Here is a 120,733-nt window from a genome sequence, read left to right on the forward strand (position 1 = left end):
AACACGGTTGCATTTATCTAACCCCTGAAAATTCTGCCTCAGAAATTTTTTAGATAAACGCAGCCTTAGGAGAGCGCTTGAATGCACCCAGAGATACTGTAGAGGCCGGGAGGGAGTGAATGAACTATCATGTCTGACAATTTGTCCATATTGAGAGTACCATTTATTGCAAGTTGACATCATTTCGAGAGGAAGTGATGGTTTTTCACGACTCTGCCAGGGGAGATAAGATCTTATCACGAAACATTGGATGACCTCATCAAAAGGTCAGCAAACAAAAGTCGGCCACCTTGGCTGGGCACTCTTGACCAGAATGCGATATCAAAAGTATATAAGGTGAAAGTCCAGAATCTAGTGAGCACCATATAACCAGGACTGTCCCTGGCCCCAGAATAGTGGTTAGATAAAGTAGGTGATAGTAGGTTGATGACATGTAACCGTGATGACAGGAATTATGTAGTCTGGAGTTCAGATATCCCCTCTGAGGAGTTTCACACTGACGAAAATGATTGTAAAACCTCATTCTATAATTGACTTGATTTGATTTGATTTGATTTCTGCACTTTTCACAAAATAAACATAATACTCCAAAGAAATGTTCCAAAAGTAATCATATGTGAAAATTATTACGTATACTAATCATGCAATGCCATACATTGATCACACAATTGAAAAATCATTAATCATTAAATCAAATTACTACGAAGAAATGCAGACCGCCATCTGAAGTAGAAGCTTGATTTTGATGGCAGCCTCTATTTGCTCTTCATTCATATTCTTCATTTGTTTCATAAAAGTGCATATTCTATACAATAAAACATTTCATAAAATATATGCAGATACACAAATGAAAACATATACAACATATTCATATCCAAAAAAGAGAGAACACTGAAAATTAAGAATGCCATTAAAGAGTATCACTGTTTTGTGCATATGGAATTGAGTCTCCATGTCAACTGCTAAGTAAATATCATTTTACCCAACAGCTGTGTCACAAACACCATGACTTACAAATCAAACATATAATAGATCAATATGAACATATGCGAGAGCATATATTCATATGTTCATACGTTGTACAGTGATAGAAGTGGGTACAGGAACAAGCTTGGCTATACTTTGTCAATTGTGTTTTAGAGGTCAAACCATTGGGCTACGTATGTGCACCCAGGTTTGACTCTTATGAAGCCATATCAGTGAGAAAGATCATAGTACATGTGTGGTAGAAACAAGTAAAACTAACCGAAACAAATGTCTCCAAATAAGGTGATAATATCTTTGTTCGTAAATTGCGGAGACGTCTCTGAGATGTATTCTCAGTCTTGGAAACATCTCTGCGACGTCTCCTGTAGGTCCCCAGTGAGTCTCCGCAAGGTTATGGAGATTTCTCATAGACCTGGTGGAGAAAATCATTTTCTGCAACTTGGTTGCGACTAAGGAGATGTTGCAGAGATGTGGTGCGGAGACGTTGCAGAGATGTGTTGCGGAGACGTTTCCAAGACCAGCAGGAGACTGGAAAGAGTTTCCAAAAAAAATGTAACATGTTGGATTCTCCGACAACTCCTCAAAGAACAGGCTAGACTCCAAGAGAGTCGAGGACACGTCTACATGACCAGTGAGACTTGAGTCGCCATCAGGTTGTTCCCTACCTAATCTTCTATCCAATATGATACCCATTTTAGTTGCCCTGGGCAATCTAGTGAGCTTGTAGCATGCGGCCTTCATGATGAAATATGTATGACTATTTGAACTTGTAAAGCATGGAACTTTCATTTGGGTTGTATCTTCAGGTGGGACATCCAGTTCCTAGTGTTGGTAAGAAAAGCAGTCATGTGAACTGCCGTCCATTCAGTGGGTGGTGGGTTTTGTGGACGAGATTGTTGTTGTGTTTGCCCCGATTCACAAGAACTTGATTTGATTCCAAACAAAATTTCCCATGGACCCATTTTTCCCAGCCAGGAGGTAAAGGCACTTTATTTATGTTTTGTTTTATTTTCCCTCAGAGTTGGGATGCACTTAGCATTTTTTGTATGGGTAATCCATGTTTTATCTTCGACAAGTATCAACAGATATTTCAACATTCATTTCTTAGCTTGAAAGTGTATCAGATTTGATATTGGCAACTACGAGCTATCACACTTTCAGTAGCTGATTTTTCTTAATATCGGTTCAATGGGAAAACCAATTGTACAGTAAGCAAACAATTAGTACACAGCCTTGATTTGTACACTGTAGTTTTTTTTGGAAAGCCTAGGAATCACCCACTATGTGAAGTGTAGTTGTGTGTAATTTGATGGGCAGTACCAACAAATGAATGTACGCTGTCAGGGCACACAATTATTCCCCACTCACTCAACAATGGTTTGTATTGTTGGAAAACAGGCGAAGGTCTCTCGCTCAAAGGTTTTAGTTTGTTTGTGTTCCATTTCGTTTATGTGCTAAATATAGGGAAGATATCCAATGGATATGGAGCATGCGAGAATATGTATTTAAGACTTCCGTATTGTGATTGTCATACCTGTCACAAACTTTGTTAGAGATTGATACAAAGATGATAAACAGATAAAAAGAAGTAATTAGAGAAAAATATCAGAGAGTGTAGCAACTCAGAAATGGGTAGTGAAGGGTAGAAGGGGACGAAAGGTTAAAACTTTTAGTCGGTGGCAAGGGAGTAGAAACCTGATCTGTCCTGAAAGGGGGGCTTTTGAATCGGCACACAATTGGGGCGCCATTGTTCCCATTGTCTGCGTACCTTGTATTCTCACCACCAAGACAAGCACCTCCAAAATCCCCCTCCCTCTCTTCCTTTCTCTCCCGCTTTCAGCCTACATAATATGTGACTGCCATTCCAACGTGTTCAACTGTTGAATCTCTAGTTTATTATCACTCGGTTCCGTGTCTATCCTTGTCTACACTTGCAGGGCAGGACTGCCTAATATTTGCCTATATATGCATAACTCTCCATCGCTCTGGTTTTTTTTTTATTAATCTCTTTTCTCTCTCTCATAGTCTCTTTCTCACTCATGGTTAATGTTTACTAAGCATGCGAGTCTACCCACCAGAATTTCTCATTCACGGATGGGTTTGCCCATTGTGTGCGTGTAAGTGCTCATCATGGGGCGTTATTCACAGTCATTTATGAATGGTGTTTGACACAGACCCTAGGAGTACACAACAGTAGAGTCGCAAGCCTTCTTCCTACGAACTCTTCTTCGTCTCCAGTCTCACGTTCCCCTGAGGATATTGTTTTGAAACATTGCACTGTGTGCCTCATGCACGGGAGGAGAGAATCAAGGGGGCCACTTTTTAACTTTTTTTCTTTTACAAGGGAGTCTGTATTACTCAGCATTTAGTGTGCCTCATTAATGGATTGTGACTGCGAATGCAACTGTTCCTATGGCTGTGGACGAGAATCACTGGAAATCATTGGCAGTTTGTGTGGTTTGATCTCTGTTCGCATCCTGCAAACTGAGAACTTGATGGTGGGATTCCCTTAATTGCACGTCCCACATTTCGAGTGTCTGCCTTTGATGTGTGCACACAACACAGATTGCAGAACATAGTTAAGGACATTTTTCATGGATTTTGTAAAAACTTCAGAGTTGCTTAGCTTCAACCCTTGATGGGATTGATGTGCAAGTGTGTCGTTGTTGCGGAAAGCCGACGTGCCGTCTCGGTTTCACGTGCATCGAGGATGGAACGGAACGTTTTGAGATCTCTGCGATAAGGTGGCTATCGTTTCAGGATTTATACTCCGGTCCGACGTGGCTGAGGGGGGTGTGAAGACGAGGAAGCCGTGTCAGATCTGTTACAGATGCCAGGATTTCAGCCAATTAAAATGGTAAGCTGTGTAGCTATTTTCAGTATCTGGAGATCAAACAAGATTTCTGATCAGACTTGGAACATACACGTGTGTAGTATTACCAGAGATGTATGTATTTATGTCGCTTCCATTTGCTGTCTTTAGAATGGATATATCACATTTTAAAGTATATATATACTTGTCTGGAGAGCCAGTCTGTGTACTACATGTACTTCTACTATAAAGGGGAATATATCAGAGCTATATATCCACATACCATGCTGTTTGAATGCAGTCTGTATGAACAGGTGAAGTCATATGTCAGTAAGTTGTGCTCCTTTTCTCAGTTCTTTCTCTTTTATTCCTTTACAGTTCTTTGCTGCTTGACAGAACCAAATGCAGATTTTATACAGATCTGTTTAAAAGTGCATGAGCATGTGAGCATGTTATGAAATATTACATACAGTTTTAAAAGGGTTTACTGAGCCCTTCACTGATGGAAACATGAAATCTAACTTTGATTACCAAACAATGCGACTATGGAGATCACAGGTAGGATTGAACTGTAACATTTCCTGTTATAATGAATTAAGAATGTAAGTATTGTATACTCTTATTCCAGTTAGTGGACCTTTTTTTCAGTCAGGAATGATTTTGGCACAACATATCTTGCTTCCAGTAGATAGCATAGGGTGGCATGTGTATAACTTTTTTTAAAGCTGTCAAACACTTTTATTACAAAAATGTGTACTTATATTCACCTTAAAAAAAAAAAAAAAAACACACACACACACACACACACACACACACACACACACACACACACAAACTAGTGTTAAAGTTGCATTTGCACCATAATCGTAACCACCAAATACATGTATCCGACATATATGATTGTAATGGTCCCACATACTGGTACTAATGTATGTATGAAATTTAAGAACATTCATATGGTCCTTATAGTGCGCATGTAAGTTCCCTAGCATTCTTTGTCTTCTCTTCTTCCTAAAATGAGGCATACAGTGTAAAAAGATGTACTGAGAATTTCAAACCAGATTTAGCTAGACTTTTTTTTAAAGAATAATTTTCAATGCCAGAAATGTACACAGTCTTTATCCTATGAAATAGTTACACTGACCTCACATATCTCTGTTAACAGATAACAAAGCATTGGATTCTTGTCTTGGTACATCAATGCTTTTATCTCTTGTTCTGTATGAAAACACAAGCATGACACCCACAGTATCCATGCAGTGTTTGGTGGGTGTGTCGCATACAGCGAATTTAATCACTATCCTTGCATGCTCAATAGATTCCATTTCTTTTTAATAACATTATAAAGAAGACAAAGGAAGTCACATGTCTTCAGAGGGTAGGCCTCATTTGCAGTGCATTGTGGGAAATTCTTTTTACAGAAATTATGTGAATCTTCAGTTGACCTGTTCCCTCAAAGAATTACTTTCCCTCAGATTTGATATATGGCTTATGTGATTCACATTAGAAATTGGGTAAAATAAATGATGTTCCCGATAAGGAACACCTCATTTGTGAATTTGTTTCACACTTATATACAGCTGTACGTATTGATAAGTAATAGTTCTTTACGTATTGATAAGTAATAAGTCTTAAAAGTGGAAATACAGAAAGGGACAAGAAAAAATTTGACACTTTATGGATGAATGCAAAGCAGTGGATGTAGTCACATCTTTTGCCTTGTGTTCATGTGGTTTATACATGATCATTATTAGTTGTGTTTGCAATAAAAATAAATGCATTGAAATACAGATTGAGTTGTGTTCAAGGTGGCAATCACAAAACAATGCCTTACAACATGAAGCCATGTAATTTACCCCGATTTATATCCTCAACAATGCTTCTGTTTGTTTAGAACTTTAGAACTCATGATGTGTGTTTGTGTGTGCCAGTGCAGGCTATCACCAACATTTCTTAAGAGTCGTTTGTTAGGGTGTCAAGTGAGCTTTATACCAAGTTGATATACTGTATCAATAGGTCCCTCCTGACTACCCTCAAACTATGGTCATATTTTCCTCATTACTAAGGATGAAGTTCTAAAGATGAAGTTCAAAAGATAAGGGATTATGTTATCATCAGCCACAATCGCCAACTTGTTTTGTTCTCCAGCAATGCATTGCATGATCTTGCTCAATGTAGACTACTGCAAGTATCTTGCTACATTATGAATCCATGGAAAAGAATACTGCCATTTGGTGATAACAAAAAGGTTGCTAACTCCCTAGAATGTTGGCAAGTCTTAACACCGTTCTAGTTCTCAGCTGACACTTTATTTTGCCGAAGGTGTCACCACTTTCAACTGAGAGTCTTGCACCTGCTGTCTTAACATCAGTGGCCATCCAGAGATTAGTGTCAAGAGGAGAAAACTCTTGCGCCGAAGGGCGCTGTAATACTGGCAGCAAGAGCCGACCCCACATGGCACATGAACTTAATGGTTGTTCTTGATGTGTACTTTTAGGTGAACAGTGTTGATGGAGTCTGGTATACTGATTCCTGAGGTTTCCCCGATTGTAGAGTTAGACATCAGCTGTTGCGGTCAGGGATGGTGGAGGATTTAGGCGGAGGCCCAAAATACACTCGTACGATCACCCATGCCCCCTTTCCTTCGTTTATGACTTCCTTTTTTGTTTCTGGAGAAGTCTCACCACACTGACCGAGTTCAAGGAGATGGTGCTGTTGTTTTCAGACGCAATATAATTGAGCCAAGTTTAAGTTCACTTTGAAGTTTGAGAATCTACAATCTTGAAAGACTACAGTATATGAAGGAATCATACTTGCACCATCATCGCTGGCATTCTGCAACATACAATGGCACACTCTGAACTTCTAGGTTATTTGTGATCATGTAGATGATGAGCAAAATCTCGATGTGAGAGATGCGGCTGTTGTGACTGACGTTACCCAAGTCATCCGTGTTACATCATATCTTTTACGCAGAGTTAATGGCTGAATCTTTGCTGTTGTGGGACATTAATTGTGTGAAAGTTGGAACAAGAGGTTGGTTATTTCTTTGTGTCCTTGTCTGTTTGATATGGACTGCATCAGATGATTTTGCAAGACCAAAGCGACATGAAATCAACAGCTTTTGCGTGAGAAAGTTTGGGACTGTGCCGACTTGTAGTGGATGATCATAGATAGTGGAATGTTGAAGATAATCAACCACCCAACACATATGGAAATCATCTCTTATTCTGTGTTGAAATATTTTTGCGTGTTGTAATGTTTGTTTGATAGGGAATATCGAAGTCTACAGGTTGTGTTGACATAGCAGCAAAAATGTGTTTATTTACAGAGTCCTTCCCTTGGATGTAGCTGGAGTTGCACGTATGCCAGGACCAGCTTTTTTTTTTTTTTTTCTTCTTAGTGTCACCTCTGCTTTGTCGGCATTCATGTTGTTCGATTGTTGTAGTATCACAGCGCTTTCCTGCTATGAAGAACATCTTTCAATGTTATGTGACTGTACCCACCTGTGGCTAATGATGTTCTCTTACTTCAGTAGTGGACCATGTACCCATGTCTCACAAACTGGGAGTATCTATGGCATCTCCAAGGAGTCTTGTCACTCTCAAATCTTGCGGTAGCGACCGAAGTTGAAGCTCTTGAAATGTTGGCACATGACATGACTGGAAGGACATTTTGAGACAGGTGTCTGCTTCTTGGACATGTTTGGATTCATATTAACCCTTTCCATACCAGAGATTTTGGGGACAGTGTGTACAACAAGCCTGTGAAGGGTTTCTGTGCTAATTGGCACTCAAAGCCTGCAGAGAGTTTAAAACCAGGAAAAGAAATTGTAGGAACATAGCAGACTGCTCTAGGGAGAACATAACAGTACATGGATTCATATGAGGAATACTTGGATTTCAGTCATACAAGGATTACTTCTGTCCCAAGCTTGAATGAGAGAGTGGATCATTGTCCACACTGATCATTGCGTTCCTTGCATGACTTCTTGTGGCAGCTGAAAAGGAGTTAGCATTTTGACCAGGAAAAAAAAAAAAGAATAACAAGACCACCATGAATATCTTCTTTAAGTACAATCCTTTCAAGCTCAAGCGCATTTCGGAGGAGCCCAAAGGGGTGAGAGTGTAATTTTGTTTCAAACTTAAAGGACAAGTTCACCTTCATAAACATAAGGATTGAGAGAATGTAGAAATATTAGTAGAACACATCATTGAAAGTTTGAGGAAAATCAGACAATCCGTTCAAAAGTTATGAATTTTTGAAGTTTTTGTGCAGTACCCGCTGGATGAGAAGACTACTGCAGCGTATGAATAACTTAGATGTCACATGCGTACAACAATATAAGGAAAATATAAAGAGAATTTTACAAAATTCCATCTTTTGAAAAAAGTACACATTCCCCTGACTCGTTACCGATAAATGTTATGGGTAATATTATTCCCCATACCTTTAGAAAGAGGCAAGTCAATTGCTCAATTCATTATGCGAAAAAAGTGAAAATATGTTGAATTTTCCTTTATATTTTCTTTATACTGTTGTACGCATATGACTCACAAGCTGTAGTAGTCTCCTCATCCAGCGGTTCCAACACAAAAATTTAAAAAAATTCATAACTTTTGCACCGATTGTCCAATTTTCTTCAAACTTTCACTGATATGTTCTACTAATATTGTTGCATTTTCTCAATCCTTATGTTTATGAAGGTGAACTTGTCCTTTAAGAATTCAATATCTGTAAACAGTAGCACCTTTTGATAATGTCACCATATTCCCATGGTCACAAGGTATGTGATGAATTCTAAATTTATGTATTGCTACACTGCTTCACTTAATCCCCCTTCTGTAGATCCTGAAGGAATACATACCATAACATACTGGATTTGAATGCCTGTCATGAAATTTACTCAGTAGCTTTTTTGTTTTGGACTAAGCACAGTCAGATCTTCTAGTGAAACATTCTTTGATTAAGATAATATTGGAATTTCATGAATCCAAGTTAGATCATTTTGTAGGTGCTTATGGGACCTTTGATGGGTCATTTCTATCCAGAGGACGAAGAGAGAGTTACAACAAGCAAGTAGTCTTTACTGATTCAACAAATAAACTCGATCAGTTGAGCATACACTGCAGTATGTTCTTCTCCGTGTCTGTTGAAATGTGTACCTTTTTCATCGTGTAAACTTTCACCCAATATCTGGTCCCATGAGCAAATAGCTTGTTCTTTTTATCTATGGTTGTTTATGTTTTTTCACTATCAAGCAACATAAATACTGTGAGCTAGTTAGTGTTAATGAAGCTTTCAATGCTTGTTAGCAAGAAAACATAGCAGGCCTTCATCCCAGTGGCACACATGCACCATGCACGTGAGGATTTCAAGGGTTTCCTGCTATGTTCAATGTTTCATTGAGAAGTGAACCATTCTTCATTGACATTATTCATCAGCATCAGCTTTGAAGTTGATAATGTGTTCATGAATTAGTGGTGCCAAAAAGAAAGAGAGGAAAAAAAAGCATGAGGAAATTGTAGGGAAGTATTTGTATGGGATGATTTTTTTTTTTTTTTTTTATTCAACAGTGCAAAAGAAGCTTGAAATATGCAGGTTTGCGTCATCACACAAAAATGTTTGAGGGGGATGGACCTCACCCTGCTATGTGAATGTCATCATTCAGAGTGACATTTCATGCATGATGAGCCCTTCATGTCATAGGAAAGTTTGGAAAAGAAGATTTATATAGGAATGTGAATAATTTTCCTGATAAGGATTAATACTTGTATATTATCTACTGGGTAAAACAAAGAGAAGTGTCATAGGAGTCACAGTTGAGATTTGGAAGGAAAACAGAATGACACGTGTCTCTGTGGGGAGAAATTGAATACTCTCTGTTCTTGCTTTTAAAGGACAAGTTCACCTTCATAAACATAAGGATTGAGAGAATGTAGCAATATTAGTAGAACACATCATTGAAAGTTTGAGGAAAATCGGACAATCCGTTCAAAAGTTATGCATTTTTGAAGTTTTTGTGCAGTAACCACTGGATGAGAAGACTACTGCAATGTGTGAATAACTTAGATGTCACATGCGTACAACAATATAAGGAAAATATAAAGAGAATTTCACAAAATTTCATCTTTTGAAAAAAGTACACATTCCCCCGACTCGTTATCGACAAATGTTATGGGTAATATTATTCCCCCTGCCTTTAGAAAGAGGCAAGTCAAGTGCTCTTTTATTATGTGAAAAAAGTGAAAATATGTTGAATTTTCTTTACATTTTCTTTATACTGCTGTACGCATATGACTCACAAGCTGTAGTAGTCTCCTCATCCAGCGGTTCCAACACAAAAATTTTAAAAATTCATAACTTTTGCATCGATTGTCCAATTTTCCTCAAACTTTCACTGATGTGTTCTACTAATATTGCTGCATTCTCTCAATCCCTATGTTTATGAAGGTGAACTTGTCCTTTAAATGGGCAGGTGGTGTGAGCGTAGGCTTAGACACTTATAATTCTTATTCAACAAAGCAACAACGACATACACCTAATATGGGCTAAACTCATGTCCATTAGTTTGGCATTACGTCCCAAACTTTTGCCCCTTGGCTTAGGAGCCAAGAAGCAGTGACAGGTGATTTTAGATTGGATTGCATCAGTTCCTTGCTGTTGATATCTCAACCCAAACGTTTGATGAGCTTGCCAATTTGCAGGTTAAGGAGAAATCAAGTATGGAGCTAAGCAAATGAAAATATAGCAAATTGCTTCTTGGATTATTGAAGAGAATAAATGAGTTTCCCAAACACAAGGGCATTCAATCTCTGTAGATCATCATTATGATGATGATAATGATGATCATGAAATTATTGCGATTATAAATCAATGAATCAGGAAATGAGTGGACGAATAAATCAGGAGTCTGAAAGTGTTCTTGGAGGTGTTTCTCACATTATTAGTTCCGTACTTTCCTTCTGAAGTTGTTTTTGGGAGGGGTTTGGAAACTAAAGAAGATTCCCCCACACCCCTGATCATTCATTGTTTGAATCAGGAAATGCTGGATTCGCCAGGGATCAAGCAACTTTCCCTTTTGTAGACGTTGAGTAGCAGACTTCCGTTGGTAGCTGCCAAAATCACACGTGTTCAAGAACAACACAAGACAAGGACTCTAGCCTCGGTGCAAGGCTAGCATGCATATAATGTTTCTGTATCTTTATTTCACTACCCCTGTGCCTAATCATCTCTGCTTTCATAATATACTCTTCAGTTTTGTCATTTTAGACAATTCCAGGCACTGCTGCACATTTTATTTCTTACTGCCTGTACATTTCTTTAAAGAGCAAGTCCACCTTCATAGACATGTAGATTGAGTAAATGCAGCAATATTAGTAGAACACTGTGAAAGTTTGAGGAAATTCAGACAATCCATTCAAAAGTTATGAATTTTAGAAGTTTCTGCTCAGTCACTGCTGGATGAGAAGACTATTGCAGCTGGTGATGTCACATGTGTACAACGATATAACGAAAATTTAACATATTTTCACTTTTCTAGCATAGTGAAAGAATGCTTGACATGCCTCTTTCAGAAGGCAGGGGAATAATGTTACCCTTAACATACATCAGTGACTAGTCTATGAAATGTTTACTTTTTTTCAAAAGTAAAAAAATTTGAGATATTCTCTTTATATTTTCCTTATATTGTTCTACACATGTGACATCATACACTGTAATAGTCTTCTCATCCAGCAGTAACTGTGCAGATACTTTAAAAATTCATAAGTTTTGAACGAATTGTCCGATTTCCCCAAAACTTTCAGTGATGTGTTCTACTAATATTGCTGCATTCAATGAATCCACATGTCTGTGAAGGTGGACTTGTCCTTTAATGTGATTTGATGTATGAGTATGTAATACCCCCTCCTGGAAGCCAAGACTAAGCTGCATCATGATCTATGGTGGTAGATCATGTTTTATGGAATGAAAACTGTGTCTATTTTCAGCCGAATAATTATGTTTCAACATCATATCCTTTTATTGATGGATACTCATTTGTCCGAGGCACCTCGTAGTCGTAATCAAACATATGCATTTGATATTCTGCGGAGGAAGTCTATGATTATTTCCCTTTGCCGGTCCAATCCAATGCCGGGAGCTGAACGATTATATTTGCTTATATGGGATCCAATTCATCTGGCGATAAGAAGGGTAAACTGCCAGGCATTTGCAGATTACTATTTGATAAAGTGAGTGTGGGTATTCGTACCCAGTTACAAGCAACTATGCTGACAAGATGACCTGATAAACTCTTGTGTAGAGTTTGTGAGCAGGCATACATATATCTCTCTGCTGTATTTAGGAATGTTAGACATTACATAAATTAGAACTCTCTCTTATGAAATTCTTGTAATGAGTATAACTCAGGTGCATCCCCTGCTGATGAGGTGAGAAGTCTTCCCACATCTTTAACTTAAGGGAGGGTTTAGATCACCATCTATCCTGACAGTAGAAATTGTGACATTTTGGATGTAAGTAGCTAGGCAACTGTGCCCAGAGATATCTGACTCACCAACAACAGCAAAAACATCAACAAAATTGTCAGACAAACTAACAAGTTTTGTAACTTGTTTTGAAGTGTGCCGTGACATTTTGCGACGAGAACACTCACCACAGAAAATTTGCGATATCTGTCATGTAACCTCCACTTGATGTTTAGATTGATTCCACCCTCCCCTCCCCCCCCCCCCCCCCCCCCCCCCACTCTCGCTAAACATACAGCCAGCCACCTGAGGCTATTGTTTTGTCATAGCTATAGTTACGTGCAGTATTGCGTGCAATAGACTGCTTGGCCCACATATCATGTGCACAAAATTGTGACAAAAAAACAAACAAAAAACAAATCATATTTCTTACTTGCATTTTTTTTTTGCAGCCTTAAAGAGATATGAAACCCCAAAATACATGTTGATTGAGTGAATGCAGCAATAATGGGTAGAATACATCAGTGAAAGTTCAAGGAAAATCAGACAATCTATTCATTAGTGTAGATATATAGATATATATAGTTATAAATTTTTGAGGTTTTGGTGATGAGACTGCTGGATCAGAAGACTGCTACAGATCATGGTATCACATACAATATGCAGTATGATTTTAAGCAAATATAAAGAAAATTCAATGTATTTTTACTTTTCTAGCATAATGAAAGAGCAATAGACTTACATTGTACCTCTTTCAGAAAGTGGGGAGAATGATATTACCCTTGACATATGTCAGTGACAAGTCCAGAGAATGAGTACATTTCATATGAAATGATATTTTGTGAAATTTCTTCATATTTTCATTATATCGTAGTGCATATGTAATGTCATGATCTGTGGAAGTCTTCTGATCCAGTGTTCTTGTTTACAAAATTTCAAAAATTCATAACTTTTGAAGGCATTGTCTGATCTACCTCAAACTTTCACTAATGTGTAAACTACGTATTGCTGCATTCACTCAATCCACATGTAGGTTGTGGTTTCATTCCCTTTAATGGATAGTCAAAATTCTATAAGTTTTAATTCAATTCTGTATGGTCTCTATTAACACATGAGACATGAAACATGAGTATGGTTCTTATTAGTTGATTTGAACCCATATTATTCATGTCTTGCAAATGTCAGTCATATTTTGCTGTGGCTTTCAATTTAAATTCATGATATGTGTAGGGACACCCTGGATAGATCTTATCCTGGGTGAGATGAAATTTCACCTTTAATTAACTTGATTTGGTTTTGGAGTGAGGCAGTGTTGCATTATCAATGTCCTCGCGTGTAGAACTGAACAACTGGGCAATGTTGTGGTCAGTGACTGACCACTTCCTTTTCTGACATGGACACAAAGGACACGCACATCCAACACAGACAGACATACAGACACACACATACAAGCACACAAAGAAATAGATGAACATGATTTTGCCTGAGGCATTTTAGCACTCTCTCTCTCTCTCTCTCTCTCTCCCTCAAAAGTTTCAAGGAATTAAAGAACCAGTAATGACAAAAGCAAGCTACATGTGTGCATACATATTGGACAAAACAAATGATGACATCAACTAGTTTTGACATTCAAACTTGTTTACACTAATTATGACCTACAGTCCTAACATCGTTTTTAGGGTTAGTATTGAAATTTAGGTTAAATCTCTTGTAGAGTTTGTACTACAGTCAGAACATTTATGTTTTTGCTCAAGTTCAGATGATTGAGATGATAAAAGAAACATTTCTTTTTGAGCTGGGGATTCTGCAGGCTATCGCTGGTTTTGATCAGCACATGCACTATGTACATTCATTGTCTTGAGTTTGGATTCTCATCTTTAATTTCAGTCTTAAAGGGACTGTACAGTAGTGGTTGAGGTGGGGATTCATGTTTTGAACATTCCTAAGTGAGATAATGAGAATCCTCTTATGAAATATGGAAGAGCATGTAATTCTAAGAAGGATTCAACGTTTATTTGATGAAAATTGGTTTTCAAATGGCTGAGATATCCAAAAAAGTGCTAATAATAAAAGGCGACATGCCCCAACTTTATTAGGATATCTTTGTTTCACCTTGTTTTGGGATATCTCAGCCATTTCAAAACCGATATTCATCGAATAAACTTTTGATACCCTTAGAACTGCATGCTCTTTGACATCTCATAGAGTAGTTTCTGAATATATCTCGCAAAACGTTAAAAGGTAAATCTTCACCTCGACCAGAACTGTACACACCCTATTTGATTACTTGCTTTAATTATTTGTGCTCTGGCAACTATACATGGTGGTATTGGAAATGTGATGTTTAACTTGCATTATGTTTCACATGTGAAGTGCTTACTGAAAATAATTATTTGCACAGAAAAATAAAGGTCTGCTCTTTTAAATTCATCTTTAAGATGAGATATAGTCAAAACCATACTAACAATTGTGTTTTTACATTATATGTTCACACCTGTGACAAGATCATATTATGCGTATCCGGGCAATTACCCCGAGAGGGCAATTACCCCCCGGCTAAATACTGGTTAGTGGTATTAAAGCTTAGAGTAACGATTAGGGTTAGGGTTAGGGTTAGGGTGAGGAGTTTGAGTTAGGGATAGGATTAGGTTCAGGATTAGGATTAGGATTAGGGCCAGGGGAAGGGTGCGGGGTAATTGCCCAGGGGGTAATTGCCCTAGACCCCATATTATGCACTGTGGTCCAACGGTGATGTCCAGACTGCAGTACAAACCTCACTAGTTGAGGTCTAATGGAGTTAGCTTTCAGGGAAACATTACAACCTTCATATTGGTATCGTATAAACCCATATAAATCCCTTCAAGGTAATGCTATGACTGTCATTATTTAACATTATAAAAGCTCAATGTATGGGACATTTATATTGAAGAGCAAGAAAATATTACTTTGCTTTATGACTATTAACCTGTTGAGAAGGGTTTGATTTTGCTACAATCTGCATTTCCTAATAGACGTTTGCCTGAATGTACTCTGGACTCATCCTCAACGGGTTAATGGGTATGAAGTATCAATTGAGGCAGCTCAGGAAAAGGCTTTGGGGGAATTACCCTAGAATAGCTTGTCACAAACTTGTGGGTTGTTTGTACTTGTATCAATGATCCCCAACCCCTGCAGTCTAAGGAGATTAGATTAAGAAATGAGGGAGGACAGTCTGCTCAGAATTTAGCAGGAAATATCTTTGAATATTGAAAAAAAGAAGAAAATAATGGAAAAGAAAGGGTTATGAATAAATTCTGATCTCTGCCACTCAACATCAGAAGAACATGTCACAAGTGTAGAGAAGGCATTTTTTTTTTGTCCTTTCAGCCAGATACTAGGCTAATACCCAATTACAAATTACAATCTATGATGAGCCCGCTGTGCAAAATGCCATCTGCCCTGTTTGGTACACAGGGCCTCAAACTTTTAGAATGGTGACATTCTTTTCACTCTTTTATTCCCTTTGTGGCAAATAAACGCAAATTTGTCCGACTCTGTCTGACAATGAGGAATATTACCCTTGACACTTACTGCATGCATTATTTGCAGTAAAGCCAGGATATTATTTAAATCGAGCAATATTGCCCTATTTTATTGCCTCGTTGCACATGGTATGGCACTGCCTGCACATCTGAAACTAGATCAAATACACAATTGTCCACCCCCTGGGGTTGTGTGTGAACAGTTTTGCAAAGAAACTCGGCAGGACGGCGGGAGAGTTATGATGGGGGTGAGAGTCGTTCATCACAAATCAACAATCTGTGATGATTTCTGGATCTTTTCTGGTTTGTGTATCAATACGTGTATTCACATTGACAGTGAAATACTGCAATATTTCGTGTAGTATTTTGTGCGGTATTTCGTAATATGAACGCAAAGACACTGTGAAATACAGTACAAAATACCATGGTGTTTAATGATTGTAATGAAAAATTTGCACAAAATACATGTGCATGATCATCTACCTGTGTCAGGATGTTGTTCAAAATATTTTCCCCGACTTGCCCAAACTGGTTATTTAAAAAAAAACCCTTCCTTACCCCCTGCCCCCCCCCCCCCCCCCCCATTCATTGTACTTGCCACTTGGTAAGTTTTGGTAACCCTGGTGCAAGTGGGTTTGTACCACCCTGACACATGAGTGCATGCTTTTTTTTTTAAACGTCTCACTGGTATTGGTTTAATCCTTTAGCTTTCAGAATGTATTCCACCAAGAGGTAATAGCCCTACTCGCCACTCCCATCCAGTATGCAATGGATTTGCTATGTGTATCACATTCAGGCTGGGGTTTGCTCTGTATTTACATTGTATCATGATGGGCATCTTTTGAATTTCCTTTTTTTTTAAAAGAGAGGTTTAACCATCATGGAACAGTTTCAGATATTTGTGTGAAACAAATTCAACAGACGCTGCATTTTGTGCAACAAAGTCCATTCTGTGTAGAATCAATGCATTATAGTATTATGTCATGTTCCAGAACAGTAAATTACTGAGCACATTCAAGGAAAAACACTGCATGCATTGTGCCTGGTTGAACATACAAACTGTACATCTCCATGTATAGGTAAAGTCTCTTCATTGTGAACCAAGGACTGGATACCAATTTTATTTGACCTTGCAGCATCATCACCAGTCTCTCTTGATGAAATCTAGGCACTCTGTCCCCAGACAAGCATCCTAAAGAATGACATCTCTGTCTCTCAGACCGGTGCTAAGTCCTTTCTACAAACACTTGATATCAAAGCATCGTGTTTGAGTTAAAGCCTTGAAAATTTCTATTGTCTCCTGGTTGAAAAACTAAGAAAAGGAGGTTTGTACTTTCTATGTATTCCTGGCTAAACATAGAATCAAAGACATGTCTACACATAGCAGCCTTTCTACTCACTCGCGCTCTTTGCTGGTACGATTTCAACTCATTTAACCCTCTTGCATCCATAGATGTGACTTTTGTGTGCAACAGCTTGACATTTGAAGACAAACGGACCTCAGAGGGTTCAGTATTCCATTATTCTATGTGAAGAAGACTAATAGCGGCTATACAAGTGATACCAATGTGTATCATGCGCTCATCTGTCTATGTGTGCCTCCTCCATGTCATAACAACAAGGAAAAGTATTGGAGTGTGATGTCATTCTTTAAATGCACACAATTAACTTCAAGTGAATAATTGATAATGATCATCTAGCTTTTTGTGATATCAAATACTTTTAAAACAGTGTCATCACAGTTATGAGTATATTTCATCTGCTGCTGTAGTACTGTAAGAGTTGTTTATGTTTCTGTTACTTCTACTGTAACAGCTGCTTGTGTTATTTCTCTTTATTTTTTTCTTGTTACTGGTTCAACATTCACTGATCTTCCTCTCCCCTCTATATTACTTCTTTTTTCTCATTTCTCTCCCTGCTCTTCACTCTGTTCCTCTTTCTCAGGTTGCTCTGTTTACCTCTTCTTCTTCTTCCCCTTCTTCCTCCTTTTCTTCATTTTTTCATCTTCCTTTTCTTCTGCTTCTTCACGTTCTCCCTCCCTTTTTCATCTTGTTCCTTTTCTGTGTTGTTTTCTTCACCTGTAAAGTATAAACTTAACATAGCCTGGTATGATTGGTATGCTAGCAATGTATGGTCTGTTTTAAGAAACATGTGGGCTAAATCCTGCTTACAGGTCTCAGAATTCACTCCCAATGTTTTCAAAGTCAGCTGATTTATTTTTGGAGCAAATCTTGTTCCCATGAGCAATGCATGAGTGACATATGACCTTCTTACACTAAGATATGAATCAAACTTCCTTCCTGTAAAAATGGACGAAAAAAAAAGAAAAACAGAAGAAGAAAGACCGCAGCAGAAACCAGCCTCTGAGGTCTGTTTCTGAGTGTTCACTTGGCAACGGAGGTTCTTGCCCAAAGTTAGCTCTGCGAGCCGTGTGGGGGCGCAGAGTTCATGCCCCATGTGACGTCAAGAAAAACACATGAAACAAGAATCTAAAACAACAACAGACATCCCTCTTTGCAGCAACGAATATCCCACAGTGCAAGGTGTGGATGGAAGGGAGGGCAGACATTCAGTAGGTCTAGAAACCTTGTTGATGAAGGGACATTGAATCACAGCTGGTGATAATTCAGGATATTCGCATCAAAACTTTAGCAGCGAAGGTGGAATATCACATTTCCTAGGGCCACGCCAAGTCTAGTCAATTGTTTTGACACGCAATCTTTTCGTTTTCAGCCGTGCATGGGAAATCTATAGCTAGGATTTACAACCGGATTCCTGAACAACACTTGAACTGTGCACCAGGTATTTTTTATCAGACTTTCCTATTTCTTTCAGACACACATAGTTGAAGGATATCTTTGCTGCGACATAGTGATCCATGATATCAGGTGTCTGCAGAATGAAAAAAGAAAAAGAAATTAGAAGATAAATCTTGTCCTCCTGGCTTAGAAATCTTTCGTATATATTTTTTGAAGATGTCTCTATTTCCGATTAACAGAAAGCTAAAAAAAAATTGTGAAACTTGGATAAAGATTTGTATGGAGTTAAAATGATTTTTCTCTCTCTCTTTTGAACTGTGTGTTTTTGTGTGGTGAAAAAACAAAATACTGTAAAACATGATATATTCACGGCATGACATTTTCGCGAATTGCCAGTGGCATTCAATGCGTATAGTGTAGACGAGAACTTTCGCGTGCATGTTAATGTCGCGAATCTTGGCGCTCGCGAAATTAAAATGCACGCAAACATTCCTCATTTTACAGTAAGCAAAAATACCTTGTTTTTATCTATGATGAAATTGTTTATGGACAATCATCAGTAATTCTGTGTTTGTTTTTTGTCTCCTTTATCACAAAATGTGAATAAAATGCATCAATATGTCAGTAGAATATTCCACATGAGAAAGCCAACCTCAAGTGACTGTAAGTGGTTTAAAACCTCTTAGAACTAAACTACCACGGACTGTTAATACAAGTAAGCAACACTTACAGAGACTGCTGTTTTGAGTTGAAAAAAAAGAGAGGATATTATGTGATTTCAACCATCAGAGATATATAAAAACAAATAAGCAAAGAAATAAATGAGTCCTTTATTGTGAAAGCATTGAATGTGAATCATGTGATGCATAATTCATTGTGGTATGACAAATGCAAAGATTCAGAAGACACTGTGCTGATCACCTGTGTTGATGTGGTTTCAGTCTTGCGCAAGTACCTATGAATAGTAAATGCATACTTTTTTTCTTTCCAAAAACGAAATATATTTATTTTACTGATACCACAATATTCATGATGGTAATGTTTTGAGTGCACGCTGTGAGGCACATAATGAAAACACTCTGAAATTACAGAACATGCAAAGCAGTAATATAGATATCGCATTTCACTGATTACTCTCATATCCAAAACAAACGGTAGATGTGGCTTTTTTAAAATCTGGTACATTTCTAAAATGTGAAACTACTCCTTCTATGGAAGTTTCTGCATAGGTGATTAAGGCAATGTCAGAAACTCTTGTTATAGTGAGGGTGCAGTGGGTGAGGAGATGAGTGATAAATATCTGTTTAGACCAGAAACTGACTGAGCTTCCAATTTAGTTGTGGGAGTGATTTATTACGTGATTGTGGTTATGTGGTTAGGCGTGTATGAACTTGTGAGAGACCTTCAGTTTGGCATATTTTAGAGAAGAAAAAAACAACAACAACACAAAACAAACAGTGGTCAACAAGGTGACCAAAAAAATGCACGATGTATTCTTTGCTTTGAAGCAGTTTTTTTGTAGGTCACTGGTGCGCACTCATTTCTAAAGCCTGTGGTAAAGATCTGGGACATAATTCCAAAACTATCATAGAGGTATTCATTTCAGGAGTGATGTAGAGAAGACAACATAAATCATATTTGTGCATGGGTAGTATTCAAAGATTGTACCAATCTATCATGCATGGAGTAATGAAAACATATCTGGTGTTATTTCAGTTTAGGGGGAGGGAAACTGCTCTTTATAAAACATTTTCCCAATTACCATTCTCAGTTGTGCTATGAGCTCTTTAGGTGTTTCTGGAACTCATTTTTTTATTTATTTATTTATTTTTGTCCTAGCAGTTGTATATGTCTACTTTCCATTTATAAGCTTGGTTCTAGAGTTCTCATTTGCATCTTTTTCTTATTAAGGCAGTTTTTCATTTCAATTTCATTTCATTTCATTTGAATTGGCCTGCTTGTCATTTTTAACCTTTCCCCCATTTAATTTACATGTATCAGTGTTCCATGTTTGGTTACCTGCATGAGTATGAGGTGCAACCTTCACAGTTGTATCATGGAGTTTGTAGCTCCATGGTTGTATCGATAAAGAAAAGTCACTTAGCCACACCACAGCAAAATTAGTACCTGGACTCAATCAACGGATGGAATAGCTGCAATTATAGATGCCTAATATGGCATCAACATTTTTGTCAAGGCCAAAGTGGTACTATTAAAGCCTGAAATTGTTGATCATTTATCACAATCAAGCCACAGAAAGTATAAACCTGTATATTATCATAAACTGGTAGAGTTTGTGTAGGTCTTTCTCACATCATTAATCACACCAAACCAACCACCACAATCCTCGAGCTTAGAGAACCGTAAAGCTAGATAATGCGGATATTACATGTTCCACTCTATGTCTTTCCACTGTTGAAGGAGACTATTAGCCATTTATTTGTTTGCATTTTGGATATTTTCCCACACTTTCCCATGTACAATCACATGTGTGTATTGGTTATGGTGACAGGTTGTGAAGTTCATGCGTGTATTTATGCAAATAATGAGCATCACTGCATGTGTATAATTACGTATATTGAGGTATGGATAGAGTGGAACAAGTTTTGTTTTCTTTTTTTAGGGGTTCATGGTAGGTAAACTACAAAATAATGTTAATGAACAGATGTCACTGGAGTATGGAATAGGCCTTTATTTGTGGTGCATAACAGCAATTATAATTTGTTACAGGAAACTTGATATTCATTATAGCTGCATAATGTTGACAACAATGAAACATACAAGAGACTGAAAACAGATCTGTATTGGAAAATACCTACATTGTAGAGAACTTGGAGAGACAAAGAGAGAAAGGGAGGGGGGGGGGTTATTGTGAGGTGAAGGAGATGTTGGGAAGGGATGGCAGAGAAAGGGATGCATTTCTTGTAAATCTAGTGTAGCGTTAAGGAGTTTCCTTGAGTTATAGTGAGATGAATGACAAAGTTTAATCCTTCATACGCTACTGTGATTTTTGAGAATGATAAAAGTTCGTGGGGTTTTTGTGTCAAGGCTGGCTCATGACAGATTAAGCTTCTGGTATGACTTGGATGCTGTGGAATAGAGAGGAAAGAGGATTTGTGATTTCTGAACATAAGCTGGTTGTAAGTTTTCAGTGCAAATGAAATCCCTTCTGATCTCAGGATTTGCTGTCCTCAGATGGATATTTTGAGATAATCTCCAGGTGGAGTTATAGTCGTCTGCACCAGGTATCATACTGCTCACTCCAGAACTCTGTGGCTCATTGTTAATGTTGTAGCAGGTCATCCTGTTGTGTGCACTGTGAAAGAGTGCGTATATCGCCATGGTTACCCATCCTCCAGAACCATGTTTGGAGATATTTGTTGGCATTTATATGATGAGAAGCCAACAGACTACTTTGCTCTTTTAGAATTCAGGTAAGAAAAAAAAAATAAGTGTGTTTTTATCAGTCTATTCTATGATGCAACAGAATCATTGTTTACTTGCAATGAAATTGGATGATGCATGTTTAATACGCTGTTGTACATCTCTGTGGCCATTTATCTCATATACATCTATAATGACATAATATATATTTTTTGTCATACTCAAGACTTGAAGGAAAATATTTAATCATATAAGATTTTAGCTTAAACAGTGTGTTATTATCATCACTACCACTACCATCATCATCATCATCATCATCAGTATCATTGCTATTGTTATTATTATCATTGTCATTGCCACTACAATTAGTTCGAGGTGATGTCACTGGTTCGTCATATCACTCCCCTGCTGGTATTTTTGTTTGATTACGTAGGTAGGCCAATATGGGGAATCTGTGCGAAAATCTATCTCAAAATGAAAATACCTACACTTTTCACTTGATTACAATTTGTATGATCTGTCTTGAGGAGTGAACACGTAAGCGGAAGTAGAGCAGTGGTTCGATTGGAAAGAAGGGGAAATAAAAGTTGCACAACGTGTTACAAGGCAATGAGTAGTAACCAGGAAATTAGTGGTTGCAACTCAGTCACAGTCAGACACTATTACACAGCCAAATTGCGGTCAATGGGAAGTCATTGAGTTGCCTAATAGCTGCCTTCAAATTTTCATACATCCACATAAAGTATGGCATATATTCGCTAGTACCACCGTGGTCATACTATGTTTTAAGTTCAATCTCATGTATTCATGGGAAGTGATGTCATAAACTCTGCCAGTCTGTCAGACACAAACAAACACCAAATGTTTCATATTGTATCCTGCTTTAGTCATATCTTGTAGTTTCCAAGGTGCGTTAATATCATGCATGATGAAGTCATGTGTGATGTTGCCGTCACCAGCTGTATGTGCACTCCATATTATGAATTATTCCATGGAGCAGTATGATGCTGCACATTCTGTGCTGTTGCTAATTTATTTGTAGCCTACCTTTTTCTTTCAATTCTAAAGATTTTACAAGAAGAATTAAGCTCCAGGTTCAAAAAGAGAGAAATTTCTCCTCATCCTGTCCATTGGATCTATATCTCTTGAATTTGGGTGGAAGACCAGTTTTAGAGGATTGCAAAACACTATACGTCTAGATATTCCTTAAAATACTGAATTCATGTAGATTGGAAAAAAGGGATTTTTAAAATTAGAATAAATGATAACAATAATAAATATGCTTGTATACTGAAGAAAAATATTAATGATGTCTTGTCTTTCACATTTCCAAAGCCAGAATACCGGTATATATCTTATGAGTCATGATATTGATATGACCAGGTATTGGTAAATACCACAGATATCAGCAGAGTAGATCTGAAGTATATTGGAGTTCATTGCTCCATTGAGGGGTAATTGAGGATATCTAAACAAAAAAGTATGAGAGTAAGTTAAATGAATTTCGTCGCCAGTGAAGAGCTTACGGTGAATATCCATGCCTGAGTATAAACGATACCACTGAAGTCGCCCTTGCCTGATGAATGGCATAGGGGCCTATATCTCTGGCATCTGTTTCTGCCATTGGGCCTCCGTCAGGGTCTGGTAAAGTTGACCAGCGATGCATGCAGGTGCGTTTCTTTCTCTTCATGGTCAATCTGGTCTCCTCATCACAACACCACTGCTCTTGACCTTTCTCTGTGGTGTCACCTGCATAGCATTCACATCAAAGTATTTTCTCCACCATTCAGCTTTTTTCTTTTCTTTTTTTAGAAGAAGATATGATATGTATTAAAGGCAAGTGTAAGGGCTTGTATGCAAACCTTCAGCTCAACACCCACTCAACAGTTTTTTTCAGAAAGAGAGAGACAGCGGAATAACACCTCAGATTCTAGATCAAGTTGTCGCCCACCTGGCGACAAGAAATGAACCTGTAATGAGTGTAGTCTCCCTATGGATGTGATATCATCCTCTTTTGGGGTAATAGTAATACCCTATTATCATACTTGTGCATTATATTATTCTCCCAGATGGCTGAGTTAATGGCCTAAAGTCAGTAAAGAAAGGAAGAAGACAAATGCTTTAATAATCATTAACCCAATTCAAACTGGGTTATTGTAAGGGCAGAATTTGCTCTGTAATTTGATTGCACAAAAACATGACATGCATAGCAACTAAAAGCTTGAAATTTGGCAAGATTCCAATCAAGCATTTTCCCAATACGTTTTGCATAGTTTCAAAGAACATAGCGAGTAATGAAATGATTGTATTTCAAAGTAGCCACACTGCCTTGAAATGGGTCTGATTCTAGCCACAAAAGTTTGTGTGTTCACAAACTTTCATTGCCATGTTATTTGAAATGGCAGGGACAATTAAAAACTGAAAATTTCTGAAATATGCTGATAGTAAAGCAGATATTCCATATCGATGTGTGGAGGATGAGCTGAATTTGCTGTAACACACATTTCCTATAAGACATTTGCTCGAGTGTACACAGGCTTATTCTTCAACGGGTTCAGATAGCAGAGATCCCCATACATGCAGACTAAACAAGAAAGAGAAGTCAGAAGAACTTAGCATATGTTCATAATTCCCTGCTGTATGTAGTGTCTGTACTTCACAGTTCAGAGTGATTCGATTTTACTGTTGACTGCTCTGGTGATAAAGAGGAAGGCATTTTGGGTTCTGCACCACAGCACACACATAGAAGGAAGTGCACCTTCATTATCAATGGCATGTGCTTGATACGCCGTAGCATCCAACCTTCAATCTACTATTTGCATTTCTTTTTTTTTTTTCTTTTTTTTGTGAGGGGAGGGAGAGGTGGGAACAATGCAGAAGAGCAGATTTTGTTTGCTCTATATACAAAGAAGGAAGTATGGGGAAAACATCGCTTGACATTGATCAACATGGATGTGGTCACACAATAGCTCATAAATTTTTACATTAAAGTTGTAGTCTGTTATTGTGGTGTGAAAAAGTTGTAATAACTGAAAAAAAAAAGCTACTAAAAACTGTCAGAATTTACTGTATAAAGGTAGCCAAATGTATGAATTTATACTCAGACATGGGCTGGTACAACTTTTGAAAAACAATTATGCTTCCAACAGCAAATTTTGTATGCAGTAATATCACTGTACTTATAAACCACTTCCAAAGTTGTGTATTATCATTTATACTACAGTCTGGCATAATACTGAGAAAAAGTGAATGTGGTTACTTATAACTCTTTATATTGAACCCCCCCCCCCCCAAAAAAAAAAAAAAAAGAAAAAAAAAAGAAAAAAAAAAGAAAAAAGTGCATGTTCATTTGCATTTTTCCAGAAAAAATAATTTTTACACTGTATCAGAGACCTTGGTGTCAAGTGGTACAGTTGTACATATGTCAATCTGGAAACATATACATGGTAGTCTGTAACGATTTATTGTGGTTAAACACAACAGGATGTTTGGAAAGCATTTCAAATTTTTGATGGATATTTCTCATTATTGGTAATAAAATGTGATGGTGTATAGCCAAGTTCACTTGAATTCATATTCCCTGTTTGTTTGAAATACATCCTGGTTGCAGTTGCCAGTATTTTATGAATGTTTCTTTGTTAATGTTACTCACTAAGTACCTGAATATCATCTGAATATTGTTTTCTTTATGTTGGTATATAAATACAGGCTTATAATGAGCGTTGCGTGTAAACTTGATTGTTAAGTTAAATATGTTAAAACTCACCTAGCTTTTGAAGCAATTTTTCTATATTCTGGAAAATACACCTTGATGGACTTTTATGTGATAGAATGTAGAAAAAAAAAATCTATTGAAAAATCAGTAAAAATGTTAGTAAAAAAATCTAGAATTCTATTAGAATCAGAGCTACATTTTCATCGTAGCTGTAAGAAATTATTTTTGAAGGTGACAAGTGTTTTGTTACCCATCCAAACGAGCCACATGGATGCTGGGACTTGTTTATGGCTGGTTCAGTTATTCTCTCAGATGGGATGTATAATGAATGACAAATGCCAATTTGCCAAGTCTTTTGAGTTAGACCTAGATCCAACAAAGTTTACAGGTTGACATGAAAAAATGGGAGATATTCTCCCCCGCAAAGCTTTCAAAAGTAGGGCCAACCACACTGATGGCATTGTCGTCATCGTCATCGCACGGAAGCTTTTACCATTTGGAATGTGCTCCAGGATTGAACTTGTAAATGCCACTGATTGTGTTTAACAGCAGACACATTGCTAGTGGAGAGGAATGAACAGTCTGGCAGGCATTCCAGATGACAACTCCCATTGTAGCCACTGCATGTTTTCAGCAGCACTGAGGGCTCTGACGTTAACAAGTTTCCTCCAGCATCAAATGTGATGTGCTTCACCCATACATGGCAAGAGGAAAACAATGTGTAGCATGGGGGAGGCCAGTTTCGTGGGACCAGAGTAGCTAGATTTGTGATGGAAGTTCCTGCATGTTGCGTGGATAATGAGAATGGGAGGAAGCTGCCCATTGTCAATGTTTTCTCTACTCGATCATTGTTGTCATTCCAACTACACTGTGTGCAACAGAAGGTTTCCATCTCTTTAGAATGTGAGTAGTACTAGACACATCATGAAACATGTTTGATTTTATTGGCGTGATCAATTATATCTTACTTTACTTTACTTTACTTTACTACTCTCACTTGTTTACATATGTTGACATTGAGGGATGACCTGTTACTTCTGTCGGTAGGCCCTTAATGTCAATCTTCATTTGATGAGTTTGTAACAATCACTTGTGTTTTTGGTTTGGTAAATTTTAAGAATTTGCCACACTTTAAGTGGGTTTTCCCCATGGAATGATATTCATGGCTATTTTTAAGGGCTTAGTCTTCTTTGTTTTCTCCTTTTAGGTTTTTGTTTTAGCTTATGGTCTCTTTGAATTGAAATAGCTGCGACAAGAAAGCCCCCCCCCCCCCTCAAAAAAAAAATACATACATTATTTTCAAGGAATGTTCTATAGTTCATTGCTGTTAACATATGACCTTGTGCAAACATGGTTGGATCATGTGTGTATGATGTGGTCTAGACCCTCATGATGGGCAACTGGTATTCTGTAGACTGGTACGTTGTAGCGGCCCAATATTATCTAGCCTTGAGAAAAATGGTCATGTTAACCCTGCCCCTTCTTCCTCCCATACAGTGTTTAGATTACTTTTGAAGAAGCACCAGGATGAATACACTTATGCCACATCTTAATTTACATTAATAAAAAGTTATGTTTCACATCATTCTTGCAGTTTATACTGATAAATTGAAAATATTGGGCCACCCACACTGATAGTCAAAAGTTGTAAGTTTAGAAAAATTGCAGCATTTTTGGTAACCATTGGAAGGAAAGTTTGAGAAATAATTACTCAAATCATCACCAGAAAATTTACACATCATGGTTGGAATTTTGTTTGTAACTTATTGTGAAGGTTGCAGCTATGATTTGCAGTAGTGTGAACCCTAACCAGCAGAAAAGTCACAATGTTTGTCATATGACTTTTCATCTACTCAATGTTTAGAGTATACCCTAAAGCCAGGGAGCTGGGCTGCTGCTGCCTAATTTGCATACAGCAAATGGTTATGATGATTGAGCAAATGCAAAAAGGTGACTACTATATAAAGGATTTGTCTCTTTTGCAGCTTTTATTGCTATGTGATCCAAAAATCTGAGCTTTTTGACCTTTTATATTGTGAAGTATCCCAATTAAGTAATAAGATCCAATAGTGAGCATGATTTAAGCTGTTTTCATGAGATTTGTGAAAGAAGAAACTTTTCTTATATGAAAGTATGCTAGTCTTTCATACACCAAGTAACATCTAGAGCCTTTGCTTACCTTCATTAGTCTTTTTCTCAACGCGTTTGAAAGTAAATTTTGAGTTGGCACATTTATTTCTTCTTCTTTTTTTTTGCTAGAGGTATACTCCAAGCATTCATAAATACAGCAAGGCAGTGTGGACAATAGTTTTTAAATAATTCAAGATAGAGAAGAAAAAAATCTTTATGGTGGAAAGAAAAGACAAAATTCTTCATGACCTACATCCACCAGCAACCACCATAATATTCATTTGTATTTATACACACCTGGAGGCATAATGGATCATAACTCATTGTGTGATCATCAAAACTATTCAACCTGCAAAATCAGACATTACAACATGTTCTGCATTCCACCAGGACCTGGGCCTTGTGCAATAATATTTTCCCTATGATTGTAATCGTCCCCTGAATGAGGGGATTATAAATGATGTGAGAGAATTCCCCAATTATCAATTTCATTTTCAATGGAAATATTATTTCCTCCAGATTATGCACACCTCAGAGCATAAATTCCCCAGCAATGTTGCACACACCAAATTGGAAGTAGACAAAAGTAGAAAGCTGAGTGTGGGTGCTGTGAAGGCTTTCATTTCAGAATGTACAAAGAGAAAGCAAGCTTAGCTATTGCCCAAATGAGTAGATTATCAAGGATTGCCATTAACAAAATAATGTTCAGGGTCAGATGTTGTTGTAGTTGAGGCCAGTTTTGCAGTTAATAGTACAATCTTGATATGGGGGGAGTAGGATAAAATAGGATTGAATAGAATGATGAATAAGAATGAAATGATATAAAGTTCACTGAAATCAACTCAGGACCATGAAGTGAAATAGAATATTTAAAAGATATATAACTTTTCATGGTTATTGATATGTGATAGCCTTTTTTTTTGTGATCCCACTCATGCTATCACATTTCAAATGATTGAAAGAATATTCATGCCAGTGAAAAGAGAAAGAATTATTATTCGCACATGACACAGGGATTGGTTGGTCGACAGTGTGAATGTTGCCGTTATGTAGTCTTATTTGTTATCCTTCAGTGACTCAAGATCAGCAAAGGTTGTATAGCTTGTTTTCTCAAGTCCCATGAGGAAGACCCTCTTAATTAACCCATCGCAGACTATTCCCGAGAGTACTCAGGCGGGTGTCTTCAGGAAATGTGTGTTGTATCAGCTCGTCCTCAACGGGTTAACCCCAAGACTCATGATTGGTATACCGCGAGACAGGAGATCCAAGGAGGTGATGCCACAGAGAAGAGAACAGGTGCACCAAGTTGGTGTGTCTCCTGGGGTTTATGACTGCTGTAGTCTATCTGTCATGTGACACAGTCATCACATGATCTTACTCCATATTCCTGGACTCCCCCCCCCCCCCCCCTTTTCCTTTTGATGAATTTTAAGACTCCTTAGACATTTGTAAACTTAATGTTGACGTCCTATGCATTGTAACTGATTACCAAAAAGAAGTATTTAAAGCGCTCGCTTGTAGCTGAAGCTTGTTTACTTGGCTCTGTGTGAATGGTGGCAAATAATGTGGATTATTGCAACATGATCCAAAAACAGACAACTCTTCGGTGACTGGGCATATATACATACTCTGCATGGAAATTGCCATGAAGCTCCTTGGCAGAGCCAAACACGGGCACAAGTGAGAAAATGACCCCCAAAGTGGACCTTGCAGGCTGATGTTGATCAGCCCTGGAGATCATTTGTGCTCAAGATGGCATAGATCCCGGGACCAGGGACTGGTCTAGCGTCAAATCCTCTTCCCGAGCTGTAATTTGAGCGAAGAGTCGCCAGGGGGTGGCCTTACAGTGCGCTTTGTAACACTACCATGGGTGTAACCATGACATTTCGAGAATATCCCCCTCGTCAATCCACTGGCGAGATTTTTTACTGGCCTTCCGTGGCTTCTCGTGCCCTTTGCTCCGATTTGACATTGGCAGGCAAGCATGCAATGTTCCCATTGCACTTGAGCCAGATTTAGGAACGAATTTCCAGGAGTAGCTGGCAGGAAATATATTCTTCATGCCAACCCAGTAAATATTATCGATCATTTCCAAACCAGCTGTGCTTAGAAGAGCACTTGTACCACTGGGAATATTGCCACTTTCGTACAGAGCTGAAATTTGTATATATTGCAAGCAAGAAAATGTTGGAAAGACAAATGGTAATCCTATTTTGAGGCAGCTTTTGTGTATGACATTGATAGACTGAAATGTGAATTACTGATAGCCTTCCATTTGGATTGTCATAGTTGTAATCCTGATGATATGATGACTTCTGTACTGATGCCTCACTGTGGATTTCATGTCCGTGTTCTGCCCATTACAAAGTTTGAGGTAAGCTTTTTGCTATGAGTTGCATGGATATTGATTAATGTCAACTTTGCTGTTTAATGCATGACAGCCCAACCAGCAGATGATCCTTAAACAGATTGATTGATTGAAGGTACCACATGAATGAGAAGGTCCGAAGTAGCATAGAAAGTTAGTAAAGTTACTTACCAGTTAAACTCATGAGATGAAATCATGAGAGTGCTAAGATATTTGGTGTACAAGGTGGAACAATTGCTGAGAAAGCTACTGTATGACAGTTTGAATGTCAGCAAGTTGTGTAATCTTGACTTCTGTTTTCAAGCAATCATTCATCTTACTCAAGTTCTGCCATAAGTGTTCTGTATCTCCACCAGATCACAAGGGGCTCCTGGTGCAGGTTTATTCATTTTAGTTGTGTTTGTAGGAATTTCAGTAGATGCAGCCTCTTGATTTAACATTTGAATTGCACATCCTATTCGAATATTGTGCATCATATTTTTATTTTGATGAGATTAAACGTCTTGGATCCATGAAATTATCACTACGTACCTGATTTTGGGTCTACAAATCATTTGTGCTTATTAAACCACTTTTAATGAATTTGAGAAAGTACAGGCCTACCTGGAATCTAGTCTCTTCTTTTTAATGTCTAGATATTCTTTTGACAATCTATGTACACAGTCTACTATAGTCTAATTAGGAGGCTTATTTTTCCCAATGTGTTTAATTCTTAACCTGTTGAGGACGGACTGATTTTGATATACGATGCATTTCCCATAGACACCTGCATGAGTATTCTCGGGACTCGTCTTCAACGGGATTACTTGGATGTGACACTTTCGTAAACACCAGCTCCGTGTGTTTGTAATTACATGATATAGGCCTGAATCACTGCAGCGTCAAAATAAGGAAATGTGTTAAATGGATGCACCTGTCATATCCACAAAGTATCAAACTAGATAGACAGATGGCATGAGAGGGAGAGAGGGAGAGAGATCGGAGAGGAGAGAAAATGTGTGGCGAAGAGACAGAAGGAGCAGAAATACTGTAAAGCAAGTTAATTTCGTGGCATGAAACATTTGAAGAGTTTGTTCGCAAAAACTGATAAGTCCATATTTGCCAAATGGAGATATTTGTGATTAAAGGTCAAGAGAAATAAATGTACCTTTATATGTAGTGACCAATATATCATTTAAAAGGTATTATTTTGTACTTTATGACAGAGACTGTACTTAAAAATCTTCAAAAATCGGTTTTTGCGAACAAACTCTTCATTTGTGCATTGGAGCTGACGGCCTTATTCGCGGCGTGCAAACTCTTCATTTGTGCATTGGAGCTGACGGCCTTTTATGCGGAGTGAAATTTTTGTGAGTTGCCACTGGCATTCAGTACATTGTAATCACACAAGAACATTTCCATGCATTTGAATTTCATGAATCTTGGCTCTCGTGAAATTAGCAAAATCAAAATGCATGCAAACATATCTGGTTTTGCAGTACATCATACTTGTGAACTATTAAGAACATTGGACAAAGAAAATGCAGTGGAGCTGTATATCTTAGGCTAATAAGAAGGAGAGCAAATGAGACCGAGAGAGAGAGAGGGAGAGGGAGAGGGAGAGAGAAAATGAGAAGAGAGGATTAGAGGGGAAAAATTAATTCGACTGGATTAGACTAAACAGGTTCAGTGTTGGCCCAGAGTTATTACTCATGTGAACATGATAGGTTACCAACAGAAACACAACAGCCGTAGGGTGACTTGTATGTGGTACGAACAATGACAGTCCATGACAGTACTGAGACTTTCAGAAGGAGAACGTCTCTCACACGAGGTAAAACTTAGCCTTGCGGAAATCCTGTGTCAACCTTTTATGCAAACATTTATTATCAAATGGACATATGTCCCAAAGTTGACTCTATTCAGTTGCTGTTCGATGGTGTGACATAATTGCATTGCATGTCAGTGTAGAATGACAAATATAAACCACGTATTGTAACTATGATTTGAATTACATTAGGCCCTATAATATTAATTTAACTTCTGCATTATTGATGATGCCATGCTCCCTGAGTGTCATCTATGTCATTTTCATTGCATCTTTGTTATCATCCTCCTCCTCCTCCTTTTCATCATTATTTCCTTCTTAGAGAATATCATGCCTATTGTAAGTTGTCTTCAGGAGATGTAAACCAATTTTTTTTTTTGTTCTTATAGACTTCCTTGTAAAGTTTTTGACAGTCACATTTGCTGTGCCCTCTTTTATTGCTCAAAGAAATGAACATTCTTAGTTTGGCTCTGTTCACATGTGACACTTATGAATCATTTTTTCGTAAATGCAGATAGTTTGGCACATTTTCCTGTTGTTGAACTCTGAATAAGACATTGTGATTTAGTTCAAAACTAGATTGATCTGTCTGCCACTTAATATCATCAGACTAGATTTTTGTCTTGTCTTTTCTAGTCAAAGATAAAATCAAGTGCTATACTACCACTGCTATTTTCTTCAGTTCTTTGTAATTTTGGCTTCATGTGAAGTACAATGTATTACTGCTTTACTGTTATAGCTTGGTATTTTTGCACTTTGTATGTGATCATATTACATTCGAGTGGTTCGAATTTAAAATGTGTTCAAATTTATTTGACATTGCATATTTGTGGTAGTTTTTTGTTTATATTTTTTAAAGCCCTAGAATACATTTTTTATGGTACTGTTTTAGAAGTTACACACGGTATACCGAGGTAGTCTTTCCAGAACTGACTTTCCCATTTGGAGCATTTGGCCATGTATTATTTTGTTGCTGACATAACATCACTACAGCCAGCATACCAAAAATGGCAAGCGGTGACCATGGAGAGGTATTATTGTCATTGGGATGGGTAATATGTTGAGACCTTGTGCTAAGCCAGATCAGCTCTCAGCGTCACTGTTTAGCTTCAGGTCTCAAACGTAATAGTCCGTCTATTAAATAGAACTGCAATATGGAACGCACAGTACTATGGATTTCTTACGCATTCACAAGTGCGGTAGGTCTCATGTGATGTTTGTTGTTGTTTTAATATTTAAGGCAGGTGTCATTCAATTGTGAATATTTATGCCTAATACATAAAATGTTAAATACTGATATCTTGTTTTCATTTAACCCGTTAAGGACGGACTGATTTTCCTACAACACGCATTTCCCATAGACGCCTGCCCGAGTATACTCGGGACTCGTCCTCAACAGGTTAAAGAAAACAAGTTCAAATCAAAGAGTAGGAAAAAAAAAAACAATTATGCTCCATTATTTCTGCAATTTTTGAGATTCTGAACAGACTGCCATCAAGTGTCATGGATCGATGCAAAGAGAAGGTGTTAGTCTTTTTCAAGGGAGAGGAGAATTTTCTTGCTGCTTATTTGTGAAATGGAACTGCTGCAAAGAGCAATGTGGATTACCTGGATTCTGGTAGACTGCATTATTTAATTAAGACACAACTGATGAGAAATGTATTTGTCTCAATTGATTTTTGTCTCCTGATTTGACTACTATATTCATAGAAAGGTTTGTCAAATGAAGTATTTTATATGTTTGTTCACTCAATTGCTTTTAATGAGCAACAGGGAAAAGTTCTGAAACATTATATATTGCTGGATTTTTGTAACTTGGTGTTTGGAAACCTGTGGTTTCATCAACTTCCTACAATTGAATGTCTTGTTACAGTGCAAACCCACTGGTCATGATAATGGCAGGAAGTAAATGCTGCTATATCCAGCAATAGCTTTTGTCAGCTGTCTTCCTTACCTGATTAGTTTACATTTCCTCATTCAGTCCCATTGTGATAAAGGAAAACTGTGATTTTAATAAGCTTCAGTCATCTTTTTAAATCTTGTGCACTCAATGAGCGTCTGCTTGGAGGGGATTGATTTGATTCCTTTGAGAGAATCACTTAAGTTACAGCGACTCCCTTTTAACTCTCTCATCACTGTTAGCAACCTGCTCATGTAGGGCATCAATGGTGTTTCTTGGGATGATGGTATCAAAAGGATTAAGCTCTAATCTCCGGAAAGAGTACATTAAAGAATGGACATGTTGGGGTGTGTGTGTGTGGGGGGGGGGGGGGGGGGTGATGAGGACTCTTCAATGGGTGCTTCTAACTGGTCAGTTCCATCTAGCTTGACCATGATGGGGTGATCGTGGGTTTCATGGCTCAGCGGCTCTCAAAAGAGATATTCCCTGAAAAGGATCCTGCCCTGTTGAAAGAAGAGCAGTCAACCCCATCCATGTCCTTGGAAGATCTTCATGATGAGTCTTCTTTTGATATTCGGAAGTGATGATAATGTCCCATTCTTTTTCTCTTTTGTGTGGTTTGGATATCCTACCAGCCCTTCTCCCCTCCCCTCCTCCCTTTGTTTCGTGATTTACCTTGTCTAGTCTCTACCACTATTGTTAGGAGTCACTTGATCGTGAAAAGATTAATCATGGGATGAATTGGTGGGTTGGGATACCCTGTTTGTGTCTAATGCAAGCTGAAGCAAACATAATTAGTGCAGAACAATTAAGTTTTAGGGCTACAAAGTATGCTGTTTTGTGACTTAAATTGAAAATGAGAGAGGCTGTGTGGGTATGACATCATGCACAGATGCAAACTTCCAAATCTGTGTATATGCCAGATAATCATATAATAATCATTGTTATCACTGGCATGTAATGGGTTAAAGATTGTACTTCTGACTGGCTCTGAGTCAACATACATACAGTCACAACACAGTTCTAGCAATGATGTGCGATTTCATTTCAGACCCTCTTCAAACCCAAGGAGACAATAGCTCTGTTACCCCTATGTCCACTATCCATCCCCTGAAGACAAACAGTTTGTCAGTGATCTGGGTATCCTTGTAGTTAGTATTAGTCTCTATTTTCAGACTCAAATAAGTGATTATGCTCATTAATTGGGCCATTCAACCATTGCAGTGTGTGGTTCAAAGTCATTGAGAAATTGAAGATGAAATGTGATTAAGACAATGTTATTCACCACATTTTATTGACTTATAGATAGCAATTTCATTGGTAAGATCACTGATGAATGATTCTTTGATATTTCTGTGCTGTGTAGAGATGACGTCGCATTGCTGTTTTGTTGATCATTCTCGATTTTTTTTTTACCCAGCACATTTGTCTGTTGTTCTCTGTGCTTTCATACGAAATTCCCCATCTCTTTCGACATCGAGTCTAGTGTAATGGTTGCCATAGCAACATATGATGAGCACATTGCCTGGTTTCCGTTGTCCCATCCGGAAACCATCAGTGTTGTTGGCTCCGAGATTTCCTCTCTCACTGTTCTTGTGGTCTTGCTTTGATTGGAGGAGTTTCAACGTCGGAAACAGTACACCACTCTGGGACCTGTTCAGTGGTTGGAAGAAGTCAATCTTCGCTGTGAGAGATCTTGGAAATGAGGCCATTGCAAATTGCGACGCACTTGGATGGTTTCATAACGGGCACAACAGATTATTCACCTCCAGACTTTTGAGTTCTGTTTGCCTTGTTTTGCTGTCTAGCTGTGTTTCTGCCATCACATATTTGTACAAAAAGACATTGAGTGATATTCATCACTTTGACATCGCAAGCTTGTATTCCCATATCAACGAAACATCCAGTGTTCCATTCACTGAGCATTTGCAAGAAAATCTCTAAACAATCTTTATATATTAGCCAGTGGACCATAGCCCTGAAACATACAGAATTGTACTTTGTTATGTTATGATAAATAAATATTTTTAAGTCAGTGACAATGATTTGTATAAACTCTAAAAAGATTATCTATGAGTAGTATCTTGTCGTTGTCTTTTCCCCTTCTGAATTCTGTGCATATATTGTGAGTATTTTGTGATATAGGAAGCTTCAAAAGCGTTTATCAAAGTTTTCAGCATTCAAGGAAGTTTAGAGTTAACAGTACATTCTGACTGAGTAGCTTTGTAGGTATTTATCAGCAACCTTTTATGTGACATCACAAAGTTTCTTGAAATGAACCCAAGAGCAGAAGAAACTACAAAACACAACAATCGGGCACCTCTTAGCTATATGTGAAGCTGCAGTAAAAATCAGAAAGCGGGTCTGATGGCAACAGACTATGCTTCTCTCCGCCACTGCTCAAGTGGTATTGAGGATGGAACCGAAGCTGTCTCTCCACCCCCAAGTGATTGGGAAGAATGGTCCTCACTCGTGGGTGCCCTTACAGATTACCGCTTACTCCGGAGGGGATACGAGGGCAACCAGAGAGAGTTGTGAGGCCCCAGGGAGAGAGAACTTGATTGAAAATCGGCTGAAGCCTCCCCGTAAGGCTTCAGAATGGAAGAGACAAAGGTGTTAACCAGCGTGACCAGATTTTAACTGGTGACGGAGTGGAAGTGATTATCGCTCTACGTCATGCACATTTTCCATGAATGTTAGTTTTACTTTAGTGTGGTGTGTGGTTGGCTGCTGGCATGAAGAGTCCACTTGTATTAACAGCCTCGTTTTCCGTCGCCTTCAACAATCCGTGGAGCCGCTAAGTTCCTGCTTTTCATTAATACAGCTCGTTGGTGTCTGGCTGTCAACAACTTGTGATTAACAACAGCTTCTTAATACAACTTTTGATGCATACAGGATTGTTGTGTGTTCTCATACTTCAACCACTTCCTCTGTCTGCGGTGAAATGCAAATCAAATCCAACCCAGGAATAATTGAAGTGTATTCATTTTGAAGTGGTGGTGTACCTGTATTGTGGAAGATATTCATTTTGGACATTAACTCTTTCGACTGTTGGTAAGTGTTCATGTTGAATGTCTAAGATGATTCCTGTTATTTTTTACAAAGTTTTTTTTTTGTGAGGTTAACTGTGACAAGCAATTAACCTCAAGGCAAGTATTACTGTAAAACATACTATGTGAGATGAATAAAATCTGGGAAGATTCTTTTTTTTTATGGGTCTTGCAATATGCTATAGCAAATGTGGCAGGTAGAATATTGGGAGCTGTCATGATACGTCATTCATGTGGAGTGTTTTTTTTTTTAGTGTGTTTATCCATTTTTACCTTCTTCCTCAAAGATGAATATTATTGTATGCCTAAAATCATGCAAAATGCGACAATAAAAGAAATTGCTTTTAGATTGCTGTGTACTACATTCAATTTCATTCATTGAGTTCAATCACAAAAAGAAGCCGCATTTACACTTACTAACATCGCGATTTTTAAAATCGCGATATTTTGGTTCCACCGTTTACACTTGCGCAAAAGCATGCGAAGTTTGAGCTTCACGAAACATCGCGATTTTTTGGTCGGTAGTGCGCATGCGTAATTTACCTCTTTTCAACACGGTAGCTGAGTGGAAGCGCGCGCTTTTCTGTTCGTTTTCACTGCAGTGCAGTATATTTTGATCACAATAGCTGGTTGGAACGTTGAGCCAGGGCTTTTTATCAGTACAATGCACACATAAATTTGTGCTTCTCGAGACTGTTATACTTACGCTAAAACTATATAGCTTGCTATATTAGATCACATACGTAGTAGGTGTGTAAAACTTCATCTACAGCAGCATTCAGGAGGATCATGAAATTTCGCCGATATGACGAAAGTGAGAAGTAGGACTTGGAAGTTAGGACTGGTATTTTATCAGGCGACAGCAAGAATTCACACTTGTTACGTACTCCTGGAGAACATTATTTTGTTAAGTCGTCTTGGGGTGATGATACGTGGTTGGAGAACTTCAGGTTTGCTACTAGTAGTAGTTTTCACGTACTAGTTTCATCAGGGAGAGGGAGGTGAGAGACTACGAGCCGATCGAGGATCGGCCGTACACAGCTAGCTGTCTATACCGTGTACTAGTACTCTGGCCAGTGACCGACGTACTCTCTACACGTTCCAAAGAGGGATCGGGAGCGCGCGTAAACTCCCGGTGCAATCCGAGACCGAAAGTCACGTGATGAAAAATCGCGATATTTCTGCAGCTTGGGTTTACACTCGCTAACTTCGCCTCAAACTTCGCGATGTTTCAAAAAATCGCACTCCGGCTGGCGATTTTTCTGGCGATGTTTCGAGGGCGTTTGGGTGTAGTTGCTTAGCAACTTACACCCAAATGTCGCGATTTTAGAAAAATCGCGATTTTTCCAAGCAAGTGTAAATGGGCCTAGAGTAGCTCTGTCTGAACAAATGTCTGTGAAGTGACATTTCTTGGAACGATGCATGTAAAAGTTTGTAGTCTCACAGAATTTTAGTGGAATTCTTTATGACAGCCTGAGTTCCTAATGGATTACATTACTTATGTATCATATCGCTAACTGATGGCTTTTATATTCCCATTTGAAACAAAATGGCATATAAAAGGATACTCACACCTCTCAATGTACGTGTATGTAATTTCATCAATAGCAATCCAGTCATGACTTACTATCTTGATAAAGTTTGTTGTAGAGGTTAAATATATTTTTTTTTTCTGTATTACAATCAAATTGGCTGACTTTTCCAAAGGGAATTAGTCATTTTGAAAACTATGTTTAAGTTAGATCTAATGTCTAATTATATCTGCTTTGTGGTCACATTGTGTTTTTGCATGGGATAACCCATTTGACCAAACTAAAATATCCACTTAAAATTGAAATGTGAAATAGGCTGTAGTACGTGGATATGTACTTTCTCATTGTCTCATGGTAGCCCCACTTTACTATCTGTGATATTTCTTGCACAGCGTCTGGTTACAACAGCTGAAATACCTTGCAGTCTTGTTCATGTTCACAGTCCACTGCTGAGGCATGAAAAAAAAAATTGCCCCAGGGCTTGAGGCTCGATAGAGAACAAGATATTGATTGCCTTTGAGCACTGGTGTGGGACATTTGATGGAGAAAGTATAAGAATCAAGTATGCCTCCTTCATATTGTGCAAAAACAATGTGTACCAATAAATTAAAGGAAATAACTGGAATGGCTATATTTCAGCTTCATAGTGTGGTTGGTGATATATGCTAACCAGCAATGAAGGATATAAAATGACAGCAATCAAAGAGAGTTAATGTCCATGAAATCCTGCACATAGCCTGTCAGCATCTCTCTGTGCCCATTTGCCAGCTAATTAGCCGTGAAGGATTAACAGGAAAGGGACATGCATATTTAAAGTCAATTACCAGTGGGTTCAATGATATTGAATAAAAGGAGGTCGATGTAATCTGAGAGGCAGAGATCGTGTACAGCCATTCTATTGTCAGTTGTCTTGGGTTTGCATTGTTTTGTCTGAGGTTGCCAATGAAACAAACATGTTAACATTGAGTCTAAAAGTGTACTTAATAGTGTCTTATGTTTGATTAGCCAATGGCATTAATTCACAGATGTACACAAAGGTATCATGTTAAGAAAGTACCTGCATGCCAGCTTGTGGTCATTTGAAACTCATGTAGGCCAGCCTCGAAATGGATTTTCTGCCATTGAGATATTGTATTTGATATGTCTCTGCGCTAATTAGTATACATGATATCATTTCAAGGGTAAGGTTAAAAAAGTTCAAATATATGCAGGAGAATATATTCTTCACTGTCATTTGGTGTTTAGAATAGCGTTATAAATGTCACAGTTATGGAAACGGAATTCAAGCTTGTCAGAGGAGCGCAACCATCTGTCAGGAGCTCTATTTAAGATTTCATATATGTTTGACCAGGTGGGACAGTGTCTAGAACCAGTGCTTGGAGGTACCTGCTGGCAAAGGTTATTCAGCTTTCTGTTTTTGCTTTACAGTCGCCATAGACAGGTTTGACTGCATCCATTTGATGGAGGTATAATTCATATGCTCACGGGATCAATGCCAAGTATGAGGTGTTTTGTTTTGGAAAAAAGCTGTAGATAAAAGTTGAAAACTGGAAGTGTAAATTTGGTCAAGGGTAAGTCAAGTGTTGTAGGTCTATGGCTCAGTGAGGAAATTCATGAAAGACCAAGTCTATGGGTGCTAGCCCTCCTATGTTCACAAGTGCATCAAGAGAACAAAACTGTAGTAAGCTGTATCACTATCAGTTGTTCCACCTTTTTTTGTCCAAAGTTATTCCCCTTAGGATTCCATAGAATCTTAATACCAGTGGGTTGGAAGTATTTGGGGTGTCCACAATGGTGCTTCCAGCACTGTGGCGCGGAGTGTTGTGCCAACTGCTGTTTTGTGCTGCGGGACTAGACCTATTATCACCTCCCGCACAAAGGGCAACCAGGTTCTTTTCAATTCATGCCCTCATCCGCGGAGCCTCCGCTGAAAGGCAGAAACAGATTCTAAAGCCACAGAGGAATTTGCAGAGTGGAATTAAAGCAGGAAATCAATTCGCACACATCATCCCATAGGAAGAAGAGGCCTCTTAGCAAAGTATTATTCTCATGGAATCACTTGGATGTACACTACTGTCACAAGCAAATGGAAGTCGTCAAATAAAGCGATTGAAGTGTCATATAAATGCAGGTAGGAGGGACACCTATACATTCCAGAGGAAGACTGCTATCGTTTAAACCACAATTGCACGAAAGGAATACAGATAGGTCTTTTCCTTAATCACATTTCAAGGACTGAGTGTCATTTATCTTGTTTTACCTCACCTTTTGGGATATATTCGTGATTAGGCATACCAGAGCTTTGTATTCGGTGTGTGGATCATGATGAGGTGCAGAACATTACTTTTTTAATCACAAGGTAGGTTTGCCATGGGCCTTGTCTTGTTGGTCACAGGTGGTACCAGATGGGGTGCTTCCACCTCGTTTTAGTTATCAGCCGAGGTTCGTCATCAGCACATGCAAGTACCAATTAATTATCCGTTTTCTCACATTCTGGCCAGAGACAATGCCTTGTACACTCGTGAAACATCTTGTGTGTCCATTTTGTGTAATTCTCTGACTTCAGTAATACTGCCATTGGAGACAACTGTTGTGCATCTAAAATGCATTATTTTTCTCCTACAGATGCATTTGATTGGATGTTGCATCGTGGTGCTTTGCTGCCATTCATTCATAATTTCTTGTAGGATGTCAAACATCATTTATCTTTCTGCGGCCATTTCTCAAACCAAGTCTTGAAAGTTTGATAGTGGCCTGCTAACACCATGGTTGACCACAGGCTGATTCAATGTGGTCACATTGTGTTAAAAGATGATGGAATGTGTTTTTTTTTTCATGTTATGTTTGTTACCTTACTGTACGTTTGGAGATATTTTGAGATATAGGACATATCTGAGCAGCTATGTAGTGTACATGTATGTAGGATTTATTTTGTGACACAATGGCAGATATGTTGTGACCAATGTGGTATAGGCAAAATGTTATTTTGATGGGAAACAAGAGGTTTTTTATTCTTAATTTCACATTATTTAATAATGTTGAAAATCTGGGGACAGCTGAGCAAATGTTCTGTGCTGTCTGCTCAGTGAGACTGGAATGTCACTGGGTGTGTTTGTTGATTATGGAGCATGGTTTTGCACATGGGGTTTGATGCAATATCTATTCTGAGATGTGCCAGTTTGTCAGTCTATCAGAAGAAATTCAGGAATTCCCAAGGAGATCAGCTTGGCCCTGTTTGATAAGTTTGAGTCACATGACTTGACCTTCAGCCAATGAGGAGACTGCATGCTAGCCTCTCTATTCTCCAAATAGAGTACCAAAAATGATGATGCCACAGTATCTTGTTATACTGTGGCTTGGATTGGAACCAGGTGTGAGCATGGTTAGGAATAGTGTCCACAGATATTCTGGCCAGATGTGATTGTTAAGAAGCAGTTTCCATGGTGATGAATGGCTATGACTTAACACTTTGGTAGTTGATAGCCTGTCATATAAGAGTCCATGAACTAGATGGATTTCCCATAGCATTATATGACATGAAGTAGTATGGGTCATCTGATCTGTGGTATCAACTTTCTGATCTATTTGACGGCTATGTTTAACATTGCTGTTAAACTCTGTACATTGAAGTTTGCACATAGTAGCTGAGAAGCAAAGTCATGTTGAACAGTAGAGGACATGGTGTTGCACAGGAGCAATGCTTGATAGCAAAGTTGTTCATGAAAATTTTCTTCTCCATTGGTGTATTGTATATAAAGTGATCTCTAGATACATGAAATGACTGTATGCTTGTTTGGTTGGCAATACAAATCAATTCTAAATGTTTAATGCAATGTTTGATGTCATCTTGTCAAGTTTAGGTGAAGACTTTCTATAGAGGGTTGTGAGAAATATGGAAATTAAACTGTAAGTAGCATTTCATGGCAAGCTTCCAGTCCCCCTAAAAGAAGAAGAAGAAAAAAAGGCAAAACTTATAATTACTTATGTATTCAGATCAGATGTGCTAGGGAAGGTACAGATTGTAAAACACATTGGCCAGTAACTTCAGTGCTAGTGAATTAAATGTATTCTCTTGAAGGGAAAAACACTTCAGCCTTTCAATCTCACATCAACCAAAGCCAGTGCTCCTTGGGAATGGAGCACAGTGTAGTGTTACGACGCGTTTGAGAAACCGAATGCCGTATTTATTCATGGTTGACGTGGCAAGACACATCAATACTCGAGCCACGAGATTTCGTTACAATTGTACAAAGGCATCGGGGAGAAGAGTCAAGGAAGCCAACTTTGTCATTCAGAGCAAGTACTCAGACATAAGACCCTATTCACATTCACTAAATAAACACATTTCTTTCAACCTGTTAGTTCAGCTTGTTGTTTGAACAGGATTTATCTCAATGGTATGGTAGTGGTACATTAATTTTTCATCTATTAATTTTTTGTACAGTGTAACTCTCTTGCTCACTTAAGCCATTGGACCGGTGCATGCAAATCAATGTTGCCAAAAAGTGAATTGTGGTTGTTCCACGTAATCAATAATGTTGGTTTGTGGCACCCTCAAAATTAAGCCACTTCTACAGTGCCTGTATTTTCTATGTTACATGTTTAGTGACAAGGACATAAGGGCTTTGTTTTGCGTTGTTTCTCTCTCCTAAAATCCTAAAGGTAACCAGCAAAGCGTATAGGTCTAGGTCAAATTTTTGAAGCGTGTGATTCTGTCTCAAGTGCAGACAGGGTTATGGAATGGCATGAAATGTGATCATCTGGCCTTTGAGAAGGAAAGCACCTGGAAAAGATAACAGCCTGATTCCTTTTAAAATTATACCATCTCGGTTCTCCTCTTGTATAGGGCAAAGTGATACTTAATGAGCCTCTAAATGACCAGTGAACGAGTGGTCGAGGGATGTCGCTTGTTTGATTGGAGGAACATTTCTTTCTCGTCAAGCTGGATCACCTTCAAAGGACTGTTTAATGAGCCATCTTCTACCAATCAAGTCATGTTTGACTCCGGTAACATTATTTGACAAAAGGGTGGAGGGTGTGTCTACAGTGAGAGAGAGGAAGAAAGAACGAGAGGGGAGAGGGAGGAGAGGCCACGAGACACAAACACAGGAATAATAGCAGAGATCAGTTCAGTGGACAAACAGAATCAGAGCGATCAGTTGGTCAGGAAGAGAAAGGTAAGAAAAATGCAGAAAACAGCTTCTATGAGACATATAAATACAAAGCATTATATTGATATGGAATGTAAATTCTTTAATTTCCTTTGCCTCTCTATTCATGAAAATTCTAGATCCTTTTGATATGATTTTGGCTATAAGGTCAGGGGGATCAATCTTCGTAAAATGGAATAATATGTACATCTTCCTTTGAACTCTGTTTGAACTCCCTTGGTATTGACCCACTTTATTCATTTTTTATTGTGTTTCCATCGGATGATAATGGACTTAGCAATTTTGTTTTGGAGGCATTAAACCATTCAAGATGAGTCCCAAGTATGTATGGGTAAGTGTGTATGGGAAATGCGTGTTTTAGCAAAATCAGCCCGTTGGGTTGAGGATGATATCCTTACATATATGTAATTCATGTATTACTATTTTTTCGTTATCTATTAAGTAGCCGGAAAAAAAAAATGTTGGAAAAGAAAAAAGGATACTTTTGATAGAATTGAATATCACCAGTTATTTTTACAGTGCTCTGTGACAAGAGATTCAGATGTGGAAATAAATATATACACAGTGTAACAGAGAGATAGAACTATACAAAGAGAGAGAGATAGAAATAGAAATATACAGACAGAGATAGAGATAGAAATAGAAATAGAAATAGAAATAGAAATAGAAATAGAAGTAGAAATATACACAGAGAGATAGAGATAATAATAGATAGAGAAGGGGAGAGAGAGAAAGGGAGAGATGACAGTCATTCATACCAACCATGCTGATTTGCATTTGTCTGCCACACATCGAGTAGTAAATCGCCATGACTTGGCGGCGAGGTTGGAACGTGATTGGCCGCTACCTGGCCGGCATACCTTGCTAATGAATTGTATCCTGGTTTGTCTTCCTGTCAACTGAACAGGCCAACATCCTCATAGAATTTGAAAACAACTGGCGGATTTTAGAGTCCGATTTTAGGATGGCACAAACACCTTGCCAGTTACCACAGTATGCTTTTTTTTAAGGTTCATTCCAATAGAAGCAATCAGATGTCATCATTTTGCTGTTGATTTAACCAATGTCTTCAACTCCATCAATTCAGTGAGATCAGATAGCTGTGCCAGATTTTTTTTTTTTCAGCGACTGAAAGAAAGCAAATATACTTTCTATAGGATAATTTCGTGCACTATGCTCAGGACATATTCAACCAGGTCAAATGAGGCTGTTATTGCGTTAATTTATGCTCATTACGGGGCTCCTGAATCACCTTCCTCCTTGGTCTCTTCTTTACAGCAAAAAGTGTGTGTTTTTTTTTTAAACTTGTCTGTGGGTAGGGCTAGTCTCTGTCCCAGGCTTGACCCTATTTTTGTGTATTGACATGTCTACATATCAAAATGCTGTTGTCGTATTGCTGACACAGCAAATTATCAAAACTTTTAAATTGTTACCTTTTCTGAGCAGCATAGAGAAGTATAGGCCCTCCACTTCTATATGTTCAATGCTTTGAATGCTTCATGCAATGATTTATACATGTATGTATAATATACGTGCAAATCGGAGATGGATATCACATTAGCTTGAAGTAGCATTTGCTGTGGGATGTTGCTTTTGATTGTGTGTGTGTATATAACATATAATGATATCATGTTGGCTGTGCTCAAAGAGGTTCCCTTTGTAGAATTATTTAATGTCACCATTCAAAGCTATAGTAGATCCTGATGGAAAGTACATTATTGAGACATGTAATTTCTACATGGTGTGATAATTACGGGGGAAAATGGCTGACTGTTTATACTGCACTTTGAAGCTTGTGCATAGCTGAGAATAGCCAACCAAAAATGTTGTAACATTTTTACAAACATTTCTGAGACACGGATGATTTCAATAGTTTGTGAATTTTTATGAATATTGAAACATCGTGAAGAAATGTGTCATTAATTCACTTGTTCCAAACACACTTTTGTCAATTGATCTGTGATATTTTTTTTTGTAAGCTTGATGAGAGGATTCAGACAAACCATGTATAGAACCTGTAGATGTTTACTAATCATGGAGGCATTGGGCTAACCCTTTCAGTGCCTGGCACTTTGGCCAGTATCATATTATACACTTCTAAGGGGTTTTCCGTGACAGTTGGCATGCAAAGGGTTAATTTGCACAAGTGGCTACAACTTGAGTGATGTGACTGTGGAACAGACTTTATCGAGTCAGCCTTGCGTTGAGACTGGGGGAAAAGGTTACTCGCATGGGAAGGGATACGCTACTTTGTAACCGCATGCAAGGGGGTCGGTAGCTCGCTCGTCAAAGCAACAAGCAAGGTGCAATCAAGACTGTCGTCTGCGCTCTTTCCTGAATCTTTCTTCGTCAAAGTGCTAACCATGTCTCTCACGTGAACCCTCTAAGGCAATCGGACGAAGTCTTAATTGGATTATATTATTCTGCTCTACCACTGTGGGGTTTTTTTTTCTTTCTCTCCTTTCCTTTTCTTCACTTGGAGATACCTTATCAATGTATGCCATTCTGCAAACCTGTGGAATTCAGATATGCCGTTGTTATTGGGAACCGAGTCTGGAGGTAAATAACGTTATTTGTGTGCCTTGCTTTTCTACGTGTGTTTGCAGTCACAACAGCGAAAAACCAATTTATCAATTCCCCAAATTAAGCCACTCTGTTACTGTAGGGTTCCAATCTGATATCTTTCTGTGGCATTGATTGATGGTGGCATTTCTGTTTGGGATTTTTTAATGTCCTTTAATGCCCTTTGACTGCAAGTATGAGTTGAAAAATCTGCTGAATATTGGCGACTGACACATTTCATACTTTGAAATGCAACAAATCTTTGTGTCCTGCCTTAAGAAAAGTACATGTACTTATGATGGGAGAAAACTGGTTTATAGGCACCATGTTCTTCTTGGTCTTTTGAGAGTACTTTTTAATTTTCCTTTATGCTCAATTACCCAATATATTGCAATTCCCCAGAGGCTTCGTAAATGAAGTAGATGGATAAATCACTTTTAACTCAAAGAACCAGCTCAAAAGATGTTTGATCCCAAACTAAAAATTTCATATCAGTCATCAACTACTGTAAATGTAATTTTTGCAAGAGTAACTTTTTGTGCTCGGCTGAGTAGGATGAATTTTGCATGTTTTCTATTCTGCAGAATCAAAATATCAAGTTGTAATCATAACAAGCAAAGATCTGCTTGCTTTTATTTTCACGCTAGTGTCATGATGCATAAAATGCACAAAAATGACCCCACTGCGAAAATTTCCACTTTTACAGTACATCATTCTGTATAACAGAACTGACATCTATTACAGGAAGGGAAAGCTCTCATTTCATGGTTAAAATTGTAGGATTCAACCAATATTATCCGCAGCAAATACAGTAGACGAATGCCAAGATGTGCTCTTCACCATAGCAATAAAAGCTGAAAGAAGTCGCTGAACTTCGATATGCATATTTGCGCTTCTCGTATTTATTGGGCTGGTTGAAATTATGTTTGAAGTTCCACATGATGTTCAGAGAAAATAATGCAAGCACTGAGGATATCTCTATTCTTAGAAAGTGATATCAAGTTCCTGGTTGACGTAGGTATTTTAGCCGTGACCTCTTGTTTTTGGCATTGTCAGTTTATTCCAAGAAAAATTGGATGTACAAGGCAAAGGACAATGTCGATAACATTTTGTCAGTTCCCCAACTTTCAGCCCTTCCTTGTTTCTACATTGCTGGACTGACGCTGAACAATTGTATTGCTCTTCTGTTTAGGGACATGCTCAACACGGTTGTTGATGTTTGCTATAAAAGGATAAAGTGAGTAGCTTATCCCGAATAATAACATTATACAGATCTAAGAAATCATGGTTTAAAGGTTATGATAATGTATGATTGCACAGATTATCAGGAAGTAGTTGTGTTTGCCTGGCAAAATCATAGCCAATTAATCAGCAGAACTCAAACATATTCCAAGAAACTTTTATTCATGTAGTATATATTTCACATTGCCGGTCAATGGGAAAACTTAGCTGTTTCGTTCATCAGAGTGACCACTGATTAAGTTTTAATCATATCATATGCAGAGCTCATAGTTTGTCCACACACAAATGCACTCAGTTTTGCTTTGACTGTTGACGCCAAACAACAAAGGGCTTGGAAAAAGGCTAAGGGAACCAGGACGGATGACTTCCATGCTATCATTATTTGTTTTATAAATTCTCTTTAAGCATGCGTACTGTCCTCATACATCTGACCAGCACGGTTTTAGCACCTCTGCTGCAAACAATTCCCCCCGGCAATTATGGGTTTAATTATATGCTTTGCAAGCTCAAGAAGTCACGCACTATTTGCTGGTCCTTGTTAGTTTTCCATGACTTATCAACCGGGAATATTTGCTCGATGGAATGGGCACAAGGCGGTGCAACCTACGGCCAGATCATGACCTTTTTAAGAACTCACTAAAATGTAGAGATTCTCACTATATATGTGTCTCTCATGTTCACCTTTGAAACAATCATCTATCAAAAGACACTTGCCTGCTTTGGTTGAAGAGGGATTGTCCTTTTAAAAACAAAAATGAGTGTCCGGAAATTATATTGAAACGCTTGCTGCTTTAAGGAAGTAATAAGTCTGTGACGTATATGCAATGATTTCTGTCTGATCATCCTGAAATTGTATTTGATTAGGTTTCAGAAGGGATTGTTTGGTCCCTTCAGTTTTGTAGTTTCAATATATTTTTAAAAGGAAAGATGGAAGGTGGGAGAGAGAAAGAAGAAAGAGAGTCTGGTAATGTAGTAACTCTTTTATGTTGTGAAAAGATACTGGTTCTAGGATGTACTAATTATTTCCGTGATACTGTATGGTTTCTGTATTCTTCTTAAAGTACCTGTAATGAGTAACAGATTTTGATAGTGATCATTGCCATGGTCGGTTAAAGGGATGGTACAGTATTGGTGGAGATGAGAATTGGGCTTTTAACTTTTTTCGAGATACCAAGAAAGCACTTATGATATAGTACCGAGCATACCATTTTAAGAGGAATTCAAAGTTTATTTGATGAAAATCAGGTTTGGAATGACTGAAACATCCAAGAACAAAGTAAGACAAAGCAATCGTAATAAAGTGTGGGTCCCACACTTTATTAGAATTGCTCTTTTTTGGATATCTCAGCCATTTCAAAACCAATTTTCATCAAATAAACATTGAATTCCTCATAGAATTACATGCTCTTTCATATTTCATTAGAGGTTTCTCATTACCTCACCAAAAAATGTTAGAAACCTGAAATTAGGTCTCAACCAAAACTATAAATCCCTCTAGGTTTTGTGCACTCTGAACCTCTGATTATAATGCAGTGGCAGTTTAGTCTGTGATTACCTTGATCAGGTTTCATGAACAATATTGCCACTTCCGTTCAGTTTGATTCAATTCTTATTTGTAGAAAGATATCAAGGCTATTATGAATTTCAGGAGAGAACGCATAGAACGTTGGAACAATTGTGCCTCCGCCACCTGCACATGATACAAAGAAAAATGAATGATGCCTTTCTTTTTGTGTGTCAAACAAAATATTAAAACAAATACAACAAGAATTCGACTTCTTATCTGATCTAAATCATTCAGTTGTGAAATAAAGGAGTCTCATAAACCCACATACATTGTACAATTTGGTTGCACAGACAGTCGTCAGTGGAGGCCAACAATCGGACAAATGCCGATTGTAACACGATAACCCCTGCGCTTTAGATTCTCACGCCTTATCTCGTTATCAGCTCACAGTTGTACAGGATTGCAGGAAGGAAACATCCGTCCACCTGGCTCGCAAGACTTGGGAAGAGAGTTTAAAACAACAACAATACAAAAAACGGGAGCCGTTGTGAAGTTTGCGAAAATTCAATTAGGAAATTTGCGCAGAGCAATAGAGAGAAAGAGCGAGAGAGGAGAGAGAAAACAACAACCTCACTACCTGAACCTTCATTGCCTGATTATTTGGAGGTTGTTTTTGGCACTGTTTGGTCGCCCTCCATGGACTCTGCTCTTAGCATTGCGTGATAAAAGGCAATGCATGTACATAGGTTGACGTTTGACGATTTGAAGGCCTAGTGCTCGGTCAACACTACAGTACCTATCACAAACTTCTGGTTAACTTACAGGCCGGTTAGTCCGGTAGTCTGTGTATTCTGGAATTTTATCACGGAACAGTTCTAAAGTTTTGCCTCTCTTTTTCCTATAATAAAGGTAAGATTTTAAGCACATATATGTGGGACCCTTCATGGTAGTGGTGCATGGTCTTAAGTTGGAACAAGTACGGTGCAGAAAGTATTTGTTTGTTTGTAACTGTGAGTTTGGATTTACTATATACATGACCACTAAGAGATTGCACTGGTTGCAAGTTTGTTAATTCATAATCATATCATTTTTTGTTCTGTTATTCTTTATGTGTAACTGTAAGAGATGAAACATCACAATGTATGTGCTCTACAGATCTCCTGTGTATTCTTTTTTATACCCCCGCCAAACGAAGTTTGAAGGGGGTATATAGGAATCAGCGGACGGTCGGTCGGGCGGTCGGGCGGTCGGGCGGTCGGTCGGGCGGTCGGTCGGGCGGGCGGTCGGGCGGTCGGTCGGGCGGTCGGTCGGGCGGTCAGTCCGTTGCAAATCTTGCGTCGCGAACTACTTCCTCAGTTTTCAACCGATTCCCATAAAACTTGGCACAGATGTGTGCCTTGGGTTGTAGATGTGCAAGACGTATTTTTTGACATTACCCAAAAGTACGTTGCCATGGTAACGGCATATTATGGGCAAAAATGGGTACAAATCTTGCGTCGCGAACTACTTCCTCGTTTTCAACCGATTCCCATAAAACTTGGCACAGATGTGTGCCTTGGGTTGTAGATGTGCAAGACGTATTTTTTGACAGTACCCAAAAGTATGTTGCCATGGTAACGGCATATTATGGGCAAAAATGGGTACAAATCTTGCGTCGCGAACTCCTCCCACAGTTTTTGATCAATTTTTATGAAATTAGGTACAGATGTTCATCTGAATATGTTAATGTGCAAGACACATATTTCCGCAGTGGCAAAAAGTGCGTTGCCATGGTAACGGCATGTTATTGGTAAAATATAGGGCAAAATGCTTCATGGCAAAACTGCTTCATCAGTGTTCTTCCAATTCTCATGGAATTCATATTGAATGTTTGTCTTAGGATATAGGTCAGCATGACACATTTCTTGACAGTGACAAAAAGTATGTTGCCATGGTAACAGCTCACATATTATGAGCCAAAATGATGGAAAATTTTGTGTTGCAAACTACTTCCTCAGTTTTTGCCCAATTTCCATGAAACTTGGTACAGATGTGTGCCTTTGGTTGTAGATGTGCAAGACGCATTTTTCGACAGTACCTGAAAGTACGTTGCCATGGTAACGGCATTTTAATGGCAGAAGATCAAGGAAAGATCTTGCGGATTTAACTACTTCCTCAGTTTTTTGACCAAAGCTTATCAAATGTTGTTTTGACCAAAGCTTATGAAATGTTGTTTGGCAGGGGTATAACCAGTCGCTGTAGCGACATTTCTAGTTTAATTAGAAATTAGGAATCATTGCTGTACACCTGTAGCTATTTATTTTTAGTTGCTTTTCATATTGCAATGTCATACACATGGCCCTGCAAAACATGTTTCAGAAATTATATGACCATTTTAACACAAGAAATCTACCGGTACCTTTTCTGTTGGTCTGAAAGAAATATATTTAGTGTTTGTAATATATGTGATGATATCTGTGAAAAGTCTGATTTAAGAAACTGGACCCATCTCTGCAAGTATACTAGAAACTGGTATGTAACCATTAAAGCAATACAAAATAACACCAGAATTGTAAAAAAGTTGTTTGCTGAAGATAAGAAGATACATTTCCAGATGCTAATCACAATATGGCAACAATTCAGTAATGAACATTTGTTGGTCAAAATGAGAAAGCAAGTTGTAATGTGCTTCTGCCGTTCCTTTGACTACAGTGTTTCAAGATGGCTACCCCAAATGTTATGACATACTTCTTATGATTTTAGTTTAGTTTCTTTTTTCATTTGTTGATTTGTTTGTGTTTGTGGGACTTTTGTGTGTGTGTGGGGGGGGGGGGGGGGGGGGGGGGGGGGAGAGTAACCAGGGAATTAGCCAAAGCAGATAGTGATAAAACACATGTCTACTTCGGAAATCCTTGATAGCCAGATTCTCATCTCTCGTTATTCATGTACAATATTATATTCCTCTGTTATTGGACAGATTTCAACCTTCCACTCTTGTTTGTATCCATTCCTGCAAGGGCTGAAGTAAAGTATGCTTTAGGCCATACCCTGGTACCCACTTGCAAAGCAAATCAGAGAGATTCTTATGAAATTCAGCCCATGTATAGTATACTCTTACCACTTGCATGGCCCTTCTTTACCGTCGAAAGGATTTTGTTTGATCCAAGTTTATTTGTGGAGAGAGCTGATCCTGCAAATACAGCTGTAATTGCATCGATACACTGTATATGTGATGGGCTTTCTTTGTCGTATTAGATTGCAGGGCAAAATTGCATTCGTCTCAAGCTGACTGATGAAATCACATGTTCTTTCCCCGATTTTGAGAGAAAAGTCAGGAGATAGCCATCAGGATGTGTGGCTTATCCACCCCCTTGATTGGCTGAATTCCGTCAGCGTTGCCATACCAACTCTCATTATCTTCACAGAATCTAGGGTTCATCTCACTTGGGTGAAAATATCTCCGCAGACGAGACCTTAATAAGGGATTCTCACTGCCACTTTGTTGGATGCCAGAGCTTGCATGTATATTATATGGAAATCATGGTGTCTTACTGTAATAAGGGATATTAGGGTAGGACTCCACACCCGTCTAAACTCTGTGTTGACAATCAATCTTTTATCCTCTTGCACTCTCGATAGTACAAAACTAGGTTTTTAAAGCTTTTTCTCCACAGTCCTGTGTAAAATTTAGTCTAATGTGTTATTTCCTCTTATTTGAGATATTTTGAGACATTTTCACATGTTCTCTGCTGTACTGATGACATCAGGCAATTTTTGTCTGTTTGAGAAAACAGACAATTGACAATTACAAAGTAGCATTGGTGCAAATTTGTGAGTTTGAAATGTCCTGATATGATTTCCTGCTTGACTGGATGTTCATCATCAGAGATGACTAGCCTTGATGAGACAATGAAAGAAGTTTTTTCTCTTGTTTCTCCTTGCAGGCGACGAGTGCGCTGGGCAGTCGTGATCCACACTTAGGCATAGACCCCAGCGAAGACGAAGACGGTTCTACATTGGACCCCTCCAAAAAGCCTCAACTCCTCGGGGAAGAGGGAAAGAAAAGGTCTTCTGGTAGGACAAAAGTACCGTTCAAGAGAAGGATCTCGCCTCCAACGTCTTCCTTCAACCCCTGGGTCCTCCAACCCCAGCAGCTGCGGCAGAAGCTTGAATACCTGCAGCAAGAACAGGGCGGAGCCAGCAAAGGACCACATCCGCAGAATGGAAACCAGGTGCTGATGCACCCCAACTTTGTGGTGGTGGATATATTTGACGACAGCAAGGAGGTGTTTGGAGAAACTGCCGGTAGCAACAAGCAGAAGATGCCTCAGGATAGTACCATGGATGATGATGTCTTCAGTGGATCGGTTAGCGTGAACAATTCCAACATGGATGCAACATATGATCCATCGAATGAGATTGACGAAGAGATGCCTCCGAGTGGATTTGTTCGCAGTGTGCCCAAAACTTCCTCCGGGAGTCGGGAAGCCTTGGTGGACTCTCGCAGCAATGGCTCGTCGAGGACGGGTAAACATGAGAGAACTACCAATAACAATCGCAGGTCGCTCTCACCTCAGGCTCGCGAGTACGTGTCACGCCTTCACAAAAATGGTGCAATAGGGAAGCCCAGGGCTCAGAGCCTGAGGCCAGGTGGGGACAACGAGGAACAAATGAATGGGTTCAGGCAGCGCAAGAAGAGTCTTGCTCTGGCTCTCAATGAGGGGCGGCTGGAGATGAAGGAGGTCCGCATGAGACCACTGGACATTGAGACTGACTTTCACCTAATTGCTCAGCTCAACCAGCTCAATCGGGAATTAATGGATCTATCCAAATCAGGTTCGTCAACATCTCCATCTTCCCCAACCCCAAACACTCCGGCGCCAAATGCTAGTCACTCTTTCTCTTCCATGGAGGAAAGTCCGTTGAACTTGGTCCCGGCCAGTGACAGGAGAACATCTGGTCCTCTCTCCCCTATCGTGGTAAACATGAACACAAGAACTTCACCCCTTGGTGATAGTCAAAGCTCAACACCTTCAAGAAAAGGTAGGAGTCCAGCAGAGCTAAGGCATCAAAGGATAGACAATGAAGACAGCTCAAAATTGAACATTTCTGGAGAGACAAGTAGTCGTAGCACGTCCAGTACCCACTCATCTCCAGAACAAAAGGTGATAACTGAGAGTGCCAAGGAGACAAAATCAGTGTCGCCTCGAGAAGTCCTTTCCCGCATCAAGCTGCGCCTCAGCAGCTCCAAACTGTCGCGACACTCTCCACAAAGGAGCAGTGCCAGTAAGGTGGAGATTCAGATCCTACGGCCGAACCAAGATGGCCAAGGTGCTCCTTCTGGGGAGAAGTCTCTCCGAAGGGCCACCTCTCTCAAACACGACAGCGACGTCAGGAGAACGTGGCCAAATATGGAGGGGTACTCTGAGAATTGCGAGGATACCAACTCCCCGAGCCCAGCGGAAGGGGTGGGACAGAGCCCCGTTTATCGCAGGATTAATTCAGATGGACCCCTAGACAGACAGCGCAAGCGTCCCATCTTGCCCGAAGAGAACCCCCTGTGCCTTCCAACTCTGGATCATTCCCATCATGCACCTGGTAGCAGTACTGACAGTGGGCTGGGCAAGGACCAGAGACATTCGAAATCAAGTGCAGACTCATTACTAGAGGTGAGAGGCAACAGATATTAAGAGGTCTAGTTGTTTTTGTATCTGTGATGTAGCACTTACGTGAAAAAGTTATCCACTGGAATTCCATTTGAAAAAGATAAAAACAAATACAGTGTTGAAAACTTGTATTGATAAGGATTACAGGCCAAAATTGATGCTGGAAGGTGTATTACAGATGTATAATACCCTTTTGATAGATGATGATGATGATGAGTTGATTTATGGCAATGAAATTAATGACCTCAGAACTGCAATGTATGAGCAGTCTGTTGGAAGACATTTTTTCCAGTAGTTCTCAAGAGATTGTTCAACTTTTTGTCAAAACAGAAATTTAGCTGTAAAGCCTAAAATCTGGAATGCATCCACACTGGTTAGAGTCATAAAATACTGTGATCATCCAGAGTTTGCAGAGAATATGATGAGAAAAGTTGCAAGCACAACTTGCAGACAGGTTGACCTTCACTTAACATTATGAGTATGTTTCTCCAAGTTTTTTGAAGTAAAGCAAAACACAGCCAACAGATCCATATGTTTTTGTCTCAGTGACACTTTGCTTTCGGAAGGTAACCCAGAAATGTCTCATTTTGGCTTTGTGATCCAACCAACTTGGGATTTGTGTCTATCCTTGAAAGTGATTATCCACAGGGCTTGGTGGTGGGAACACCGATGGAGCAGATTTCAAAGTTATCCCGCGTTCTGCATAATTTATTTTTTTTTCCTGCTCTGTTTTTCTCTTTTTTTTTTTTTGTTAACTGCTTATAAATCCAGTAACGATTTTCACACAGGCTAGGGATATTTTTTTTTCTTTTTTCTTTTAAGATGGAGGAAAGAGGCATCTTGTGGAATCCCATTGTGTCAGCTGAATTGTAGACTGTGAAGCATGACCAGAAAGAGGCTTTACAATGCCAGAATTAAAAGAAAACAAAACAAGCAGAAAAGAACCCAACTTTAATAATGATTTGTGCATTGCTGGAGATTTATTCACATCAAGGTGGAAGAGAGGCATCAAAGCAAACTAATTCAATGTAACAGGACAGAATGTTCAGAGATGAGACCTGGAAATCTCCAGCAGTGAATGTGAATTGCTTCTTTGCCATTTTTTATTTCTGTTAGTCTGTGTCTATTTTACATTTCTATGCCACTGATACTACTCATCTAATAATATCATGTTGTCTGAAAGCAGTTAAGCCTAGTACTGACCGACTGGCTCTCTCATATGCTAAACTAATCTAGAGAAACATGCATGCCTAGACGTTTAGTCTGTGTTTTATAAATACAAGTGTATTTTGTATTGAACTAGTAAACTGTGTGTGATATAATGTTATATGTTACCCACCACCACAAGAGCGTGATAAAGTATATATTGCTGTTGGCATTGCAGAAGCTGTACTCAACTGTGTATCTATAAATACAAGATTCTCTTTCTGCATAATTGTACAAGAGCAAAATGCTTTTGAGGAATACATATTAGTATCCAACTTTTCTGTATTAAGTGTTGTCATTCTTGGTCAAGGAATGGAATGACTGTAATTTTCAGTTCTCACTGTGTTGTTACCTTTAAACATATTGCCAATGGTTTAATTCAAGAAAAAAAAAGATTATATGTGCAACCTTATGTCTGGTCTGAGTAACTTACAAGTAATGTTCTCCTATTTTCACCCTCCGTGAAATTTTGCTGGACTCATCCACTCTCGCTCTCACAGGACTTTCCAATCAGCAGTCCAGTGTCTTCACGGGGCAACAGCAACCCTCCCTCCAGGCCCATGTCTTCTGACATTGGTGACCTTAGCTGGGAGAAAGGACAAGATGTCAGCCAAGTTCGTAGGGGCAAAGGTCAGTCCTGTTCCTTGTCATGTTCATAAAACAACTATCGCCTCTTCAGTATAATCATCCTGAAAGGGAAACACAATGTACAAGTATAATTAACATATGCATGCATAATTTGACATATATCTATTCAGATTATCATGACTTCATACTTAGAGTGACATCTGGTACTCATTTTAATCCTTTGAGGACATTCATCCAACATTCCTATAGATACTGTTAAGAAACATTTGACCGAGGGGATTGAAAGGGTTAGTTAGTATCTGCTTTCTGTTGCCAAAACTGATGTAGTGGTAGATTGTTGGAATGATGGAAGCTCTTCATTGCAAAGCATCTTGCAGTTTGGGAGTAGAGTTAGATGTATGCAACATATTATTGATATGAACACTTATCCACTGAAACATTCCACCCACTGTACTGTGGCAAAGAATCAGAATGCGGAGCTTTAGAGGAACTTTCAAGATTTCCACCTGCATGTTTCATTGAATAATGCACAATGCTCTCTGTAGAAATACAAAGTTTGTAGTATTGAATTCACACAGGTTTTTTGGTGTTATGCATCATGGGCCCATTGCATATTATATAGCAGACATTCTATGGAAATTTGCTTATCAGGGCACCTTCACTTTTAACTTGCAAAATGTGCATAAGGGAGCATGTTGACAATGAGTCAGTCAGATCGTGGGAGATGGGTAGACAGAACCAAAACAATGTGTCAGTGCTCATCCAGGGTTGAGAAGCTACCCCTTACCCTTATTCCATTACCCCCCAACCCCTCCCTCTTGAGTCTTAAAGTCCTTCTTGGCATTGGTGGCAATCCATGACCCAAGGATCACTCCTTGACAACCTTAGGCATCCATGTGCAAGGGTAGTGGTCCATGATTCATATGGAATGGGGTTTGTGTCAGCAAGGAACTATAACAGGTGGATTGCATGAGTTGGGGGAAATTTATCAGATTGATGATCTTTTGAAGATTATATATCCTGTACGTTTAGGAAAACACCAATGCAATACACTCACAATACCGATTTGTGTTTGTCAATGATATTGAAATCTATAGGCAAAAGATTCTGTGCCTTATAAGCCCTGACTGTTATTTCAGTGGCACCATCACTAGTGTAAAGGCTAGATATGTCATAAATGCTATACTTTTTAGTTGTCATGTAGAAATGCCATGGTACTGAGAATTGATGATCAACCCCTTAGACAGAAGACATGTTAAGGTATGCTTTTTAGCTCCATGCAGATTTAATGTGGACTTGATGTTTTATAGTTTACTGTGCACATTTCAGTAAGTTCACAAAGAACAGATATTTTTTGAGAACTCCAGACTTCTATTCTGAGCAGTAGGCACATTTCAATCTCTTTGCAATTCATAGGTGAGGTGATACAAGTTTATGCTTTGAACTGAGTTAAATACTTTTCTCCCCAAACACAGGGTAGATAAATTGCAATGCAAGGGAGCCCTCGCTTGGCCAAAGTGACCTCACTATCAGGGGCTTCAGAATAATGATTTAATCATCCTCTCATCTTCGGGCTATTAAAGGGCTCTCCAAAATTACCTCTGGAGAATGCATGCCTTCCATCCAAACCTTGGACACTACCTCAAAGTTAAAACGGCTCTGTAACAAGATCTTTAACCCCTCACTTACAAATCATCACAATCGCCTATGGGATCACTGCATAGCACACACAGTTCCCTCAAGCAAGGGATTAAAGCCCGAAATGTGGAATTAGAACTAGATTTCCAGCTGACTACTGGCTGATGTGTCTTTCCGTACTAATCAGGTTCAGCTTGCAGGAAGTTGATAAGTCTCCCGTCCTTCTTACCCTGCAGCCATTTTATGACCAGTAATTAGTGAAAGCAAAAAAAAGAGAAAGAAAAGAAGAAAGATATTTCATTGCAGTAAATATGCATTTGTGGAATGGGAATGACATATCAATTAGAAAAAGTCCTTTATATTTTCATGATATCTTCAATCAAACTCCCCTTTTTATGGCCACTTAAGTGGGTAGAACAGTTTTACATTGGAATTTTGGAGTTTGAGCAATTCATTTGTGCAGTGTCTATATTCTCTTATTGGAGGAAGTTGATGTTTTAGGAAGATAACATAAAATGGCCTTTTCAGTCATTGGAAAGTCTATAATCACACTTCTAATTTGTCAGAATTTCATGGAAAAAAAAAATAGATAAATGCATTCTGTGAAATTAGCTCAGCATGAAAAGTTGCCACTTCTGTATAACAGTACTAGGTTCTCAGATGTCATAGCCAGATCTTCTTATGTGATATAGTCACACAAATATCGGGACTAACCCTTTCAAGGATTGATGTGGTTTCTAAACATTTTTTTGTCAACTTTTGTCTCTTAGCTACAGCAATGATTGGCAAATTTGTCAAGTTTATTTCAGAGCCTTCCTGCCTTCAAATATGCAATACATTGTATGTGTGCCTTGTGAGAGAATAAATCATGTTGAAATCACTCACTAAATGTAAAGGAGTAATAAAAAGATAAAGTAGAATGGGTCATAAACACAACATTTGGAAATCAGTCCTGTTATGATTGCTTTAGGCTGTGATAAATTCCCTCCCAGTATATGTGAGAGATAATAGAGAGACAGAGCAGATTTTAAAAAGAAAAGAAAAAAAGGGCATTTATGATGTTGACTGTCTCCAAGAATGTTCGTGAGCTATTTCTATTGCGATTCCTCGCGTCACAAATCTGTTTTCTCCAGCGAGTGAGCAAACATGGCATTCTGAGCGGGGGATATTTGCACTGCCCTGATATGAACTCACGTGTCCTGTCACTTATCGCCTAGTCTCCTAGCTACCTGCATTACATCAGGTTTTCCTAAGTTAACAACTGCCAGTAGGATCGACTTTGACCTCTTGGCCTACATTTTTGAATATTTGACAGATTCCGTTACCTGCTTCTAACAGAGACAAGTTGCCTCCTTTTGCTGGAACCCAATCTTCACAATTTCTTTTGAAACATCTTCACTGTCTTGTTCAGAGAACTCTCCATATTACTGGAGTGACATCATACCCCAGTCACATTTCTCTGTCTCTTCTACTACCCACTCCCACCACCCCCCTCCCCCACTCCATTACCTGCTCAGCCCCTCAAACTTCTACTTCATGTAATTGTCTCTTTGCTGTCAATCCACCGCCTAATAAACCTAAAGCATGTTAGTTGTTTTCTCTTATCAAGGTTGTTGCATTTGCAGGCAAATGTTGGACTTCAGAGTAATTGGTCAAAAATCATTCAAAACTTTTTTTTTTAAAGGGGGATGGGTGTGCCTTTTAGAAATAAAATTACAGCTCCTTAAAGGTATCTTTTTTATCATGTTCGTCAGGAATGCATTGTCAAAATTATGCAAGGGAAATGAATGTTTTTGAACTGCTTACTAGAAGATATTCATGGAATTTGAAGAACACCAGAAAATTTAACTGGTTCTTATATTCTTTTTTTAAATCACAGGCATACTCCATTGAAAAAAATGATCATTGTTTTATTACTGTATGTAATTCTGAAATGCAATAATTTTACAGTAATCTTCCTTCCTCTGTAGAAGTTACAATAATTGAGATGACATATTATAATCTAATGCAGGAAAATGTTTCTATAAAAAGCATCCCAACATTGAGAATATTTTGATAATGTGAGTGAATTACAACACTTGTTGCAGAATCCTTGGCACTTCACAAGCCAAGAATATGTCACCGGATACCCTCTTTTGTGGGGTGCTCTTTTGATGGATGGTAATGAGAAGGCACATGATGAGAAAGACAAACCTGATAATTAAATATTGATGATTGTTCCCAATCATCAATCAATCCCGCACAGTTGTAGAGGCTATTCGTGTGCGACCATGCCTTTGTGGGGTCCCCTCGTATATCGTGGTGTTTGCTTGGTCGTATTTGTCTGCAGATATTTGTAGACTGTGCTATTTCTGGCTCGTCACATTTCCCACTTCGCCCCATCTCCCACATGTGTGCTAATGACCTGCCGTTCCTTCTTTCCTGCTCCACTCCTATTTCCTCTGCTCACCTATATCTCCTTCCTTCTCTCTGCTTGTCTGTCTCAGTCTGTATATGTCTATATACACCTGTCTATCTATCTCTCTATCTATCCACCTATCTATCTATCTATCTATCTTTCTATCTTTTTATCTCTCTCTCTCTCTGTCTCTCTCTCTCTCTCTCTCTCTCTCTCTCTATATATATATATATATATTATATTGATCCTCCTGTCTGTATATTTTTCTCCTTCTATCATCTTTGTTAGAAATTTCCTTTTTCCTACAGATGTCATGTTGCTTTGCCTCTTTTTCTCACTGTCTCTGAAGGTTTACATTTGATATTTTTGCCAATCCATGAGCTCATATGTTTTTCAATCTCAGTAGATATGTTTCTTTAGGTATTAATCAGTCTGTTTGTTTATCAGTGTAACCATCTTTCTGTTTATCTTTCTATCTGCAGCGATAATCTCTCATGTTTACTATCTCTTTTATTTTGTAAAGATATTTCACTATCAAGTCTCATTTGATCTTCAGTTCTTCCTCTCAACCTTGTCTATGTTTCTCACTGTCTGTTTTTCTCTATCTCCCTTCATTCTCTTTGTTTCCATATCGTTTTGATCTGTCTGTATGTTTCTGTCCGTATATCTCTTCTCTCCTGTCTCTCTGTATCCCCCATATATATATATATATATATATATATATATATATATATATATATATATATATATCTTTATATGTTTCTCTCTGTGTGTTAAATTTATCAATTGCTGTCTGTCCCTATCATGTTTCTTCCCTCTCTCCCTCATCCCCCTCTCTCTCTTTGTGTGTTTTTCTGTGCTTTTATATTGCTCTCTCATATTTCGTCCCCCTCTCAGTATATATCTCTCCCCCTCTCCCCATATGTTTCTCTCTATATGCCCCCCTCCCCCCCCCCCCCCCCCTTGTACCCATCCTTTATCCCAGGAAAATCCCTGTTCCGTCTGATCACCCCGTTCCCCTCTCAGGTCAAAGCCAAGCCTGGTGAACAGGATGTAGGCCCTCAGCCACTAGTCTTTCCCCACTGTACTCATCAAATCCTTCCCTGAGCCCCTGCCTCACAAAGCACCCCACAACAATGCAACATACTCTAGTACTAGCTGCCATGGCAACAGAGTATAAACAACCAATCAGCTGTGAGCATTGGGATGGCTGTTCTGAAAGCTGAAGTTATTTGGATTCCTGTTGTCTTTATCTTGTCTGTTGTGATATTGAAATAGAAATAGGGTTCTTGCTTTAATAAGACACAGTGTCATAAAGTTTTAGCCTTTATTGATGTTATTGTTGTGTATAAAGTGTTAGCAAGGAAATGATTATTTTAAATTTGTTATAGTCAAAGCTTCCTACTGAATATTTGCCATTATGTTACAAAATGGCTTTATGATGCTCATGTTTGTAGTATAATGATTTCATTAGAGGCTGGTGCCATATTTTTTTTCCCTTTTTTAATTGCTGGAAATACATTATTTCTATTCACTCACTTGTTCCCAAGTGTGTGCTCATGGATGCTTTAAACAAAGAAAATACCCATGCACTAGCTGCAAGGTTACTCTCAATGGATTGCTAAGAATTAGTGAGGGATTCTCTTGGAATAGATAGATTTTTTTTTTCAAGAATCATCTTGTTTATCACAATTTTGTGCCACTAATTAGGCTTTTTTTAGATTATTTATTAGGTTTTTTGGTTTGGTGTTTGTGCACCCAGGTACGTTTTGTTGAAACGTATTCCTAAATGGATTAATAATAGAAGCAGTCTTGATAGAAGGCTAAATGAGATAAAACATGTGAAAGACCTTACTATCATAACCACTGTGACACGTGTCCCTGTCTGATTTACTTTGACCTTTGTGGAATGACGAGGTTTTAGCTAAGAGGTTACAATTTGATCTTTACTAAGCTCTCTCTGACAGCATAACATCCATGCAGTGTCTGACAAGATATCATAACTATGATTTGATTATTAATATCAGACAGTTGTGCCATCTATCAGCCAATGTCTTTTCACTGAATGTCAGTATTCATCATCCATGTATGTTTAAACTGAAGGAAAGATATATTGGGGGAAAATTAGTGCTCGATGATCTTAATGGGAACAAAATCGTTGGTGTTTTGTTTTTCTTCATTATAGAATGTTTTTGTTTATGGCAGACTTGAGGGGTAGATGTTTATGCCATTTGTTGTTTTTGTTGTTGTTTTTGTTTGTCATGTTTTTGAATCTCAGATCATCATCAAACCTGCCAGTGGTATAATTACAATAAACACTCCCAATTGCATAACGTTCTTATGTACATCAGTACATAAGAACATATTGTTCCTTCACAGCTGTGTTGTGATCAGGGCACCGTTTCATAAAAAGTTGATACGACAGCAACTCTTGCTGGAATGAAAATTGTTGTGGTAGTGGCGAGAATCCAGCTTCTTGATTGGCTGTTGCTATGGGAAGTTGCCATTCCAGCAAGAGTTGCTATTATAACATCTTTTATGAAATAGGGCCCTGAAGTCTAAAATCAACTGGGTCATTTCGTTCCCTCATGTCCATAGGTAGTGGGAAGCCATTTCAGGAAGAATGTTATCTGGAGACTTTCTTGTGAAGTGCTGGAAAGTGTTACTGATGGACAGGCTAGAAGTAGAATACCGCCCTCATGTGTTTACAGATGCTACAATGCTTAGCACAGGGAGCTCTGTGCAATCAGGGAGGTGGTGTTACCTCCCTGGTGCAATACAACACAATGCACAAGTTTGTGTGTAAGCCCAAATGCAATGATATAAATGGAGTTAGTGCATTCTTCACAGTATTACCAAGAAAATAACAATAACAATCTCATACCATATCACAACAATTTATTTTTTTTTTTACATATGTGACCCTGCACCTCAAAACAAACAAAAAGTCGCCAGACATGCATTTTTAGTTAAGACCATATTCTGAAAGAGCAGACTTTAAGCTTTAAAATGATGTATAACTCAAATCAAATGGACTCTCCTAGCCTATCTAAATATTGGAAAGAAAGCACAAACTCAGGAAAAGTGTGAACTGAGAAAAGAGGCTCTGAAGTACAGTGTCTATTCAAGCGCTTAATCTTTACGAAAACGTGCTGGCTGTGCGATGAATGGGACAAAAAACAGGAAGTAAACCACCAGAGTAACAACAATGAAGGGATTATCAGATTAAATTGAAATTAAACATGCCGTATTAACACATTCTGTCCATAATTAATGCAAACATTCAAAGCAGTAGCACTATCCTTTCAAAAGTTATTAGAGTTGAAAGTGAAGAGTGAGTACAAGGTTTTTCAGAAATTAAAAAGGGATTCTAAAGACACACCTAATCACACTATTCTACCAGAAATGTTCGAGATAAACGGCTAAAAAACACACTTTCCTGCCCGTTTTATGATACCAGATTTTAGCATAATGTAAAAGAAGACCCGCTCTTTCAGAAAATATGAAAAAGTCAATTTCGGCTAGGTTGACCCATTTCACTTATTTTCAGTCCTCACGCAAAATCAGTGTGTGCGACTTTATGTTCGTTTTGAGGTGCACGGTCACATATTTGTGATTATAACTCAGTAAAGAGTAAAAAGTCAAACAAGTAGATGTGTGTACAGTAGATCATCAGCCAATGGAACTGTTCCAAATGGAAGCCAAATATAAAAATAATGCTCTTTCCAGTTATAATTTTACTGACTTTGATAAAAGATCAATAACTTTACTGTGTTTAGGATAACCAGGTCACTTTGAATTAAGTTAAAATTGCATGGTAGGTGATATGTATACAGAAGTCAAGTTATGCACACAAAGTGCACAAAATTGCACTTTATAAAATGTGATGACTTCTAATTTCCCAATCTGTAGTCAGTAAAAATCTAAACCGTCTGAAGTTGTTTTTTCCCTCTTGTAAAAAGTTGTAAATTTGTTCAAAGAAGAAAAATATGAAGAAGAAGAAGGAGAATAATTTCAATTAGTGCAATTATAAACAGATGTACATTGTAGGGTAATATATTCATTTAGGTCAATGCCTTTTTGTCATTAGTGGAAATGTCTAAATATTGATTTCTTCCATGCTTATGCATCTTATTATATTCAAAGATATTACCATGAAATAACATAAAACCATCATATTTTATAACTTTTGAGGGCAATGTACTTGTGTAAACTGGGTCCTAGAGTTTTAAGCAGTTATCTAAAAAGATAGTACAAGAAAACATTCGGCATTTGACATTTTGATTGCAAACAAAACGATTCCTGCGTGTGATCGGCAAGTAACGTGACCAGAAGCGTGTTTTGCTAATATTTATGCGTGCGTAAACAGTTATCTCGTTATGCATGTTGTGATGAGCAGTGTTGTGACGAGCGTTCTTTGTTGTTATGACAAGACCTTCCTCGGGGCAATTGAATTAGGCAGGCAATGGGCCATGAAGCCATGATGTAAATGCCTTTTTAGTGAGCTCTTTTTAAAGAGTTTTCATCAGCAGATTTCAAATGGAAAATTCACACTTGTGTGATTGTGGTTGCCCAGTGTTGTGGGGGCGTACCAGTTCTGCTTTTCAAATATGCCGGCAATAGAAAGAGTCCATAAAAGGGGACCCGGCCCTTTTGCTCAGAGATTCAAAGCACTTGGTGCATCAATTTTCAAAACTCCAACAAGCCATCACTATTAATCACAGCACTCCTTTTCTTTTTCTTTGCCATGTGCAAAGAAGTGAACGACAGGTGCAAGGTGATATGTTCCCACTAGATGGTAATAATCCCATACTGATAGAATTGCACAAAATATTCCAGTTGTGTGCTTATTGCAGTGATCGGTCCTCTAGTCTATTAAACAGGCTGGCAGTTTGCATTTCTTTTTAACCATGTCTTTCTACCACAACTGTAGTTGGTCACCCTAACCTCATCTCGTTTCAGCACAATTTTCTTTCTGAACTTGATGCTCAAATCTATCTATTGCAAGATTGTGTTTCTACTCGCAACTTTTTCATCAGAGCATTTAGTCCTACATGTAGGTTTCTGACCAACAGTTACATTTGTACACATATCTTTTCTTATGGGCATGTACCATTGCTTGACAATCAGAAAGGTGAAGACAATATGATTGGTAGACAGATATGTACTCTTGTTTACATTCTGATTGTGTCACAGTACCGGTCTAATTGCCTAGCAAGTGATGCCCTCATATATATGAGCTATTCTTTACCTCAACAAAAATGTATCCGTATCTTATACTGATTTCATGATAGACCATTATTATTCCCCCGGTCATTTATTTCTCCATGTAGCTACAGTCCTTGCAATAGTCTTTATGTTTCTATGACTACCTTTCCATCGTAACAGTTCATAGGCCATCATCCCACACCCATGACTAACGATCAGTAGTACCATTACATCTTTTTTTCTTCATCTTTCTCTCTCTCCCCTTCCTAACCGACTGTAGAAGTGCGTCGCTTTCTATCTAAGTCGATGCCCCAGAGCCCCGCCTTTCATACCCCTACCCAGGGGAGCACAGAAGACCTGTTGGAGGGACCAATGTCCATGCCAGGTAGGAAAAAAGTGAAAGTGATTGAAGCGAAAGTGTTATAGCACCATCTACCATTAGTACCAACATGCAAAGTGTGGTGCAGGGTGGTATTGGTATCCCAGCATGCAATGCAAGCAGTTGATCCAAAGCCGTTCGCACTCTACAAAGTTCGACTCAGTTTCATACTGGTGCCTTATTGCATCCCATAGTGTGGTATTGATGTGGCATATGCATCTTTGTTCATTAGACTTTCAAACTCTTACATAGTGAAGGAGCATTAAGAATGATGTTCTGATGCAGCTATGGAAAACAGGATCTTTAACAACAAAAGCTTCCATCTGTACCTGTTAGTTGACCACACTGTGTATGAAGGGCTGTGGATTCATCTTTCTCCAGTAGCGCAATACCTTTAATCTTTTATCTCTGTTTTCTGATACTTTTCCTTCAATGTTTTGGCTTGCTGTTATAGAGGGATGATATAGATTTGGTTGAGATGGAGCTTCAGGATTCCATTTTTTTTTTGTGAGGAAATGAAAACCCTCTTATGAAATATTAAAGAGCAAACAATACTAAGAGGAATTCAAACTTTATTTGATGGAAATTGGTTTTGAAATGACCGAGATATCCAAAAACAAAGAAGTCCTAATCAAAAGGTGGAACCCTCATTCAATTAGGACCATTTTGGTTCACTGTGGTTTTTTTTTTTTTTGAATCTCTGCCATTTTAAAACCAATTTTCCTCAAATTAACTTTGAATTACTCTTAGAATTGGATGCTCTTTCATATATCATAAGTGGTTTTTAATTGTCTGAGTCTCCATCCCAACCAAAACTATACCATGTCTCTAAGTTTACTTTCATATTAAGGAACTTTTCTGCCTGATAGCAGAATACAGGGATACTGGCATCGTTTCATAGCGGGAAATATCTTTCCTGTGTAATTGCATGGTTGCAAGAATCATTCTTTTCTTTCCCTATGTAGGTTTACACCTCATTTAGCCTTCTTTTTGCATCCTAATATTCTAACAATCTATCATTAATACTAAGATTTGTCACAGAATCTGACCTAATCTTTTTCACTCTAAAATGGTAATCAATGTTTACTTTCTCAATAACTTCAAGTTTTGACTGCAGCATGTACCGTACTTGTATTTTTAGTGCGGAAAAAAGGTACTATCGATGTACATTGTAATAACAATGAAGATTTTGAAGACAAGTGATAAAAAATATTTGCCACCAATGATGCTGTAAAGACATTTCAATGAAGCAGTTATTTTATGTTTTTCGTGAAAGAGAGTATGACATTTATGTATGTGAGAGAGTCTTTAACGTTCTGTTTTGAGCAGGTGTTTTGTTTTCATTGTGTTGTTTACCCCAGCCTGGTTTCACTGAGACGACGCGGTGTGATGATGGGCTGTGCTTAGTTGAGGGATAGCTTCAGGAATAATCCCCCATTCCACGAGAACTAAGCAGCGGCAATGAAAAATTTTTTAAAAAGAGAGAGAACATGCCTTCTTTGCCATTCACGTGGCAGAACATGAGGCTTTTTACTCCCAAAAGCATCCAGGAGTGTTATTCAAACTCCCTTGTCGTCCGAACAATGATTGGTCTATACCCTTTGGAAGCAGCAGCTACAGAGAACTCATTTGTGAAAATTATTGTACAACTCTTTTTTTTTCTTTTTTTTTCATACTTGTTCCTCCCCTTTTTTTGCCCTGTTAAGCCCTTTCTTTGTGTGCCAGCACATTAAGAAGCACAATACAGAAGTTTTCTCAAAGGCGAATTTGAAGAGGAGGAAGAATGGCTACGAGTTCTGACCCAAGGACACTGCCTTTATAAAGGAACGTCTAGCAAGATTCTAGCAAAGGCTACCAACATGCCCGCGTCTTGCACCAACACTTCTAGGGTCACCAATGCCGTCTACGCAAATTTATTTGAACATCCCTGCAAGCCCTGTAGAGATGTTTTGGAAACCAAAAAAAACAACAACAACAACAGCAACCTTAGAAACATTTTTTTTTTTGGGGGGGGGGGGGGATGTCATAGTGTTTTAATTGTGGGCAGAGTATGATATAGGAGTGTACATTATAAAACCTGATATAAAAAGACAATATAAAATATGAAAAGAAAGAGCAAATATATGAGAAGTAAAAAATCAGACACAATGGATGTTACAGGAGATGCGTATGAAATATATTCATATGGGGGAGTATAAATTCATGCAAATTTTCACACTTTGTTTAGATAGCTTTAAAAAGATGGGAAATATTTATCATATTTCACTTGATGCCTCTAGTCAAACTGATGTATACTATTTCTTTCCTGTGCCATCTTTATTGAGTAATTAAAGACATTCATTAAAGCTGTCCAAGAGAAAAGGATATCTGCAAACACATACCTTCAAGACAGATTGTGTTTTAAGTATAGAAAGGATTTATCATTGAAAGTGTATGTAAGAGGTGGATGCATTGTAGAACAGCAGGAAATGTGCAGAAATGATTTTGGTAGTTGCAAATTGCTAGAGTAGAATGAGAGTTGGCTTCCATCAGGATGGAACATAGCTATCTTGTTAATAGCCTTATCTCCTCTGTGCTCAGTACAATGTATGTCAGCTGATCAGTGGTCAGTAAGGCGTGATGTTTTATGTTCAGGATTTAGAGAGCTTTGGCCTGCTTGTCTAACTTTAGCTTCATGGAACTTTTCATGTCGTGCGGCCGGCTAGAACCGGACAGGGCAGTGTACAGTCAAACCTGTCTATAGCGGCCACCCATGGGAAACGGAAAAAGTGGCCGTTATAGACAAGTGGCCGCTATAGACAGGTAATCCATCTTTGTGTACATTGCCTACATGTACATGTATCATCGTTGTATACATCTATAAACACTTACATGTACATGTATGTGTGTACGTATATGCACACGTGTGTATCATGCATAAAACAATGTCGGTGTTTATGAAATTGTTGCACAGTAACCGTAGCATGTGCACAGTCATGAAGAAAACTTAACACTGGTGCATTATTGGGACTGAATGACTAGCACGGCTAAAAAGCAGAAACACACGCTGAATTATCGGCTCGGCTACGGCTCCATCAGGTTTTTGGCCGCTATAGACAGGTTAAAATCTACCACGGGAAACAAAATTTGTGGCCGCTGGCCGCGTTAGACAGGTGGCCGCTATACACAGGGTCTTTAACATGGCTTTTCTCTCGGGGGGATTTTTCAGTGGCCGCTATAGACAGGTGGCCGCTATAGACAGGTGGCCGCTAAGGCAGGTTTGACTGTAGTTTACTTCAGTCTCTATAACAGCTCATGCAGACTTCTTCTCCGAAATGCATTGCACTGATTTGACGGTCACCTGGTCTGTGTTTCCCCCCTCACTCCGGCCTCTTGCCTGCTATTCTATTTTCTATAAATACGGGCATAGTCCTCAAACACAGCACCCCTCCTCTCCCCCGGCACTCCTCAGCATAAGAAGAGGTTAATCTGTTTGGAGGGTTGTTGAGGCCCACTGAACTGAAACATCCCTTTTGTAGAGTTTCGCCTGCTGCCAGGCGGCCTGGATTATGGCTTTCTTTCCATAATGCCTGCTGTAACAGTCCGTGCGGAGATTGCACCAACCCCCTGAACAGAGTTGATGATAGTAAGTGAAGGCTGCTGGACAGAACTAGGTCATGAGGAATGGCCAGGACCCGAGGGGAGAGGTAGCCAGGGGACTTGGTCTTGCCCTGATGTCCAGCTTGGGTTTCCGGTGAAGGCACTTCTTGTACAAAGTACAAACTTTAGCCACGGGTTCCTCAGTGACCCATGATATGTCTTCAAATCACCACCTTGCCTGGTGAATTTGACAGCATTTGACAACATTTGACTGCATTTCCAGGGGAGTCTGACCCATATATCATGTCTCCTGTATTCACCCTTGGTCCGGCAGTGACAGCATCTCCGGTGTCAAATACCGCACTTTCTGCATCCTCCAGAACATGCTGTTCTGAGGGTGCCTCTCATCCCGCAACCGGAGTCACCTCAACCATGTCGCAAAGCTCTCCCTCCCCTCAGCGCAATTCACTGGATGATAGCTTATCTCGGATATCATCCCCACACTCCACCAAAATGGAGCCTGGCTCCCGAACTCCTCTTAGGAATCGTACGGGCTCGGCGCCCCTCCCACCACCCTCCCGCCTGGTGATGGAGACCACATTTCCCGTTTCAGGGAGTGAGCCCAGAGTGACCATGAGGCCTTTGAGCATGCACGAAATATCCCAAGCTGAGAAACACCTGACTAATGTGCCACGGAGAGTATCTCTGGAGAGCCAAACCAGGACTATGCCTCCCTTACACCCTTCCTTGAGGCGAGTGTCGTACGAATCTCAGTGCAATTCTCCAAATGTCTCTTTCCAATCCGCAGGAAGCCATGAGGATCTCCTTGGTGGCAGAGATTCCAGGATCAGGGCATCTGGGAGCAGCCATGGGAGCTCCATTGGCCACGCTGCCCTGCAGACCCGCGTCAAGCCGCCCAAGCCTAGGCACCGTCCCATACGCAGGTCCAAGACCGACTTAGGCGATCCCAAGATCATCAAGGCTGCCCTCACACTTGCCAAAATGCAAGGAGGTATGTACTTCATCATCCCTACAGTAAACATGCATCTGGTATGCTCTCTGCAGTTGAAAAAAATAAGATGTCCATCTATGGAAGATATTTGATCATAGTTTAAACCCACAGAGTCAGTGAACTGAGCATTGAAACTTTCATTTCACTCAGAAAGTAAGACTTAGGCAAATTTTTCAACATTTTATCTAATCAGGAATTGGTAATATTGGTTTCACTCACATTAACATAGATATGAGTTGGGGGATTATGACATGTGCTTATAACTCATTAGTTTGTAAGTAAAAAATGAAATATATTCCAATGCGCATTTTCTGTTTAGATGAATTTAGTAAATTGGACATTTCCTCATTCAAAATTAAGCAGTGCTAAATTATGACAACTATGTGAAATACAAGTTACAAAGTATAATTCCCTCTTTTGTTTTTGAATAAAATACTGAGCAAAATTATGAAGACATTTGTACACATGTTGTAGCTGTGCACTGCAGGCATGACCGTATCACCCTGTCCAATATGCCTAGATTATGGCTGATATGACAATTTCACTGATAATAAGACACACGCTCATCACACACTAGTGCTCCATGTGCTGAAAATTTGAATTCCACAACTTTCTTACCTTTTGTGTGAAGTTGCCCAGATTTTCACTCTTCATTTTACTAGTATTTGATCACAATTTCTTTTTTTGTAAATATATGCCGACATTCGAAAGTCTAATAAATTCCTTGGGGTTTTGTTCAAAGTTTGAGTAAATTTCACTGCTCTGTTGGATTAATTTTTTACTGATGCATGCCAGGTAGAACATGTGGTAGAAATGGTTTACTGTAACATGAATTCAAAGTTGTAACCATACCTTCATGTTTATATTCAGAAGAGTTTTACTTACCCAACATAGTAACAACGCCTAAAGTAGAATGAAGTATTGAAATAAATGAGGTACATTGTAGAAACAGCTGCATTGAATCGCCCTTGGTCCTCATGGAAAAATAATCTAATGAAATAGAGTACTTTAGTAAACTAGCCCATTGAAACTTGATGAAAATGCAGACTTATAAAGCAAGTATCCACAGTACTAGCTTATTTGAAAAGCTGAATTAGCTTTAAACCAAAGGCATGTGTGATCATATAGACGCAATCTTGAACGAAGTAAGAGAAGAAAAAGATATTTAGAAAGCTTGTCCATCACCACATACCTAGCATTCCAGACATATGGTCATATCTGCCTTAAACTGGCACACTGCCCTGCAGACGAGGCTATGCCCATTAAGCAGCCAGACAAACATATACCTTTATAATGCGGATTCTTCCACTTTATCTGAGCCCAAAACACACATGAAGATCCCCCCATTCACAAAGGAGTACAGTAAACACTCTGGTAACTTTATTCCACTGAGTTGTCTTTGTTGCAGAATGCAAATCTTGTCCCCACCCCACCCCACTCCACCCACTCATGTTATGCAGGGGACATGGCAGCTAGTTATATCGATGTACAGTACCTCATTTTGCTTAAAGGCATAATTTACCATTTACAGATGAAACAAAAACCCAGCATTAGTGCTTTAAAATAGTTCTAAAATGTAAGCTAGGGATAGAAACAACCATTGTAAAAATTTGAATCGGTAAAATAGATAGTATTGTTAAATATACAAAATGTGAACAATAGTTATGATAAAAATGTGTCCAGACTAAACCGTCTACAGGTATGGTTTATTGAGGAAAATACAGATACATGTATCTCCTCTTATAAATTTTAGGCTTTAATTATCGCAAAAATGTTATACATGTATGATAGGACGTTTTGTGGTACAACAAACCTACACATATGCATCAAATGTCATATCTTGAAAATTTTTAAAATCAGAGTTCCCAAAGGTAAACAGGACCTTTAACTTACTATCTTAGTTGGCACGAGTATCGAACAGGCATGCCGGTGCCAACTAGGCAGTATAGTTCTTGTTAATAGGCAATTGAAGATTGGAAATGGGGGGAGGGGCAATGGAGGAGAAGACAGGAGGTCTGTTTCATGAAAGTCTTTTGAGAGACTTTTTTGCTCATGAGACACATTTATCAGAGACTTCATGAAATAGACTTGAACGTCTCTCATAGCTACCTATGAGCAACTTTGGTCCTTCTGAAATTTATGCCAAGACTTTTATGTGATGACTTCATGAAACATATGCATGCAAGGGTGTGTTTTTTTATTTACTTGTTTTTTTTTTTAATTGGTACATAGCTCTTTTGTGATGGAATCATTCAATGGAGCCCCCTGTATGATTGCAACCTAATTAAGGTACATGAAAATAAGAATGAAAGAATACAACTTGATGTTGATACTGATGCTTATACTACACATGATTATAATGATAAGTAGATAATGAACAAAGTAATAATGATAAAGATACCATGCAAGAGTAGTAATAATTATGATAGTAGAATGATAATAAGAAAAACAAAGAGAAGAAGAAAAAGAAGAGGAGGAGGAGGAAGAAGAAGGATATAGGAGTTTACAAAGAAAAAGGCCTTTAGTATATTGTATTACCCTTATTAAGCTTATAAGCTTTGTATATCATTTGCTAAAATCATAATCTTGATTTCCCTGTTGAACTAGGAGAAGAAACACCAAAGGCAGAGAAGACGCCTGCCCCATCTACTTCAAAGAAGCGACCGACGTCTGCGCTAGGAATCAGCGGAGTCATCAATAGCACCAGTGGGCGAGAATCCCCGTCGCTGCAGCCAACAGCAGTGGAGAGCAAGGTGAGGTCATAGGTCAAATTGGTATGAAATATGCAAATTAACCATCATCACACACACGTACAGAAAAATTTCAAAAAATTACCAATAGCCTCAGAATTTTGTCAATTTCTGATTTCAAAGAGTCATTTGTCAAGAAGTATTCCACTTCTGTGAGCCCTCGTACAATAGCTCGTCTTCACCAAAGTTCATGCTGAATTATAGTTGGAAGCAGAATAGTGCTCCTTGAATTTGAAATAGTTCCCCACCCCCCCCCCCCCCCCCACCCCCAATTTAATAGTAATACAGATGCTTTGACTGTAGCCTCTAAGTAGCCACCGGTGTTTCTAGTTGAATATAATGTGTTCTGCCCATAGCCAGTGACTACATGTAGTTTTATTACAATTGGGAAGGTTGATATATATCTGAGCTCAGTGCAGTAGGTTACGACCACTGATTGCAGGCAGGCCATTGTGTACATCATTTGACGTGGTCCGCTATTGTGGCTTTGGAATGGCTGCCACGATCACTCAACTGAGACAACCAGACCTCCATGCCATTACTTCCTATATGCCTCATACACAATGAGAAAAATTTGGGATATATCTGTGTGCTGTAGTCATGTGACTTATACATGTAGCCACCCGTTAAGGGTGCCATAGAGTTGCCCTATGAAATAATTCGCTTCAGCTGAAGTTAAAGCAAAAGTTTTTGTGACGTTTGTTTGCATTTGCTGACAATGTCACATTCATGTTTTTGTCCTTGTTTTATGCTTTGGTTCTGATGGATTTCATTGAACCTGATCATATCTCTATAGCATAGATTTTTTAGTGTAAGGACAGGGAAAACAGTGGTGTGCTCATGCTGTAGTGCAGTGGTCCGTGTACATGAACACTCATATGTACCTTGGAATGACCTGCAAGATTTGTTATGTTCGACAGTGACAAATGTCATGGAAGCCTTGAAACACATGTATGGAGTGTGGTTCGTCAGTGTGTGATTAATTGTGGTTAGGTTGGCGAGGCTCTTTTCTCTTCCTGAATGATGACAACAGTAACAAAGGAAATGACGCACAGGATTGCCAGTATGGGAGAATGAGATTGATTTGAAGAATCTTTGCAAAGTTTGTAAAGTTCTCGTTTATTATGTGTGTCAGGAAGTGCAGGACTAGTCTTATATTCAGTCAGTAAACTATTCTATACTCTTGTAAGGTTTTAATAGAAAGAAGTACTTTTGTGGCATTTGTACAACTGCTAGAACACTTCACTCATCAGAGGTGATCCAGTTTGACCATGCAATGCTGCAAGTGAAAAAGAAAAAGATTTGTAGACATACTAGTACCAGTACACTGTCTGCAGAGTTGTTTGGAAAAAGAAAATGAAGTATAAAGCCTGCAATGCCAAGGCTGCATAAAACTTGAAAATTATAGTTTTGTTTGAATGAATGACTTGATAAATCAATCAATCCGTCAGTGAATGAATGTATGAATGAATGAATGAATGAATCAATCAATCAATCAATTGATCGATCAATCAATTAAATGAATGAATGAATGAATCAATCAATGAATGAATCAATCAATGAATCAATCAATCAATCAATCAATCAATTCAATGAATTAATTAATAATGAATTAATGAATCAATTATTCAAACAATCAGTTAATGAATGAATGAATCAATCAATCATTCAATCAATCAATCAATCAATCAATCAATCAATCAATCAATCAATCAATCAATCAATCAATCACATATATTTTGTCTGTCCATCTGTCTTCTAGCCATCTCCCCTCCTGCCGCGTTCCCGCACCAGCACACATCCTGCTCCCAAGCCGCTACTCCTCAACATCAACCTTGCAGACGACCCTGACGCAGCGGCTGAACCACCCTTGACCCCTCTCCGGCGATCTCGCTCTTTAGGCTCTGCCGGTACTCTGGAACTGCCCGACACCTTGTTGCGAAGGAGAGCTCAATCTATGCCTTCAGGTCAGTGAACTTTTGCACATCCTGAACCAATTGACAAAGAAACCTCCTCCCCCATCCCAAACTCACCATTCCTGCACTTTGATGGTCATATATATAGGCTTCCTTTCATATGAAGAGTTTGATTGCAAAATGTATTAACTCTATTCTTGTCAGTTTGAGATATTTGCCATTAAGCCTGCTTTTAAAAAAAAAGAGAGAAAATGATGAGAAAATACAGGAATATTTTAAATCATAACTTCAAGAATACTCTTCATTATGCAAACAACTGACTCAGAGGTATCATTGGAATGGTCATACTTTGCCCTATCAGATGATTTACTTTCTTTAAAATGTGTGAAAGTGGCACTTAACCTGTTTTGCCATCAAATTCTTCATATCATTGTCAGGGCATCTGACATTAACCAATTGATGTCTCCAGTAGAGCAGGTGTATGTGGGAAATGCATTTTATAGCAAAATCTACTCATACACAACAGGTTGATTCCACTCCTCACCAGAATTGACATGGGACTGCTACATGTACAAATTGTTGTTGAGTTTCATCTTCTGATAAAGCCTTGACAGAAGCTTGAAGGGTTTGGCAAAATATTACATCTTCCTAGGCTGTATTAATAGATAAATAGACTCCCAAGTGATTTACAATCTCACAAAATGTATCTTGTATGATCACACCCTCTTCACAAAAGCAACAATAACAAGAACAAGAAAAAAGAAAAGAGGCATACTAATGTTACTGCAGTGTTCTTTTCCAAGACATGGTTCTTTCTCTTTTCTTTTTCCAAACTGCTCAATTTTGCTTCAAGGCAGACATTGTGTTACTTGCGCAGTACACTCGCTTGAAGTCAATGAAAAACACTCTTATACTGAAGTTTACCACCAGCTTGACTTTAGCTTTTACCACAAAAACTTTACTAAAAGTTCAGATTGGTCCTGCTTGTTGTTGTGTTTCATTAATGCCAGGATGAGTTTGGACAGTAGTTTCTGTTTATGCCTCCCACCAGTAATCTAGAGACTGATCCTCAACTCAACTCAAAGGAGTCAACTTTTTGGCAGTCATTGTGGAGCAAGCTAGGTGTCATGTACTTCTCAAATGACCCTGACCAGATTTATCTCACTCCATTAGACAGTCTCTCCATACACTGAGCTTGTTTGTGATGCAGTGTGATGTGATGCGGAAGAAAATTTCTAAAAAGGTCAAAACGAGTCATAACGCCTGACAATTAAAAGTGCCTCAACTGGAGACGCATCAAAAGAGGTTAGAAAGCGTGTAACAGAAAGAAGAGGAAAAGTTAAGGGGATGGCATAGTTTTTATCAAGATGGGGGATTCAGATTTTAGCTTTTTACAGAATAATTAGAAACCACTTATGAAATATTAAGGAGCATACAATTCTAAGGAGTATTCAAAGTTTATTTGATGGAAATTGGTTATGAGATGGCTGAGATATCCAAAAACAAAGTAAAACAAACTGATTCTAATAAAAGGTGGGTCCCACCTTTTGATAGATAGGATCTCTTTGTTTCTGGATATCTCATCCATTTCAAAACCAATTGTCATCAAATGAACTTTGAATTCCTCTTAGAATTGTATGCTCTTTCATATTTCAGAAGAGATGTCTAATTATCCCGCAAAAAAGTGAAACTCTGAGCCCCCCATCTCAACCAAAACTATATCATCCCTTTAACCATGGAAGAGTCTTTTGCGGTTATGGCCCGGGACATCACTACCTCCCCAGCATTCTCTCATCCCTGGGCAAGGCTTCTTACCCACGATTAGTCAGCCATGCCTGGACTCCTCGCTGCAAGAGGAGCTCCCAAAATTAGACTCTGGGATTTAGGGATTTTAGGAACAATGACAGAAGAAAGAGCAAAAACTGGTGAACGTTACTGAAATGAAGTGAGGAAGGAAGGAAGGAAGGTGTGGAAGAAGAATGAGAAAGGGGAGAGGGCAATGAAATGAAGGAGATAGACATAAGAACAATAGGAGAAAAGAGGAAGATGAATAGAAAGAAAGGAAGAAAGAAAAATTAGTAAGAAACAATGAAAGAAAACATAGTTGAAATGAAGGAGATAGACATAAGAACAATCAGCAAAAGGAGGAAGATGCATAGAAAGAAAGGAAGAAAGAAAAATAAGTAAGAAACAATGAAAGGAAATTGCTGAAATGGAGAATGGATGAAGGGGAGAGAGAAGAATATATTGACGAGGGCTTTGGTCTGAAATTGTATAGACTTATAAAGGTGAATGATCCACTACATATCCTACAGTGATCTGTAATAAAGATGTTATTGATAAACACTGTTCAGTATGCAGTCTGGCCTGACTACCAGGTGACGAATATTCCCTGACGTTAATCCCTCGACATCAATCCTTTTCACTCCCAGCCCAGGGTCGGATAGAAAATCTGCTCTGCGCTTTGACTTCTTTACATTTCTTTGGCCTCCCATGCTTACTCAATACCATGCCTCTATAGCAGCTTTATTTCTTCAAGCCAGATTTTAGTTCTATTTGATTGGCATTCAAACGGCATATTGAAGGCTCGAGAGCAGGTGGATCACATAGCTATACAAGCCTAGTCAACATCACTCGATACTTATAATGAATTCAGAACACAGGCCATGATTCCAAGAAAGTATAGTGTATGAGTGCCAGCTACAATGTACTTACTATGTCAGCCTAACTATACACCATTGGTGTGCCCTTACATGTGTTAATCCCTTGTAAATACCTGTAAAACCACATTTCTGCTGTTCTTTCTTTCTTTCTTTCTTTCTTTCTTTTAGTTTATGTTTTGTTGTTGTTTTTTGATGCACTTTTAGTGTACATGTTGCGTAGGACCTATGTTTTCAATGGTTGTTTGACTAGCATCCACAATCCTATGGGATATACACTTCAATTGTGTGTTGTCAACAGTATGTTGGCTGGGCTCAGAGAAACCCTCAAATGTTGGCCTGCAGCCCCAGCTTTCTCTAATCTGATTTGTTGAGCCAGAAACAAGTGTGACAAGTGGATCCGTGATATGAGATATCTAATATAAATCCACCTGGTGGATGTGAGTTCATCGAGTCTGTGGCAGTTACAGATGCATACATCATGTGTTATGCTTCAACAAATCATCCCATTTTGACAACCAGAAAAATCTGATTATCAGCTCTGTTGCATGAAAGGTTGCTTGACCTCAAATCTGGAAATGAGACAGCTTTTGGCCTTCTATGAGTCACAAGAAGCATTCAAGGACACAATTTGTCAGTATCATTTCATGAGTTATGATTTATACAACAGGTTCCTAATCTCATCATTAGTCAATGTCTTTGTCAAGCACTATGAGTCAGTACCAGGTATATTTCATATTTGTCGTTATTGATTGCTTACAGTACTCTATGTGCCAGTCCAAACATGAACGATATCAATGCACATGTACCGATACATTTGAAAAGTAATATTATTACTATAAGTCTGCCTTGTGAATATACAGATACAGAGCTGCCAAAATTAAAGGACAAGTTCACCTTCATAGACATGTGGGTTGAGTGAATGCAGCAGTATTAGTAGAACACATCAGTGAGAGTTTGAGCAAAATCGGACAATCCGTTAAAAAGTTGTGAATTTTTGAAGTTTCTGCTCAGTCACGGCTGGATGAAAAGACTACTATAGCTTGTGATGTCACATGAGTACAACGATATAAAGAAAGAATAAAGAAAATTCAACATATTTCCATTTTTCTCGCATAACAAAAGAACACTTGACTTCTCTCTTTCAGAAGGCAGGGGGAATAATATTACCCTTAACATACATCAGTAGCAAGTCGAAGAAATGTGCACTTTATTCAAAAAGTAAAGCTTTGTGAAATTCTCTTTTTATTTTCCTTATACAGTTGTACGCATGTGACATCATACCCTGTAGTAGTCTTCTCTTCCAGCAGTGACTGCGCAGATACTTAAAATATTCGTAACTTCTGAACGGATTGTTCAATTTTCCTCAAACTTTCACTGATGTGTTCTACTATATTGCTGCATTCTCTCAATCCTTATGTATATGAAGGTGGACTTGTCCTTTAAAGTCTCCCTGAATCTGTAGGAGGCTTCATGAATAAAATTTCTTTTCATGTACTGATGAGAGAACAAAAAAAAAAAAAAAAACTTAAACACTGATTTGGGATTTGTTTTTTGCCTGTTGAGATTTCGTGTAGTACACAAATACAATGTGTACACATTTTTCCCTGATAGTTTTTTGAATCTCCCTGATTATAACATGTGGATGTTGGCAGCCCTGTAGATACATCATGAAGAAGAAAGATGTGGAATTGTGTGCTTAAGATGGAAGCTTGACTAGATGTTTGTCATTTATGAATCTTTTGCCTCATCCCAGGACTCGGAGATGAAGAACAGATGTTATCAGACCCTGATCTCAGTAAGATCAATGCCAGAATGTCAGAGGTGAGTATGTACACAGTAGTGATCATAGAAAAAGCAGCAGAGACTTAAACATACTTTTTGGGTTTATGGGATTTTAGACAAATGTCAGCTGACAGCAGTCCTGATGCAAAAATTGTGATATCAAAAGTAAGATACAGTAGGCTGAATATAGGATGAAAAGTCTCCTGAATTTGTCTGTTCATGTGAAGGATGCCCAAAATATTGTGGGCCTGGCAGTGAAATGGACACTATTACATTGATGAAAGAGAATTTGAACTCCAATGGGGTGCCCAACATTATTGCTGGACAGTGAGCGATAATTTTCAAAACCATGCAAAAACTCTGTCAATCCCTTACATAGTGAATTCTGCAAAGATGACTGCTCAAACAAACAAACTCTCTGGAAATACTATATGTGTCTTAATTCTTTATTGTCTCAAAATATAAACTGTATAAGTAATTTCTGTTCTTCATACACGGATGTGAGAACTTGACTTACTCTGATGCATCTACATTAGAAACAGAGAACAAAATGTCATTACATACATGTATGTCTCTTTCCAACTTTTTATGTTTTACATGTCTCTTGACTCTCATGTCCTGTATCTCTTTGCAATGCTGTCACTGGCTATAGACTGACAACATGTTGTACCGTGTCATATTGATTGAATGTCTATCTTTTCAAACTAGTGAATTCTTTGCATACATCAGTGAGGGGCAATTTGTCAATCAGTTGCAACATCACTCTTTTGTTGATGTATTATGAGTCAGTATAGAAGTCTTAGTGCACTAAACGCTTTTCTCTCTTCCAGACGTTTGACCAGTTCTTTGCCGCCACGCTGGCAGAGGCCCTGTTTGATCACGTGACCATGGACGGCACCGAGCTGACCTTCCAGGCTGGAGACGTGGTGGAGATCACTGACATGACTGACTCCTACTGGTGGTGGGGGTGCATTGACAAGCAGGAAGGCTGGTTACCGGCTCCATTTGTCAGGGTGAGTGCAGCGGGGGTAGAGCACATGAGTAGAGAAGGGGGGAGGGGAATATTTGGCAACATTTGCTGCCCTAAGATGTCTAATAAAGGAATTATTTTCATGCTTTTAGGAGTTATCCAGGAGTGTCTGAAGTTTCTTCAAGTCATTCAGATTTTGATGGGATATAATTTTGTCAGGATTATAAATTCACTGCCTAGCAACCTTGTTAGTGGTATTAAAAACAAAAGCAATAGAAAGTTCATATGTTGTGTGAAAGTTTGCAAGGTGATGAACAGTAAATGAGGAAGAGAGGTTTGCGGTAGCACCATGTAATCCATGAAAGGACTGTTGAATGGCAAACTTTAACCCGTTGAAGACGAGTCCCGAGAATACTTGGGCAGGTGTCTATGGAAAATGCGTGTTGTAGCAAAATCAGCCCAGCCTCAGCGGGTTAAGAAGAGCCAGAGAGATCTTACGGGTAATTTTATCTTTATTCTGACAGCTCAAAGTCTCACAGGGGGAGACAGTTGAGGAGTGTATCTCACGCCTGAGTCAGGACAACACGGCAGCCAACCAGCAAGGGGGGCTGAGCGCCACCCACGAGCCCCTCATGCGCAAGGTCAGCCTCAGTTTCCTTAGCAACGATGAGGTGCGGGCAAATGTCATCCGGGAGATCATCACCACGGAGAGGGATTATGTCCGTAACCTGGCCAACATAAGTGAGGTGAGAGGTCATGACCTAATTGCTATGTCACTTTCTACGAGAAGAACTTTTCGCTTTCAACACGAAAAAAAAAAAGGTTGTCGTAGTCTGTGCCAAAAGGATATCAATTCTCCCAAGTAGTTGTATTCCAAATAAGATCGCCTTCTGAAGGAGACTTGTGCCATTGTTCGTGGTATCTTGCTCAGAAGCACTGAAGTGCTTCTTTAGTGGCCATTAAAAGTAAATCCAAACATACTAAATGCTGATCTCCCGTTGCTTGAAAGTGTCTTTTCTGATAATAATTATTACGAGCATGAAATATACACAAGTGCATGGTACCTGCATTGTGCTTCAGTATATACTTGTAGAAATACTTTCATATGGTTATTTTTGTGCATGAAGATTTTCTTGCAATGGTTGGATCTTAGTAGAATAAGACATTACATTGATCCATGGCATGATCTCTAAAATGATATGTTTGCCTCCTCCTCCTCCTAAAAAAAAAGAAGAAATTAAACAATCTTAATAAAGATGAAGTATGTTGTGCTGGTTGTGCTGTTTTTTGCAAATCCAGTGTATCCAAAATGTAAGATATGAGCTGGAGTGTGTTTCATGTTTACCATTGAAAGCTTGACGGTAGAAGCTACAAGTATTTTCATCGGTGTAGACTGCAATATCCTTAATCTGATTGATCTCTTCTTCCAACAGGGCTACATCGAGCAGGCTCGGAGTAGACCTGACATGTTCTCCGACGCGCTGCGGACCAAACTCTTCTGCAACATTGAGGATATCCACTCATTCCAGATGCTCTTCCTGGCGGACCTCGAGACCTGCATCAACGTTGACATGCCACACCTCAGTGCCATCGGAGCTTGCTTCCTCAAATATGTGAGACTATCTCTCTCTCTCCAGTGCTTTAATTTCCACTTCAGTCTCTCTGTCCTGTTCCTTCCTATTTCTTAACCCTTTATGCGCCCAGACACACATTTTTGCGAGTTGCCACTGGTATTCAATGCACTGTGCCGACAAAACCTTTTTGGCATGTGTTGTACTGTCACAAACTGTGGCTCCTCACAAAATTTGCAAGAGTTTCATGCACACAGAAAGTTCTGGTTTTACAGTAGCTTATTCTTGCCGGGCTTTATCAACACTCAATAATCCCCCCCCCCAAAAAAAGGAACTTTAACCTAGTTGTAAAGTTCAGCAAGCACAATCAGGTGTAGCAATCCACCTCGGTCTGATAAAAAGGCGAAAGATTAGGTAATCTATTATATCAACAATAATTCCCAAACGTCTGTGCCATTCAGTGAACAAGTTTACTGAGATTTAAGGACAGTAATGTAGTGAAAGTCTTTAAAGACACAATACTTGAAGAAATTATATATCACATATCAGAAACATATAGATTTTGAAAAATTTTGAGATTAAAATGTATCTCATAATAAATTATATATTTATATCATACATTATATGCCATCTTGTAATATGTGTTTCATGATGAGGGGATGATCCTCCAAGCAGAATCCTGATTTGAAATACATTCATAACAGCAAAATTTATATTGAAAAAAAGAATTGACAATACATCTGTAAATCTGATGTAGATTTTATGATTATTTAATATGTGTATCACTCATGGTTCAATTTAGAGGGATTCTTGATTTTAAAGTGAAAGAAAATGATGTACTGAGATGGTCCTGTTGGAGGCTGGTTGCCATTTGGTGAAAATAGTACACTTGTATTTTAAGAGTTATGTGTAGACCATCAGTGTCAATGAGGATACCAATAGATGTTATCATGGGCCTAACGTTCAATTGAGTGTTGAGGCATTTAATATAAAATACATTTTTTTTCAAGAACTTCAGATGTATTGCCTTGAAGACATAAACTTGTGCAATGAATGACACTGAAGTGATGTTTGATATTTTCCAATGACTTTTTTCATGGAACAGAAAAACCGGTTCAACATCTACGGCGAGTACTGCAATAACTACCCCCACGCCATCAGTGAGCTCCAGGACCTTATGAAGGATAACAAATATGTGCAATTCTTTGAGGTGAGTGCAGCCAAGTGTGTTGTACAATTTTGACTTTATGATGAGGTACTGTAGATTAAAAAAAAAATACCACATTTGTAAGAAAGTTTTGGCACACATGTTGCTGGGAATTCCCTTGAAGCTCATTTGGTTGGATGCAATCTATGTCATTTTGCTTTTTAAGGTTGTATTTCTTGGGCCAACAGACCAAACACTTGTCAATGGCAGGGACATTTTTTTTTATGCCTCCGCAACGAAGTGGCCGGAGGCATTATGTTTTCGGGTCGTCCGTCCGTCCGTCCGTCCGTCCATCCGTCCGTACGTCCGTACGTCCGTACGTCCGTACGTCCGTCCGTCCCGTTTTGTTTTTGTCGATATCTCAAGAACCGTGTGGTGGTTTTACATCAAACTTGGTATGAGGGTATATCCTTGGGGGATAATACTTTGTGTGGATTTTAGGGTCACAGGGTCAAAGGTCAAAGGTCACAGGTTATTTTGTGAAAAAAAAAAATTGAAATTTCATGTTTTTCTCCATATCTCGCAAATGGTTCAAGGTATCTTCATGGAACTTAGTATATATGCTTGTACCGATGGGCAGTGATTATCTAGGGAAGTTGGGGGTCATGGGTCAAAGGTCAGGGGTCAAAGGTCAAGGTCAACTCCTCAAAATATCACTACTTTCCTTATATTTATGCAATGAATGAAGGTTTTTTTGTTTTTTTTAATTTGATGTATACATGTATTACCCAATATATATTCTGTGGGAAGTTTCTTGCCAAAAGGTCAAAGGTCAAAGGTCAAGTGAAAGTGCTGAATTGCACTTTTCCTCCATATCTCAAAAGTAACTCACTTATAGGTATCATCATGAAACTTACATATTTATGCATGTTCAACCTAACAGTGATTCTCTTTGGAACTGTGAGGTCAAAGGTCAAAGGCCAGGTTTAGATAATGCTATTTTCCCATTTGATACTGAAATTATACTTTTTCTCAATACCTTGAAAACTTACTCAATGCATAAACTTATAAAAGGGTCAAAAGTCAAGTAAAAATCATCAGTTCCCCAAATACCTGCACTCTGACATTTTAATCATTCATCCAATTGAACCTAGTTCTAGGAAAGTGAACATTCAGCACATTTGTGTCAAACCTGTCATTTTAATATTTTGCCAATTGTTTGAAACTGTCATCACACATTGTCAAGACATTGTACTATAGACCTATTAGGAGAACCATGCATTATGGCGGAGGCATATCAGTCGCCGTAGCGATATATCTAGTTTCCATTTTTTTCTATGTGTGTTCAGCTACAAAGATTATATCGTTGTCCTGATCGAGTGAGATGAATAATTTCTTGCAAATACTCAATATTAAAAATGTGTATCAGTGCTTGCTGTGTCTTTCAAAATGATTGGGAGAAAATACATCAAGTGTAGGATGCCTATTTTGCATCCAGCATGTCATTCCACTACTACATGTGACCTGAAAGATGGGTTTCATTGCTTGCAAATTCACATTTTCTATTTCTCTAGCGAATGAATATACTGAAATACTTGTTTTAATTATGTAGTGTTTGTCTCTTGCGAAAATAGTATATGTAGATCTAGTACTTTTTTCTGTATTTCTTCTACATGTATGTTCTATGTATAGTTCTTATATATCCTTTGTATATGCTTTTTATCAAGTTTGGAAATAAATGAAATGAAATCAATGAATGAGTTGAATGTAATCATCTATTTATTCTTTATGTTAATGCTTTTTATTTACTCTCTGGTTCTTTGGGGTTTTCTTTCACAGGCGTGTCGGCTCCTGCAGGCCATGATTCAGATCTCGCTGGACGGCTTCCTCCTGACCCCCGTCCAGAAGATCTGCAAGTACCCCCTGCAGTTGAACGAACTGCTCAAGTACACCAGGCCCCAGCACCCGGACTACGAGCCGCTGAAGGGTGCCCTTGACGCCATGCGGGAGGTGGCGCAGAGCATCAACGAGCGGAAGCGGCGAATCGAGCACATCGAGAACATCGCGCTGTGGCAGAAGAACATAGGGGATTGGGAGGTGAGGAGTCTACCTCATTGAACCAATGTGTAATATTAATCTAAAAATGATATGCAAAGTTTTCTAGCTTGCATATTTTTATGGGTATGGTTTCAAAGAGGTTCCAAAATATGCAATGACTGTCTAAAAACAAAAACAAAATATGAAGGAATAATCTCCCATCAAGATTTCTAATGTGTCAAGATTTCTAATGTGCCAAAATTGATAACCGTTAGTCATTCATCTGAACAAAGCTGGGCCTTACGCATTTTCACCTGTAGATTTATGTATTTATTTATTTTTTTTTTTTTTTGGGGGGGGGGGGGGAAGAGGGTATTCTCATGCATGTGTAATTTTCTATGTAGAAAGACAAAGTGTATTGAGATGACATTGAATGCATTTTATGTCTTCATAGCATGTCTGCTTTGCTATTAAAATTGCTGTGTAACTGCACAGTTAGCATAATTCCATGATCTTTGTCACTCATGTTGTATATTCAAGACTTGAAAGGAATGGCCTACCATAATGTATTAGAGTCATTTTCTCGCCTTACCATCTCAAACATTCCTCATTATGTAATCAAAGTTGATCACTGATCTGCCTCTTGTCTTGATGTGTAGGGAGACGATGTGTTGGACCGCAGCTCCATGCTCATCTACTCCGATGAGGTCGCCCGAGTCAGCCTAACGGGAAGGCATCGCACGTCGCCACGGCAACTCTTCCTCTTTGACCACCAGCTCATCATCTGCAGAAAGGTATGCGAGACTTTGCTGCTCTCTAATCTCTCTTTCTCTTCTCTCTCTGGCATCTTGGGAGCTCGGGGGTCACTGCGGGTTTATCCTTTTGGCTGCTGTGAACTCATGTGGTGGTTTTCTTCCTCAGGGATATCAGGCAACAGAATTGAAGTAGGCATCACATGTCCGGTCCTGTAGTGGTAATTAGTTCCTGATGCTTTGTGCAATGATTGTTTAGAAAAGAGTCAAAGAGATGACTGACAGACAGTAGCTCCAGCAATACTTGATTTACAGTTTGCATTTTCTCATCTTCTTTGATTCAGTACATGGTACTCAATTCAACTTTTGTTGATTGAAATATCAAAAGAAAAGGAGCACACAGATGAATTGCCATGCTGCCAATGCAATAGGAAGTTTCATATTTTGTCAATCTGTCATGTCTTAGTCTAACAAGATAAGCATGTTAGGCCAAAATTGATAAACCCTCTGAAAGTCAGTGCTGTGTCTTTCTCACAGAATATCAAAACCTAACCAACTTCCCCTGTCCTCATACTGTACCATTTGCATAAAGTTTGTGACATTTGGGAGCTCCTTTTCATTCTCAAATTTTTGGATGGGGACTGTGCTATAAAGAGTATCATAGTAAATTTGATCATAAAAAAATCCATAGACACACCAGAACAAGGAGTGAAAAAAGAAAAGATGAAAGGAATATTATACGTCTCTTTGCACAATGGATAGAGCATGATGTGATTGGATCGTGTCGGTTGTTAACAATGCAAGTGAGATACATGCAGCTATACTTCAAGACATTTGCTAGTCGCTGTGTTGCCAATTTGGGGGTTATGCAAGCTGCATGACACTCGTGCATGGTGAGAGTGATTTGCATTCTGTAGATAGACACTAGCTCTCTACAACTTGGGATCTGTGCACTCTTTTTTGACAAGCCACGGGATTAGATCTTTTTACTAACTTTTCTTTTATACTTGACAGTGTTACACTCTTTTGTCCCTTTCCACAAGGCAGTCAATATCACTGTCTTTCCTTCTGTAAGGATGTCAAATCGACAGAGCATGTGAAGGTCATTTTTTTCAACAAGAAGAGGTTGCAATGATAACAAGCAAAACAACTGGCAGGCTGAAAGATTATTGAAAAGATATATGTTTACATTCTTGAGGAAGCCAAAATGTCTCTCAACTGGAACTACTTAAAAAGTCAGCCATTCTTGTCTATTTTCAGTGGATTAATGAGATCTTTTCACCTGAGAAAGCTTCTGCCATGCAAATCCACTACACATTTGCCAGTGGATGGCCCAATTTCAATAAAGTTTACACAGTTAGTTCAAAGTTTACTCTTTCTACTTCAGTGATCTGGGCTGTTTTCTTTTTTGTTTTCTTTTTACTTTTCGTTCCTATGGAAACCTTTTTTTCTAATGCTATTACCGATTCTTTGTCCTCAACCTTCTGTCACATGCCCATATGTGTACCGCGTTGTAGTTGTGGATAGATGAATGGATTGATAAGACTCGCAGGGGAGAAATTCACACCAAGGAGTACCTGGCCGCTTCTTTCTACATGTGGCGCGTAAGATTTCCGTCTCAACGTCCCCCTCATGTCCATTTTCCAGTCGTCCTGGCTTATTATGTAATCAGCACATACTCGAGCGCACACGTTGTAGTCCCATGCGTGTGAATTGGTGGTGGATCAGCAACTTACAAGAGGTGGATGCTATCAATTGGCATAGCACTTTTTAACCTTGGGCAATATGTGAGGGGTGTGTGGCAATATGGAGAATGCACACTCAATTTTAGCAGATTTGTGCATTAGTGGGTCAGTTAATTGTGGTGATGGTTATATAAAGCTAAAAACTTTATTAAAAAAAAGTAAAACCTTATTTGTGTTGCTTGTAACAGTTGTTGCCTTTCTCTCTTTCTCTCTCTCTCTCTCTCTCTCTCTCTCTAACATTTCTTGTTTTCTGTTGAGCTCTGTTCTATTTTCAGGTCTTGTTTTTCTATGTTCAAGTGTGGAAGCCTGGGTGGTTAGGCTAACTAATAACTGCATTCTTCCTAACAGCTGTTTTATGCATTCATGAAAATTGCAATGTAAAGTCTTGGTAAAGTTCTGTGTGTTTAGTACTATATACATAAGGTATACCATGTCCGTATAATTTGTTGAGTTTAGTGTGGAATTGAAATGCTGTGATTACTATGTTAATCCATTGAGGATGATTTGATTTTGCCACAACACACATTTCCCATAGATGCTTGCCCGAGTATACTTGGGACTCGTCCTCAATGGGTTAAGACAGCTTCAAAGGGCAATTTGTGGCATTTAATGGAGGAAGTGTTAAATTGATCGCCCATGAAAAAGTTGAATTATAAATCAGGAATTAATCCAAAAGAAATATTATAAAAAAAAGAACTCCATGGGGATTTATATAGTGCCTATATTTCTAACAGGAAAAGCTGTCATAGGATTTAGATCCATTGTACAAGTGTGTACAAGTTCATATGCTGCATCTACTGCTGCATGACAGTGTATTGTTTGGTCAAATGGGGTGATGATACACTTGTTCATACAATAAATCTATGTTACATCATGTTATATAAAACATCCATATACTCAAATGGGCCGACAAACTACACGTGTTCACCCATTAACCTTATTTTAACTGGGGGGGGGGGGGGGGGGGGGTCAAATTGAAAAAAGGCCTACAACAATTCTAGCAAAAAGCAATAGAAAACAAAAGGTCGATAAAACAATAAAATACATAAGAAATTAGCAAAACAATAAAAAACAAAAGAAATTGATTTTGATTGTGCTATTTTTTTACAAGGAAATTGTTTGTTGTGTCTTGAGGAATTCTGACACAGACATTTAACAATCCTTCAGTCTTTTTAATGGAGTTATAGGTGAAAATATGATTTCATGCATAAATTTGCATAATTAATTTATTAAAAATAGAAAGGCAATATGTTTCTATTGTATGACCATGTAATCTTGTAGTTGACATCCGGCTCTATCTTTAGGCAAAATTTCGCGGTGATCGCACGATCGGCGGCCGAGATCAACCCCCCCCCCCCCCCGTAAAAACTTGGTCTCAAATAGCCCAGTTAAAATAGGGTTATAAGCTACATGTCACATCATGTTATATAAAACATAATCATGCACCAATATAGAGTACTTATAGCCTATTTTATGATAAACTCTGTACAAATTACAGTTGTACAGTGAACATATTCCCAGATGCTACAAACATGTATATTACATGCAAGTGCAACCCATACTGTACGTAAAAGCAAACCATAGAGGAGTATGTTTTCATATGATATATGTACCTGATATCATATATGCATACACATGCAAGTGTAGTCACATATCATAAATACACATAAAAGTGTATTCGAGTATATTCTTGCAGTATGTAAACCCACCATTACATAATCAAAATATGCATTATGATGTACCAACCATTATATCACATGTAAAGTGATGAGTGTGCCTATAGCGGCAAATGTTTCCATTCATTATTTATGTATTTCATTGTGTTGTATATGTATATATCCTATATTACAGTTTAGATGGGCATATAATGTTTTGTTTTTTTCAAATGCATGTGGCTGTCATTCCACATTGCTTTTATTTTATTAATTTAACTGATTAGTGCTTGTGCAACAAGGTTTAGGAAACTTGTACAGGCAAGAGTTTCTATCAAGAAAGCATATTTGCCTTGAAAAACATGAGATAGGTGTTTTGTTATTTGCAAAACTTATTGAGATTACTGTTATATGACCAAGATAGCTGGTAGGATTAAATGTAAGTTCATCTTTATTTGAAAGATTACTTCTGCTGATAGCTGTGTCCCCATTTATGCCGGAATGATTTTTGCATGGACTGTAAGGTTCACTTCTTGTCATCTCGCATTTCCTAACTCCTCAGGACATTCTGAGGAGAGATGTTTTTGTCTACAAGGATCGCATCGATTTGGATGACTGCCAGATTGAAGATCTTCCAGATGGCAAAGGTATTACCCCCGTTTGCCAGTGATGGCTTTTTTCTGTCATTAGTGTTGTGTGTTTCCGTCATTTTACTAACGAATTCAGAAATTGTTCTTGTTGTTTGGAGAAATCTCTGTCATTTCATCTTCAATTAATGGCTGGCAAATAAGAAAAAAACGAAAGTGAGAGCCATTTTCTGGAAATACCGTATACGCCGAATATTTCCAAATTTAAAGACAAGTGAAAATATTGACTCTGATCCCGACATGAATGTGATGTGCATGCATGCATTTCTCCTTTCAGTACTGCACTCCGTGATCACAAATTTAACCACTCGCGAAATCATCGGGAAATCCTGATTCACGAAAATTTAGACTCGCTAAATATGTTGAATATACAGTTGTTGCAGTACTGCACAGCTGCTCCTAGAAAGGTGAAAATACTGTTTTTCCACCAAAAATAAACCCTCTGCAGCCCTCGGGTTACTGTGTTCTGCTGTTACAAAAGTTGGCATATCTGGGCCCTGTTTTATGAAGAGTTATAATCAATTATATAGTTGATTTCTATCTTAAGTCTATGGCAGCCTGTGTGGTAAGCGAATTTACAATCGATAATATCTTTTCATAGAACAGGGCCCTGGTACCTGTCTGAAGTGTAATTCTTTTCCCCTCTGTTCTGGTCCCTCAGAGAATGACTGGAACCTCACCCTCCGCTACGCGTGGAAGATCCAAAATTTCGAGGACCCACCCAAGGTCTACGTCTTCATGTGCCGGAACCGGAAGGAGAAGAAGCGGTGGCTGCGGCATTTCGGCAAAGAGCGCAAGATTGTCCACGAGGGGCTCACGAGAGGTAAGACTTCCATCTTTCCTTCCTGGTTTATCCTTATGGTTTGTAACATTTCCAAGGCAACAAAATTATTATCTAAGTTTACTTTGTTTGTTTGTCTGATATATCAAGAAACTGTTGTCTTCGTATTCAGCCTTTGGCTTCTGATACTTGATGACACTTTTAAAATCGTCCATCAAGGATTAGCTCTTGTTTGGAATGGCCTCAAATTTGTATACTCTCTTTTGAAGCAACTTTTACTGTCTTGGTTAAATTTTGTGAAGATAATGTAATCACTGGTGCTGTGGCAAAACTAACATGGGTTTGTATGGTATTATGACTTGAAGAGAGAAAAGGTGAAGGCTATGTAGTCAACACTAATCATTGTTTGTTTGCAATTATTCTATTTCTATTTGAATAATCTGTGCTGTCTTTTGGGTCAGTCTTATGACAGCCTTTGTGCAGATTTGCTTGTATTTAATAGGAAGTAATGTTTTACCAGAGAATATTCTTACAATTCATATTTTTCAATTTTGATTAATTGTTAAATGTAAATCAAGCAATATATAAAACACTTGGGGCATTATGAATATTATGGCTTCAAAGCATTTTTCTTATAGATTTTGGCTTATCAAAAATTCAACATTACATGGTTCTCATATCTATGCCTACACTATGTGTTGTTTCCTTTAATTATTTGAAATGTTGATATACAACTGCCAAACCTCATATTTATTGCGGCAATTTCTTACAAACTCCATTTGGGCTTCGAATGTCTTTGTAGTTGTCCTTGTTGAAAAATCTTTTGGTGTGTTTTGACATTGTCGATTGCTTGTATTGCATTTCTTTGGTCTCATTCCTCTACAAAGTGTATATCATAGTATGAGAGTAAAAATAAGAGTGAAGCACTGGACACTCCATGAAGAAATACAACCATTCTTTTTTTTAATTAATGTAAAGATGACACTTTTCTCAACCATTGCAATATATGTGTTGCGTTTATTAGGCTTTGTGTCAGAATGCTCGCGTGAATGATAACATGTTAAAAGCTAGTATTTTACCATTGTCTCTATCTGTCTTTAACCGTGACAACTGGTTGTTTTTGAAAGTGGGGATGTTGGTAGAATAATCTGAATTCATTTAAAACGTTCCTTTATTCAGTCAGAGAAGGTTCTCTGCAGAGATCCAGACCAAAGAGAAGATTTAAGAGTAAGAATTATGCATGATTCTCTACATACATGCCATGTTGCCATGGAAACTTCTAACAACCAACCAATCAGACATTGCCTTTAACTTTCTTTCAGTGATATGATTTTTCTCAATGAAATAACAAATTTCATTTTTGCAGATGTATGACTGCAAAGATTGAATGTCTGCCATGATGAAGTTCATTTCTGCATGTGATATGATTTAATTTTCACCAAATTATTATCATTTCACACACCTAAAGCATGATATTTTTATTTATTTATTTTTGTTTTCAAAGGATATTCACTCTAAATATTCACATTTCAATTTGATATGTCTGCGATCTGATTTAAGTGGATAACTCATTTAACTAAAACATAAAAATCACTTTTTTGATATAATTTATATAATCACTGCTTTCAATGCTTTCAAAAGGAACTTGTCTCAACCATCAACCAAAGTTCTAACAAACAAATGTATCAAGATATTATACCATATAATGATATTTTGTGTATTCCTCATTTGAGTATATATTTGGACAAACGATAAGGAGGTATCCATCTTATCCCTGAATTTGCAAGTACATATATAACCCATTTAATATTCATATAAATATACTAATTATCCAGCATTCAGTTGGTAACTAGGATGAGATGTTTCTTACCATTGGCCTTACACATGTCTTCATAGTCAAAAACATGAATTAAGAAGGAGCAAGCACAGGAATGGCATGTGCATTGTGTACTGGCATGGCATCTTCATTTTTTTTTTTCATTTGAACAGCACAGTTTTAAAATACTTATCATGTACAGTCTAGTCATAATGGCAAGATAATTGGGTTTTTTCACCTTTTTTTTTTTTTTAGGTTTTAAAAATTGATTAGCATGCCCAAATATTATTCTATGGAGAGGCTCAATCATTTTTTTTCCCCAGTTTTTTGTGATATTGTTATATGCATACGAATTTATGACATTCCGTAATTCACCAAAATTTATGATAGTAATGATTCTAATAATTCCTACTGAAGACGGGAAGTCTGTCAGTGCTAAGGGGGGGGGGGGGGGAGGGGTCGGAATCAACTGTACACAGACATTGCTTGTGCAGCTCATACAAATGGTACTATAGTGGCACCATTAGTGTTCAAAAGTAAGGTCAAGATGCATGCATGTGGTTGATGTTATCCAACAATAAAGAAAAAAAAATGCATGATGGTACAAAAGGTCAGAACATGTGTTGTATATCATACCCCACTATCATGGTGACAGTCCAATATGTGGAGATTTAGGGCCCTCAAATTGTGGTTTTGATACTTTGTATTTAAACAGGGAAAGGCAGCTGTACACTGCTGTTTTGAGATGAATGCTTCCAATATTACTGGTGGTATGACTCTACTGTGAGGAAGTTACCTTGGAGTATATGAACAAAATTGTGATTGGAATAGTTCTGAATGGAGGGTGCTATTTCTGAAAAGGCAGGCATGTAGGACTGTAGAAAGGGAAATATCACTAGTTCCTGCGGCCTCAATATTATGTGAAACACATTTGATTTTAGAGATGTATGTCATGTTTAAAAGAAAACTATGTGGTATGTAATCATAGAGAACCAGTCAGATGTTGTGTAAGCAATACAAGTTGTAGCTTCAGCTCTAATTCAATATATGAGATATATTTATCACCATTATTCCTTTCGCTTCTCCTTGTGCTTACAGGCAGCAGCTTTATGGCAGCCAAGGAGGCGGCTCTGAAATCAACCACCAACAACACGAAGCCAAGCAAACCCAGCGACAGAGGTGAGAATATTTGCACAATTTATTCCACATCTTCTGCCCTAAACGACTTTTAACTTTTGGTTATGCTCTTTGTCATCAAGACAAATATTGAGTTTCTACAATGTTCAAGTGGAAAATGAAACGAAATCTGCAAAGTGAATTGAAAAAAAGGAGAGAAGAGTGTTATATTCACAACTGATCTAGATACATGAATACCAAACACTTCTCCATTTTTTGTTTTCATAAAAGGCAAATTCTTTCATATTACTGTGAGGAATGCCATTCCCTTTATATTCACTCTCCTTTAAATGCCATTCTGTCTTATTAGCCAGGTTGAGTACCACCTACAACCATGATATACTTGCTTCTAAGACACATATAAAATTATCCACTAGATTCTTTTGGAGACCCTCATGAACAGTTGAGCTTTTTGTACAGAGAATCTAACATTTGATATCCCTTTTAATAGGATTTTTTTTTCCTACGTCAGTTACTATCTAATCCCTGTTTCAAAAAAATAATCAATTTGAAGCAGGTTTTTCTCTTATGTTATGTTGATTTTTCTCTTGTTTTTTTTTTTACCCTTGTTTTAAAGTCACTGTCAGGAGAGCACTGTCCATGCCACACCGAAAGGTCAGGGAGGCAAGGGACACGGCCATCCAGGTGCCTAGGACGCCCCCACCTGAGCCGGAGCCGGACACGCCAAAGCGAAAATCGAGATCACTCTTCGGCTTCCAAGTAGGAAAGAAATGAAGATTTAATGGGCCCTGGCAGTCCTGCAGACCAGCTGTGGGTTCTCTTCTTGAAAGAGGAGAAGCACGAACAGCGCCACCATCTGACAAAAAGCTGCAAAACTTTCCTCTCTTCCATCTTGGTATCCCGTAACGTTTGATCGCAGATCAATGAACTCGAGACGTTCCCTGTAGCAAGCTTTCTATCGTACAACATTCAGCTGTAGAAATATAGTCTCATTCCAAACTCAGCTTATTCACTTACTCCGATTATGATAGTTTAAGGACCCTAGTTTGTACTAAAGATGAATTCAAATGGCCAAAGCAGTGTCACTAGTTTGTTTAAACTGCTGGTTGTAGTGAAGCTGTAGAAAGATGAAAGTATAGATGCCGTCACTCAGGATGACCGACTGTCAAAATTCCAGCAATGGCAGAGCAAACATTGCATCACCCATGTGGTCGCTTACAGAGAGTCATTCTCAAAGTGCAAGTAGTTGACATCTTTTAGATGCTCGTTGTTGACTTCCAGTAGTGGTGGCCTACCACAGTAGAAACTCAGTCTTGTCACTCCTATGGCAGTCTAGTGTAAAGAGGAATGACTGTTGGTCTGTGCCAGAGGATAGAATGAATCTTCTCTGGCTTGATGAGAGAAGTGGTACCAGTCTCCAATGAGCAGTCATCATTTCAGCACCACTCTCTGTATGTGCCTCTTGATGAGGATTCCTTTCGCGTCAGCCAGAAATCAGGGGCTGTCAAATGTATGTACCACAGTGTGAAGTTCAGATTTACCATGCAGCATCATCAAATGACACATGGAGTATGCTTGCTGTGCAATCAGAAGATATTTTCCTTGCTCGGTTTGAAATGACAGGCCATGCACAAACTCTTAGGTCTTGCTTAACTCTCCAAGAACTTACAATACCTCCTCAAGATGCCATAGACATCCCTACTGCATGAAGAGCACTCTGATTGTAATGATGATACATGTGTAGTTAACAAGCTGCCCATGTCTCAATAGCTTTTTTTGAAGCAATGTGTGCAAGGTAGTTCTATTCCAGATTATTCTAGGAGCTGCACATCGAGAAGAGAAAAATGGAGAGAGAGAAAAAAAGACAACATAAGCTTGTGATCATGAGTCTTGCTAGATTATTAAATATATTTATAGAAGGGTCAATGTATCCGTAAAACAAAACTTAAGACTTATCTTTCGAATGATAACCGACCAGGTATTCTGGCAAACTTGAAGAATTGGTCCTAGTTTTGTATATTTATCTTTAGTGAGGTATAGGATATACAAAGGGATTGAAAAAAGCTGAATCTAAAAACTAATGAATACTTTTACAATTTCTGGTTGAAATTTTCGTCTGTTCTTTTTTTTTTTTTGTGAGGTACCTTTCAAAATTATGATCATGTTTGGACAGATATGCACTGAAAATTTTGATGTCGGTCTTTTTTTTTTATGCCACTGCCACAAAGTGTCGCCAGAGGAGTGTGTGTCGTGTATCGGGATACAAATTGAAATCTTATGTAATTCACCACTAGGCATACATACGTTGTTTTAATGTTTTCACTTTACTAGATATTGCGAAACTTTCTCTAGACTGTATGTAAAATACTGTTCACATGTTAACAGTAGTCATGCATCTTTAGATTCTAGATATTCCCAACTGCATCTTCTGTGTTTCTGTGAAATTTTCATACTTATCCTTGTCACAGAGCAGCCATGTTTTCTTGAAATATTTGTCAGTTGCTTTCGGTAACCGACAGCTTATGTATGTGTACCAAAGAAATACAAAGTGCTGTAGATATCGGTTGAAATACTATGATGCTTATCATGTGAAATTTGTGTGTGCTTCATTTGGATTAGTACGTACATAGATACTTCGTCATCAGTAATTGATATGAAATTATTATTAGTAGTATTAATTTCACTTTTATTTTATTTCTTTGAGGTTGTTACCATCAGCAAAATACTGTAATGAATGGTTCATCCAGAGTGTATATATACAGTGCTTCTTGTACATTTTGTTGTATAGTTAGTAGCCAAGGGTGTTCTATATCATTTGTGATGTGGTCATCACAGAGTTGAAGTCTAGGGAAAAATCACCCAGGCTTCATATTATTGGTGTATTTGTTCATGTACATTGTGGTGATGTGTTGATGAGCACATTTCTTCCATGTCAACAAACAGTATTTAAGGATAAAATCGGGTCATTCTCGGGAGGAAACTGCTGTTAGTGGTGCAAGGGAATTTGTTAGTCAGTAAAGTAGCATCTATTGTCCAGTAGTCCTGGAATTAGGAGCAAGTTTTACAGGAGAAAGTAGGAGGAACAAGGACCATGCCTGGTATGTTACTGGGTTTTTTTAATGTAGGTTTTATTAACACACATTTGACATTACATACCTCAGAAGATAACAAACAACAAACAAGAGAGAACTTTCTATTTTTCAGTAGTGACATATCATGGAAACTAAAATTTATCTGTAAATTTATTTGGATTCAAATATTTATGACCACAAAATATCAGTGTCTGTCCATATTGGACTATCTCAGGATAGAGTAGAAGTTGAGTCATATGGAGGCACTCACATACTAGAAGGTTGTATGATGTGCCCGTCAAGTCTATGACTGTTTTTGGTTTGTTTGTTATTCAAAACAATGTTAGTCTGGTACAAATTTTCAGATTTGTCTGGGGGAGACATTACTTGAGAATTATATGACTGGCGATATGTATGTAGGAAACCTCTTTGAACAACTCATTGATAACACTTTGATACCACGTGCCCTGTAGGGAGCTGATAGCTGAAACTTTGCTACACAAATTCAAAATACACTAGCTGTTGTACATGTACCTGGTTATAAAATAAAGCAGTCACACTGGATGTACTCACAAATATCTCACTTTGAAATATGATTGGGGTAGGGAGTGTTATGCTGCATTCTTAGAGGGCAAAATTGTCTTGTGATTAGGTACCTACTGCTAAACTGGTGTAAATGCAAGTGTAAATGTGTCACTGGGTCTCTGGTGGGCCCTTGTGGGAGAAAAATTTTATGACGTATATATGTATGCAGACTATGCAACAGTCCACTTCCTACACGTATCACCAGTCACAAGCTGTGGTATATGTAAGCCTGTGTAGGTATATGAGACAATCATATATTGATACTAGTTTCTCTTTAAGTCAGAAACTCTGAAGTAGCAACTGATGTGTATTTAAATTTATTTTATTTAAGCCAATACCTCCCAGCTGCTGTGTAGTTCCCATGAAGCTATCACACACCACACCTGGTCCCAAAAAGCAATGGGTTATTGTATATGCCACAATATATTTAGCAGGGATGTTATTTCTGTGACTTTCGCGGGTCAGGTGCTATTTGCAAATTTAGTATTAACAGGCAAAAACATTAACTCTAACCCTGGCAATAATGCAATGTGCATGTGCACTTTTTTTCATTCATTACTGCATTCCACTATCACGAATGTAACCACTTGGGCTTAAACTGTCGCGAAGTCCCGATTTGCAAAAAATTTCACTCACGATTGTGCAGTGGTGTGGGATATTTCTGGTAAAAGACAGCGACTATAAATGATGCCTCTCTCTCACTGAGGTCAAATATTGAGATGCTGCAAGCAGAAAGATGTGTACTTGTATATATTGTCAAAAAAAGTTGACATGTTGATGATGGTGGGGAAAAAAAATGAAAATCATAGATTCATGAATACTAATCTGGTAAATTCCAGTTTTGCATCTCTAAGTTATTTTCATTATCTTTTCTCCAAAGAATCTCTTTTACAACTCAAGGATACTAACTAAAGATAAAGCATAGAGTTTTGGTTGTTTGTTTTTTCCTCTCTAGAGAGAACAGGACATTCATATATAGTTACTTAAAGGGGAAGCCCGTTATTTAAGTTCACCTCCTTAAAGTAGATTACGCATTGTCAAGAGTATCTAGTTCTCACTGTTAGAAGGGGTTTTTCATGTTTTACTGTTTTGTAGGGGCATCCCTAATCACAGGATAGATATTGTTCATTCAAACAGTAACCACGGCCAAATATTCATAAGATGTTTGATGAGATGAATGTCATCACTTAGAATCATGCTATCAAAAGTCCAATATATAACACTGTTTTTATGATGCTTGGTGTTTGATCAACATCTGAAAGGGTATATTAAGATCATATTGTACATATGTCATGTAAATATCTATATTTCCTTTTACGCATATTCATCTTGCGTTACCAGTGGTGATGATCAGTGTATTTTTGATTGTGTCTTCCAGTGTAAATGATCAAGATCAAATATGGCTTTTAGGGCCAAAAAAATCTTTCATTTATATCAGAATATTTTTGATATAGAGGAGTCAGCAAAGCAGAGATTTATATGATGATACAAATGTTTTTACTGTATAGTAGTGATTTGTTTCATTCCCAATGACTGATGTGTTGAAGAGGGGGCATGCAACAACGACGTCAAAAGTTGCCTTGCAGTAATAAAGAACAAGGATAATTTAAAAATCCCTGCTTTCTTATTCATTCTCCTGGCTTATTCTTCCATATCAATTGTCCTGCTGTTTCATTAGTTAATGGATTGTTGTGTACATTTTTGTGGGGTGTGTACTTGACTTTAGTGCTTGTATGTTTAAGTATGTTTTTAGGTCCCTAGAATGCCTTCTATCGTATCTAGCATTCATATGCTTGGTATAATCCAGAAATATACCTTAAATCATATCATTTAAGGATATCATTTAACATGGACACATATTTTAACAGAGGATATCATTTGTGAATAGAATGGTTCTGCTAGGGCATGGATCTCTCAAACTTTCATGTACATTCAACTCTCCATTATTTTTGTGGAGGCAAGTTGTCTCACACACAGTATGCCCAAGGAGGTACGAGTTCTCTCATACCTCCTTGGTATGCCTGATTTCGGGTTTTAAAAGTGTGTGAGGTCAGTGTGACAAAGATCAACCTTTGAGTCCATGGTAAGATGTTGAAGATCTTACAAAATAGATTCAAGGTCCGCAAACGTAAACGTCCTAGATGTCTTTACTATGCATTGGTATTATAATGCAGGGCTCAAAACTAACATTTTTCTTTGAATTCAAATCGTGGTTGGCCCAAAAAAAGAAATGTAGTGGCAAGAAATGAAAGGAAATACAGGGGAAACTCGGTATAACGAACACTGCTATAACGAGATATCGGTTATTACGAGGAAATTTTCCCGGTCCCAAATTTCCTTCCACACAAGTCTATGTAAAATGCTACTCTTATAGCGAGATCGGCTATAACGAAATAACTGCTATAACGAGATAAATTTTGTGATTTCCAAACAAAGAAAAACATAGCAAATCAAACCTGATATAGCGAGGTAAAGCAAAATGTCTGCGGGTAAAGCTTTACTTCGCCTGTGCTATCATGTTCCGAGATTGTAAAGCTCGATGCGCCAAAAACTGTCTTGCACACACATATTTTCTTCAGTTCACTCTACAGCTAGCACCGCATGTTGTACGTGTATGTGTGTGTCTGAGCGCACTGATACATGCAGAAAATGTGGTGGGACGGCCGTATACATGACATCATCATGACGTTTAGCAAGTGTGAGGCAATCTGATGCTGTGATTGGCTTTCTACGTAGGGAATTCCCCATCTTCACACACACGCAGTCATAATGTACATACAGAATGTGTCACACACACATATTATTGTGCAGACCACATTCAAGCTTTCAACACACAACACACACCCATACCGTAACCACACACCAATCCACAGACGATCTTCACATAATCGCAAGCTATATAGATTTACAAATTCAAACGTCTACAATTGATAAGAAAAACATTCTTGATATCGGATTTCATTGGCGAAAAAACATTCTTACCCATAAAGGTGAGTAATTACCTCACACACATTACCAAGTTATCAGTATTGATTGAAAGATGATGGGTAGTCCCACATGTGCAGATTAATGTCTTTATGTTATGCTTTCTGTTATGCCTACTGATATAACGAGATATCGGCTATAACGAGGAAAACGACTCGGTCCCGACCATCTCGTTATATCGAGTTTCCACTGTACAGTGAAAACTCAGTATAATGAGAGCCTTGGGACCAAGACAATTTGTTCTTTATATCAAATATTTTGATATATCAGTAGTCAATAAAAAACACAAAAGAAAGGAATTAAATTCATTGGGACCAGAGAAATTAGTTTGTTATATCAGGTATTTTGTTATATCAGATCTCTTTATATCAAGTTTCCACTGCACAAAATTTCATTTTGAGTTTTAGTTGCCCGATTGGACCACCAAAAATAACCTTTTTGGAAATTTGGTGGCCCGACATCAAGTTCTAGTGGCCCAGGGCTGCCCCTAATGTTGAGCCCTGCATAATGTATCACACAGATCTTGACACGGACACACACACAAAGAGCGTGTGTTGCATATGAAAGGTGTGCTGTTGTTTAAAGGCATTTTGTAAAAAAAAAAAAAACATTTCAGAGGAGACTACATTGGCATGTCCAGACTATGTACTGTAAACCACAAAATATTTGTGGCATGAAATTTTTTGCCACTTGCATCCAATGCATTTCATAATAGTATATTATATAATCTTGGCTTTCGCGAAATAAAAATGTCTTGCGGTATGCATGTATAGCGAGCGGTACCTCAGAGCCTTTGCGTCGTCTATATTGAGACTACCGTGTTATATTGTATAGTATTCAAGGACCCAGAAAGAATTTGTTTCCAGCTTGATATCAATTTAGCATACTAGAAATTCTCTATTTGATATACAAAAAGTGATACATGACAGTACACAGTAATAAACAATCAACCACTGCCAGGTCACTTTATACACGTATGGTTCAGGCTGTACGAAAAATAACTTTATTCACAACAGATCTTGTACTGTAAATATAGCGGTGTGTTTTACAAGAATCAAACATACATGTACAAGGCTCTCAAAAAAGGAATATGTACACATCACCTCATTCACTTCTATACAAAAGAATGTGTCATACAAGCTCTCTATGATCATATGTGGACAAACAGATAATGTGCGAATGTTCGTCTGGAAATTGTAACCTAAAAGGGAATCTTTGCTTAAAGAAGAGCACATAGCGGTGTGGTTTTAACATGAAACCAGAAAGCACCCAGTAGCACCCAAAGGTACATTCCAGTTGGGTTTATGCAGGTTAATGCCCCAACTTATTCCTGGGTCTTTAATGTGGTGGCTTCTAACTTCCTAGCATTTCTAACAGCATGTTTGGTAACAACAAAACACTCAAGTAGCTATTTTGTGTCGAATATGCGGTGGTCCATCAGTTTAATACCTTGCAGTGAAATATGACAAATTTGATATCAACGAAAAGAATCACACTGAGGAAGATTTTGGACTGCAAGTCAGGAGGTACTGAGATATTGGAACTAGCCACACAGTGTGAATGAATGTCAAATGAGTGAAAGATCTATAATTGGAATGTGAACCGGAGAATGCCATAATTCAGTACAAAACAAAGAAAATCTCTGCTCTACATATTACTGGATTTTATCTGGAATGGTAATAAATATTTACAAATCCTTTTCTGTATCACAGGCCAACTATATTGTATCAAGGGTTGACCGAGCAATCCGCAGCTACCACTTGTTGATAAAAAGGGTGCTATGTCAACAGCCATGACCAATACATTATTATTTCTGTACATCTATTTGCATGTTAAAAGTGAATCCAGTCGTACAAAATAGTGGTGCCATGTTGCCCTTTAATACTTGACCAATGTTTTGAAATACAATATCTCAAGGTGCATAATTCACGGTACTGCTGAAATTTTAGCGACTGAAAGGGGAAATATGTCAATACATTTCAAAAATTGCTCTTTACGTCAGCAAGTCTCACAACTTAAATTTCACTATATCAAATTTGACATGGAGCACCCACTCCTAGCTCATGCCACATACACCTGAAGAGGAAAATACACGAAGTATAGACCAGTTTGCCAAGGTCTCAAAATGTTATGCTCATTTCCGATAGCATATATCATTCATTGATGACGAGCCTGATAGGTCACTGCATGTTTGCTTGAAGCTTTTAGCCAGCGGAGCAACTCACGTCGTATGAATATCAAATCCTGAGTGTAACAGTATCAAGGTAGGAAAGAGGGGTTTGAATAACATGTTACCATGAATTGGGTTTGAAAGCATTCATACACAATGTAACTGACTTTGTTGCTAGGCAAAGACTTCTGACAAGATGAAAGTGGCATCACAGGAAATGTTTGTGAAACCAATAGGGCACCTAAAAGAGCAATGTCTTGGATGTCTATTTGGTCAATTGTTGCTACACAACAATACAGTGAGGTTGGTCAACGATCACAGAAGTGTCGGTCAGAAAATCAAAACAGTGGGACTGGTTAAAGGAAGATTGGTGGGAGATAGCTATAGACCTAATCCGACAAAATCTTGAAGAAATACTCCACTTCCATCAAGCCATCGGTGGGCAGGTCGGTGCAGTGGACGGCGTTGCGAATCTTGTCCGAACCAAAGAGCGCCCTCAGGGTGTTTGGGCGCAGCTGGCGGGCGATCTCAGGGTCAGCGGGCCCGACAAACTCGCGGAAGGCCTGCGGCGTTTCTTCCCCCTTGCCAGTGATCTCCAAGACATAACACGGTCCTGAGGTGAGCTCAGTTACCATGTCCTAGATGGGAGGGGAAGGGGTGGTAACAAATTTCAGCAGCTTGACTTCACCAAATTTCTGTTTTCTCTTCATGATCTTTTTTTTTTTTTTTTTTTTTAAAGAAGACTTGCAGTCACAAGTAAAGGCAAAGCTAGTAAAGAACATACAGGCAGAGGTAGAGCTTAACATTTCACTACTGAAGACAAAATTTTTCTCTTCAAATGATTCAGCTCTCAAATTTCCAGAAATCAAAAAGATGAAACACGGGTAAACACAGAAAATTAGCAGCAACAGAATGTTTCATGAACCCATAACCACAGTTGTAGCTATGATTGAAAAGTTCTACTTGAAGTGTTGATATTTCTTTCTACTCTGGTTGGTGCCAAATATATTAGTGAACGTATGGCTGGGTCAGGATGATTAACTCCTGAAACATGCTAACTGATGTGTTTCAATTCATGGTATACTGAAATCATATCTAGCTGCATAGCAAGAAGATGGGCATGGCAAAATAGCTTCCCATCAAACATCATGTTTTTTGCTCTCTATGTATGTCACTTTCTGGTATTGGGCCAACATCCCTCATCTGCAAATCCCTTTTACTTGGCAAGAATTCTGAAAAATACACTGATTACCCTAATACCAAGAACACTATTGCCACTCTTGTTTCTGAATGAAAAACTTTAATGTGAAATATCTCTAGGAAGAAGATCACTTGCTGCAATGTTCACTTAAAATGAGATATCAAAGATACTAACAGAAACACTGGAAGCTTCCAGGCTTTGGCTGTGGTAGAAGCAATTAATATGACTTGCTTCAAAGAATGATCATGCAACATGACCCATTAGCTCTCCAAAAGCAGAGACCAACAAGAGAACAGAATGAAAGGCATTGTAAACTGACCATGTACTCAGCCACGACTCCCTTGTAGACTTCAAAGAACTCCTCTGAGTTGGCTTTCTCCACATGGAACATCTCCAGGGCAGTCACCTGGAAGCCAGCATTGGTGATGGTTGTCATTATCTTCCCTGCCTTGCCTGCACAGATTAACAGTCAATGAGATCAAGTATACTCTCCATCTACTAGTAAGTCTCTAGTTAAAGACAAAAGGGAGCTATAACTTGTAAAGGGGGTCACACTTAACCAGGGGTAGAAACCTGCATTTCTGCCCCTGCCAGAGGTACAGTGCACTCCGTTACAATGAACACAGTTATAATGAAATTCTGGTTATAACGAAGTAAAAATTCAGGCTGCAACATTATTCGCTCCATTTGTTTTTTGTTGTTTGTTTGTTTGTTTGTTTGTTTGTTTGTTTGTTTGTTTGTTTGTTTGTTTGTTTGTTTGTTTGTTTGTTTGTTTGTTTGTTGGTTGGTTGGTTGGTTGGTTGGTTGTTGTTTTGTTGTTTTGTTTGTTTTTGTTTTTTTTTTTGGGGGGGGTTATAATGAAATTTCGATATAGCAACAAAAACAAACAAAAACAAAACTGTCAGTCCCAGAGGACTGCCATTATAACAGGAGTCCACTGTACTTTATCTCTCAAGGGTTTCATGCTTGTCTTTTGTATAAATATTTCAATTTGCAAGCATAACATATTAATTTTTTTTTTTTATTTTTTTTTTTCCCCTCACTGGGATATTTATTATTCTCTTTCATCTATACACATATTACAACATATTTCAAATAACATCATGCTTTTTTTTTCGAATTCAATACAATATACATCAAGAAAAAAGGTGTCTAAAAAGACACCATTTTTTCTGAAACACTTGCAACTTATGATTATTTCTTGCGATAAATTTCTCTCTATCATAATATTCCCTTATACTATATTTACATAAATCAAAACATATTAATGCTTGGCAAAGGAGGTGTGTGCATGAATCATAAATCACTATTAGCATGATATGCACAAGACCAATATCTAAGCACATAGGTAAGTATAGTGACTAAACAAATCAATGCTGTTATTAAATATTGCCTGTGCTGGTTGAATACTATGTAAAACCTCCGCCATGGGTTTTCAGACAAAATTTGTGAAAAGATATGTCCTCCATTGTGTCTGAGGACCCATCAGCCATTTGATATGAAATTTATGGAGTACTGGGTATCTTTACGGGCAAATTATGACATATTGCTTGAGAATGGAAAATATTATTTGTAAAGGTACTAGTGCAGGCAATATATTCATGATGGCGCCCCACTATAAACAAACAATGAAAAGAAACCAATGAATAGAAAATGTTAAAGTTAAAGTCAACCAACACCATACGTAAAGCTCATATCTCATAATGCACCCAATGAGAGACTAGCACCTTACAACCGATATTTTATGGATCATTTCCACAGTTTAACCGAATACCTGGCACAAATAATCATCTGTGACGTCCCTTCCTGATTGGCCAATGTCTATATATTATGTATCCTAATAACACATGAAAATGAATGCATGAATGGAAAAACTGGGGATGAAAGTGACAGGCATTATCTACAATACCTTCACCCTTAAGTGATAACTGTAAAACATAACATTAGTATACTTTCCCCAATGTTACAAACTTTAAAAACAAGGGAGAAGAGAATTACCTTGATATCTTGGTAAAAAATGCAACAAAACACAATTAGTGACTCTACAGGAGTCATGTTTTGCAATGAAAAAAAAGATATGCACTAGTAATACAAGTATAGGAAGAACTTTGACCTCACAAAGCATTTAGATGCATTTGAATACTTGAAGATGGAAATGAATGGTTCTTGTTAGATTCCTAAACAAGCTACAATCACCAACTGCCATCCCTAGGAGTAAAAATCACCTTACCTTCTTTGACGGCCGTTGGTTTGATGATACAGCACGTACAGTCCTGAAAGGTGGCGGTATTGGGTTTCCTGGCTGACGGTCCAAAGAAGAAGTTTGTCTCCCTGTCCGCTGACTGCACCGAGTCTGACCCATGGCAGGCATTCTTAGTCCCATCTGTAGGATACAATGTTAGCGAGATTATGTTTATGAACATTTCTGCATTCTTAAAGTATTGCAATCAACAACACGCTCAAGTTGACTCTTCTCAACGAGTGATGTAATGATCTGACCAAGGATGTAGGCAATGTGAATTGATTTCAAACCCAGTATCATTAAGTGGAAATCCAAAGCTTTGTTGCCCATATCACTGTGACTTACATGTACAGAAATTCTGTACACTAGGAGTGCTTATATTCCTGACCTTACAAATTAATCTATGAATGTCTATCATGGTCTCTGTAGGGGAAAAGAGGGGGGGGGGGGGAATTATAATCACCAGTGCCAAATCGTGCCCTGATGCTGTGAGGGGCGTCACTGCGCGCCATGCTGCTGTCAGTTGGACCCAAGAGGGCCCTCCATGCAGTAATACCATTGTCAGCCATCAGCTCTAGACCAATGCAGGGACCGCTGCTCATGAAGCGCACCAGGTTACTGGTGATGAAGAAACAAAACACAAGAATAACATGTTTTACTCCTCACTGGATTTATGAACAATTCAGATGGCTTAAGAGTAGATTCCCTTCTGAATAGAGTATAACTCTTCCTTTATAGAATAGGTAAAACAATAGACATATTTCTTTAACGAAAAGCACAGGGAAAGACATGCTTTGGTTAGCAGAATCAGCAAGCCCATGAGAAGTGATTTAAAAAAAAAAAACTTATTACATTATGTTATTTGAACGGGCTTAATACTGCATTAATGTTAATTCAATACATTGTATATATGCATAGAAATAATTGCTATTAGAGGTGAACATAGCATTCATTGCATAAGTACCAACCCTGAATATCAATGCTCTACTACCTTCAGGCAATCGTTCTACTTACAAATATCAAAACAAAAATACATTGCAAATCACCACTTATTTCTGATTAAGAAAAAAAATGTCAGTGCATAGTTTGCCTTCTGTGGTCAAAGAATTTGTGTCCATACTTGGTGCAATACTTCTTTGCTCTTTGGACTCTCTGTATTTGCTGTTCTTCTCCTTGATACTATAAAGATCGATCTATGTCTCACATAGACAAAGCAAAAATCTAACTATTTGCAGCAGGTACGACTTGACTTACTCATAGAAGGGTTTGCCGACATGCTCTGCGTAGCATTCCTCAGCATCCGACCTCGAGAGACGAGTCATCTTGGTGTTGACGACAAGGAAGCCGCCATCGTAGATTGCATCAATGATGGGACCTGCAAGAATTTCATCCGTCACAAGGTTCAATTCTATTAGTCTGTAAGCGGAGCCTCTGAGCTAATATGCACATTTGCTCCATTACTGCTCACGGCTCCTGGCTCCCAAAAGGGCAAAACAGGGAGGTACACTTCATATTCATTGTAATGGGTCTCCTTCCTAGACTATCCCTGCCTCATGACAAACAAATCAAAGTGGTCACACAAAAGTTACAAACTCTGCCATCACTGCACAATAATGGATTCATACAGGAAAAGAAGGTGGCAATGTATAACTGACATTTGATAGTGGGGTGGCTTAGTGACAAATATACTGATAATCGTGACACGCCGGACAAAAGTGTCATTTTTTCCTCAGACATTTGTATATATATAAAGATCAAAATTAGGGGGTGCTCCAAGAAATCCGCTAACAGAAAAAATGAGAAAACGCCCTTAATTTGTACATAACAATAATGTCTGAATTCAAAGACTATACACAGGGCACTCGCCAGATTTCTGTACAATGCAATGCAATGTACATGGTTGCTAGTCTTAAAATTCAGACCCATAATACGACATATTATGTGCATGTTTACAGTAATACACCATTTTTACTGGTTTTCCTATGGTAACAGGTGGTTAGTCTGTGTTGCAGACCTGAGGGAGGTGTGTTGGAATAGTCCAGTTTTCTTAAGCACCTTTTCATTAAATAATTTGATATAATTTCTGGTAAAGGATTTTTTTAGTACTGTCTACCTCCTGTAGAGAAATGGCAAAGAGTGACATGTGACTCTGGCTCAGATACTTTAAATCTTGGGCAATGACTTAGCCAGGTGTAGGACTATGTCACAGCTCATTTTTTCTCCCAGAACTACTAGTTCACCAGTAGAAGAGCTGCATATTCCATTGAGAACTTAAGGTTTTGGGTATTGCCATACATATTTCCTAACAAATTTAACCCGTTTCCTCCAAGATTGTGTGAATTCCATAGGTTTAGCGCAGGGATTACCTGGTTCCCGTAAGCAATTTTTATTGTCCGCACTTCCCCTCTCTATACGTTTCTTATTTCTTATGGGGGTTATTCAAATGTTTAAAAAGGTTAAAAGTTTGTTTTCATAGATGAAGTTGAATTTAGACAATTTGAATATTTTTAAAAATATATTGATATTTGTAATTTCACTCATAAAGACTTAAAGCGGTTTGAATATTTTTGGTCTGATAGCTATGTATAGACATGTTATTAAAAAGTAAAAGCAATGTTTGATTGGTTCACATTATCCAAAGAGGGTGGGATGTAGTTGGCTGGTGAACAAAGTCTATGGGGGAGTTTAAAAAGTTGATAGAAATAAAACAAAATCGGTATAGAGCAGAATCTAAATCACAATATAATATGACAAAATTCCCGACCCCAAAGGCGGTTGATTCTATGATGCTTTATGTCAAAATACATTTCACCAAAATACATGTGATTGATAGGAGGAAAAAGTATAGTACATTAAAAACAATATAGTTCAACTAACCCCATTAGTCCAGCAGCATAATGAAATGATTGTTAAGTTTTTCGCCTTGTCAATTGAAGATGATGTTACATAATGACAATTATCAAAGTCAGCTAGATCTAGTATATCAAGAAACCAAAAAGAAGGGGTGGGGTGGGGAGAGAAGAATGAAGTAAGTTATTAGTATCTGTAGTTTTGGTTTTCAGTATATTCATTTTAATTTCCTTAATTTCCGTTAGGTCATCATGGATTGGAGCATTTGTGTACTAGTAATCTGCCAGGAACAAAAACAAGAAAAACTTAAAGGTCCTATACACTTTTGGGAGAGTGACTTGAAAAAAATGTTCAGGATATCACATTTTATGCATAATATGTGTAGGTCTGGGGGCATTTCATGAAGCATTTTGTCCGACAAGTTGTCGGACAAATTTGCTCTCTGCCAATCAGATGCAAGGATTTCTGTAGTTTGTAACAGTTTGTCAGAAAAATATCTGACCAAACTGCTTCATGAAATGCCCCCCCCCCCCTGTTGTATCACAAGACATCCTACCATAATTTTTATACAGTTTTTGCAATCAAAGCAAACATATAAAGAGATATCAGTATTTTTCTCATTAAAGCATAAATGCGGACGGTTTAGTCTGGAAACATGTTATCATAGAAATATTGTTCACATTTTGTGTTATCAACAATACTTAACATTGATTATACAGATTCATTTTTACAGAGGTTCTTTCTATCCGTAACTCACACTTAAGAACAATTTTCAAGCACTAATTTTGGGTTTTTGCCTTTAATTATCCACAAAAAGGAGGACTCAATGCATAAAAGGTGTATGCTTTATTTTTGGAAAATGTTGAGGAGATCAGGAAAATTATATATATTGATGTAGATTTTGGACCTGAAGGAGCAGTTGAAGCATTTTTAAGAAACAATGCCTTGTGGCATCGTTCTTATCATCATAAATTAATAATGACAAACTCAAATGAAAATTGGAGGGGGGGGGGGGGAGAAAAGACGAACATATTGACATGAGACAGCTTGGTAAAGATTAAACGCTATAATAGACAATGCAGCCTCTTTTCTCAGTTCATACTTATCCAGAGTGTGTGCTTTCTTTCCAGTACCGGTATTATTATTTAGATAGGTTAGGGGAATCCCTTTGAATTGTGTGATACATCATTTTAAAGCTTACAGTCTGCTCTTTCAGAATCTGTCCTTAAAGGACAAGTCCACCTTCATGCACACATGGATTCAGTGAATACAACAATATTAGTAGGACACATCACAGAAAGCTTGGAAAAAATCGTATAATCCGTTCAAAAGTTATGATTTTTTCAGGTATCTGCACAGTCACGGCTGGATGAAAAGACTACCACAGTGTATGATGTCACATGCGCACATTCTAAGGAAAATAAAATGAGAATTTCACAAAACCATACTTTTTGAATAAAGTTCACATAGTTTCTTTGACTTGCTACTGACGTATGTCAAGGGTAATATTATCCCCCCTGCCTTCTGAAAGAGAAGTCGAGTATCCTTTTGTAAGCGAAAATAATTTATGTTGAATTTTCTTTATTCATTCTTTATATCGTTGTACACATGTGACATTACAAGGTATAGTAGTCTTCTCATCCAGCCTCGACTGCATGAGCAGAAACTTCAAAAATTCATTACTTTAGAACGGATTGTCCAATTTTCCTCAAACTCTCACTGATGTGTTCTACTATTGTTGCTGCATTCACTCAACCCACATGCTATAAAGGTGACAAATCTTTGTCTGGCGACTTTTTTGTTGATCAATTATACCAACCCTGATGGAAATCTCTTCAAATTCATAAGTTCTGAAGTCTCCTTTAAGTTTAACCAAAATCTATAGTTGCCATGGCAACATACCACTTAACACTAATGAAAAGTATTTCAAACCTCTATACATCCCGTCGATCATTGTACCTATTCAAATGGAATCTCTTCCAAACTGGAAAATAGCCTCCTGTAACTAACTTCAATAAAAACCCTAGTTTTGGGTTGCCATGGCAACGCACAAATCAACAATTATATTTGACCCCTGGTTTATACTCTTGGTACCTTCTATACAACGTTCATATCAAATTTTGTGAAAATTGAATCTTCCTCCCTCGAGAAATAAACAAAAACATGATTTTTAGAAAAAATTCATTGACCTTTGACCTTTTACCTTTGGAAAATTCACTCCAAATTCAATCAAAATATTTTACTTGTTCTCAATATTCTTCCTGCCAAGTTTTATCCAGATTGGATATTCCTGACCTGAGAAATAGTCAAAAAACCAATTTCACAAATAAAGGTCATTGACCTTTGACCTCTGACCTCCTTCCCAGCATCAATTTTCTTGGAGCACCCTATTTTTTGAGAAGGTACATCATGAAGTACCTTTGGTGAAAAAATCATGCTTTTGTCCGCCGTGTCACGATAATTTCACTAAGCCACCCCACTATGAATGAACTACAGGTAGCAAGGAAATAGCTATCAAATTGCAACAAACTTCAAGCTGATTGAGGAAGGAAACTGGCATTCTATTTCATATGTGAGAGAGCAATACAAGGTCAAATTGTATGGATCATACTCGAGGTCAAAATACAGACTACGGTACATATATGGAGTGGTATAATGTGAGAAAGATAGTATGAAAAACACACACTCACCAAACTTGGAGATAGCATCTGGCTTGATTATACACAGTGATCTGTAGGAAAGAAGTCAAATTTAACAAATATCAATTAATGGAAAAAAAGAAGATCAAAATCGAATGACATGTCTAACACCATCTCCTATCATACTTGTATCAAAATCTTGGATTTCAAAAGAGAATGATACCCCAACAATAAAACAACGTACCAGTAATGATAACAATTCTAACAACTTCTACACTATTTATCTGATGCCTGTCTTAGACAAGCGTGCCTTTAGACCAAGACAAAAGAGACTATCTTGTTGGGGAAAGAAAAAAAACAGAAATGAGAGAAAGCAAAGAAATAAACCACATGACCCCACTCGAAAAGCTCATCCATAAACAGCCCATAATCACTGAACAATCAATGTAATAATAATGATAATAATAATAATAATACAGGGTGCTTATAATGCACCAATTCCACATAGCTAACGTGCTCAAGGCGCAGTAGAAGTAACATATGAAATACAAAAAATCCTTACACAAACATGCACATGAAAATGAATGACACAATAATGATAATGAAAAAAAAAAGTACAATCCAAACTCACTTCTCTTTGACAGAGGTCAGTGCTCTCCTTGTGAAGTCGTCCGCATAGTCCACAAAGGTCAGTTGGCGTGAGTGGATGTTGACTGTGCTTCCAACGTAAAGGTCTTCAAGATGGACGGATGGGCAGGCGGATCGCTTGAGAAAGAGGCGTCGGTTCTTGATGTCGTACTGTTATCAAAAGAATGACCGTGAGGTGAACAGTATCAAATAGAAATGTGGACTTACACAGTACATAATGTACAGGTTGTGGTGTTAGACTTCCAATTTACATGTAGTCCAACCATCCAACTTTATATCAAGTCTTTCAGGTGCACTGTTGACATTACCCTGTAAACTGACTTCATTCCTCTGCACTGAAATCTAGTACATTATATAACTTTGTACTGTAACAAATACACACAGATATATTTTGTATTATACATCTAATATATACTTAGATAACAACATGGACATCAGCTAATTGAATTCCTACACATTCTACCTTGTAAGAAGAATCTCTGATGATGATCAGTGTGTTGTAGTCACCATTATGATTATCATCATACCATTCTTTCCAATAGTGGTGCTACCACTGTTATTGCTATCATATTCATTATTATCATTAGCAATATTAGCATCAATTGAGCATCCTTGTAGCAGCAGTAAAATTAGTGGTCATCAACAATGTAGTAGAATCATTATTGTCATTTATCATATGTAGCATCATGCCTGATACTGAAATTACACTGTCTTGTAAACATTGTACTAAATTGCATTGATGTTCTCATAATCATCAAAAATATTAGCATAATCACCGACAACTTCAACTTCCACAGTTTAAAAACAAAATGTATGGCAGTCATTTCACTACTGTTCTCATGACACGATACACGTTTGTAAAGCTCAAACTACTACCTGTTGTATCTCTTAACAGCTTGCATCAGGATAACACCAGGATTTAAGAAACAAAACAAAAACAAAACAAAACAAAACAAAACAAACAAAACACTGTAGAGGATATAGGTACCATTTCAATTGTGGTGTCCTTTGGGTAGAAGAGAAACTGATATCTCCTTGTGAGGGCTGCATTAGGATCATACCACTCAGCAATGAAAGAGAATCGGCCATCCTGCGCTGCACTTGCCTGCAAAGAAGTCAGAAAAAATATTCCGGTATGAAGCACACACATGCAGAGACAGAAAAACCAAGGTAGTTTTAAGGCTTGCCATATTTTGTTGTGAGGTGTATGACACTGACATCTCATAAGTTTTTACAAACCATGTCTATGGACTGATCCGACCTGGCAGAACACCCGCTATTAAAACTGCATGGTATTCTAGTTGCGTACACATATGCTGAATGCGTGATATATTGCATCTGGCGCGAGCTGGGCATTATAATCATGCTATCACTATGCATGTGCGCGCATGGGACACCACAGTGGTGGCGGATTTTGCTGCCAGCTAGGTCGGATCGGTCTATGAATCTATAGTACAAATGTAAACCTACATAGAGACGAAGCCCTACACTTTATGGACATTTAGATATTCTACTTACATGTACACTTCATCCACAATGTGGTAGTATAGTAGGGGGAATCATACAGTTAGTGTGTAGTGTGAATACTTTCTTTTTTTGTTTGTTTGTTTGTTTCTATGTTATATCATTGAGGGTTTTTTTTCCCCTAGAGTAATGTAGACATCAGAAATATACATCATGCTGAGATTCTTGAAACATTTGTATGTCAACAATTGAAAATAAAAAACAAACAAACATAGCTATTCTAGACGAAATTAGCATAGCTTTTACTTTGTTACAGTTCTGACTTTCCAATACACAGAATCCCAGACATGTCCGTTTTTGTTTTTGTTTTGTTTTTTCGTATGAGAACAGGCCAGCTACACGGTTCTCTAGTCCAGTGTCAGTAGTGGATATTCATATAAAACTATACAGCGTCTTTACAATGAGACTAGTGTCACCTTTGCCAGTTTAGCTTCATTATAGACAAGCTGCTATCAGGACTACATGTATATGGTCATGAGTCAAGGTTCTAAACACTTTTATCATCCCATGGCATCCAGTCCAGACAGCCTGCAAGCCATGCAAGCTGTGGGATTTTCAGTGTGAGTAGGCACATGCACGGGATGAGATTTCTGTACATAGCCTTTTATTGCATGGCTTGGTGCCCAAAGGTTGGACGGTGGAATTCACGAAGACAGTAAACCCGAAATTGTATAAGTGATTAGTTTGCCGAGAAATTTTAAATAACCATCAGTGTGAAATAGTTATTTGGAATATGGTATGCACAAGATCTGGTTAGCTCTGGTTTTATTTTTCTCTTTACGAATATATGTACAATGATGTCAGACTTCAGTTTCATGATGCCGATTCCTGCATGGTGGAGGTTAGCGCCGCAGAAAGAAGCAACGAAAATTTCAAGTCGGATCAGGCCAATAAGGTGCAGCAGCTCTGTGCTGCAGCCCTGCATTGAGGAAACCCGCTGGCACCCATGTTTCGATGGGTCGCTGCACATTGGCTGATTAAAATTTGATTTTGGTCAAAAAGCGCAGACAGAATTTTTTCTTCTTTTCATTATGGAGAGTGGACATGCATGCATCTGTATTGAACAAAAACTCACTGTGCGAGGTGGCCACCACATTGTTAGATTTGACCAAAAGATTGGTTTGTATCTGGTCGTATGTTATTTGGGATATATACAATGTATCTGGGATATGTTCCGTGGAGACTGAATCTGGCTTCACAGATCTCCTTCTAAATATACAGACCAAAAACTGATGTACTGGCTCCTGTAGTGAAGCTCCCGTGGGGCTGCTCTGCCCGCTGTTGTGCACAAACTAAACGTTACAATGCACAGCTTTTTTACATTCAAACAAGTTACAAGTAAAAGTATAAGACCGCTGAGAAATGCACTGCGCCATACCTAGTTGCTGCAAGGTTGCATCGGGGATGTTGCAGCGCCCGTCAGTGTCCGAATTCTGGTGACTCGGCACTTGCATTCAACCCCCGTACATTTAGCAACTGCATCAGCATGTACGGAGATTTTGTTTCACCTTTGTGTTTTACAAGGATGCCATCACACTCTGAGCTTGCGCTACGTGAAAAATCTCGCAACAGAACGGCATATTTCTCAATCTTATTTTAGCGCTTTTTTGGTGACCCTGATTCTTCACGGGATTTAAATTGTCTTGCCGAAGATGCCCACAGATGTGTAGGTTGATTATCATGGCACTAGGGATGTAGACCAAGCCTGAACTGTCTTGCGTTTACCTTCAAAACTGCTATTTACACTGTACAAATTCTTTTTTTTTTTCTCTCTCTCTCTTTTAAAGAAAAAAAAGTGTCCAATGATGCTTTGTTACTTGCTGACCCTTGACATTGAAATGTGTCAAGGCTGGGAGCAGCCACTACGTACTTCCTCTTAATTCCACTTTTAAATTTCCAAATTCGCACACGCTTTAGAAAAGTTACGCCGAGTTCTGCGTTTTAGACCCCAAAATTCAGGATTTTAGACGGATTTTTAGAAGTGACTAAAGGCACTTTCCTGCGTGAACGACTACACAAGCATGTGAAATTATGTGATATACTGATATGCGTGTGTTGTGGCAGTAGAATTTGCTGGCTTGCGATAAGACATACAATTGTACTGTAGTGATAAGTGTCCGGATTCTGGAGGCTGGCCAAAAACTGATGGCTTTAGCCTCTTACTCTACTTGTCTAGCTAGAATCTATAAGAGTATAAATTTGCCAATTTAGAGCTGTGAATTAGATGCAGTTGAGAAGGGTGAGGTAGAGTTCTACCTCATCTCACCCAATTCTCCACAAAAACAGTGGTTAAGACTACAGTCTCACTACTGTATGGGACTCGATTCTGTCTGTCCTGAGGAGAACGATAATGTCAAAAAATATAATTCAAGACTCCTCCGGACAGACGGATCTTTCTGTCTAGCACCAATTATCGTATAGTCGCCACTTGTGTGTATTTCCTATGTAATCCCGGGTTGGGGAACTAGCGATAGGCACTGAAATAGTTCAAAGCCCATAGCGTGCCACGTACTATATTAGCATGTGTGGTATAGGGTCTACACACACTTCAAAGTAGAATGCATTGTGCATCATCGCTTTTGAAAAACTTTGTTAATATGCCACCTGAAATCCATTCGAAATCAAAAACATTCTCGCATTAAAAATGGTTTTGTCACCTGTTATGGTATTGGTAAAATACATTTGCATTAGGGGCCTACAATTATTTGTGTTTTTATGGAGGAAAAAGGTGAATTAGGAATGTAAAATGTCGGGGCCACAGCACAGCAGCAGTTGCAGTGACCTCATGTCGATGAACATGGTATGGCCGGGGACACGGGGTGCTCATGAGGTGATCTCGCGAGAGGATCCTTATGAGTGGTTTCCTAGACTGAATGGTTTATTGCTAGCTAGCCATACGAACATTGCTATGCAGCACGGTCCATGTATGATCACTGCCCACTGGCCATGCCCCATATGGAGACACAGTCAATAGCTCTGCACAGCTACACACAATACAGTCACTGAACAAGCAACTTCGTACTCTTAATAGTCTTAATCTTTAATAGGCCTGCTTGGAGTAGGGTACTGTAAAACATGATATATTCGCGGCACAAAATTTTCGCGAATTGGAGCCGACAGCCTTTTTTGTGGCATGAAATTTTCGTGAATTGCTACTGCCGTTCAATGCATATAGTGTAGACAAGAAATTTCGCATGCATTTTAATTTCGCAAATCTTGGCCCTCGCGAAATTCGCGAAATTAAAATGCACGCGAACATTCCTCACTTTACAGTAAAACCCCAAGTACTTGGTCATTTAAGTTTTTTTGCAATATTTTTCAAACTAAAATAATACATGCATCATATCTACAGCAATGTACGTGAAATATATAAAAATTTGTTCATCTCAATTTTCCATCACACAGAATTTCACAAAATCCCATTTAAGACCTTGAAAATTCCCCAGTATACAATCACTGCGACCAGTATTCGGTCACGCGATATGCGCGTTCAAAGTCAATGCGTGTTCAATCAAGGCAACTGAAAAATGCGCCGCATGTTACCTTGTTGGCGCAAAATTGCATCGGCGACGTTGCAGCACCCGTTGGTGACCGAATGCTGGGGAATCGGCACTTGCATTCAACCCTTTATTTGTATCGACATTAAGACACTGTATCAGCACGTATGGAAATTTTGATTTTCTTTTGCGTTTTTGTGGATAACAATATTAAACATCACACTCCAAGCTTGGGATTTATCAGCAAAAAATCCTGCGGGAGAACGGCGTATTTCTCGATTTTTAGTGCTTTTTCGGCGACCCATACTCTTAAATTAAAACTGGGCTCAATCCGCGCGCTAGTTTTGAAAAATAACGTTAGCACTGATTCTGCACTTTTGATGGTAAAATTTGGGATTTTGGATGGATTTTTGGAGGGGACCAAGGAAGTTTCCTGCTGTGAATGAGTGTGCAAGTACGGTAAGAGCACCAGTATTCGGTCAGCTACCGGTATTCGGTCACTTACCCCTCGTCCCCAGCCAGTAAGTTCAACTGTCACAACACACGCAAATCACATCAATTCACATATAATAGGCCTACTGTGAGAATACAGCCTGTTTGTACTTTACACTTATGCACTTGTCAATTGTAGTCCCGGCCCCTGGGTACCCGGGGATGGCCGGGACTTGCATCACACTTGCAATTTTTGGATGTTACACCACCCGGCCAAGTCCCGGCCAAGTCTCCGACCGGTCGGGCAAAATTTTCATGGAAATCCCCCGCTAACTCCCCGGCAGGCCGGGCAAAATTGAAGTTGAAATCCCCGGCCAATTCCCCGACAGTCCGGGCAATATTTGTGCCGAAATCCCCGGCCAAGTCCCCGACAAGCCGGGTATATTTGCATAGAAATCCCCGGCCAAGTCCCGACCCTCAAGGCCCGGTCACACTGCTCAAAATTCGCGTAAGTTTGCATGAATCACGCAAGAAATTTGGTTGTGTGTGCTTGTCCGTTGAGAATTTTCGCTGATTTACGCGATGAAAATCACCGATGAATTGCGGAAATATCACTCAAAAATCACTAAACCACGCACTTTCAGCGCATAGGCACGCAAAGGCCCCATAAAGGGTGAATTCGTGGAACTTGTGCGCGACGACTGAGGTCCACGGAAAATCACGCATAATCTGCACTTCATCACTATGAATCGCGCATGATTTGCACATGAATGTGGTAGTGGCATTATTCTCGCAAACGATCACTGATATTCCACGCATATTTCGCCCGTTTTTCGCGTAAGAACAACGCAAACTACGCAAAAATTACGTAAATTGTCAGCCGATGTGCGCCGGATTGGCGCTTTACGCAATTCCAGGTTTTGAGGAGCTCAAAACTCGGCTTCGCGTAAAAGTTTACGCATTATTGCGCTGTTTTACGTAATTTTTGCGTAGTTTGCGTGGTTCTTACGCGAACAATGCGCGAAATATGCGTGGAATATCAGCGATTGTTCGCGAAAATGTTGCCGCTATCGCGTTCACCAACGATTCTCCACTGACGATTAGCAGACATAAATAATGACGCATGTTTCGCGCTTGTAACACCTACGTATCACTGAAAATCACTGAAAAAAAAATATTGGCGTAGGCCTATGTATCTCTAACAGAACACGCAAATAAGCGCATGTAATACTTACGAAATACTGATCGATGAATCACAAATGTATCGCTAACAACTCACGTATGATTGTGGCACTATATTTTTGCGTGATCTTTCCGTAGTTCTTGCGTGATCTTTCCGTAGTTCTTGCACAATTCATCAGTGATTTTTCATTGCGTAAATCAGCGAAAATGGTCAAATTCTCGACGGACAAGCACGCAAAACCAAATTCCTTACATAATTTTAATATGCGATTACGCAACTTTTGCGCATGGAATCGTGTAAAGCGCCGATCCGGCGCACATCCGCGGACAATACGATCCAAGGTTCCACGTCAGAAAAATTCATGAAATGCACAAATCGCGCATGTTTCGCGCTAGGCTCTATTTTATTTTTCTCACGTGATTCATGCATTTACGCGACTTTTGGGCAATGTTACCAAGTCCTCAATAGCGGGGAATTGCTAGTCAAGCGAAATAATTTATGGTCACAAATGGTACAAGTCATGGTCAACTCTCAAGCAAAATCTCAATCCCGGCAAAAATTCCTGCCCCAAATGCCTGCCATTTGGTTGGAGCGAATTTCCCCCAACAAGCCCCGGTTTATTCCCCACCCACCAGGGCAAAATAAGTGAATCTCCCCCGACAAAGCTCGGCCCATTCCCCGACCCACCGGGGCAAATTAAGTGAATTTCCCCCTACAAAGCCTGGTCTATTCCTGACCCACCCGGGTGAAAAAAATGCTGAAATCCCCGCTCAACTTTGTTGCAAGTCCCGGCCATCCCCGGGTACCCATGGGCCGGGACTACAATTGACAAGTGCATTACAGCGAATGGGCTGTGGTGGTGTATACTGTACGCGGTTATTTTCGCGAGGGTCTTATTTTCGCGAATTTCGCAGGCTTTGGGCTGATCGCGAAATTGAAAACACGCGAAAATATTACCCCGTCATACCTTATGTACAAATCGATGACAAAATGCATCCAACGCTGGCCAGACCAACGCGGCTGTTACATCGGCCAGTACGTACACACACTCCTACTAGTACGTACGCTATGGGGCTGTGGACTGTAGCATTTAGGATCACGACAGGGTAGAATCGCGGACAAATTTCTTCAATTTGAAGACTTACCAGTAAAGTTAAAGTATTAACAACAGAGTTCGTGCAACGTTTGGTTCTGCCAATAGTCCCTTTCTGTTCGAATTGATGACTTAATGTGACTCGGTCGAGAGGAACCTGGGAGAACTTGAGAGCCACGCTGAATTGACGGCCAGCGCATGTGCACACATCACATGCGCACAAATTTACAGATTTCTGTGTGAGTATGCGCTGGCCGTCAATTCAGTGTAGCTCTCCCAGGTTCCTCTCGACCGAGCCACATTAAGTCATCAATTCGAACAGAAAGGGACTATTGGCAGGACCAAACGTTGCACGATCCCTGTTTTCAATACTTCATCTTCACAAATAAGTCTTCAAATTGAAGAAATTTTTCGATTTCAAGTTGATATTTGTCCACGATATTCCCCTGTCATGATCCTAAATGCTACAGTCCGCGGCCCCATTATACGCTATGCGTATGGGGCTGCTGGTCGCAGTTACGTGCTACGTTTGCCTACGCGAACGAACACCGGCTCGACGTGGTTGGGCGAGGCCAAGGCCAAGGGATGCATGTAAAACTTTCGCTAGCGCTAGCGCAGCTCTGAAAATTTGTCATCTACATCTATATTTGTTGCAACATTTGGTACGTAAATTTACTTG

The 120,733-nt window shown here is 38.6% G+C and overlaps 2 protein-coding genes across 2 annotated transcripts; one reads left to right on the forward strand and one right to left on the reverse strand.

Moving 5' to 3' along the window:
• Nucleotides 1-3,000: 3,000 nt before the first annotated feature.
• Nucleotides 3,001-95,415, forward strand: LOC139741979 (uncharacterized). Its single transcript, XM_071652543.1, has 19 exons — nucleotides 3,001-3,844; nucleotides 52,839-54,563; nucleotides 56,267-56,396; nucleotides 65,879-65,983; nucleotides 70,365-70,568; nucleotides 73,176-73,321; nucleotides 75,081-75,285; nucleotides 79,651-79,718; nucleotides 80,510-80,692; nucleotides 81,174-81,395; nucleotides 82,083-82,262; nucleotides 83,326-83,430; nucleotides 85,207-85,464; nucleotides 86,064-86,198; nucleotides 87,674-87,760; nucleotides 90,116-90,200; nucleotides 90,862-91,023; nucleotides 93,896-93,976; nucleotides 94,551-95,415. Exons 1-19 carry the CDS (start codon nucleotides 3,818-3,820, stop codon nucleotides 94,706-94,708), a joined length of 4,266 nt encoding a protein of 1,421 aa, XP_071508644.1. The 5' UTR covers nucleotides 3,001-3,817; the 3' UTR covers nucleotides 94,709-95,415.
• A 7,573-nt stretch (nucleotides 95,416-102,988) lies between these two features.
• LOC139741986 (nucleoside diphosphate kinase homolog 7-like) lies at nucleotides 102,989-113,425 on the reverse strand. The gene is made up of 8 exons (XM_071652550.1): nucleotides 113,314-113,425; nucleotides 112,309-112,475; nucleotides 111,729-111,769; nucleotides 107,443-107,563; nucleotides 106,652-106,806; nucleotides 106,177-106,329; nucleotides 104,266-104,399; nucleotides 102,989-103,383 (listed from the first exon to the last, which is right to left on the reverse strand). Exons 1-8 carry the CDS (start codon nucleotides 113,314-113,316, stop codon nucleotides 103,135-103,137), a joined length of 1,023 nt encoding a protein of 340 aa, XP_071508651.1. The 5' UTR covers nucleotides 113,317-113,425; the 3' UTR covers nucleotides 102,989-103,134.
• Nucleotides 113,426-120,733: the final 7,308 nt, after the last annotated feature.

This window comes from Diadema antillarum, unplaced genomic scaffold (assembly GCF_040938485.1).
Source record: "Diadema antillarum isolate AM-2024a unplaced genomic scaffold, OU_Dant_1.0 seq00000971_RagTag, whole genome shotgun sequence".
Classification (NCBI taxonomy): Eukaryota; Metazoa; Echinodermata; class Echinoidea; order Diadematoida; family Diadematidae; genus Diadema; species Diadema antillarum.

Coding starts and splice junctions, on each gene's coding strand:
- LOC139741986 (XM_071652550.1), bottom strand. Junction 111,770..112,308: donor CTGACCTCTGTCAAAGAGAA/GTGAGTTTGGAT, acceptor TCTTTCCTACAG/ATCACTGTGTATAATCAAGC. Junction 104,400..106,176: donor ACCAACGGCCGTCAAAGAAG/GTAAGGTGATTT, acceptor TAATCTGTGCAG/GCAAGGCAGGGAAGATAATG.
- LOC139741979 (XM_071652543.1), top strand. CDS start 3,818: ATGCCAGGATTTCAGCCAATTAAAATG. Junction 56,397..65,878: donor CCAAGTTCGTAGGGGCAAAG/GTCAGTCCTGTT, acceptor AACCGACTGTAG/AAGTGCGTCGCTTTCTATCT. Junction 81,396..82,082: donor ACCTGGCCAACATAAGTGAG/GTGAGAGGTCAT, acceptor TTCTTCCAACAG/GGCTACATCGAGCAGGCTCG.